General features: G+C 38.2%; 1 protein-coding gene across 2 annotated transcripts; it reads right to left on the reverse strand.

Moving 5' to 3' along the window:
* Window positions 1–12,309: 12,309 nt before the first annotated feature.
* On the reverse strand, window positions 12,310–84,930 carry SNX13 (sorting nexin 13). Of its 2 annotated transcripts, XM_059818629.1 has the most exons (27): window positions 84,906–84,930; window positions 63,349–63,461; window positions 57,788–57,890; window positions 52,263–52,352; window positions 51,740–51,861; window positions 49,199–49,320; window positions 48,942–49,043; window positions 48,212–48,300; window positions 47,711–47,794; window positions 45,187–45,325; window positions 44,568–44,656; window positions 43,327–43,426; window positions 42,153–42,346; window positions 40,420–40,524; window positions 39,161–39,293; window positions 38,371–38,408; window positions 32,382–32,451; window positions 29,538–29,677; window positions 26,676–26,783; window positions 25,683–25,793; window positions 24,213–24,374; window positions 22,916–22,987; window positions 19,116–19,261; window positions 18,198–18,266; window positions 16,378–16,490; window positions 15,639–15,882; window positions 12,310–15,535 (listed from the first exon to the last, which is right to left on the reverse strand). In XM_059818629.1, exons 1-27 carry the CDS (start codon window positions 84,915–84,917, stop codon window positions 15,496–15,498), a joined length of 2,910 nt encoding a protein of 969 aa, XP_059674612.1. In that variant the 5' UTR covers window positions 84,918–84,930; the 3' UTR covers window positions 12,310–15,495. The 2 variants fall into 2 exon arrangements, with proteins under 2 accessions (XP_059674612.1, XP_059674613.1); XM_059818630.1 differs by having other exon boundaries at window positions 15,494–15,882; window positions 29,538–29,710.
* Window positions 84,931–144,179: the final 59,249 nt, after the last annotated feature.

Genomic DNA, 144,179 nt, shown 5'->3' on the forward strand with positions numbered 1-144,179 from the left:
AATACTTTCAGGGATGGTGACTAAACCACCTCCCTGGGCAGCCTGTCCCAATGTCTGACAATGCTTTTGGTGAAGAAATTTTGCCTAATATCCAATCTAAACCTCCCCCGGTGCAACTTGTGGCCATTTCCTCTTGTCCTGTCACTTGCTACTTGGGAAAAAGAGATTGACGTCCACCTCTCTGCAACCCCCTTTCAGGTAATTGTAGAGAGCAATAAGGTCTCCCCTCAGCCTCCTCTTCTCCAGGCTAAACAACCCCAGTTCCCTCAGCCATTCTCATAGGACTTGTTCTCTAAACCCTTCACCACCTTCGTCACTCTTCTTTTGCTGCATGGTAAAAGGTCTGCTGTATTCTTCCCCCACCATGCCAGGGTGGGCAGTGGAGCTGTGTATGAGCAATTTAAGAAACACAGGGCAGAAGTTGTTCATCTCAGACAGGAAAATTCATATAGACACTGCAGTATCTATGCAGTAGGGACCTTCTGGAACAGAGAGGCCATTATTTTAGAAGCCTCACTTTATTGATTTATCTGGGTAAATCATTCAGAGCTGATAAAATAAATCTCTGTGTTTTCTTCTGTACAGAATCTTGCCGAACTTTCAACTGGGAAACCTTCTTGCTTCTCTTGACTGAACATTTGGCTCCGCTCAAGAGAAGTGTTCCACCAAATTTCTCTTCCTCCCCATCCCTCACAGGAAAAGGATGCACCACTTCTGCTTGCAGACTTTGTTTGGATGTTACTCCTCATGACTTTTCAAGATGTGCTGGAGCTGAAATACACAGGATAGCAACTTCCCTTTTACTGCAGGAAAGGGAAAAGACTTATTTTTAAGCAGTCCTACTTTTGAGCCAAGTGCCTTAATCTTTGTTTTTTTATTACAGAATTTCTCTGCACTTAGAAAAACAAAAGTTCACCAGGAGACAGAAGGATCTTAGGAAGTTCAATCCAGCCTGCTCTCACCAGTGCTAATTAGGCAAATGTATTTCCCCAGTGTTTATTCCCCTTCCAAGCTTCACTTTTATTTTCTCTGTCTCAGTGTGACAATCTTAGGCAGCAGCATCCTTCATCAGAGAGAATGGAAGAGAAATTCAGCAGCCTCCACAGATTAACCTGCACATGCTGGAGTTTTACCTGACATTTCTGTCATCAGCAATAGGCACACAAGTAAAATTATTGGCCATATCAGCCCTGGGATACTTTTTTGAAAGGGCAGGGTTCAATGTAAGGGTTAAAATAAACATGGAAAAGTGAGGCAAGGGAGGGGGAAGACTGCCAGCAAGTCAGAAATCTCTTCCAACATTTTATACAAACCTTTTCACTTTCTGAGTTTAGCTGGAAATCTGTCAAAATAGGGCCCTACCATCAGCATGTTTTTGACTCAAAATAGTGGCAATCAGCATGAAACATAAGACAATACAGGCAAACAAACAAAAAAACTGTCAACCTAATAATTCTGTTATGGCAAACCTGCAAGACTAGTAGGAAGGAAAAAGAATATATGGAAATGCAAAACATAGAGAAGCTTCCAATTTCACTGGCATAATACTGTCAAATATCAGGGACTACATGGAGAGCAAATGTCAGCAAAATGAACCTTTATCACTCAGTAGACGGACCCCATGCATCGCACCAGGGGGATTGGGAAGGCGATGCTATGAGCAGGCCCAGGACTCCTACCAGCTGCAGCAGCCGCCGCCGGACTTCACCTGGGCACTAGACTCTGTGCTCCAGACTTGCTTGAAGAAACATTTGCTGTACACAGAAAGTAGGTCTAAGAGGAGTATAAAGTAGCACAGCTGGGAGAGTTTCTTCGGAAAAAAAAAGTTTACTGCAAGCCAAAACGAGGGGGAGAGGTTATATCTCATGCCAAAAACTGGCAAAGAGGACTTTTCAGACTTTGTTATGGGATCTCTCTGCAGCTTAATTTTTCCTGTTACAATTACCGATTCTACAGGTTCTGGGGAACTAAAAAGACCACGTACTCTGAAACAGCTACAGCACGAAAGCAGAAAATGATAACAGCCTAAGTTAAAAATATGGTCTTTGTGACAGCACTCTGGAGAGGTAATATTGCACTTGCCAAGGCCAGGGGAAAAAGCAAGCTACAGTAACCTGTATGATGATAGCCTTGACACGCGTTAAATTTCAAGCTTTAAGCAGTAACCGGCTGCGACAACAGTGACTTTTCTAAAAATTCCTCTTTAGTCATCATGTGCAAGTAGAGACTAACTAAAAAATCAAAACCTGAAGACTGAAAGACTGTTTCTTCTCAAATATCAGCCCTACATCCATGAAATACATGCAGAAGGAGGCTAACATTTTAATAGATGTCAGCTCTCTTGCCCACTAGGAGCTTTTACAGATACATGGAGTTGAGAAACTGATAGAGAAGGGTGAGAAAGAATGACTTGTTGAAACTAAGTAGGACATTGGGCCATCCTTAACAGTAACAAGGCAATTGTTTTGGGGTTGGGGAAAAAAGAAAAAAAGAAAAAACCACACACACAAGTTTTTAGAGCTTCCTTACACAGTCCTTGCAAGCTGACAGGGCTGAGAGCTCAGCCACAGCTTCCATCCAGGTCTTTGCCCTTTCCACTTAACAAGATCATGTGTCTTATGCCTGCTCTATCAACACCATCTGCAACCACAGACTGCACTGACCAAAACTGTTGTTCTGTTAGCCACAAGAAAAAAAATCCTCAGTTTAAGACCCATTTTCAGAAATATGTTTTCAATCTAACTTATTATTCAAAGACAACTGTTAACATATTCACCCTATGGAACAACTTATGGAGGGGAAGAGGATAAACATCATTTAACATAGGGAATACACTACTATACAGGGCTTTTCCCAAATTAAACTGCAAAACTTGGTAACAACAGTCATATTCTTGCAACAATAATAGAAAACTAGTAATAGTGATGTTTTGTAAGACAACGAGCTTATCAAGATAGAAGTATCCTGAGGTAACAGGTTTCAGGGGTAGTCAGCGCTGCTAATTTAGATTAGCTTCTGTAGAGCAAAGTAACAGCCTACTTAATAGTACACACCACCACATACAAACTCTGTAATTTTTCGAAAGTCACAGAGCTGACAGAAGACAAGAAACATTTGCTCAGAGAGAACAAGGCTGGGCAATTGCAATTCTCTTCTTTCTTGACCTGGAATGCTGAGATCCTCTACAAAGGGAAGCTCTGGAGATAACGCTGGCTTCTGCATCTTGCAAATTCATCATCTTTCAGTCTGCCTGTTAATTTTGCCAGACAGCCATGCATCTTATTTTTGAAGATAGCTGTTCTAGATAGGAAGGATTAAGCTATCATACCCTGAGGTCCAAGAAATTAAATTTGCTACTTCTCTGAACGTCACTTTGGGACTGCCTTAAACTTTTCTGGGGCACGGGGGTGGGATGTTGGATTTCTCCTGCCCTGCTGCTTTTTGTGTGCTTGGACATGGGAGGGAAAGAGAATGCAGCCCTTACACATGACACACTCACAGTGCAACTGCCAGGCAGCCTACCCTTCTGCAAATACCATTAGGAACTTTTCTGTTCAAAAAAAACAAACTTAAATCAACATTAGCACTGTAATTATTGCAAAGCTGCTGAATGGGCCACTCTGTTACCTAAAGTCCATTTTAATCCCAAAACAACATAGTTAGGATGGGAAAGACTTTTTAAAGGTATTTGAAATATGCATACTCCATTTCAGGTCCAGGGAATCAAATTACCAGCCTGTAAGTGAGACAAGGCAGTGAGAGCGCGCTGAAACCCGGGCGGCTGAGGGACTTGGATAATTTGCTCAGCTCAGTCCTTGAGCCAAGCAAAGCCCCCAGTAACACCAGCTGGAACGTGTGCACTGCAGCCTCCGACAGCTGGGAGGAGAAAAGGCCAGTCACAAATTAAATTAAGAGGTGTAATATGCTGTGAGAAGAAAAACAAATTGAGATTGTGAAAACAGGTGCCAACTGACATTTACTCAATACTCAGTCACACTTTCCTTTCTCTATATGTGATTAGCAGCTAAGCTGAATTAGGATAGATTTTATGCTTCGGTGACCTTCCAGAACCCCCCTACGGAAAAAGAAAAACACCTGTAGCTAGGTTTTTTCCAAGAGGGTAAAAGTGCCCAACTACTGTGGAGCTGGGTTGGCCGGACTGATACACTAAAGGCAAAATAAATGTGTATGGTGGGTGACTGCGATTGGATTAAATTTGATATTTTTTTTTTTTTTTTAATTAGTCCAAGAAGTAGCACTAAACACATGGCTTTAAAGTAGCACCAGGCTGGCAAACTAATGGATTTAGTTATCTACATCATTCAAGGCTGTTTTAATAGTTGTTGTTCGGACAATAAGCTGAAACCCATGGGCACTATCCTGAAGTCCCTGGGAAGGACTGAAGTGAAATGCAACAGGCCCAGTCGTTTCACGCAGAGACTTGTGCCATTTCCGTGCCTCTGAAAGCAGGACTGTGATTTTGTATCAGCTCCATTTGGGGCTCCTTGAAAGAGAAGGTTTGGCTGGGAGGGCCCAGGAGTTCACCCCGATACCACTACACCTGAACATCATTCCTCCACCAGAGCTGTAGCTGGTCACACCGCATGGTGGGAAACAAAACTCTTCTTCCGCTGCTGGGCAGCCTCTCCTGCTCAAGCATGGAGGCTCCCGCGGGCTCGGCACTGAGCCTGGCTGCTCCTGGCTGGAGGGCTCATAGGAGGTTTCTCAAGGCTTCTCCTGCTCAGCGCAGGCACCTCACAACTGGGTCCTACTCTGAGCTTCTCTCCTGGTGGGGAAGCTACTACAGATTTTCAGCAAATTGACCTGCAGACAAGCCGGTCATTTCTCCTGAGCCAGTTCAGATGCCAAGGAGGTCCCTGGCACAAACAGAACATTCTGGTAGGGTAACATTAAGTAGAAGATGTGCCAGGTCTAACTGCTAAATCCAGGACAACCTCCTCATACACCCCCAGCAATTGCAGAAAAGTCTCCTTTGAAACAAAAGGCTCTGCAGGTCTGTTAAGTAGGGTCTGTGGCCACAGAGCAGACATTTCTTTTTTTTCCAAAACCACCAAAAATTAGCCAAACAAATGATTTTGGTGGAGTTTACAACCAGCTATGTAAGGATATACCCATCCTGATCACACTTCTCCGCAGCAAACATTCAGCCTGGCCTGTGGGGCTCAGTAACACACTCACTCCTGCTCCCCCAGCCCTAACTGCAAAACATGAACCACCCCCAAATAACCCCAAACATGCTGCACTGCACAGATCCCAAGTGCTTGGGGAGAAAATACTTCAAGCTACACCTCCCGCTCATTTTGAAGCTCACTGACTTTATGTGATAAGATGAAGTTTTGGGACTCCGTTAAATGCAACAGCATTGAATTAACATTTTTTTCTCAAAACTCCCCACAGCTGAACAGATGATGGCAAGCACATACCATAAGACCACTTGATGAAATGTCAGGGGCCATAGAAATAGTTCACATTCTCTGGCCTTCAGTTTCATGATCATTATCATAACAAAATGTTTTTGCTTATTCCTTGCACACACACCTGCTGTGTGTCAGTTTCCCCCCACTGCAGCTCCATTACCGCACGCACTGCTCATACTGACATACACAATCACTTTCTTTATACCAAGCAGATCTTAGGCACTATTGGCTCATCACACACTGATAAAAGCCACAGCACATAAAATGCTTCGTAAAGAGAGAAGAATGTAGATCAGGAACAGGGTTCAGGTTTAGATTAAATGAGAACAGCGGTCTGGAACTTGTTGTAATGAAGTTTTGGATCAAAATTCATAAATATTTCCGAAGTATTTGTTTTCACCTCATGCAACCAACTATTCTTGTGAAATGTCAGCAGCAAATCAAGCCAAGAGACAGGCTCCTTGAATCTTGAAGCCATAAACCATAACCAAAACACTCGGCAGGAGCGGGAAGGATGGATGGAAGGGGTGTAGATCCAAGAACTCCACTGCCTGACTTCTTTTTAACCTCTACAATTCAAGGGGGGTTACATCTGGAGTTTCAGCTCCTCTATCCCATTTCTTCCTAATTGCTCTCAGTAACTTCATTGCTTGTCCATGCGTACCTTATCACATGTGTCTTTCAATGTAAACTTGCAGTATGCAATTTCCTTCAAGATAAATTTGATTTTAGAAGCATACTACCCTGGTCATGCTTACAACAAACCAATCCAAGGAATAAAAAAGGGTTAAATATTGACTATATAATTGAAACAAAAAACTATTTTAAATGTGCTCTATCTGGTTTCAGTGTATTTGGAACTGTTTTAAATTTTTTGGTAAGTTTAGTTAATTTAACAAAAAACAGTCTCTCATACATATTCCTACACTGAGTAAACAATAACTGCTGCAGCAAAACCTGCTAAGCACAAACAAGACTAGAAATGTCTGTTTTGCTTCAAGCACATTTAAAGAAAAAATCAATAGCAGAATATTTTTTTAACTTGACATGTTACACTAAGCAAATGTTAAAAATCTCAGGTATTATCCTTGCAAGATTTTCTTCTTAGGTCTTTCGCATTGAAATGACCTAAAAGAAGCAGCAGGCTGTTAGCATTAAGCAATGGAATTTATCTTGTATGTGGAATTGTTAATAGCAAAGAGAAGATTCATTTAGATTAAATTATTCCAGGCCCACAAGAAACAGGCCTAGAAATAAAAGTCCTAAATGCTATTTCTTTTTCAATTAACTTAAGGAACTGCCACCACGTAGAAGGCAAAAGCATACATGGGCGAATTGGGCTCAATGACTGTAAACTCATTCATTTAGCATTTGCATTACCATTTTGTTATGAGCTTCTGTTAGCCAAGATTTCACTCTGTGTCCTTCCTTACCTGCATTTATACTGAAAAAGCATTCTTTAACAGCTCTGGTATTTCCATGCTTTGAACATCCGTAATTCCCACAAAATGCAATTCTTTGCCCACATTGTCTCTACAAACACAACCCCTCTACCTTTAAGCTAGTCCAGTGCTCTTGCAATAGGTGGATCCATGGCACCATTCACCATAAAGGTGTTTACATTGTCTGTATTTCAAGTGTAACTTCATGGAAAACATTCCAAGTATCAGAACACACTCAATGTCACTGAAAAAGACATGCAAATGTATGCCAGTCTTTTTTAGCCACTTCTGATGTAAGGTCTAGTTGCAAATATAAAAGTACTATGATGAGATTAAAAAAAACCCTTGAGAAAACAATCAACCAACAAGAAGTCTTCAAAACAGATGTTAGTATTGTCATATTTTTTATTTTTAAATGAAAAATCAAAAGCATAATTTTTTGTTTCCCCATATTCAATTTTAAAATTGTAAAGTTCTTCAAATGATTGACAGAAGGATCTGTTTGTACTTAGGCTTTGCATTGCAACATATATACATAAATATATAATTTTTTTATATGAAGTTTAAAGAACCAAATGTTTTAAAAGTTAGTAAACAGTGTATCTTTTACAACTCCTTGGTTTACTTTTCCTTGGAAAAAGGAACATGGGATTTGCTGATTAGAAAAACAATTAATCAGAGAAAAACTGTACGTTACCTCTGGCAATTCCTGGTGGTGGTACTTCATCCTTTTTGTCTTTTAACAAAAAGAAAAATATTTTCTAGCTAAGCTAACAGATTTAACTGATTTTTTTTTTTGCAGTCAACAAAAGCAGCTTGCAAAGACTATGCAGTTTATTTGGAGAGTAATTCTCTCAATCTGTAGTAAAACCTACAAACAGTTTAAAGGAAAAGAAAATTAGTATTTCTTGTGAAATAGTATTTCTCTGATGTGAAATGTTTGTCTCAGAACTACACATGCAAACAATATTAGAGATGCATAAAAAATTAATAGACTGGTAAAGAAACTGCCATTCACAACCTGCAAAGTTCACTTATTTACAGTCTAATTGGTATAAGTGGTGTGAAAGCTTAAAGTGTTGGTGTGGGAAGGGAGGTTGGTGGGTTTTTTTGTTTAAGCTTCCAAAAGAATTCCAAAGTTGAGGGTTATTTCTGACCCATCTCAATTTTTCTTCTGCAGTACTTTCTTTTCAGTTTATTCAATTCTCTAAGTTAATGGAAACAGTGAGAATATTGTACTTCACATGTTGTTACTAAATGGGTACAAAGTTTTACAGTTTGTTTTCTGAAGAAACTGGTTAATGAACCCCTTATGAGAGCACATCTCTTTCAGTTCAGTAAACTATTACTTGACTCAGCATAAAATAAATCATCAGCACAATAGTTTTCAGTCAAAATAATTTTAAAAATTAAAAGGTAGCTTCTTATGGATTCTTATTAATTCTAGTCCACAATACTAAAAGAAAAGTGTTATGGTGGCCACAAAAATGCACACTTTTATTATATGCATTGATGAAAATCAGATGAAGGATTTCTTCAACACGGATAGCTGAAGTTGTGACTGTCATTTTACTTAGCTATGACAAGTAACCCAGTTTTCTTACCTATGGATTTAGTAGATGATCTTGCATATAGGATATAACCCAATCACATTTTCTTACGCCATTTACAGTGAAGGGTGTAACTACTGTCTTCCCTCTTTGCATAGAAGACATCACCAGAATGGACAGAGACTGCCTGGGCAGCGCAAGGTGTGGTAGGATGAGACCTGCGTGCTCACTGATACTGCTTCATCTTTTGCTACACAAGTTTGCAAGAGCTACTCTGGTTCTTCTATCTCCCCTCAAACAGATCACTGTGCAGGAAGCAATACTCTAGCACTGGATTAGACGCTAAAACTATGCTTGGTATGACTTAGCCAGCTGAATTCACCCATGTTTCTATTTTATTTTCTCTCCAAAATTATTCCAGTGAATTAGAAATGTGCCCCCCTAGTATTATCAGTAAATGACAGAAATGACACTGCTCCTTACGTCAAATGAACATGCATGCAGTACAACTGATATTGATGTCATTTTTGCTGAGAACTGTCCGAGATCAATCCCACTGTTTTTTTTAAACTAGAGTGGGCAGAAAATAAAAGAAAGCAATCCCATCTCCCCCACATTTTCAGACAGCAGTAAACACCCTACAATTTACACAGGCTCTATTTGTATTGCAACATCCCTTATCCAGTATTCTCAGTTCAATATGCTATGTAGAATGGAGAGAAGATGACATGGTTCATCCCAGAGACTTTAGATTACACAAATCCCAGCCAAAGAATCAAACTAATGACATGTAAGACCTCACTTTGCTAACTGCCCATATTGATTCCTTCAAATTCTTCCCTTGATTACAAGAAGCCCAACTATAAAGAAAATTGCTGAGAACAGTTTTATATCTGAATTCTACAAATCGTAGTGAATTACATGTTAGAGACTAAGTAGTCATCCCATACCCTTCTACCTAGCTAGCAAATAATGAATCATTTCAACTAGTGCTCAATCAATAGTGGCAGCAACAGCACAGAGAGAAAAAACATCTTTTCATACAAGTTTAAGGAGTCAAAGATTCTTGACAGTGGCATCACTTTATATACTAACCAGTTTTTCTTTATTCAGGTTTTTTTTCCTGTTTGTGAGTGGGATAAAAATGCAGAAGTTTTTCTTCCTCATGTCAGTCAGAAAAAATTTGACAAATGCTTTCCTGTCTGGTATCCACCTGCACTCTGGTCCACACAAGCTAGTGATAATCTGTTATGATAACCTGCTATGATTATTATGCGATTGATTCTAGTGTTTGAATCATAGCACAGCCTTTCCCACAATAAAAATCTTGCCATAAAAGTACCATAATACCAAAAATTTAACTTATCAAATGACTGCTCAAGTAATTCTGTTTATGTATTATTTCAATAAATTACTGGTTTATTTGGAAATAATACTACTTAATATCCTCTATAGCATCATCCATGAATTTTACTCCTGTCCCCAATACTGTCAAGCAAAGGAGTCCACCTACACAAACAGCTGTCTACTGAATATTACTATGCTTCTTGTGGCTCAAGAAGACACACTCTCTAGACACTATATTCTTGGTAGTATCAGTACTATTGAAGAAAAAAGAAAAAAGAAAAAAAGGATGGATTTTATAGCAAGTGAAATAGCACAAATGTTTATATGTGGAATCACTTGGAATCACTCAGGTACTTCAAGTTTTTTCACTGGTGAGAGCCTGTGTCTTGGTTCTAAAGAACCCTTGACAATAAAACCCACACTTTTGCAGGCTGCATTTACCTTACTAGCAGAATGGTTAGGCTATGCACATTTAAAGACGTTTAGCATAACTTAACTGGAAGCCTCAGCACCACTTAGAACCTACATATAAGAAAAATACCTTGGGTTTCTTTTTACATATGTGATATACAGGAGAACCTTGGGCCCATGTTTCCTCTACATGGCACTGCACAAAGGCAGCAAAATTGGTGAAGTTCCAATTGCATGACGTTCCAGTTTCACTTTGCACTAATACTCAGGACAACAGAATATTGAGTGAAGCTCCTATCCCTTTTCTCCCTTAAATACGTCTTGTGTTTTTACATCAGGTATAAGCAGACCTTGTTTGTTTCCAAAAGTGAGGTAGGGATTAAAGCAGTTTAAATCAACACAGATAATATAAAGCTGAGCAGGTAAGATGCGAAACTAATTTTTTAAACAGACTATAAAGGAATGTTTTGCATGAAGTCCTTGAAAACAAAAAGGAAAATGTTGTCTTTGACAATCAAATTTGAATGTCACCTTCAAACTGAAAAATAAGAAACCTGTAGCTTGCTAACATGAGGTGTCTTACGCAAAGGAATTTTTGTACATACCCTAGTACTAGCTGGCTATTTTTAGAAAAAGAAAAGGTTCTTTCAAGTTCTGACTATTCTGTGCATGGAATAACCAGGTAACTCGCACAACCATCTTCCACATGTTCTAATGAACAAGAACGCTCCCAATTATCACAATTTTATCAGAATCTCTTACCTAAAACTCTAGTAAGCTGGTAACTGAAAATTCCACAGGTAGCTCTTGACTTAATTCAGAATTAGCGTGTTTCTGGACCTCAAGCTGAGAAAATTCAAAACGCAAAGACTCAGACTACTCAGGACTTGCTTTTAGAACTCTTATGGTAAGAAAGAGCAAGTCCCTTTTTGAAAGCTACATTCTTTACTCCCAATAAGTAGCTCTTGGTTGCCAACAAATTCAGTATAATCTAGTTTTATACTTAAGTCCAACCTCAGATTTAATTTATATAAAATGTCAAATGAGAATTCCAGTTAGCCCTTTCTGAACCAGGTATCAAATAATTTAACTGACCCATCCAACCCCAACACGCCATAGTAATGTAAAGAGACATGACATGGGAAAAAGTTATTTGAGATACTTAAATACAAAAGTATTTAAACATATTGCTGTGTGCATTCAGGGGAAACTGCAGTGGCATAGATGTTTCAAAGTGTTTCACTAAAATAAAGCTTAATTTCTTTAGAAATACTTAACAAAATAAACTCATTGTTTTAATTACCTAACTTCCTTTCTTTCAAGACCTAAACCATGAAATCTGTCGCTAAATAGATCAATGCAGAGTGATGCTGATTACTGAACTTTACAGAAACTTTAGCAATCCTCACATATTCACTAGACGTCAAAACAACCATAAGCCAGATAATGTGATAGACTGGCGAGTTAAGCCACAGGCACATATTACTCTCACTTAGCAAATGGCAGATATTTTTAATTTCTAAAAATGTTTACAATGGAATTTCTTGCCATGAAATTACCCTAGGAGAACAGCTTCAACAAATAAGAACTTGCAATCAGCTAGTGAAATTCCTGAGATGTGTCTATATCCTGCAGCGTAAGTGCTTAAGTTAGTGAAAGCGATAAATACTTTACCCTAGGGTCAACGAACTAACATCTCTGTAGCTCAGGACATTTTTGATGAATGTGAAACAGCTGGGATAAATGTATCAGGGGTAACAATTGTGCTCCCATGGTAGATCCAGCTGCTGCAAAAATAAACCCACGGGGAAAAAGCCAAAGAGTAAAAAAACACCAACAATATAAAAACCCCTCCCACACCAGACAATTCTACAGTTTCCACCTACATCCTTTTAAAATACAGGACACACTGCAAATACTGGTTGAAAATTAATCTAGAGAGTCATTTGTTAAAAGCAAAACCAGTCTATAAACTGTTTAAAAATCAAGGAATGACTGATTTTTTAAATAGCACTTAACAGCAATACTTTTCTTCAGCGATTTTTTTCCAGACTTGAGGAACATTCATACCTGCTAACAAGAAAGTTATTTTAAAAATAAACAGTTAGAGACTCATAATAATCCTGTTAATACTTTATTAGTGTAATTTTTTAGCTTTCTATTGGACAGAACATAAATGCAAACTCCAAAAAAAATTTCAGAGTCCTCTGCCATTCAGTAGAAGTGACCATGGCAGCCTGTTTCATGTTCATTCTTTGTTACGGAAACAAGAGGAGAGGGAAGGGAGGGAAAAAGCATCAATAGAACAATTAGGCACACAGCTGACACTTACTGTACAATGATATGCACAAGTAATTTATAACAGCTATATTCATGAGATGTGCTCTTCAGAATTTTCCCTTGTAATAATATGGGCTTTGCTCAGATGAGCAAGGATCATTGAGAACAAGGGAATTAACAAAGGAGTAAGAAATAAGACTTTTAAAACAAGTCCTTAAATAAACTAATGCAACAACAGAATGCAAAATTGTTCAGCTGAGAAGACCTTTTTTTTAACCTATACTTCAAAACATTAAAAATTCATTTATTTTACAGTTATTCAAATACACATGCATTAAATGAAAATATTGCACAAAATTAAAATTTAGATTGTGGAATTCATATATTTTTATTTTGGTACACATTCTGGTAGCACTTAAAATTTACTGTTTAGTTCTAGCAAACACCAGCAGCACAAGCTTGAGGATGAACCAAATGAAAAATTCAATTGCTCATTTTCTCTTAAAAATAATTAAGGCTAAAACAAGTGCATTTGTTGACAATGGCACAATTTTCAGCGGCCAGTCACAGCACCCAAAGGCCAGAAGATACACCCAGACACTTAAGTGCTGCATATTAACATTCAGTTTTGGAGACTTTCTAGGATAATAGGCTGCATGGGTTGACAGGGCAGGTATTTTAAATCAGCAACAGGAAAACCATTTAAATAAAGATACATACAAACTTTTTAAACCAAAAATATTCATTACTGATGATTCTTGCCAGCCAACAGGCACCACTGAATAGTAAGCCACATTCTGTAATTAAATACAGAAAACAAAACTTCGAGACATATATACATATGCACACACATGTATAAAAATGTGTGTATAGGTATATATATGTAATAAATTCCTTAAGTAAAATGACTAATAAACATGGTGTATTATGTTCAGTTCACATTCCTAGAGATATTATTTTATTTTTGTACAGAAATGTACCAGATAATTTTAAAAAAATCCCAAATTTGCACATGGTAACTATTCTCTTGAAGTTTTTCATGGTACCAACAGATAGATAAAAGGTTCCACAGATTTGACAAAACAGTATTTGAACTTCCCACTTTCATACTGCATAACAAATTCAGTGATTTAAAAGACATAAATTAATTTGGTAGGATCAATGATATATTTACTATATCACCAAGAACAATTGCTGAATGATCTTTCATTAGTCAGATGTCAGGTATGCTTGAGCACCCTGACATCAGGGGAAGATACAAGCATGTAAACAATAGGAGCTGGCTATGTTGATACTTCACACAGAACTCAATAATTTTATTAAATTCAACAGCACTTAATCATCACACTTCTACAGAACCTGCAGAGAGGAAGGGGGAAGGGTTCTTACATATTTAACAACTTGTCTTCCTAGGGATTATAAAAGAAAGGGATCTCATTTACAGTATTTAGTTCTGCAATAAAGAAAAAAAAAAACAAGTGCACTTGAGCCCATGCATACTGTATGAGAATGTTAACAGTACAATATGATCATCATTAAGTAGTATGATAAAAGGCTACATTGCATTAATAGAGTCCATGAGAAAAAAAAAAATGATCTACCTAGAGGCTTCAGTCAATTTAACTAGGTCCTTTGAAAGCCTTCTGTCTTCTCTTAGAACACTTTCATAAAAGGTCTATGTTCCTCCCTCACATAAAAGGATCATTTGTTCCCATTAAGACACAAATTACTATAAGGATCGTTGATCAATAGCTGTATCTTACCCTGTGCTTAGCATTCAGAAAAAATAAAAAACGGACTCTATAGGATTACTTTCTATTCACCCGGATAGTGGTGCTTAAACAGCTGGGGACTATGAAAGAGAACACAAACTGAGATATGCTGTGGCCAAACAGGATTATTCAGTTGTTACTTTACTTTTAATTGGACAGAAATCCTTCAATGAAACTAAACAGATGGATGTGGGGCCTTGATGTCAAATTTTTATTAAAATTTTACACTATGCAAAAAATAAAAAAATTATTTAAAAAAATATTGTAGTTTTATCTCCTTTTTATTTTCATATATACATTGAGATGTGTTCAGGAATTTCCAAGTGTTTGCATATGACTAATGAAATCCTTTACCTGTGAGGAACCAACTAATTCTAATATTTTTCCGTATGAGGTTTACACACTAAAAGGTAAGGAATCTTTCAATGAAGTAGGACATAGTCTTTTACACCCAAAAAAAGTTTCAAATTTTAGTGGGGAGTTGTGTGTAAACTGTGCCTTAGTGCAATTTCTTCATCTTCTAACATGATGTCTATCCTCTTTGAAACATGTACCCCCTTCCTTCTACAACTATCAACTTGACATATATTCAAATACGCCAATTGAACATAAATATGATGTCCCTTCTCCACTGAAGTTACATGCAAAATGTATGCCAGGTGCTATAAGAGCAGAATATGGCCCTTAAAGCTACAGAATAATCGAATAAAGGGTTTATTTCTACTGCACCCCTGCCTTTACTAAACCCCCCATTAGATCTAACGTTAGTTCATTTTTCAAAACATGAAAGGTGAAGTACATGTGGCATAAAAGCCATATTACCTCAACTTTTCTTTAATAAATGTACTTTTATGATGGGGCTATAACTATTCCTCCCCTCTCCTATGAACCTGCTATTCCAGAGACTGCTTTTCCTGTTAGCTCAGCCTTTACAGGGATGTTAAAAAAGAGCCCTACAGAGCCTCAACAGTCATAACGTAGAAGAATTCCACCTGATTCTCACACATTGCACTATCTCCCAGTGCCGAAACATCCTTTTCTTCCATTGCATCACCATAGTTGTGCTTTACTTGAACAGTCTGGCACTTTTCATTGCTGGTAAAACATCGACTCAGGAACAGAAGGAATCAGCATTCTTACATATTGGGCCAGTATTCTTCTCAATGTTGCATGAAGACGCACCAAATCATTTAGGACACACAAACCCTTCTGGTAGTGGTTGAATTACAAGTGAAGATGAGAAGATCCACAGGTCTTACAGATGCATTAATAATCTAATATGTGACACTAGAAGACTGGTGCAGAAATAACAGCATGTGAGTTTGAAGCCCCAGAGAATCTGCCCAAGTAATTAGTCCTGGACAAACATACACCAGCTTAATAGGTTTGAAGTGTCACCTTTTCTGCAAGGAAGGCGCTTGAGTAGAATGTAGTCTCTGCTTATATCTCTGCATCTGCTTTGACCGTGAATGCAGTTTGTTGAAGAGCTCATGGAACTTATTTTGTGGAAATAAGGTTTCTAGGAATCTCTCCAGAAACACGTACACCATTCTCTTATTCAGTTGAGCATGCTGGAACATTTCAAAGACCCGAAGAATGCCTTTCCGTGTTGTCTCAGCGCCTATGATGTGCTTCAGTTCATCTATAAAAATGAAAGTTACACAAAAGTTTAAGCTAAATTCTGCTTCTGCATTAACAGCAAACTTAATTTTAAGTCTTTACGTAGCTTGGAATTTGAAGTAACAGTGCCTCTGTTATACATAACATGATTAAACTAAAAGTTCTCTTACAGCAGAAAGGATTTCTGAAAATTACTTCAATTTTACACTATATATGTGGAACCACGTTATTTAACATGAAATCATGCTGTATTGGAATATAGGTATTTCATGCACTAAACTTAAATCTTCTAGTGAAACTAAATACCGGGTTGGTTCTAAGAGAATTACAGTTGTAAAGTCACAGTACATGTGAAAATGTTCAGTGCTTTAATATAATTATAAATCTTTTTTATTTAAATACAGTTCATATGTCAACATTTCTTTTGAACATTTCAACAATCAACGAGAATACTGACATTAATTCCAATAACAATGTGTGGTAAGAATTATTAAACTTCAACCCCAGTCTCACTTACCTGGCATTACCTCCAGTAATTTGGTCTTCCCTGCCACTCTTGTTCTCATTCTAATAGCTTTGTCCCTCCGTGGAACAGTCTCTGCTAAAATACCATTGGGCCAAAAAGCATCTCTGTAACAAAAGCAAATCTATCAAAATACATTAAAATTTTATCAAGTGAAAGGCTCTTTTTAATCCCTCAAAGCTATCTCATAAAATAAATACAAGAAAGTAATTTGCACATGAGCTGGTTTTGGCTGGGGTAGAGTTAAATTTCTTCATAGTAGCTAGTATGGGGTTTTGTGCTGGAAACAGTGCTGATAATACAGGGATGTTTTAGTTCTTGCTGAGCGGTGCTTACACAGAGTCAAGGCCTTTTCTGCTCCTCACACCACCCCACCAGCGAGTGGGCTGGGGGTGCACAAGTTGGGAGGGCACACAGCTAGGACAGCTGACCCCAACTGAGCAAAGGGATATTCCATACCATATGTCGTCATGCTCAGCATATAAAGCTGGGGGAAGAAGGAGGAAGTTACGGCGTTTGTCTTCCCAAGTAACCGTTACGCGTGATGGAGCCCTGCTTTCCTGGAGATAGCTGAACACCTGCCTGCCAATGGGAAGTAGTGAATGAATTCCTTGTTTTGCTTGGCTTGTGTGCATGGCCTTTGCTATACCTGTTAAACTGTCTTTATCTCAACCCATGAGTTTTCGCACTTGTACACTTCTGATTCTCTCCCCCATCTCACCTGGGGGGAGTGAGCGAGCGGCTGTGTGGGGCTTAGTTGCCAGCTGGGGTTAAACCTCAACAGCAGACAACCTAACACACACTTCAAATATTAGAAAAGGGAAAAGGCGAAAAAGAAATCAAAAGCAAGAAGTACAATACACTCAACCTATTAGTAGCTACCATATACTTTTTAGTACAAGAATAAGATGAAAGAAAATTTTAAGAAAATATTACACACCAAAACCATTCAAATACTACATAGTCGTTACCTAAAATATACATAACATTTGCTTCTACCAATCAGTCTCTATTGCCACTGAGAGACTCTAGGCCTAGCTCTATTAATTGCTTCATTACATCTCTGACAGTTAACCTGTCAACAAGCTAAAGCTGATACGAAGTAGTTTCAGTGTAGTATAAAGCCTAATGCAAAAGACATGCCTCTATCTAAAATGGTATTTTTTTTGCCTCAGTGAATGACATTCTTCTACGTAAGAAGCACACATTCTTACTCAGTTTTATTAAAGAGTAACAGAGTTACCTGTGAAGTATGACCCTTTGGCTAATACATTATCCCACTTCTATCTCTTTCACCCCATTAAAAAAAAAAAAAAAAGGCAAGGGAGGTGGCTCAACAGCATTGCAGAAGCCATGAAGACTTTCAGAAAGTGGAGTGACAGAGCCTTTGGCACTTTCAAACTCAGACTTCACTTCTGTTGTATTTGCCCACATGCGAAACATACTAGTTTAGAGCTAGGGTTTTTTCAGTAATAATTGTTTGCCTTTTAAGGCAAGGCATGCACATGCCTTCATCAGGGTAAACAAGACATTTCACCTAGTAATATGATGAAATTTGTAAGTATACCTATACTCTAGCTCTTCTAGACTGGTTAACAACTTTTTAAGGAAGAGGAGAAAACTGAAAAGTATTCTTTTTCATGTTACAATTACTTTCTCTCACTTAACACACATAAAAAGCAATGTATGCTCCAACTGGAATTCTGTACAGTAATAACCATTTCCAACATAGAAAGAATAGGAAGGATAGGCAAATATTATTAGACATCAATTGGCAAGTACTTCATATTTAACATCTATGATAAAAGACATACCTGAAGCGTTTCACCGCATCTGCTACTTGTTCAGGAGATGTCATCCAATCAACATGATCAACTATTTTTCTAAAAATCAAAGCACCAAGTCTCTCATTTAATTTTTAAAACAGAGAACAAATAAGTATAGCATCTTAAAGAGCACTCTAGGGCAAACAAAGTACAATTTCGGCTTTCTCCAACTCCATAAGTAGGTTCTATAAAAATACACACTAGGAAGGCAAACACTAATTCTCAAGATAAAAGTCTAAGCTCACTGATCACTCCTAAAGCTAAAGCTTTTTTCTTTTTGAGTAAATGTACAATGACTAAGCAGGCTGGAAAATTGATGTTGCATCCTCCATCAGCATTAGATAAAAGTTCTGCTTGTAGGGTATATGTGAATTACAGAGAACATTGAGGGGGCAGAATGGACCCCGTAACAGTCCTTTCCCTTCCCCACTCCCTCCACCTTTTAACATGTGAGAGCAGAAACTTAACAGAGCAACTCAGTACTGTACACATAATTTGATAGTGCCAGTGTATTATTTGTGGCATCAAAGAGACATAAACAGAAATAGTGCAGAAAGTAATAAATAAAAAAGTAAGAAATAGTGCAGAAAAGTATAGTGTAAAACACAGAGCAAAAAGCATAGACACCATAAGTATTAAGTTACATTCAGAAACATGAACTCTTGTTGATATGTGAAAGCTCTTTTGGAAGTTCTCTGGCATGTAAAAGTTACTGGAATTTGTCTTTCAGCAATGTTTTGTGTTTATCTCCATTTTACACCACATTTGTACTTGGTTTACTGATCCTCTTCAAAGGGGAATGTATGCAGATCTAAACCACAATAATTTAGTAATACCAAAAAGGATTTACAGCCACAGTCTACATAGTCTCACTCACATGATTGCTCTATGTAAGAAAAGCACTACCTGTTAATTGTGTCACCATATGTTGCTCTAATAAGTTGCTGAAGCAGATTTTTTATATTTCTTCTTAACCACTGATTTCTTTCCTTTAAATCAAAGACTTCATCCATAAGGAGGAGCATTACTCTCAGCGGAATATTGTCATCCACCTGAACAAGCAAGTAAAAGTATAATCAGTAAACTTTTATTTCAGTTCAAGACAGCTACAGTTTTAGCAGCTACTTCACAGGTCAAATGCTTCAGTGTAAGCAGAACAATGACAGAAACACTTTGCTCTGTATTTTATGTAATATGAAATCTTCCCCAAATCTTCTATAACATCAGTAATAGCAAAGAAAGATTGAAAATTAAAAGATAAACTAGGCTTAAATCCATTGACTTTTTAAAATAAGACAAAAAGAAACAGTTATTTCACCAAAGTTGAACAAAGTTAATACAAGTAAGTATGTCCTAAAGAGAGAGCTTGTCCCTGACCTCTTCTTTTGGTAGCTGTGTTTCCAACTGCCTAACACGAAAACTCTGGAAGGAGCTTTTCTTTGGCATCTTTTTTATGGATGCACTGTGCCAAATTCAGAACCTCCTAAGAACAATGACACCTCACTGTAATGAATTGCCTTTTATTTAGATATCATTCTAACCTGCATGGCTTTTAAGTGCTTTTATGCTTGTAGATTAAGAAAAGCATATTTGTTTTATTATTTAATAGAAGAAGTTACACAGATTGGCTGTATTGTGTTTTGTGGCAAAGTTTTGGCAGCTGGGGGGGTCGGGGAGGGGGGGGGTCGGGGAAGCAGGACAGGACTGCAGGCACGGCTTCTGCGAGAAGCTGCTAGAAGCTTCCCCTATGTCCGACGGTGCCAATGCCTGCTGGCTCCAAGACGGACCCGCCGCTGGCCAAGGCCAAGCCCATCAGTGACAGTGGTAGCACCTCTGAGATAACATATTTAAGAAGGGGGAAAAGTTGCTGTGCAACAGCAGTCAGAAGAGAGAATTAAGAATATGTGAGAGAAACAACTCTGCAGACACCAAGGTCAGTGAAGAAGGAGGGGGAAGAGGTGCTCCAGGCATGGGAGCAGATTCCCCTGCAGCCCGTGGTGAAGACCACGGTGAGGCAGGCTGTCCCCTGCAGCCCATGGAGGTCCATGGTGGAGCAGATATCCACCTGCAGTCTGTGGAGGACCCCACGCCAGTGCTGGTGGATGCCCAAAGGAGGCTGTGACCCTGTGGGAAGCCCTTGCTGGAGCAGGCTCCTGGCAGGACCTGTGGACCCATGGAGAGAGGAGCCCACGCTGGAGCAGGTTTGCTGGCAGGACTTGGGACCCCACGGGGGACCCACGCTGGAGCAGTCTGTTCCTGAAGGATTGCACACCGGGGAACAGACACACGCTGGAGTAGTTCGTGAAGAACTGTAGCCCATGGGAAGGACTCACGTTGGAGAAGTTCATGGAGGACTGTCTCCCGTGGGAGGGACCCCACACTGGAGCAGGGGAAGAGTGTGAGGAGGAAGGAGCGGCAGAAACGACGTGTGATGAACTGACCGCAAACTCCATTCCCCGTCCCCCTGCGCTGCTCGGGGGAGGAGGTAGAGAATTCAGGAGTAAAGTTAAGCCTGGGAAGAAAGGAGGGGTGGAGGGAAGGTGTTTTAAGATTTGTTTTTATTTTCTCATTATCCTACTCTGATTTTGATTAGTAATAAATTAAACTAATCTTCTCAAGTCGTCTGTTTTGCCCGTGACGGTAATTGATGAATGATCTCTTCCTGTCCTTATCTCAACCCACCAGCCTTTCATTGTATTTTCTCTCCCCTGTCCAGCTGAGGAGGGGAGTAATATAGCGGCTTGGTGGGCACCTGGTGTCCACGCAGGGTCAACCCACCACATAGGCTTACAGAACACAACTTTTATGGAAATGCTAAACCAGAGAATTCAGTAACTATGTAGAAGTTTTTAAAGATGGATGGCATATACTTGCAGTAACTGTCAACATTTTTTCAAATACTAAAATTTGAGGGAGAGTTTACTAAATTCTGTAGTATAAATGTATTAGGTTTTCATCTTAGTTGTTATTAATGTTTCTCTTCTAGAAACAACAGCAGCTTCTCATGTCCTGCTTGTATGCCAAAATACAAGCCTACATGTTGTTAAGCTATTGCATAAGAAGATAGCACTTGGAGTAACAGCTGTAATGCACAAGAGACCACAAATATTTATCTCAAATACAACAAATGAATTTGATTTTTTGACTGATTCATTATTTAAACTTTATATTTATTATTAAAACTTTATAGACTAGCAAGCTAAAACTAAAATCTTACTACATCCTCAGCAAAATTTATTTAAAGACTGAATTTACTTTCTCTGTGTTTTTTTTTTTTTTAAATTAGGATTTTTACATTCAGAATTTTGTTTTATATTTGAAATCTGATACAGCTCTACCTGGAAGAGTAGCACTTTGCACTATATTGTTAATCTTACACTAGAAGAAGTAGCAAGTCTCACAGCTATGTGGACATTTTTTTGGTGGACTACACAAGTACATCTTTATATACAACCGGAACACAGACAGTGGATTCATAATCCAGCTGGAGATTCTACGGACCCATGCCTCACTTTTACAGTACTGCTTCTCCACGTAAAATTCCATTCAAACTGCCATATTTTTTGTTTGATTGAGTGACTAAGTTGTGAACAATGCCTCTTAAAAGAGCACTTGAGAGTTGAAAGGTTTTAAAATATTTGAAGTCTGCCTTTCAGAAACACTTGGTATGTTAACTTAGAAGCTATCAAAATTGTAGCTTCTATTCATTTTGCAAAAGATCAATGAAATATTTGCAGAGAAGCTGCTCATATACTTTATTGTTATTATTTTGTTTTGCCTGCACAGAACAGAAGCCTCAGGAGTATCAAAGATGCACATTTGTAATTACAAATTTATGGATACAGTCTGATACAGTGAAAAATAACGGGGGAAAAGAAAACCCAGAAGAACTCAAGGTTATGTTATTTGAGCAAAAATACATCTACCAAGCCATTATAGCAGTTATGCACAGGAAGACAAACTGGAATGCTTTGATGTGACAAAAAAACCCAAACATGAAGGACAGAACAGGTGCAGATTTATGACCATAGCAAATTGCATATAATGGCTGGTAATCTTATGGCCTTTCTACCCTACTTAGAGATAAAAGGTTTTTTCCAATTGTTTTCACATATATGATCAATGTTTCAATCAAAACAATAGCAAAATACCATAGGTCATGATAACATCAAGAGTTTAAACTTCACTTTCAAGTTTCTAATATGACTACTTTATACATTTTAGGTATCCACATACTAAAAGTTTATTATTTAGGAAAACATTTGGAAGGTTTTTTCCATAAAAACATAGCAAACATGACTTTGATATGTTAAAACAAATGCCCCCTAAAAGGTCACATCAGAAATCAGAATCCATAAAGCGCAAATGGAAAATGATGCTAACAGTCTGGCACCATACTACCTTTGAACAGACAGAAATTGGAGGAAGAGAAAAAAAACCCAAACAAACCCCCACCCACAAAACACAGAAGCAGTAGCATGTACACTCTAAGTTAGTCCACTGTTGTGCAAACCATTTTAGTACTAACAAAGATGTTAATTTTAGAAGGAAGCATGTAAGTTTCTTTTTAAAGAGAAGTTAAGAACTGTTTTTAAGTGCCTGGTATAATATCAGAAAACAATAAATACGTAGTTTAATATAAAATAAGTAACTCATTAATTTGGTTTTAGAGGAGTCAACTTTGAAAGGACAAATGTCAGACTCACATTGTCATCAATTGGTGCTGCAACACGGCAATGGTCAGGATCTGAATAGGTTTTCTGGATCAAAGGAGGCACCTACAATAAAAAAAGGTAGTGTTTATGAAGTAAAAAATACTTTAGAATACCAATAAATCAGATCAATTTTCATAATCAATTTGGTTATGAAAATGAAAACCAAACGTTTGGTCAAAAGTCAGTTGCATACTACCACAGATAAATATATGGTAGTCCTTTCATGTTCCAACAAATCACGCCTGTAGGTATTCTCCTATAGCTATCAAAGTTATCAACACCTTTAAGACAATCCACATATATTTTCTCAAGTGCCTAATGCTTCAACTGAACAACACCTAGAAATTCATATGGGACTGATATTTCTTCTGGTATTTCCTCTTGATCTTAAGTCATACCTAGTCACGGACTTCCCAGTGAGTGTAACTGCAGCTATATTGTTAGTCGCGCGCCAGGGAAGTTACCAGCAATGAGAAAGTCCACAGCCAATCATTTTATCTCAAAAGTTATGAAAAAACCAAACAAAAAACCCGCAAAAAACCCCCCCATACCACAGATTTATTATTCCCTTTCATAGTTTAAGGGTTAACTTATCTTGGTTGCTGTTCTACATCTGCCACATGTAACTGTTTTGGTAACACAAAATAGAATGACCCCTGATCACAGACCTTACAGCTACACACAGAAAAAGGAGGGCAAGGGAAAGGAAGGTAAGATGGACATGTTAGGAAGATTACTACTTTCATAGGACTTCTAGATAGCGTGCCATGCTACCATTCCCCACCTCTAAGGTATTACATTTTAGGAATGTAAGACATGAGGAAAAGATGGCAGGAAAGACAGAAAGAAAATTTAATTAAAAACAGAATTCAGCAAGGAATAAGCAAGAAAAGAAGCTATCTCCTTATTCTAAGTTTCATAATATAGGGGTTTTTTTTCTAATGAAAGCAGCAGATGCAGCAAACTAGCTTTATGAGAATGGGTGGTAAAAAAACCAAGAAAATCAGCGACTCTCTTCTCAAGCGGCTGCACTGGATTAAGTGAAGAAGGATTGCTCTAACAGTCTGTAGATGCCATCTTAAAATGTGTTACTTAATAGCAAAGAGAACTCAATGTTTGTAGTATAATGGCTGCTGAACCTTATTAAAAGTGTATAGGTATAAACCAGATTGCTTTCCTGTCTAATGACTTGACTCTTCATTATAGTATACAACATAAGTTTAAGTGAGTCAATAGCTAATCTGCCATTAATTCACTAGTATGTTTTAACTACCAAGTATTTTCTTACCTTGAAAAATGATTGCTTTATGTCTTGTCCCAATCTCTCTGACATTTTACCCATGTTGTCTGACATTTTAGTCATTCCCTCTGCCAGGCTGTCAGGGAGAGACTTGACTGCATTTGATACATTTCTCATAGAGTTACGCAGTGGGTTTACAAATGTGTCCATCTGAAGGGGAAGATGTTTAACCAGAATTGTATAATCTGAGGACACCAGTATATTAATACACTATGAGAAGTATCACGCTGCTCCAGAGAACAATAATATAAAGAACAACTCAAATTGCTTAAATTCATTACAGAATGCAGAATAAAGTTTTAGCTTCACTTTCATTTATATTTCACATTCCTTACAGCTCTACTGCAACTATTTACATCTTTCAACAAATCTTTCTCCTGAATCATTTCCATTTCCCATCCCTCAGTTTTTCTTAGCTTGAATTTATTTTCCTTTTCTTTTCCATTCAATGCCATTTCTCCCTTCCAAGCTTCCTACTTCCTGATGTTTCACTCCTGCTTTCAACTCTTCATCTTTGAAATATGCCTCTTTTAAACAGCACTGGAGTAATATGCTTTAATATCATGGGAAGTATAATTAAAAACATAAAGTAGTTCCATAGAAACTGTTACATTTTTTCTTTCAGTATATACTCTAAATTCAGTCCAGAGGCACAAATACTAGTGTGATGCCCTTAAAAAGTTAAGTTTATGAAGAATCTGATAAGCTGGAAATAAAATCTCACTCAGTCATTACATAAACCTTGATAAATACTTAACTGTTTCACTGTTAAATATTTCAGGTATATAGGCAGAACAACAACTTGAAGTGACAATACAGTTGCAGATGCTTCTTATATCAAAATCACTAGAAGTTTAGAAATAGCTATATTTGCAAAGCAGATGCCCACACAAACTGGTCAACTGAACAAACTGAACAACTTGTTTGAAGAGAGTTCTGGTGACTTAACAAAAATATGCACAGCTCAGAGCTCCAAATTTGACCAATGACTCTGAATGGTTACAACAGCTAAATACATGACAGCTGCTTTCGAAGGGAAATGTATTTCATCTTTTGGGCTGAAGAGTGGAGAGCGTGGTAACAGCAGCAAATACAGAGTAAAGAACTGAAAAAAGAAATCAGAAGAAATGAGACTACAAAAAAAAAAAATCACAGATGTCTGACAGAAAGTGATTTGCAAAGAACACACTTTCAAAGTAGTCTTGGTGCAATACACTGTGTCCGATTTGAAAATTTTATTTCCTTGTTATAGAAATAAATTCACTTGTTATAAAAACAGTAAATTTTGGGTTCCATATGTCCTCAGATACTTTGCCGCTCACAAAGTATTAAAACAACTCGCAAGTTGTTTTGAAAGTGCTATATAGCTGTTTAATATAAGTTCAACATCTCTGTTTAATGCAATCATTGCACTAATGAATGCTCTAAAGTTCCCTTGACAGTGCAAAACACTCTTACCTTCCGTGCAAAATCCCCCTTTCCTTTGCTGTAGGCTTTATTCTCCAGGAAGTCATACACATAATGGGCTAAAGCTGGAGAAGCCCTCATCATTTCAGGATTTAACAAGAGCTGAGTAAAATAATTTTTAAAAGGTGCTTTTTAATAAATAATGAAAAAGGCCATACCATTCAGTTTAGTAAAAGCTTACCATGCACATTACACTACACCTTGTAATGTATTTTCTTAGTCATTATCTAAATTTTATTCCAACGTTACACTATTCTCAAGATGGAAACAACATGCTTCTTGGTAATTCCCATAATTTTAACTAGCTATGTTAACTATAGCATCTCACAAAAATACACACCTTTATGACCACTCAAACTGCTCTAATACTCCAAGAAAAAAATAATAGCTGTGACTGAAAAAATATTGCTATTAAAAATGGGACACATAGCTCACAAAGGAAAAAAAATATTAGCACTCTAAACAGAACAATCAGATTTCACAATGTTTTTTTCATCTTCATTATTTATTGTTAACATGTCCATTCAGTTGATCAACATATTTTAGTTCTAAATGACCAGAAAGTCCCTATGAAGTAGGACAACTGAATTCCTTTAGTTGGCCTGATACAGGCCTTATCCGAATGGAGAAGCTGTGTGGCTGCGCTACACCGCTGGAGCGGGTGCCACGCCAATCCTTACGCCACAGCACAAGAGAAAGTAACCACAAAACATGAGTGTAACGGAAGCAAGTTAAGTGGCACAGAGTTCAAAACCATCACAGCTGGAACCTCACCAGCTCAGAGGAGTTGGGACAGAACCAGCTGAGAATAAATCAAAACAAAGAAAAGGCAAACTTATTAGATAATACGAAGTTCTTACAGTATATGGTTCTGGACTGTATACCACCTACAACTTTAAAAAAAAAAAGGGATGCTAGCAAATTTTCTACTTCAGAAAAAAGAATTCCAACCTAGAACACAACCAAAAAAATGTTACAGCTTACCTGCAAATATGCATTTAAATCTTTTTTCCTCTTTTCCAAAAATTCTCTGTCCATATTGTTAAATGTCTTTTTGCCAGGAAGTTTCAGTATATTTGCAAGGTTTTCGAACTAGAAAAAAAAAGATGATTTTTTGTTCTGTTTTCAAAAGAGGTTCAAATCACCATATAAGCTCAGAAATGACAGGGGTCATTATATTCACCTATTCTCATCCACCATGTTTAACACCTGACAAATAATTTCTGTATCAAGCCCAAAACTCAGATGCCTTGGAGAAGACAAAATGAAAGATAGGCCCTGAAGAACAAATAAACAAAAATTCTCAGGAGACTGTCAAGGGCAAAATTTATTTCTGAACACACACATACACATGTGATACTCACTTTTGACATACAGATTAGTATAATGTGCAAATTATTCCTGTCATCGCACTTGCTCAAAAAGGTTTAGACTCAAGATTTATCATTATTATTTGTGCAGAAGTTAGTAGGGTTATGAGATTGTATACACTAAAAGAACTTGCAAACCTTTCTAAAACATCTTCCCTGTCCTCTCCTGATCAAACCTACTAAGGAAATGATTAAGGTTTTATACCTAGAGTGGATGGCAGCACCCACTTTACCCATAGGTTATCATACCATGCTTGATATACCATCACCTGTGCCTTTTCTCCAGGTAATGACAGTGATTGGCACTGGCTGACATGTCTTCCAGTGTTCCAGTTTTACAGAAAGAACTGGTATTCCAGGGAAGCAGCAAGGAAAGAAGAGGCCCTAACACTTCAGAAGGTTGAACATTATCTGCTACAATGCGCAAAAATGAAGTGACAATAATAAAACTCGAAGACTCAGGATTATCCACATACAGATTTCAGACTTCCTGTAAATAATAAATAATATTCAAAGGGGATAAAGAGAGAAAGAGATAGTATCTAGGCTTGAAGAAACAACCTGGAAAAAGTTGGTATGCTTTTCTCTCTAGAGAAGACCACAAAACTACAGATTTAATGAGAGATTGATTCCATTCAGTCCCTGTGAAGTGTCTTTTTGCAAAGACATCATTCAACTTTGGAAGGTCACAAAGCTCATATAACGTTTACGGCCTGAGGAAGCACCAAAGAGTAACTATTTCCAACTTTACAAACCCCATTCCCTTGCAAATAGGTCACATGGGAAAAATAACTGAACAAAGGTGGTCTAGTTTTTATTTGGATACTTGTATCTAAACAGGAGCAATGTAAGCAAAGAACAGACTCTACTTTAAATATAGATATCTACTTCACATGTTATTTATTAAATTACTGACTAAAGAAACTAGTGTGAATTTGTTCAATACTTTAAGGAAAAAAGCCCATATAGATACTATATACAGCTAACTTCAATTCCATTTTGGATCAAGTACCTATTTTCTCTGAAAAAACACAAACAATAATCCCTGCCCTTCCTGTTAATTTTAAATGAAATATTCTAACCTTTACCCTTAACATGTCAATAAAAATGTCTCAGACAAGGACACAAGAACGTGTTCAGTGTACCAGTGACATTCCTGTGCCCATAAATTCAATAGGAATGTCTATTTTGTTGTCAAAACAAAGTAGAATTGTTGGGAGTTTCTGAGATGCTACAACAAAGCACAGTAATTTCTTTACTTTTTGCAATCTTAGTGTTGTAGGATAACTTTTCCATTTTCTGTAAATTCAAAGAACTCAGATTTAGCAACAAGAAATTTCTGAGCTTTCACATTTTGAATTTTTTGGCTTCTGCCATTTTTTTCCCCTAGTCATTTACTGGTTGGTCAGTTTTAAATGACTGCCCCATATCAGCAGAACATTAACTCACTAAAAGGTCAGGGAACCCACACCTGTTTCAACAGGTCAGGGATTCTTCAAAATAGTGAATTAGTTTTTTTTTAAAAAGAAATCAATTTGAAGAGGAGTACAAAAATTGGTATTTCAAATTTACCGACAGCACACTCAGATAATCAGAAATTCAAAGGAAAGTCAGACTTTGTTTATAATTAATACAAATATTCAACACAAATGCTTGCTTTTTTAATAAAGCCTCTTCCATTTTTACTACTGTTGTGACTTTACAATGCTAACCTACCTGCACAGAATTTGTTTTCTAAGCCTCTCTATTAGTAACAGAGTAAAGGGATGTAATCCAACACTTCTGAGTAATTCAAAGGTTATGCAGTCAAATCTGCCTTCTCCAAAGGCTCGGTTTAAGAACGTTTCACCCTCCTCTTTTAAAAGCACTGCATTTTTGATGCTTTTTCATGTCAGCAGGTTCTACTTTGTACCAGCTGGTGAATTACAAGTCTCTATTTTTTCTTCTTTCATTTTAGAAGGGTTAAGAGTCTGAGAATACAAGTGCAGCAATAAAAGGCAGATTGTCTAGCAGTACACTGAACTGCCAACAGCTGTCCCTTTTGACACCCCACCGATGCTTAACATTTCACTTAAAACCTAAACACTTATTTCCCAAGCTCAGTTTTTATTTCTTAATCTCTGTGACAAATATAACAAATGAAACATGCCACTGTTTGAGACCAATAGCACTTCCATACAAACATTTAAAGTAAAATTAAGCAAAGGGGTAGGTGGGGGAAAAGCTTTCTAAGTTCCATTTCCTTTTGTTAGAACAATTATATAGCCATCAGGTACTAAACGTGCACCTGTAAACTGCTCAGTATAAATAATGTATGATACAGATGGTAAAAGAGTACACTTTAATGGAAAATAACGCAGTGCTGTAACTCCACATCTTAAGTCACTTTGAGAAAGCCAATAGTCATGGCATACCATCACATGGAAAAAGCACCTTTCAAAGAAACCTTAGAAGATTTTTTTATCAGATTAATTACCTGCTCAGTGATCCTCATGTGAAAGTCATGGAAGTCACTGTAGCGTCGATAAGTCTTCCATGTCTCTTCACTGTTTGGATTTCGCCGATGGACTGTAATAGCATACAGTGCGTATGTCTTGCCATGGTCATTACACACTCCTGCCACAGCATATGGGTCATAGTCAGCATAGACTAGTAGTTTAAAAACAAAAACAAAAAAGGAACAAACAGAAAGAAGGAAGACGAAAGGACACAAATGTGAAGTGAAGAAATGTCTGGAATGACAGACTTGAGAGACAAAAATGGACATGCAAGCAGAAGAGTAAGCCATCCCTTCATCCAAAACACTGTGTAAGTGATACCCTCCAGAAACTTACTATGTAAACTTAAATATAGAGATTAAGCAGCCCTGAAGTTAGACAAGTTTCACTGACATGCAAAACTTAAAAAAAAAAAAAAATAGAAAAGGTTTCAACTTTTCAGAACAGTGAATAGATCTTTTAAAAAGTAATTTTAACCTAAAAAACAAGATATGGGCGAAAGACAACTGTGAAACCAGAAGAGACTCCAGTCTGCAAAGTACTCTAATCATATTGCAAAAGTTTGTCCATCAAAAAATCTGTAAATACAAAAGACAGTGCTAGCTAGCTGTAAGCATTCGGTTTTGTTAACATCAGCAGTTTGTTATTAACTGTAAGATAAAAAATACCCCACACACTATTTAAGTCAACAGAAACTATATACACACACATGTATCTATTCTGTATGTGTGTGTACATATATAGAATATATTGTGTGTGTACACACACGCATTTTATGGAGAAGTCAATTTATAAATGGAAAGAACAGAGTTATCTTAAGTAGAAGCAAACACCTTTTTGTTCTCCACTGAATATTTAAGTTCTCTTGGACATTCCTCCATCACAGAATTCCTCCCAGTATGGAGGTTGTTTCAAAAACTTCCATTTAATCTACACACTAACCTAGAACCAATATTGTTTACACTGCACACGGTTTAAATTGGTAACATGTTGTACCTCTAAGTATTGAGTCAATACCCAGTAACCACAATTTTCCAGTGGCTAGATGAAAGTACTTTTTAACCCAAGTTCTGTGAATTTCTAAATGCACCCACACTCCATAAAAATACACTTTTCCTGACAAATCATCAGCTCCAACCTCTGTTGTGCTTCCAGCCTTGACCTCTATCAAGTATAATGCCGTAAGCACCTCTAGGATAGGGGCAGCTGCCAACAATGTAAGGATTACTCACTAGCAAGGTGCACAGTGGGCACGAAGCATCTTTTCTTTAACTTTTGGCACCCTTTGGAACATCTTTTCTTTGCCATCTACCCTCTAGAAGAAGAATGTTGAGTGCTGAACCCAGCGGACAGTCAGGATGCTGCCAAAAGACTGACCAGAGAATGGAGCCAGGAAACCCTAGCTCCATGGATGCTGAGCAAGCCTTATCTTCTAAACTCAGGTTGACCACATCACAAGGGCACTGTTAAGTTGCACCTTTAGGAGTACCACTTCAGGACAGGAATGGCAGAAAGTTGTCCCCATTACCCCTTATGTCATAGCCTCTTAATCAGCATTTATTTTCCAACACAAGACAAGGTGAATCCTCAAAGATTATGCAGAAGAACCTGTATACACCCCACAAGCACAGTAAAGGGTAGTAATCAGCAGAGGAAAGGAGCCTGCACACAGATGCAAGATGCACCTACTGCCTATAGCATCCAGAAAGCAAGGACTTATGTTTTGTGTTCAAACATGGAGGTGACGAGGAAGGAGACTTCCAGTTTAATCTTATCTTACATTACGAACCTGTACATATCACCTGGTTCAACTGGAGTATTACAGATTCACAGAGTCAAGCTGATAGTTATCAATACCCACTGCCATCAAGACTATAAATCTGGCATAATTTGTGTGGTTCTAATTTTACCTTTTTTCTTAGATCAAAAACAATGAAACTGCTAAGAAAAAAGTATCACATGATGTTTTAAATAAAAAAGCAGAATTGTGATTCTGAACTTTTAAATTATTTTTCCCCTTCTCTGAGGTCTCACTACATGACACTTGGATTGCATCATGCTCTCACACTGGTTGGAGTAACAGAGTTTAATTAAAATGTCAAGTAGTTGAATTCTTGCTCACAGCTCATGTGTCTGTTATATCAATGCATAGATTTAAGAGTCTATTGCATAGTAAAACCTACCAAAAAAACAAAGTATCTGAAGATTCATTCACAATTTAATTACCCAGTGCAATCTCATCTAACTAGAATATTTTCAAATAATATCTGAGAAGTTTCTGTTATTTACTCTCATGTAATAAAACTTTTTAATTTATTATAGGCAATTTTTTTTCAAAAGATAACCAAAAATGCCATCACTGTAAAGACTGAAGACACTAACTTAAATTAAGCTAAGCCAATAAAGGAAGCACAAAAAAATAGAGGAAAGTATTATAGCAACAGAAGTAAACAGTCAAGAATTAGAATTGTGCGACTAGAAAAAGAGAGATTGCTTTTACAATTTTTTCTTTAAATAATTGCTAAAATAAATGCTACTCAATATTAAATTTAATGAATGATTCTCCAGAGACAGGAAAAATAATAATACCATGAACAACAAAAACTAAATCACATTAAGTACAGATATATAGTCTATGACCTACAGCACGAATTCTGTAAGGATTTCCATTACAAGGACTTCATGGGGAATATGAATTCAAATGTTTTATGAGGTTAAAAAAAATAAATGAAAGGATTAGGATTTTAAGGGCCTGTAATATTAAAAAACTCAAAATAAATAGTGGAAAACAAGTAAGCAGCCACCATAACAGATTGACTTACCAGTATCTGAGATGTATGCATGGAGTTGAACTGTCTCATCAGAAGGGACATTTGAAAGGTCATCTAAGGACTGCAGGGTGTTGGGGGAGAAAGGGGAGAAGGAAGAAACAGGCAAGAGAGAGTAAGATCATAGACACCCCTCATTTGAGAGATTTTTTTGATTAATCTATTTAATTTTCAACCTTTCAGTACACTACACTATTAGAATAGCTTATTGCACTGTAACAATGCAAGTAAGCATTTGTATTACCTGGTTACTAAAGCCTTTCTTTTACACAAAGTCTATGGCCCTTCATTTCCCCTACCAGTTGCACATAGTTTTGTGATCACTCTAACACATCTGCTGCTTTCATTTGATATCTCAATTGTAATAGAAATACAGCTACACAGAGTCTTTTACTGACCATTAAAAATAAACCCAAAAAACCCCCGAACAATTGTGGAATCATAGAATCACAGAATCATTTAGAATGGAAAAGATCATGAAGTCCAACCGTAAACCTAAAACTGCCAAGTCCCCCTAAACCACATCCCTAAGCACCACATCCACACATCTTTTAAATACCTCCAGGGATGGTGACTCAACAACTTCCCTAGGCAGCCTGTTCCAATGACTGACATCCCTTTCAGTGAAGAAGTTTTTCCGAATATCCAATCTAAACCTCCCCTGGTGCAACATGAGGCCATTGCCTCTTGTCCTATCACTTATCACTTGTTACTTGGGAGAAGAGACCAACACCCGCCTCTCTACAACCTCCTTTCAGGTAATTGTAGAGAGCAATAAGGTCTCCCCTCAGCCTCCTCTCCTCCAGACTAAACAACCCCAGTTCCCTCAGCCACTCCTCATAAGACTTGTGCTCCAGACCCCTCACCAGCTTCGTCGCCCTTCTCTGGCCACGCTCCAGCACCTCAATGTCCTTCTTGTAGTGAGGGGTCCAAAACTGAACACAGGATTCGAGGTGCGGCCTCACCAGCACCGAGTACAGGGGCACGATCACCTCCCCACTCCTGCTGGCCACACTGTTTCTGATACAGGCCAGGATGCCGTTGGCCACCTTGGCCACCTGGGCACACTGCTGGCTCATATTCAGCCGGCTGTCCATCAACACCCCCAGGTCCTTTTCTGCAGGGCAGCTTTCCAGCCACTCGTCCCCAAGCCTGTAGCGTTGCATGGGGTTGTTGTGGCCAATGTGCAGGACCCGGCACTTGGCATTGCTGAACCTCACACCATTGGCCTCGGCCCATTAATCCAGTCTGTCCAGATCCCTCTGTAGAGCCTTCCTACCCTCAGGCAGATCAACACACCTGCCCAACTTGGTGTTGTCTGCAACCTTAGTGAGGGTGCACTTGATCTACCCATCCAGATCATTGATAAAGATATTAAACAGAACTGGCCCCAATACTGAGCCCTGGGGAACACCACTTGTGACCAGCTGCCAACTGGATTTAACTCCATTCACCACAACCCTTTGGGCCCAGACATCCAGCCAGTTTTTCAGCCAGTGAAGAGTACACCCGTTCAAGCCATGAGCAGCCAATTTTTCTAGGAGAATGCTGTGTGCTGTGGGAAATGGTGTCAAAGGCTTTACTAAAGTCTAGGTAGACTACACCCACAGCCTTTCCCTCATCCACTAAGCAGGTCACCTTGTCATAGAAGGAGATCAAGTTGGTCAAGCAGGACCTTGCCTTTCATAAACCCATGCTGACTGGGCCTGGTCACCTGGTTTTCCTGTACGTGCTATGTGATGGCAGTCAAGATGATCTGCTCCATGACCTTCCCCGGCACCAAGATTGGGCTGACAGGTCTGTAAGTTCCCTGGATCCCCCCTCTGGCCCTTCTTGTAGATGGGCATCACAGATTTTTTGTAACAGGTCTTTTAGTTTTATCTTTATACCGTTCTGTTTTCTTTAAACCGACTTAAAGCACTACACAAAAGTTACAGTGCAGTTAAAGTTGAGTAATTTCTCTGCTGTATGTAAAAATCAGTAAATACTTTTCTCAGAAATGTCTTCCCTTGTAAAAAATGAACCAATACATCCTCAGCTGGCTAACGCTCTATCTCCCTATTCAGTAATTACTAGGATCAAAAGAAGCCTAACGTGTCTTTTAGAGAAGGTATGCTATTATTTAATACATCTGACTACTAAGATTTAACATAATAAAGTTCTGCAAGATTGTTGGGTGGAAAACTTGGATACGCAACTGAAAGAAATGGAAGATGGGCCACTACACACAAGATCCTAGTCTTAAATTACCAGGTTTAAAAAAAAAGGAGGTACTTAAGTAGAATTCATAGGCACCGGGATCCCAGTTACTTTATATATTTTACCCAAAAATTCTAAAATTCTTCAAGGATACACATTTAGAATGAATATGCAGCTATCGGGTATCTTTTATAATTTAACGAAGCCAGTTTAATAGTGAGTTGCCACAAAAAGTTACCTAGAATGGGACCTGCTGGGTAGCAGTGCCATACCTGTGTCAAACTAAGATGTTAACATACGTCAATCAAGTTTCTAAAATCCTCTGTTTCCTTAAACATAAACCAATCTTATGTGATTGCAATCAAAACATAGGCTGGACTTGAAAATGTAATTTAAAGACTCTGCACTTGCCCCTTCTTCATCTGACTCTATCATCTCCACAATATCCCTACATAATACTCCACTCCTTCCTTCTCAAGCTCTATAGAGAGAACAGCTCTTTTCCGCTTCAACCACCTCAAGTATCTGCCTAAATATCCACCATGGAAGGGGAAGGGAATAACATTTCTGTTATAAAGTCTAGATACTGAATAAATGGCATCATTAAAAAGGTCTGAACACACTAACTATGTTTTAACATGTATTGCAGTAAGAAGTCTCCTAAATATCTTATGACACAGCTTGTAGATTTACAATACAAAAGTCCCAGATTGAAAAAAAGTAAAAGAAAGGAGGAGCCTGTTTGGGAAATCTGTTTTGCCACTGCATGCTATAGTGCTAAAGGCTTATGTCTGTCTGTTCAGTGGTAGAACAAATGAATTAATGCAAAAATATTTTGAGAGCAGACATCATCTTTACCTCAAGAATTCCCAAATCTATACAATACTGGATGCTGAAGAGTATTCTAGGAAAGTACCACCATAAGTGGACTGTTCCTATAACCTTCATTGGACACTTGCTTTTAGTCACTGTTAGACAGAGGGCTAGACTTTCTCTGACCTAGTCCATTCCTAAGCAAGTCACCCTTGGACAGCAATAACCCTGCAAGGTGTGCTCTATACTGCAGTGTGCAAATTTAAGAGCAGAGTATCACCAAAGACTGATGAATGGCAGAAATTTGTGGAAGCTTGGATAAGTGCTTAATATTCCGAGAGCTCTACGATTTGATTATCAGTAAGATGGAAGGGATGTTACAGAAGAAAATAAGTAATAGTCAACCACTCTAATATTTTGTTTGCTATGAAATACTGACATTAAGCTACTGTTATGTTTTTTAAAAGGCATCATTATTTCTTGTTTTCCTGCCTTCCTTCATTGCCACCCTAACAGTTCAGTTTTCTTTTTGAAAACTGAATGGGGTTCAAACTGACATATACTAATGACTGCCAGAAGTTCAACCCAGCCATTTCTGCTGCCATTCAAGGTCTTGGATTTGTAACACCTGTGTAACCCCTTTTACTTATTCAACGTAAAAGCAATACATAAAGCTTACATTATGGATCCATTTAGATGAAATCTGCAAGAGTCTATAAATACTCTACAAAGGTTTTATACCTCCCAAAATATGCCCTACTGGTTTAATACAGTAGACTAATGTTTTGAATTAAAAGGCAGAAATTAAGAAGATATTTTTGTAAAACAACTTTTGCTCATTCTTACAGTGAAAGTATAAACTGAAGGCGATGTATTTTACAACAGAAACTTGAGGAAACAACTGCTGTGGCAAGGCTCTACACAGCAACAATTAATACAAGTAAATGAAATCATTGAAACTTGAACAGATAACACAACAGACAGTTTGTATTTAATATGACCTAATATCTTTGACTTCACATATATTCACAGGAACACAAGTTAATTAGAAAGCAAAAGTATCACACCACAACCCAATCTTATTTAATGCATTATCATTAGCTAGAAGTACAGAAATTCCCTGACCTTTGAAGTAACCTTTCCAAGGTCTATTTTTCTTCATATATCTGACTAACACAAGGGAGCTAAACTATGTGTACAGAAATTTACTCTTGACATGGAATTCAGTCAGGAAAAACTAATCTACCAGTATTCACCTGTAAAAGCACTGAAAACCCTGAACAATATGGACTACAGAAAGCAAAATTTCTTCTGCATAAACAGAGGTTTATCACACATTTCTCCTAGAAAGTTCTTCACTCTTTATAAAAATATAAATGTAGTATTCTGCAAATATACTTTTCACAACAACAACAAAAATCAAGACTTTGAGTTGTCCCATCAAATATCTATTTGTATTGCAACAGTGCTTGATAAAGGCTTTAAAGACTTTCCAGCTTAGTTTGGAAAGGCCACATGAAACTAAACAGCAGATAACCACTAGCCAGATGAGCCACTAAAATGGCAAATCCCCATGTATAAAAATATGACTTTGATATCTCAGAACATTCTTAAAAAAAGTACTTAGGAGACATTTGAAAGATCTTTTTAAGAGATTAGTCAATTAAAAGAATCTCTTGTGAATGTTAACAGAATTGTCTGTAAATTTATAAAAAATACGGCTAAATTAAGTTTTCCTTCTGCATCTAAGAGGATTTTGTATAAATGTTATCAGCTGACCACCTCCCCTTTTCTTTGTATTTCAAAATGTAAACAAGAGTAAAACAATAGGGAAAAGAATTCCAGCTTCAAAATAAAAAACAACCACAAACAACCCCCACACAGCAACATATTTACATTTATGTTAAACTATTCCTTCACAAAATAAACTCTACATGCAAGCATGATCTAACCAATTCACTGGAACTCCTTAGGAGCTACAGCATCTTCCAAGAATGAGTTAGAAGGGCCTATGAATCACATAAGCCAGGCAATGGCATGCAGATTGCAAAGATTTCTAAAACTAAAGATTTGGAAATATAGTCTCACATGCACAATTGAGCCTTGTGCATCTTGTGGCTCAGCTACAAGTAAGCTCAGAAAGCTTACTCTTGTGGCTCAGAAACAAGTAAGAGGGAGCAGAGGAAATACATCAAAATTTTTATGATTTTTTCTTTTTAAAAAACTGATTTGACTTTCAGTTTAAAACATTTTAAACCTAATAAGATCTATGTGGGACAGATTATTTGGAAGAAGTCTGCTGGAAGTATACAGTTCTCATCATACATATGCAACCACTAGTACACACAGAAGCGTATTTCAAATATTTAGGTACATTCATGTACAAAAAAAAAGGTTCTGACAAACTGACCCAAGTCAAGAATTGCATAAAAAAAATTACCAAAAACTGAACTTGAAATTTGTTAGATTAGAATACAAAGATTCATATTTTGAATAAACTCCAGACACTTATGTTTCCAAATCAAGTCCTAACAAAAAAAAAAACAAACACCAACCTATAAAATCTAATTAAATGCCTCATTTAGAGTCTATTTGAATTTAATCCCTCGAGATTTCAGTTTCAAAGGATTTGTTTTCATGTATTACCACCTAACTCCAAATTTATGTCTATTTAAAAAAACAAACAGGGATAAGAAAGTATGCTTTGCATAAATTAACTATAGATTATTATTGTTTCTGTGAGAAACGATGCAAAATTTCATTAAACACAGGGGAAAGTACAGAAGGGACTGTTTTATCTTACAGAGTAATTGATACCTTATGTGTGTTCCAATTTGATTCAAGAACTTTTTCAGAAATTAAACTGCAGTGAATTAAAACCTCTAACGTACAGAATTTAAACTATTTTATAACACTTTCCCTAATGTTGGGGAGAAAAAATAATAATAATAAAAAAAATCCAAGCACTTACCAGATTTATGCTGCCAGTAGGAGACCCATTAAAAGATTCTAGGAGCAGTGAGGAAAGGGAAAGGAAAAAACAGGTTAGAAGATTTTATCCAGTGTAAGGCGACACACAAGAAATAAAAATGCAAAGACAAACCACTATGGAAAATAATGGACAACCGTGGCATTGGGCAAAATGTTGCGCCCAACATATAAGTACTTCAAGTTTCCAATAAAGACACCTAAAGGAAGATGTATGTAAGTTTCTACAGGTATCGATATGAAATAAATACTCCAGAAAACATTCCTTTTTAAGCTTACATCACACCACATGAAATTGCTTCACTATGGAGTCAGTTTAATAGTTAAATAATTTCCATTAGATTTGATCTTCAGTTAATAAGAACGATTTTAATTGCTTTTAAAAACCACATCTCCTATGTACTTTCAATTTCTATTTCCAGATGAAGAATATAGTTATCTATTAAAACAACCCAACATGTTGAAGAACCTCAAATATTTTTTAATGAAAAATGAGAATGAAAGAGTCACACACTTATTTTAGCAACACACTTGTTACCAAGACTTGACAAAAAAAAAAAGTATGTGAGATTAATAAAAGTTACTCCAGAAAAAACTATTTGACTCCCGAAACAATTTACAAAAAAGCACAAGGAGGAAACATTAATTTAAAAATCAGAGATAGTACAGAAACTTTTTGATTTCTCAAAAAAGTGTGGATAATTTCTTGTTTTCATTTTAAATCAGAAAAAAGAATAGTCCCAGGAAATCCCCATTACAGATATAGAGCTCACCTCCTTCACCATCATCTGATCCTCTGAAACTAGGATCCTTCAGCATATCCAGCTCAGCTAACATACGCACATACAACACGTTCTGTTTGAACGAAGGGTAGAATCTTTCATCTCGCAGCATCAACTCATATACCTTATTGAAATAAAAATGCCAACCTTAGAAATACTTACTATACTTTTTAATTCTAGTTCAGTCAACACAGTATAACCCTACCTCACGAAGACTTAACCACACCACCTCAAAAAGTTATCTATACAGCCTATACCGTGACAGTATATATACATACACACACATATCTATATGTAGTGCGAACTAATTCATAATGTTTGGATGTTCAAGTCAACTCTAGAGTATTTTAATGACCATTTTTTTTTTTTTTTCATGTAACACACTGTACAAGTGCTATCACCTGGTGAGAATGGAAAAAATCTCATACAGGTCTGAGGAAGTAAATTTCTTTTGTCACACATGAGAAATTTATGCTCTTCTGCAGAAATCACATGCAAGGCCCTTGTAACCTACTTGGGCAACACAGATTCCACAAGATGTTTTTGTTAGTCTTAAATGTGGGTCTCAAGTACAACAGAGCGATTCCAAGTTCTACGGCTCATATCACTAATTTTAGCATGAATGAGAACATTCAGTTAATGACCTAATAAAAAAACCTCTCACACTGGGTACATAATTTACTGGCAGAATATTAATAATTCACTTTTTAAGTATCTATATTAGACTTGAGTAATAAAGTCTACGTATGCAGGTAGTAAAGACTCTTTCATCTTCAATACTTGCTGCTTCTGAGTGCTACACTGTGCAGGCTTGCAGAAAGAGAACAGTCAAATTAACTTCTGTATCTCTTTCCAGAAGTTAATATGGTAACATGCTTACATACACCTTTGAAAAAGAGAGCTAAAACCAGACCAAAATGGTACCACTTAGTCATCCTACACAGACACTTTTCTTAAATAGATGCATAAACACAAATAATAATAATCCCATAATTCTAAATTGTGCTTCATAATTAATTTCATACAGGACACCTACACTTTCTGTCTATTGCTTTGAAACCCATGGGCTAAATATGGCTAAGCAGAAGTTGGCAATTTAGTGTATGATTTTTATAGAATAGGAAAATGGTAAAACATGTTTTTAGGTTTCAGATATTTGAGTTCCTTCCTCCTTTTTCAATGGCTGTAGTGATGTTTAATAGTCTATAGCATTAACAGTTCTTATGAAATGCAGAATGAACAGAGTATACCTTTCTCTGAATGTCATCAAAGATTTCAGGTGTTGGATCCTCATGGTTCAGTGTTTCTGCGAGTTTTGCTACTAAGTTGTCATCAATATTAACTCTCGGAGATGCCTGTCACAGAAATCTAAATCAACTTTTGCAGCATAAAAATAAGGCGGCTTCTATTTTCACAAATAAAATCCAATACAATTCTGCAATTCTCTAAGTAAATTGAATTTCTTCTTGATGAGTTATCTCTAGAACTGTCTAGAACACAGAGTGAGGCCCCCTCCTCCCCCCAAAATTAAGTTCAGAGTTTGTATTGAAACTCGGAAGTTTCAAGATTAAATACTAAGAATCACCTCAAAAACAATGTATGCACATTATTTTGAAGCAATATCTAAACCAGATTTACTCAATCTTAAAAACAGATTTTATTTATTTATGAATAGAAAGATCTAGCTTCAAAAATTAAGAAAAAGCCAGTAAGAAAGTAAATGGATGAAGTCCTGAAGCATCTGAGGAAAGGCTAAGTTTGTCAACTCTGACAGTTTCTGAAGAGATTACCAGTAGCTGTAATCATGGTAGCTTTTTATGCACTCTATTACAGCTACAAGCATACTAACTATATCAGCCATCAGATTCCCAGTCATTCCTTGGTATGACATATTTCAAACCACTGTCCATTAAGCATTCTATTAGATGGGCCCAAGTTCACACACTTTCCCCATTTTCTTTAACAGAGACAGGGAGCCAGCACTGAACAAGACCTAACATAGCTCACTTGATAGTGTAGCTGAGAGGCTGAGTTCATTGGCTTTGGAATAGCTCTGGTGTTAAGTGGCTTCTGACTTCAAACTGGTGAGCATTCAGTCAGCTTAAAAACCCATCAGAGCAAGCTCTGCACAGTCCACCAGGTTGGGATAGACTATTGAGGTGAAAAACTGATCAGAGCAAGCTCTGCACAGACCACCATGTTGACAGACTATTGAGGTGAAAAACAGAAGTGAAAGAAATGATGTAGAAAGAAATTATGTAGAAAAGAGAAGTGTTACAAGATATTTGAGGGATAATTTGTTGAGGGAAGCTTTTGAGTGAGTTGAGAGGTGATTTTTATGCATACACAAATTCAGAATAAAGATGCTTTATTTACACAAATTGACAAGTGTTTTCTTTCACAGAAGACTCCATTATTACGAAACTACTGGAAGCATTTAAGCTTAGCCTACTGAAAAATACCCAAAGGTGATACTCGCACAATTTATACAGACATTTGTAGAGAGGCACAGGAACTTATGTCATTTGAAAACCCAATCTTAACCCAAGTTTGTACAAATACTGGGTTGCATTTTTTTTTTTTTTAAAACATTTCTTCTTAAAGGTGGGGGGGAGGGCAGGGTAAAAGGAAGGGAAAGGACAGCATGCACGAAGGGACAGAACTTCCTATCCTGTCTTCACATTTTCTCTAGTTTTTCTCTATTCTACAAAGTCAGCTTCTGAGGAGCACATTCAGTGCATTTGACAGCGTAGTCAGCGCCTGTATGAGCCTTTTTAAAAGGAGAGGAAAAAAAACAAGAGGAAGACAATTTATTACTGCTTGACATAAGGAGAGAGAAGATACACAAGTAATAGCTTAAATGTCAATTTGTAAACAACTTGTGGTACATCACATCCATTTCATATTACTGTAGCCATAACTACCACAGAAGCATCTGTACAAAGAATAAATTCCAAACAATGCAGAAATACATTATTCCTACCTTTTCTGATAAATATTGCTCATAAACTCCAAATGCAGCTGCTCTTAATAGACCCTTGGTTTGATTAGTCTGATGTTTTCCATCTTTCTGCCGGCTTTGAAGTACCTCCAGCTGTTGCTGTGCTGTAACCCTGTATCCTTCAACTGTCATCCAGAAAAACAGATGCGCTTGGCCACCAGTCTGCTGCATGTAATCTACAGAAAACAGCCACCACACAACCATAGTTATTGTTGTGCATCCTACAATGAGAATTCTCTATGATGTTAACTACGTATGGAACTCCAGGATCTGGTTATACATCTGGAATACTTGTCATATACAGTCAAAAAATAAAAAGTACTATATACATATTAGGGATAATCGTCAAATAAAATTGGGAGCAAAGTCTAGGAATTAAGCACTGAACCCTAAAATGCACATATAAAAAGTGAATCCATCATTACTGTGTGGATATAACAGGCTTGTACAGCATGACACAAGTTGAGAGGAAATTAAAACTGGAATTCTAACAAATCACGTGTATCTACTACAATAAAAGGACTACCACCAGCAACAAAACTGATCAATATTCTTTGTGGTGACCATCAGCAGGCCAATTAATTCAAAGAAGAGAGTCAAGCATTAGAAAGTATTAAAAATTAATTACACTTTAATCCACCTATCAATTTCTTGATTATATGATAAACCTAAAATAGTCCATAAATTACTGCTGTATTTTAGCTTCTCAAATAGACAACCTTCAGTAGCCTTGTAAGCCTCTAAACTTCAATCTAGCATTTATAGTCATTAGCTTCAGTGAGACCAGCAAAAGTAAGACTAACAAATGTGATGTTTCAGAGTCATTCCAGTCATAAACCTCTAAGCAATTCTTGCAATGATTCTGTTCAAAATAGAGCGAACTTGGTAAGTGACAGACTAAGAAACATTGCAAGATCAGTCTTACAGAGAGATCAGTATTGAAACAAGCTGGAGACAAGCTTTCAGAAGTACTAAGTATGGTGTTCTGAACAGTTAATTTATGAACTTATTCGCAAAAAAGGTTTTGGTTCCCTCTGGCAAGGGGCTTATATATTTAGCTCTCAGTAGACACAACTATTTAGCCATTTCAAGTATACAGTCCTGTGAGTTAGCATATTCTTTATAAATAAAAAAGATCAGATAATTTAGCACTTACCCATAAAAAATTGTAGTGCAACATTGTCTACCAGAATATGGTCCAGAGGGACTGTGCAAAGTTTTCCAAAGTTTGCTGCCAGTTTCACAGTATCTATTTCCTGTAAGACACAGTTCAGCATGTTCATATGCTTTTTTTTTTAAAATTAGCTTTTAAAACTTGTGCTTACCACAAAGCAGACATAATAAAAAAAGTTATTTACACAGTAGATAACAAAGCAGCTTCTCACAGGTTAGTTATTTTCATAATCACTACTAAGTGAAGGTCAAGCTCATAAGGTCATGTTCTCATAACTATTTGCCTTCAACATAATTTCTGCTACCTGGCAAGCTAGCTTTTAACACTGCTGTTATTGTAATATTATACAGGTCAAATTAACCCCAAATCCCTCACCAACAGTGACAATAGCATGAATTAACAAGATAAAATAATTTCAGAATTTGATGGGGTGCAGGTCACCACAACTTGAATCCATCTCTGCCCAACTTTCTTCTGTTAATATGACATTTCTTGGTATTATAGTAATGCTTCTGGATCCAACTGTAGAATACTTAAACATTTTAACAGTCAATATGCACAAGAATACATTATCTTGGAGCCACATCTAGGTCCAATTAAGAGAGTCAAGAAACTAAACAAAGTCAAACATACTGACTCTGTCAGCTTTAAAATATAAAAAAACCCAAGCAAACAGAACAATATTAGGTTCTCAAATTTAACATCCAGTTTGCCTTAGGCTTTTCGTTGAACTAAAGAGGTAAACATGCCTGACAAAAGGCAATACACATGGAGTCTATAAGGCATTGCAAAATAATCACCAAGTGTTACCTTTATCAACAAGAAAGAGAGATCTCTGCCAAAGACTAAGCTTGAGGCACATAAGGTATGCACTGCAGCAGAGAAGAAGGACTGAATCTAGGTGTATAAATACAAAGACGCTTTGCATCTATGTAACATTTTGGTTTAACTCGTGTATTGAGAAGGTAAGAATAGTTTTAAGATGTACTGACATACCTACACTGCTAAAGCCAGAATCCAAAAAACTCTAAACATGCGAACCATTAGAAAAATTTTCCATACTAAAACTGCAAATACAAGACTCACTTCAGTTGTGGAATGTATCCCTATAACTGCATAATTCAAGTTGTGTATCAAAATGCAAGAATTAAAAAGCTAGACTGAACCAGCAAGTCATTTGCAGCTTCACTCTTCTGGAACTAAAATAATTTTTAAATACTTACTTTTCCTGACTGCAATCTCTGAATTCTTGAATCACATACTTTAATAACATATAATAAACTGTTAATTTGATTTTTTATAGTGTTGATATCTGAAAGCAAAACCAAACAAGATTAAGCAATGCAGATGAGTAAATAAACTATTGTTCTGAAATGCTCTAAAAAAGTCATACAAAAAGTGACATACCACATACAAAACATATCAGCTTTGAAAAGAAAGGGTTTTTTCAGTTTAAATACCTTACTGATGACAGTGAACAAGAAGAAATATTTTTCTCTTTCCTTTTTCAGATCATCTGTTAACTGACTACCCATTAATACCTGAAATATTACTGAAATTTGGAACCACCAGTCAGGCAAGTTTCAATTCAGTGAAGGTATACATCTAACTAATTAGTCTCTAAATATATACTAAAAAATAAAAAATACAAGACAGATGGTAAAAAGGACCTGCTTTTCAACACATCAGAAAATTCAAGATTTACCAATTTATATGTATTTTTTTTAAATAACAAAGTATATACTACGCTGCAGAGTTTGTATTTTCTAAATTTTTTACATGTTCTTCAGAGATCATGCTGGCAAATGCATTTCATATTTTGTACAACAATACAGTACTAACCATCTCCCGCTGTATCTAGGGATCGAAGATATTGCAGTTCTTCACTTGCTTTATCTTTCACTGCTTCCAACTCTCCTATATTATCACTTAATTTAATAATATTCATAAAGGCCTCATAGTTACAGTTGGAATCACGAATCTGAAACAGAAAATTTTTGTGTGAATAATGCAAAACAGGTAAAAGCAGATGATATTTTTCATTAAATTAATCCTTTTGACACAACACTGCAAAGTGGCATTTTGAAAATACTGATGCTTCTAAACCCTCCACTTGATACTAAAACTGTACATGGACCAAGAAAGAGGAAGCATGCACACAGCCAAAACCTATTTCACACCATCATTTTCTGTTTTCAGGAAGTACAACAAAGACACATGGAAAGTGTGTCAACCTACTTAAAGATCTTGTCCAAAACCCAATCCACCTTCTTCTCCTATTACCAATCTCCTTAGCTAAGTAGGCAGGAACTGGTGTGACCACTGAAAAGACTTCAGATTTGCCAAGATCCCCTGCAAGCATACATGCTCCCAATGTAATGGCTTCTTAAGATACAGAATTACAAAAAGAATTAAAACATTCTACAATGTAACCATAACCTACTGGGGAGGAAAAAAAAGGAAATGACTGAATTAATGTCCTCTCTGAAACCCTAATTCAGATACCCCTTGTAAATCCTGTTAAGCTATTTCAACACATACTATTTTCACAGTATTGGCATAGGGTAAACCTGCTCTGGGGACTCAAACGAATTTGTGCAAGTGAAGGAAGCCTGCTGTGCTGCCGAGATCACTGGCAACTGTGTTGTGAATGCAGCATGGAGATCAGGGGAAGAGGGCTGAATTTAATGCTTTCTTTACTATCTGAAGCCAAAAAAAGTCACTTTACCCACATCCTTCATAAATGCTCACTTGGATATGGAAATGTAACACTTGGTCTGTACTGCAGAAGTGGATTGACATGAGCTGCACAAGCAGAGAGAATGAAAAGTAGATACCTTTGACCAAAGATAATTGAAAATCTTTCTAGAAATCTGCTTTTTTAAAAGTAATAGTACAAGCAATACTTGAACTTCAAACATTTTGTAAAAATGTGAATTTCACAGTGAAGAGATAAGTTTGGATTAACTTCTAATTTTATATTGAAGTTTTGTATTTTATTGCAAGAGAATTAGTATCAAACTAAGGTGTGCCTAGAAACAAGGAATTAAACATCTCATTTTCAGAAATCAATTTTTTTCATTCAAATCTGATTTTATGTGAAAGGTTCCAAAAGGAACCAGAATTTGAGTCATCTTTACTTTTGACCTTAACTTCTGCAACAATCTTCATTTCATAAGACTTGTATTAAATTTTTGAAAGCATTTATTCTTCCTTATCTTTCCCCCAGCACATTTACTTCCTCATCTCAGAAAGCAATTATGAAAATTAATATTTGGGACATCACCATCATAACAGAAAGCTTCATAAAAAACTCAGAATTCTATCTTTGGACGCAGCTGGGGGCAGTGCTCAGTAAATAAAGAATGAGGCCAAGTTACAAAAAAAGAACATGTGTAGGAGGAAAGGGGAAACAAAAATTGAAAAGCTTGGTCCATATGAGCAGCAGTATTTTTTCATATTAAAGCTAGGTTCCTGTAAGAAAAGCAGCTTGCAAACTTTTACATAAAATGAAGGTGGCTGGAATGAATGAAACATTGTACACGTACACTTGAATTCATTCCATACCTAAGAATTTTTACTGTGAACTCTGAGGGTGTTTTCAGCATAGGACTTGAATGCACACTCTAAGATTAAAATATATGGATAAATGTACAGAGAATGTGGGGAAAGGAAAAAAAGAATTAAAACTTGATTCATGACATACAAAGGATAATAAACTATAAGAGTAAGTTTCAAGTTGCTTTGCAAAAAATCAGTAACATTAAAGTCCGAATATTCTATTTATGTTAATTTTACTACATAATATTTCTTTAAAAGTTTTTTTGTTTTTACAGGTGCATTAGAGAGATATTGAAGTAAAGACTTCGCTTCTTCCCATTCAGTTCAATTATTAAGGGTTACCACAAATATCCCTAAAAAACCCACCCTAAGAGATTTCTTAGCGGGGGTGCAGAGGGTGCGTGAATCTTACTACTTTTCATTCTGGAGGCCTCTTAAGCTTTAAAGGACATACTGAAAAAAGAGTCAAGGAAAAAATACTTCCAAGGTTACTACCATACTTCCTCAACAGCTAAGCAAAACAGTCAGAGAACTCAGCTTTACACTTTGCCATACATCTGTCCTCGGTCAGCCAACTGTTCCTGAACTGCCACAACACAGGTAACACAGTTAAAGAGAGAGAGTGTGTGTGTGTATATATATACATAAAAAAATTAGTACAGCAGCCATAAGTTCACTATCTCTGCCAATATATCCATTGGTAACCTTTCTATGAGATATCTGTCATGATTACAGGAAACACAAGTAAAGCTTTATATGAACATATTCTGGAAATTTCATTCCTTTTAAACATTACAAATCTTACCATCCATATGACATACTGATTAATATAATCAGGATCACTGAGCTGGTTTATTAATGGAAGAAGAATACCTCGGGAGAGGATTTCCTGAAAAACAAAACACAACAAATCATTTTTACACACTTATTCATAAAGCTAGTACAACTGCAACAATTTAAAACTTACTGTGTAGAGGCTAAATAAAAAAATGTGTAATTACAGAAAACATTCAAAAGGCACTAGCACATTCCCTTCCAATTAAAATTAGAAGATGTTAATATCTCAAGAAAAGCAACCTCCATTTTATGTTTTTCTAATGTTGTTAGAGTTAAAAGAAACTTCAAAAAACATTTCACACAAACTGTTCCCTGCTATTAAATACTTTTCAAGATTGTATTGCATTTAAAATAACCTACTATTAAACTAGATCAATTTTACAAAATAAAATAAGAAAAGCAGCTCAGATCTAAAATTTTTGATGGCATTAAACCAAAGATTGGGATGGCTTTTAGAGTCCGTACCTACCCTGACAAAGTATCGCATGATCTTGTTCTGGAAGTCTCCAGGAGGTAGCAATATATACAGTAAAACCTCACACAGATCCCTTAGGAATCCTAGGGAGGGAGAACAAGAAACAAAACAAACCAAAAACAAACAGAACAAAACAAAAAACCCTCAGCACAATTTTGTATTACGTTATTTCACATCTTATCTGATATCATAGGAAACAACAGATAAATCCTTAAAATGAAATTCAAATACACAGTCATATATATTCTTACAGTCCAAGCATCACAGTAACACCTTTCAGACTGAATATAAGCAGCACTGATGTAAACCTGAAACAGACCTAGAGACTCAAAACCAAGACAGAAGAAAATCAAGTTCCAAGAACCAAAAAACTAACTTCAATTTATTTTCCTTATTTAACACATACAGAGTTTTTTTTCTCCTCCTTCCCACTTTCCCCAAAAAGATACACTGATTTTTTTAATGAAGACTATGGAGTAGTGATAAGGAAGGCAGATCTAACAAAAAGCACTAAGAATCTGCAAAGCCATCCCCTGCCTCCCAGAAAACATATTTCTACCTTAAAATTTTTCCAATGAAAAGAGGAATAGCTACATATGTACATAATTGTAGTATAGCTTTGAGAGTCACGTGCTAAGATTTCAGTATATTTCATATTGTTTACACAATCATCAGTATTTTGTCTGCTATACTAAAATAATTTCAGAAGATAATATTGACATACCTTCTTCATCTTTGGGAGAAGTGCAGACTAGATCACGACAGACTTCTTTTTCCATTTCAACTTCAACCTCGAAGAATGTGTCTACAAGTTCCTCAGCTTGGTCTATACAAAAGAAAATAACAAGAAACACACTGTTTGGTAAAGACCAGAAACTTGAGAGTAAACTTGAATTATAAAATAAAGCTAACTATATTTCACACATGTACGATATTTGCCTACTCAGACTCAAAGCAAAAATATTTTAAACATTACATTACCTTTCATCTGATCACCTTTCTCTGCTATTCTTTGCTGAGCTTTTCTGAAAACACGAAGATGAGTGCCAAAGTCATCAACAAGTCGTGTAGTGAAATAAGGTTGCCAGTCTGTTTCCTTTGACCTATCAGAAAAGGGCATCCACAAAAATGAATTATTTTACCCTGAATACAAAGAAAAATAATAAATTAGTACTTCTACTTCATCCCTGCCAAGAAACACACTGATCGTAAACATGGAAAAGCAAAGAAATAAATCAGTCTCCTAATCACCTATTCACTGAAAACAAATAAAATACTGTAAAACACCACTCTCATACTACATTAATAGTTATGCTTAATTTACTTTAAGGTCAATATTAACATCTGGAAGTAGTGTTCTGATTCATGATATTGTCAAATATCTGTGAAAAATCCTCATATAAACAGTCTACGAGCATCTAGAACCTAAAACTAAAATACTCCCGAGGTCTCTTCCAGCTGTACTTTCTACCATTTTGGAAGGCACCTAAACAAAATAATTTTCTTCTGAATTTGCAGTATATACATGAGTCAGAAAACACACGTTCCGTTTGAAACTACAAAGAACCAAGTATTATCAACAATTGATTCCACAGCTTATCTATGAGAGGTTGTTAGCACGCATCTCCAACAATGCACATAGATTTGCATCGGAAAATAGTCACTGTTAGATTTGCATAAAACTATTTCATTAGTGGTATGAAAAAGATGCAGAGATATTCTTGTGATGTCCATGCCTTACTAGCCAAACTAAAAAGGCACATGTGAGTTATAGATTTAATGAGCTAGATGTTAGTGATGGCTTTTACTCTGCACTAAGTATTCTACTACTTGAATTCTCTCAGATACCTACTTTGTTATAGCAGAATCCTTCTACAACACTTCCTTTTTTGTGTTTATTCCCTCACCTGCCCTTTTTTCCCCTCAAAAAGAGAGAAAGGGATAAGGAACTCGAAGAGTGGGAAGCCTACTGCAAAATCTAGATGTGGAAATAAGAAGCGGAGCTGCGTCAAAGGGCAGTCAACCAAAACCATCAATAATCCAGGTCCAACATGCGCACAATCAACAAATTATATAAATACGCTAGGTGGCAGCCTTACATCATTCTTTCAAATGTGCAACTCTCAAAGAAAAAAAAAAAATATCCCGCTGTACCCATTCTCTCCAGAACCTCACAGGGTATATCAAATTAGAGATCATGGTACTAATCTAGGATTGCTACAGCTATATCCAGCTACAATCATTATGAATACACTAGATCATTTTCTCTTAACAACAACAACAACCAACTGCTGCAGCCATGTGAAACCAATTTGATTGGTACAGAAGAACACAACTGCACAGGAATGGTGGCTATTATTGAAGAGCTATAGTACTGTAGGGAAAAAAAAAATTGGCTATAACTTGACACAAACCCAGTGCTTGATACTGTTCAATGAAGCAGCTTCACCAAACAGACAAAGCAACCAGAGTTGGGCAGCCAGGTCCATTTCATGTAAGCACAGGATTGCTTGCCGTAATGTACCGTTTATTTAGCCTAGTTTTCACTATTTCCAACTCTGTTTCCTAGGATTTCCATTATTTCACAATCAATAAGATTTTATTATAATGCTTTTTTCCTAGCATTAAACCCAGCTCTCCATCTTTGACCTTTCTTGCCAGAAAAGCACACTAAGCTGCATTTTCAAGCCAACAGAGGGAGGAGATAACACCACCTCAAAATTGCTAAGAAGTTTATTATATTTAGGTGACCCACAACCTCTTCTGAAGAGAAAACAGATAACAATTAGCACATTGGGATGAATACCTGAAATCATCACTTAATAAAGAAGTTGGATATAAAGATATGTGGTACCTTGGCTAAGAAACTAGCCGTACTAAAGAAGATCAAAAAACTTCCCAGACAAGTTCCCTGACTTCCTGCTACTTGATTAAGCAACAGCAGAAAAAGCATGGGACAATTAACAAACTATCCATTTGTTCTGAATCAAATAACTCTATTTTTAAAAAAAGAATTACACATGTGACGTATCATTTCGTTCCCCAGATTACTATTCCTTTGAAAATACTCATTGTTCTTACATATTGAAGAGCAAGACCACTTTTAAAAGTTATCTGAGCTGATACAGATATTTGAACTAAAGACTTTCAGACTGAGTTACATTAGGAATAGCCCTGCTGTTTATATGAAACAGACTTGCATATAAAAAGGTGATGATTCATGCAACTCAATGCTTAAGTTGCAGAAAAACAGCTATTTAGTAATTTTAGACATTAATCAAAAATTTTAAAAGGCCATTTCGCAAAAGACCATGACTACAAACATCATCTCCGTTCATTCCTTAAGGGATCAGCAAAAGACTATAGTTCTTAGATTATGATCTTAAAATTTTACATGTTCTGTGAAATGCACTGAACTATGCCAACAGATAAACTTAATCATTTATCTACTACCATACAACCCACAGAGGTATTTGTCCACTTGCTTAGACAGTATATTGATGTAAATCAAAATAAACTTACCTGGCAGAAAATTGAACAAGTGCATACTGAAGAGCCTGCCTGATTTCCAGAAGAAACGATTCATCATCACTTAGTGTGTAATACCAATACTGCACATAGTCTCTCAGGGAAAACTGGATTACCTGAAATTGGAAAGGCAAAAAGAAAGATGAACTAATGAACAAAACCCAACAAAATACAAAATAGCTTTTTGTGCCTGATAATGCAACACCAGACTTCTTAAAAGGTTAACACAGTGAACCATACTGCCCCTACCGTTATGAAATTGTGAGTGAAACAATATAACTCCCACTGAAACCTCGTTTTCATATTGGTTTACATGCATTCATCACCATTATGCTGATAAACCATATTTTACAGAAAACAGACTCTAATATTGCCCAATACCTCAATGTTTTCTCACTTACCACTGTCAAATATGATAAAATTTCTCAACTTCTATTTCTCTGTCAACTACTTAGATATTACATACTCAATACACGCAAAAATAAAAATAGGTTAAATAGTCCTGATTAGAACTTACCTGTTGCAAAGGCTCATCAATTATATTTGCACCCGTCAGTCTTCTGTCAATCTTAATAGGTCTGGCTTCACGTTTCATTTCTTCTATGCACTTGAAAGAGATTAGGAAATGTAACTTTGCATGTTTTAGCTATAATTAAAAGTCAGCTCTACTGTTTACGATACATGTATACTTCCAGTAACTACTTTATACAACATTTTCTGTATTATTACAATATACAGAGTAAATAAGATACAATCATAGTATGGTTTGTGTTGGAAGGGACCATTAAAGGTCATCTAGTCCAACGCCCCTGCAATGGGTTTGGGACATCTTCAACTAGATCAGGTTGCTCAGAGCACCATCCAACCTGACCCTGAGTATTTCCAGGGATGGGACATCTACAACCTCTCTGGGCAAGAACATCATCTGTATTTTTCACTATATGGTAAATAATGGTGAGGAACTAACCTGAAAACCTACTTCTTGCTTACCAAAAAGGAGCAAGTTTGCTAAAATACTAGATCAGAAGAAAATAAAACTCAAATAGTTATAAAAGGAGGGGGGTGGGGACAGGACAGCAGCACAAGATTGTTTGTGGGTAAGACACCTGTTACATACTTGATTATGAACTTCTTGTGCAACCTCAAGCAAGTAATTCTTCAGTTGGGGGTTTTTTTCTCTCAGTTTATTCTATATGCCAGAAGAGAAATTACTCCTTTTTTTAGCATCACTACTTGACAGACAAGTCTTTAAAAAGTAGTTGATGAGGGGATAAAAAATTATTTTATAGAAGTACTTGCAACTCAGAACAGTTAACTCCAGGAATGACTTCATCAGAGCTGACTTTTGGCAAGTAACATACTGAGAAAGAACACCCTTTATCAGTGCTTCTCTGAGAGGACTAATACAGTGTGTTTCTATAAAATTGAGATGAAGTCTGCAATAAACCCCTTTATTTTCACAGAAATAACAACACAACAACATACACTATTGGTAAAAAAAAAATCAAGTTATTTTATTCTTTGATCTAAAGTTGTGACTATCCAAACACAGAAGAACTGCCAAAAACCATAAATGAAAAAATCATAAGCCATATGTCCAGTGTTTCTACGCTACATGACTCTCCCTAAGTATCTCTCATTCAAACCAGTTAACAATGAATGGCAGAGAAATACCTGAGGCCAGAAAACATTCCTCCTCCTACTTAACCACCTCTGTATCACAACACAAAAGTATTTTCTTGCTAAATTCTGTATAATTTTTAAAGTTTAAGACAAGGGAACAGTTCACTGCTACTTTAATATGAATAAAGTTGACTGATATTCAAACAATACTCCAGTTATACAGTAATGAATTTGCAAAATAATTTTGTCTTGACACTGTCAAAAATATAAAAAAAATACAGAATGGAATGATTAAATATTTTCACTGAGCACAGCATAGTTCAGATTACCAAACAAAACTGTTAAAGGAGAGTTTTGAAGTTTGAGACTGCATGCATAAAACCACATTTGAAAAACGTACAAGAAAAAGCAGCAGCCAGAAGAAAGAGAGAGAGAGACATACACAGAAAATACACAAGGTTACTTGGTAAAAATCTGAATGTTCATAGGCTCATAGGATTCAGGTTTGGGTCTGGACTTCAGGAAGTCATCTTGTCCAACCTCCTGCTCAAAACAGAGCCAACTACAAGGTTAGACTATTCTTTCATATTCTTTTTTCTCCAGTGAAATCTTTATGTACATGCAGTATAATTTCATTTGCTTTTGATATGTCTGAAGACATCTAAAATTTAGATTATCTGGTTTTATTTCATTGTAGCTACAACTGCTGACCGTAGGTCTCACTTGGAAAGCATTGCCGGTTTTAAGCCTGGCCTTCCAGACACTGACTTAGAAGACAGACTTAAAGGAAGGACCCAACTCACATGGAGAAAACTGTCCTATTCGACTGTCACTTCAAACATAATATTAGTCTGACATACTTTACCAGTATTAAATCAGTCGTTAGGAAAAATGAGTATCACTTGTTATTGTTAAATTTGACACCCACTTACTTAATTTTAAGCAGGTAGGAAGCACTTACGAGGAACATGAGACATATACTCCACAAAGTGAGACGCAGCACAGAGTAAAGAAACCCAGGCTCCACAACAGCATAACTGCAGTGACTGAGTAGACTTCAGACTTTCGCTTCACTGCACTAATAAATATTTTTAAAGTCCTTTTCTGAAACTCTGCTAGGTAACTGTAAAATATGAAAAATGCCACTATTTCCCAAATCACATACTTGAGGTCACAGGCTTTCATGAATGGACAAGACACAGGGGATTTACACATCTGCATCAAATCCATAACATAGCGTGTGACCAACGGACTGAAAGAGATTCAGAGACTAATCAGGGATCAAATATGCAACTAGCACTTATAACAGTGATAACAACTTATCTTACAGTGATTTGGCAATATTGTACCCAGCCTACAGAAACTCCTTGTCTTTTGGATGAAGTATAAGCAACATGAATTATGATAATAACTGGACATTCCACACTTCTGTTGAAGCTGGACTGAATCTGTAAATTTTATTGAAAATGGCATGCCAGTTAACAGTTCAGAAGGCTCTAAACTTGCCTTTCATTCAACATTATTTTAATATAAACCTGCAGACAATTGTGTATCTTACACAGCCATTACAGCCCAGATCCCTCTGCAGAGGGATCTGGACAGGCTAGATTGATGGACCGAGGCCAATGGTGTGAGGTTCAGCAATGCCAAGTGCCGGGTCCTGCACATTGGCCACAACAACCCCATGCAACGCTACAGGCTTGGGGACGAGTGGCTGGAAAGCTGCCCTGCAGAAAAGGACCTGGGGGTGCTGGTTGGCAGCCGGCTGAATATGAGCCAGCAGTGTGCCCAGGTGGCCAAGAAGGCCAACGGCATCCTGGCCTGTATCAGAAACAGTGTGGCCAGCAGGAGCAGGAAGGTGATCGTGCCCCTGTACTCGGCGCTGGTGAGGCCGCACCTCGAATCCTGTGTTCAGTTTTGGGGCCCTCACTACAAGAAGGACATTGAGGTGCTGGAATGTGTCCAGAGAGCAGCAACAAAGCTGGTGAGGGGTCTGGAGCAGCTGAGAGAACTGAGGTTGTTCAGTCTGGAAGAAGCTGAGGGGAGACTTTATCACTCTTTACAATTACCTGACAGGAGGTTGCAGAGAGGTGGGTGTTGGTCTCTTCTCCCAAGTGACTAGTGACAGAACAAGAGGAAATGGCCTCAAGTTGTGCCAGGGGAGGTTTAGGCTGGATATTAGGAAAAATTTCTTTACTGAGAGAGTGGTAAAACACTGGAACAGGCTGTCCAGGGAGGTGGTGGAGTCACCATCACTGGAGGCGTTCAAAAAACGCGTGGACGTGGCACTGTGGGACATGGTTTGGTGGGCATGGTGGTGTTGGGTTGATGATTGGACTTGATGATCTTGCAGGTCTTTTCCAACCTTAATGATTCTGTGATTATGGCATCATCCAGCAAATTCCTGACACAAAAGTTATATAAAACAGACTTGCAAAAGGAAAAGCAAGTCTAATCCTAATTTTTAAACCTCCCTGTGTGTATGCAAACAAACAAAAAAACAGCAAAAAGGTAAATAATCTTCCATCAAACCTATATAACTATTTCTCCTTAATGTGAGGCATTCAATATATATTCACTAATAAGTATCATAAGCAGCAACCAAGGAAACCTATCAGCACCAAATCTTGTGTTGTAACTTGAGTCTGGTACATTCTACACATTATTTCCATCTACAATTTTGGTGCTCTGGATTATAACAGATTTCTTTAAAATCAAACATTTGAACATTCATCTTAGGCTAAAAAAATCCCCAAACAACAAAACCCCCTCAAAACAATCAAGAAAACTCTACTGCTTCTGGGTAAAAGAGTTTCTTATAAAGATCCCGTATGATCAGATTACTTCTCAAAATACAGTATCACAAAATAATTTACTATTGAAGTGATTTCAGTTTGTACTTGGTTCATGGAAGAAGTATAACCTATACACTAGCCACTTCAAAGAACATTCATTATTCCAAGACCACTTAGGGCCACAACGGTTTTAAACATGAAAACAATTTCAAGTTAAAAAATATTACTTTCCAATAAAGATAAGTCAGCAGAAATTTAATTCAGAAACGACAACTAGGAATCCCAAGCAAACCACACATTTGGTTTTAGTTAGGACTCATCTCTTCTTGCATTGCTACTGAAAAGCTCAGCTAAACTAGCTAATGCTATTTTAATACAGTGGCAAAAAAGAAATACAAAACAGTATTGTAGAAGACAAACAGATTTTAGCTGGAGAACAACTTCAAACAGCATTTGGTAAGCCAGCCAAAAATACCTTCATATCACAAAACTTAAATTCAGAGACTAGTCAAGACAGGTCAGTTGAGAAAAGTGACGTGTCAATAATGCACACTCAAATCAGAAGTCAAACTACTGAATTTGCAAGAATTACAGAAAAAAACCCACAACATTTCATGCTTTTATAAAGCAACCAGAGCATACATATACACTGAGCTCAAAGAAGTAACATTAGAGTAAAAAAGTTTCAGCAATGTAAAGAAAATTTAAAAGACAAAAATTTCTTGTAAATCTTCTCTCAAAACACAAAACATAAGCAACACTTCAGAATCCATATAATATAAGCACTAAAGTCTATATAGACTAAGAACCTTAGTCCCCTAAAATGAGGTTTCATCAATGGAACAGAATCATTAGTTGATTGCTGACTTGCCCTTTTTCAGCCTTAAAATTTTGTATTTTTCATTTGGACCACTGACATTACTTTATGCTTTAGAATATACTTAAGTTCCAGATTTATCTCAACAGATTCAAAGACAGAAGTGAAAAGGCCACTTAACTGAGCTATGAACCAGAAACAAAGTTTTGTGATTAGAGTTTCCTTCTATGTGCTACTGGTAAGAAAGATGAACACACACACACACACACAGAGACACCATGAAGTGTAGTGACCTGACAGCTAAGGGCAGGATGTTTCAGTCAAAACAGTTGTGAGATTAAATACGACATAACTAGCAATCTTTGGGTTAAAGTGTTTTCTCTATTCTGACGAGTGCAAACGGATTAAGGCCAAGATATATCTACATTTCTGACCTGTCAAGATGTATTGGTTCATAAACCAGGAATTCCTAGAAATTCTACCTCTTGGCTATTACGAATTTATTCTACCTCTTGGCTATTACGAATTTATTCTATACTAAATAGATGCAGACTTATCCACTTAGGAACCCTGAATTTAGGTCCATCAACCCAAATGGCATGTCTGTTAACAATTCAGATAAAAAGAAAAGAGTTGAAAAATCTTGCATTTCACTTGCACGTTGCAACTGACTCAAAACATAACAGCAGGCTCTTTTACCTTGGGAAATGGGTACAATTCTTAGATTACAACTAATTATTAGTGTTATTCTAATTTTCAAAGTTATAAAATCTGATCTAGGAGTTAAGACTAGTAAACTCTCCTTACCTTAGGAATCCCAACTGACATACAAGGAAGAAACGAATGTTCACACTGCTCAAGGTATTTTTCTGAGTTGCTTTTTCCAAATAAAAGAGTAACCACAAAACCCCTAAAATGGAAAAAGAAAGACCAGCTAGAAAAAGTCATCTTTTCCCTGCCTCTAGAAAATATTTCACAGCAAGTTATAAAATGACAATATGACAATTCTCACTGTTTGCTCTCCTAGTACAGTGCTCTTTCACAGTGTAGCATGCTGTTCAAAATAACTGATACAATATTAAGTATGACGTTTCCCAGTCTTGTATTATCAGTCTTTAAATATTCTTACTACATAGCAGATCTATCTAGCACAGTCTATACTACACAGTCTGCTGCATAAGAACCTGTGATGGCATGCTACCTATGCTCACAAATATTAGTACACGGAAAGAGGGGTACATACATAAGCTGCTCCGGTTGTATTTATAGAAAGATTCTTTTACTTCAACACTATGAAGAAATAAACTCTTTACAGATACATTTAGGCCACTCGATTGCGGCATAAGCCACAAAAACACAAACCAGGAAGAAACTGGCAAAGTAAATGTAGTAACTAACTACTGATTGCATATGTTTAAACAAGAAGTAAAAATCTATCAACTGGCAACTTATTTTCAGCTGCAAAAAAACCCCAAACACTGAAACGGTAGTCCTGCCAGGCTGCCCAAGAACAGAATCAAGGAAAAAGTCTAGAGGGGGTTGTGGGCTTTTTGGGGTGTTGGGTTTTGGGGGGGGGGGGGGGGGGGGGGGGGGGTGTTGTTGTTTTGTTTTTAATCAATTCAGCATATAAAATCTAAATAAATGCACTCCTGGACCACTTACAACGTTAGATCAGAAATCCATTATCTTCCTCCCTCACAATTCTACAATGATATTTAAATTATGACTTATAGTTAAGCAGGACAGCAGTTAATTTTATTATTGTTTTCTTCATGATATAATGAAGGCATAAGGGAAAAAAGAAACCATTACAATAAGTTCGACCTTGCCACAACAGCAGTAATTTATTTACAGCTTATGACACTAGGGCACAAACACATGAACATAAAGCTGGTTTTACTAAGAAACAGATAACCTAAAGGCTGTTCCAATTTTAGCATAACCAAAGTATGTAGCCTTTGAAAAGTCAAGCATAAAAAAGAAAGAATATGAAGTCACTGCTGCTCAGACTAGCCTTGGGATGGCTAAACAGGCATAGCTTTTTACACAAATTTCAAAGCATTCAACTTCAAGGCCAGGTGAACAACATTTGTGACCACAGGAACTCATAAAGTTATTCCAGGCTTGAAACTTGCTGAAATAATACATTCTATTAATATAGATTGCTGTTGATATACGATGCTCTTACTTATATGATTAGAATAAAATTAATTCCTAACCAAGGTAAAATATGCCATTTGAAGGTCTTAATTCCCAAACTAGGAACCATGCTTTTTAAGCACTCCAGAGGCTCAGTAATTCAGAAGCAGGGAGGTGGTAATTTATACCTGAACAACTCCAGGACCAAAAAAAAAAGCTACAAAAAGTTATTATTGATAACTTGATAATGCATAAGAAAATTTCACTTGATTCTCTTACAGCCATCTTTATCTGCCAAACACGTGCACTTTCTACATATGAGGTCAAAAAATAAAAGCAAGTCTAAATTGCTCTTCTCCTCCAGATGCTTCCAGACAGCTTTAAAATCATAACACCAATGGTGCTAGTAGCATCATAATTCAGTTCAATAACAGAAACTTGCTTAGAAGAATCTCAGTATTAGTTTCACTGTGCTTAAAAGTTAACTAACGTTTTGGTTTGGGGAGGGGCGTGCTTTGTTGGGTTTTTTTTAATTATTAAAAAGTTTGGGTTTTCTTTTTATTATCTACCTCTTTTCTATTAGAAATCTCAGTCTTCCTTTAAAGAAAACAGTATACCCAAAATGCTTTTTTTGGGGGGGGGCCAAAAATCAGTTTCAACTTCAAACATGCATCAGCAACTTCAGGAGAAGGGAGTAAGGAGGGGAGAGGTCCTTCCTTTCTTTTACTCAAAAGGATTGAAGCCTTGGAAATAACTAGCTATAGATCATGCATCTGTTTTCTCTCACATGTTAAGACATTTCTAAATGTCATAGTTAATGTTCTAAGTTAATGACTTATTAAAAAATACTAATATGCTACCAAAATAAATTAATTTAAGTATATGCTTGTTTTCTTAGCTGCCTCTAAGTATTTTCATTTTTAGGCTAGAAATGCTAGGAGCTTAATGCATTTTATTCTCTAAGTTAAAATCTTGTGCACATTAGAGAGGTGTATGTTGCCTGACTATTCAGTGCAAATGTTCACCTAATTCATCCAGAGGATATTCAACACAGTAATGAGAACTCATTTTAGTCTTTTCTCTAAATGAATAGAGCAGAAAAAGGAAAATACTGTATTTTAATTTTTTTTGTTAAGTCTTTCCAAAGATTATTAGAAGACCAGCTTTTCACAGGGACAGATTAACAACAGAAGTGACAAATAGAAAAATGAATTCTACAGATTTATCATTTTCCCATCAAGTCTGAAAAGTAACAGCCTTAGCTGAATGCTTTGTGAAAGTCAAAAAGCAGCTTCAGAACGGTTCCTGATTTGGTCAGCAGTTAGAATCATCAGTGTAGGCAGCCAGCCACATATATATGTATGTGATTAAGTATCAATAATAATGTTTTTTGATGACAGAGCAAATTTCTTTAAACAGCAAAGCAACTGACGGTCCAAGAAATTTCAATTCTCACAACATCAGAAGCCTAAGGCTGTTGGCAGAGCCGCAATTCACATTATTTTTATTTTACTTAGGATTGAAAGAGGGAAGGAAAGGTAAGAAACATACACAGTACAAAGAAAACGCTGTCAGTAAGACAGGCCCAGCACTCAGGTTAAGGGGTTTGCACCAATACTTGAAGTAGAGGCAAACGATATTTCATCAAGATTAACACCTTGTAATAGTCTTTGCTACACAGGTTAAAGAAACAATATCTATCTTTTGCCTCCTGCTTTTGGTGGAAAGAGCTCAGTTCCCTAAGCAATGTGTTGCCAGATTGCAAATTGAAAAGGGAGGTACTTACAAAACAAAAAAAAAAAGGCTAACATTTTATAAATCAGTCTTGAAACAAAACAAATTAAAGACAACTTTTGATCGAAAGCTTTTATTCACACACACAGTTTCAGTATCCTTCCATGCACAGAACAACAGTACACTTATTACAAGCTATCTGTTTAAGAGGAAACACACAGTTTAGAGTAAATCAAAAAGAAATAGCACGTAACAGAAGTAAAGCCACATAAATGCATTGATTATGTTGATACAGCTATGGCATCAACATTGTTTTCCTACACAACTCAGTGGCATATGCTTTAAATGTTTAGGTCAATACTAAGGGTGCAACCAGCTACAATTCAACATTTTCTTTTGTTAGAATTGTAAAATGGGACAGAAGTGGACTCCCAGCTAGGGGAAGTCAGAAACTATTGATACAGGCCACTGTTTTTGAGCAAGGATAAAAAGTTAGAAAACTGTATGCCGAATTGGATAAGAACTCCAAGTTTCAACATAAAATTCTACCACAAAAATTCATGTCCAAAATTGTTATTTTGCTCCAGATAAGGGTACAGTAAGTATTAAGAAGACTACTATAATCACGAACCAAAATTAGATTTTTATTTTCTTAACTTATATAAATCATGTTATGATATAGAATTGCTAATCATAAGTGAAAAAGTTACTTCATAACATAAATTTCTGTTTGTTTCCAAGAGAAACAGGACCAAGTATTTTGCATAACTTCACGGGAATTAATTTAAAAAGAAAAAGCAGGGAAGAATAATTTAGACATAAATCTATTTGACCTAGTTAGCGCTCATGGATCTGTATGCTGAATGTTAAAATTTAAAGTAGGTATGTCACTTTGAAAAAGATTAACAGTGTAAAAAAGGGCCAGATCACAGCCTTAGCCAAGAAGATGTGTATGTTAAAGCAATGAAGTAATGACATTCTACCAGAAGGGTTGAGACTTCATATCTATCTACATAAGTAAGCACATAATAGGAAGATGAATACAAATTCTACTTCAACAGATACACTACCACAAGCTGAATTTATTCTTAAGATCAGTGTTCACTGACTAGCTACAAAAATGAAGCAAAGCAGCAAAAGAATCCCAGGAAAGAGATATCAGAGCTGACTTGAGAATGAGCTAGCTCAGACATGAGGGGCAGTCTCACAGTGGCAAGTTGTAGCTGACTTCAGACATACTCCGTGAGAGACTGCTTTGGCTGTTAGCTTTGAAAAGCCAAGCAATTGAAACTGACCAAGAAGGAAGGATAAGCTTTTAAGAAATTGTTACATCCCACATTATTTTTTCATACTGCAAACACTAAGGAAGTTGTAATACAAAACAGCAAACGGATGAACTCTTGCCCTTTGGACGAACTCTTTTTGCCTTTTGCCCTGGACGAAGAGCCAGCAAAATATGCCAATTATACATGTATCAAGACTTATCAAGACAAGAGCATTTACTTAAAAGTTAGTCTACTAGAGTGAAGATTTAGTTAAAGTAAAACTGACTATTCTGATTTCTCAGAGAGGGAATTCCAAGTTTAATACAGTTAAAACCCAAGTGTAGCAGCTCTAATTCTAGCCACTAAACTCTGTTACGTTTTTTGATGAGACATACAGGAATATACATACATTCTGTACTGTATCCAATAAGAAGGTTAAAAGGATGTTTCAAAGGAAGGAAAAAAAAAAAATTTCAAGATAGCCCAAACACCCCATTAGAAGTCAAGCAGGCCCGGGAGAGCCTAGAAATGTTACTGTCCTGCAGATTAGTCTTGTGACTGAGAGGAAGGAGGAATATCCCACTAACACATTTAGACTTGGCATTAAAAATAAAAGTTTTAATGGTTACAAGGCAGATGTTATAATATACAATGTAATAATGGTGCTAAAGACTATAAAAACATCACCTGTTTGCTCCCTTCCTGTCTATAGATAAAGTATGAAATGTCTACAGCTGCTGAACTGACCTACTTGTTCAAGATGTAGCATCATTTCCACAGACCCAGGAAAACACCCACTCACTTTCCTCATAAATGAAGTATCTTAGGTAGGAAAATGAGATTGTGATAAGGAAAGGGGACATAATTACTTAGTAAGTACCTGGGAAAAGAACTGGCACAGTAATAGAAAGTATGAACTGAAGTTAACATTGGTTTTATTTGAGTACTTGTCCTCCAACACCCCTTATAAATAGCTACTTAAAAAAAAAATCAGATTTTTTTTCTGCTTGGGCAAAGGTAATATAAGCACTATTCAACAGCGAAAAAAGTTACTTTTGATAAAATTGAGATTTCAAGAAAAAAAACTTGGCTCATAAAGAGCTGCTCAAATGTGGAAGTATTAATTACACAGAAGTCACTTCAGATTTTCAGAGCAAACTATTTGCTAATATACACATTAAAATTTTACTTTCAAAGTAAATTATACAAAACATTAAGTAGTATACTTACCCACCCACAAAGCAGAGGATATAAAATGCAAAGTAAAATATAGCAAAGGGTCCAAAAGTTACTAGAAAAAGCACAACGCCAAGACTTCCCCATCCCCATATGGAAAGACTGGTCTGTAAACAAAAACACATAGAAAAGGAATAATTAATACTATATTCATACAACTTTAAGTCTCCAAAGCAATATTTGTAGTTTCTACAGAGCTTGATACATTTTAACTAGATATGAAATAAGTTTTGCTTGATGAAATAAAAATCTTTATTTTTTTAAAAGGGTATTGCTATCAAGTTATATTGTGGGCTAGTAGCCCAGTTTAGCCAAATTTAGAGCATTTTTCTTTCAAATATTGTTACTCATCTCCCACTTCAGGTGCAACTACCACCCTTTAAAGTGTCATTTCTTTTTCTTCTCTATTCTTGTTTTGTGCACTTCTGTTTCTGGAGATCTCTTTTTTTAACCCTGTGAAATTCTCCACTATTTCCAAGAAAAATGCAGGCTTTGTAACAGAACAGGGAGAGATGAATATGACCTCGTTTTACACAACTAAACGTGTAATTTTCCACAGCCAAGCAACACTATTTCTTCCCTAGATCAAAGCAGTTGCAAGACCAAATAAAGTGTCCCTTTCTCCAGTCAAGTCACACACAAGTCAGCAGGTGCACCAAGTATTTGGTGCAAGTTTACCTTTACCCTTCCCTTTAAATAAAAGGGAGGGGGAAAATTAAGAAACTGATTACTACCTCTAACAATTTTTACCATAGAAATCATGAGCATTCAAACAATTCTTTGAAATATCTAAATACAATTCTGTTTTAAAATCAGGAAATATAATATATGAAAAGAGACATCCTAGATTAACGTTTTCTCCATGCAGGCATTATCATGTTTCTAGAAGAGGTCTGGCTTAGCAGGCAGGACTGACGCTTCGGCAGCGAGGGGAGACAAGGGTTGTTTGGAAAGCCCATGGTGCAACTAAAGTCAGCCCCAAGAGCATCTGTGGGGCTGCTGGGATTTTGGAGCTGATAACGCAGCAGGCAAAACTTCACCTGCACTGACGGATTCACCAGGAGTATGAAAAAAGCAGCAAGATTCAGGTTATTGCGCCAATATAGGTTACAGTTAAGTGCATTCCTATGCACACATACATACATACTTGACCTATTTAGATAAATAGATGTGTGTATGTACATATATACACATATATGCAGGGTAATCTAAAAAGCAAGCTATGAAAACCTGACTGAAGTGAGCTACAAAAGTTTTGGACCTTCACAATACTGCAATGCAGTCAACAAAGATTATATAAATTTAATTCAAACTAGTCTCTAGTTTGATATGGAAAGCATGTTTCAGCCAAGTCCCAAGAGTGTGAAACCAATGATGACAAGTATTTATAGGCCACCAAAACTGTTCCTGCTCTAAGGTTCTCAACTTTTCTTTTTTTTTTTTGTCTAATTTACACCTTTCCTACCAGTGATCAAATGACACCCTAATAGGAACTCAGACAACTGCTAATGTCAACAAGTAACACTAAGAAAGTATTTAAATAAACTTGTCTTGCAGTTTGACATTTAGAAAACAAGCAGAGATCAAACACCATATTTGCAGATAGTCCTTTTTTAGCTTTTACTATGGAGGACAGAGGAACTTGCCTTATGAGGAACTTGCTCTTATTTCTCTAAAAGGACTATTTAGATTTCATCTTTCCATCCTAGACTTGGGATTCAGAAAAATCAACTTCCTCACTAAAAAGTTTTAAAAATCCTATAAGCAATGAAAAATAATATAAAATAAGGCTCCTACATAGAGCAGCTTTGGTTCCTTTCTGAGAGCAAGACATCAGAGTGCCCAAAAGCAAAATCATAGCTCTAAGGAGAGGCTGTTTCACAGATGTAAACTGTAATCGTCAGAATCATTTAATACTTCCTAGTTTATCATAAGTTTAGTGGAATGTTGAGATGAAACTCTATTTTCTTCCTAGTTACAGTTTCTAAGCAAGAGATGGAGAAGATATACTGGCTTTTTTCTTGGTGTTTGAGGCTGGAAAAAATTACACTTGTCTACATACTTATGTGTTTAATTAGAAGTGCTGCAATTCAAGAACTGGATTGCAAGTGATTCAATTCTTTTTAAGCTGAAGAAGTGCTTTATTAGATTATATTAACCATACAATCCACACAGCTAAAATGCTGAAGAACGGAGCTACAATAAATGAAAAAAAAACCCTGGCCACAGCTGAGTAGATTTTGTTGTCATCATGTAGATGCAGTAGGTCAACTGCTTGAGGGGTGGGGAGGAGAGAGACAAGGAGAGGCACACCAAGCTAAAAAAACTGGCAAATACAACAATTAAATAAAAAAATACATGAGCTCCCATTATACATCTACATTTCAATACACAAAGAAGATTCTCATAGTCATGCCTTCAGAAATACATTTTAAAACTTCTGCAGAGCAGTACAAGCAACAGGAAGATATGCACACAGAAGATAACATTTAATCATGCACTTTTTTTGGGCAAAAAATCAGTATGCCTAATAGCATTATTCAAAAAAGTTCAATTTCTAAATATGGGACAAGCACTCTAAATGACTTAACAAAACCTAATTAAACTAGATAGCAGGATGCATATTCAGAGTTGGATGAATGCATAATTAACAAAGAAAGTTCTATAACTCTAATAGATAAAACAGTGACCTTTTGTCCTGCACTCTAGTTTTGCAATTTAGCATACAGCTACAGAGATTCAAATCTCATTTGGTATTTTAATAGGATTTCTTAAAACTCACACAACTTGGTACACTGTAGTAAGTACAACAGACACTGGCCCAATTCTTGTATACTTTAGATGAGTGGTTCACAGCCTTATGAATTTGGAGACATTCAAAGGGATCTAATCATCCGCATGGTTCCATTTAGGCTGACTTTAAGTAAAACTTCCTGTAACTTCACACTTCTTAAAGGGACTTTAGCAGTATGACTCCCAGACAAAACTGAAAACTTTATTTGAAGTTCCTTTACCATGTCCAAGTCGACTATTAAAAGCAAAAAATATTCCAAACGTTACACAAATATGTGACTATGCAGCTGGTCAGTACTGTGGAACAAGCTCACGTATCCAAAGTCAAACCTCACTACTTACAAGTAAGTTTTATTTATAGCATCATTTTTTAGAAAAGTCACAGATTTACTGAAGCTCTGCCTAGTCTTACTAAAGTTAACTGTAGGGTGAATACTTGTCACTCTTGACAGAAAAATCAAGCCAGTCTTCTGAAGAGATGGTATAATGCTGGCATTTAAGTCACAGGTATCCAGACCCTTTAAAAGAAGCTGACGTGCCCTGTGCTGGGAAGGCAAACGTCCAAAATGAACTGTTGCAGTACTAGTTACTGAATTTCAAGCAACAGCTACCTAAATACTAAGAAAGAATGTATGTCTTAATAAAGAGGTAGGCATGTATGGGGTATATACTGTATGCATACACACACGTGCACACATGATCTTTATTCCAGATCAACCACCATTCCACCCCATCAGTTTTAGCCACTTTTGCTTACCATCACTACAGATGCCATATGTCAGCCCCACAATCACTACTTCTTATCTTCAAAGTCTGAAGTCTTACAAAGAAAGACTTCCGCACTGTATTAGTAAGACCACATACACAAGAGGCTAATGTAGCATCATATTCACACACAGTAGTTTTCTTCCCATGGTATGGAACTGCTTTAGCAAAATAAACTGCAGTTGAAGTAAAGGACTGCCTGCAAGCCCAAACAGCACACTCAAGAGCCTCATCAGGTAGAAGAGACACACCAAGGTGAATATCCGCATGAGCTTGATTCAGCTGTTACAGATAACAAGACTATCACCTCTCAATGACACCTGCTTTTTTTTTACTAGGCTTTGTCCATTTTTCCCACTGAATGTTTTTTCCACAGTATACAGCCAACTACTAGAAGAAATACATGAAGAACTTGCTTTCTTATATAGATCTGCTTTTCCTTTCTTTGGCTTCAGCCTTCTAATTAACGTACCATTTTGATGGTCCCTGTTGCACGCTGTTACAGCTAACAGCGCTGAACTAAGGCTGACTACACAACTTAACGTGACCATTCACGTAGGAGCTTATGTAAATCCACAAAATTCACTGCTTATAAACTGTGTACTAAGGCCACACAGACAGTCTTAAATCAACAGTTTAAGAGAAGAAAACTCCCACTGTAATTTAATATGCATGCAGTTACATATAATATAATTTACTAGTTATAAATTAGCTAGAGTATTCTGCAGGAAAATCAATGGGAGCGTGCCAAGGATTTAATGTACCAACCACAACAGCAAAGAGTTACTCCAGTAACAAATACACCTATGCCTTACTATACTTTAAAGTAGCTTCAGTAGGTTTCTTGTCCACTTAATCCAGCTGACAAGCTTTCAGAGCTTTGCCTTTATCCCATCTTTAAGCAAAATCCTCAGCCTTGATACAGCTTGCACTAAAATGATTCACCAAGGTAAGTATAGGTTTGTTGTTTCGATTTAAACTGATACTGTCAATTTCAGCTTGCACCTGGCAGCAAGACATGTAACCATTTCCAGTTTAGTGCAAAGACACTGCTATTCCAGAAGTCTGGCTGACACGTAGTCCTTTTCTTCCTATCATCCCCTTTGCCACCAAACAGTGGACACACACGTTCCCTCTGGATGCCACTGTCCTCCCACTCTAGACAGGAGCTCCCATTCCAGGCACTCGGCTCTCTTCACAATTCACCAACAAGCTCAGAGAAATTGTGGTTTCAAATTTGGAGACAGGGAAGGAGGGGAAACAAAGAACATCCATACAGGAAGGCTGGGATGTGGAATCATCCACTTGTCAATCTTAAAGCTTCAGCAGCATACTAAAGTCTTACAGCTGTAGCATCCAACAGGCCCATACCACTTCTGATGATTGCCATTTGTGATTGTTTTCAACACTGAAAGAACAGTGTCATTTAAAAACAAAACCACACTTCTTTGCCCACAATTCTTTTACTGTGTATATCCAGTTACATTTGTCCATTAAAATTTTAAAATGGCAGTAGCTGACCTGTCCCTAACTAGACTTTGATAAGCAAACTATTCTTTGCCATTTGGGTAGTTTAAACTTTTTTTTTTTTTTTAAATATGATGTTTTGCCAAATGTATTTAATGCCACCTCTGGGCTCACATTAAAAAAAAAAATTGTCAAGGACTGCATATACAGCAGATGTCAAGTTTAATTTTGTTAATTCTACACATCTGCCTTTTAATTTGACTTCCATTTTGAGTGTAAATGGAACGTGTTCATCTATAAACCTTTCCATAATTAAGGTAAGTGTCATCTTTGTCAAGTGATTAAAAACATTATTTTAGGATTCAAATTACTGTCTCTTCACTAGCATGACAAGTAAAATTGGAAAGCTGTATCAACTGGAGTGCCAATTTCATCTGCAGTGAAATGGTTATGTTACACTATTAAGAGAAATATTTAGCAATCGTGAAATAAACCATTAAAATCTTTGTAGTTACATTCTCCTACCTGCCAAAATTAGAGCAATCAAGTGCAAGACATGTCAAGCAGGGTTTTGAAAAGAGTTCTGCATATCCTCATTTCTTAACATAGCTAAAGGTCTCTTTTTAACCTCTTCCTTCTTGTTCTTTTGCCCTTTTCCTTCCTTAGCCCAAAAAGGCATGGCAAAGAAAAACCCTAAGTTCCATTCCTACTTCAGACTAGGTAAAAATAATTGTAGTAAATCTACACAACAAACTACTGCAGTACTCACAAGAAAACTCCTGGGAATTTTTTTTTTTTTAAAGGAATTTTATACAGTCTGTTTTGCTTTTACTGTTCTAAGTTTAGATTTATTTTTTCCAAAGCAAGCCTAAAATATTATAGTATATAAATACACACTAATAATCTTTTAAATAATAAAAAAATTAGATAATTAACATTAAGTTTCAAGAAGACAGGCCAATGAAGTTTCTTCTGGGTAAGTGCAGTATTCCTGCTGATCCCTCCTGATTACAGAGGCTGGAAACGCTCCTCTTCTCTGTTAAGCAAGAGTCCATCTGTCCCCTCTTTCTCTCACCTCCTCCTCCTCTGCTCAACGCACACTTTGTATGTCAAATGGCTTAATCGGTTAACAGTTAGATTAATTCAAGTGCAATCATGTCTAACTGTATCTAGTTTGCATTTTCCTGCTATTTCTCAAACTGTATGAGGTAGAAAAGCTTTTGGGATCATTTCCCTCTACCCTCCCCCACAGTCATACAAGGTGGTCTAATAAAGCTTGTATGGACAGGCAATAACTTTTCATTTATATTCTAAAACCACAACTACTGCACTGTTTCGATGATTCATAAAATTAACTTTTAAAAGTGCAAACCTTTAAATGAAAATATATGCTAACATTTTCTTAAAGTACATAACATTGAAGTACAGTATATAACTAAAAAGTTTAAGAGCTATTGTGCACACTACTTCCATTTCGGTATTTATCCAGAGAGCAACAAATTCCATTACTCAAATAAAACCTGTGTTTGCTATAGTCAGAATATTACTATTAAAATTAAAATAAAACCCGAAAAATTATGTTCCATATTTTGATCCAAATGGTTTGTGCAATAAAGCTGCTGAAGAAAAAGAACAGTCTTCTGATTAACACTGATCATTGTTCTACCAGAAATGGTACATACTTTCAACACCAAACATTCAAGTAAAAAAACAGAGCAAAATTCAGCCTGGATTCAAGAGTCAAAAGGTTCCCCCCCACACTCTGCCAGAATTACTGATCAGAATATGAAATTAGGAAGTGGATTTTTTGATTTTAAACCAACCTTCATTTTACTAACATTTATTTTCAGCGCTAACAGCTATTTTATTATACAGCAGAACTATCAGCAAGGGACAGAAAGCCTCATTTCATGTAACCTTATTTTGAAAGTGGAATAAGTATTTATCTTACTATGAAAAAGAAGAAGCCACCTTCACAGACACACACACTCTTTCTGATCACATGCTTGCACTAAAACCCACTCTGAATAGTATTCTAGTTTAAAAGGATATGGAGTTTCAGTCAAGTTTAAAAGAAGCACTTGAGCATCTTGGGTAACAATGGGAAATAGGAGATGCAAGCCCAATTTCAGTTATTTTCTTAAATATAGAAGCAACATACTCAAACTCATTTTTAAAATAATTTCACAGTAAGTGGTCCTCTTCTTTTGTAACAATCCATATTGACTTGTATCTAAGATAGTGTAGCCATGTGGACAGAAAACAGATGAAAAGGATCAAAAGCCTTTTGGATCACCTTAGGTGATCCAAACAGGACCAGGCTTATTGCTTGACAAGATCACCTAAGGTGATCCAAAGTGAGAAAAAGTAATCCCTCTAGCTTGAATTCAAGCCTATGAGATAATCTAGACTGTTCTATGTTCAGCCTCTGGATAAACAGATTACATCCATTTCAGGTTTTGCTAGTGCAAAACACTGGCAAAGAAAGGGGAGAAGGGGAAGCTCCCAGAATCTTTATCGAGAACAAAAAGAAGTCTGTGCTCCTAAATGGCTAAAAACAATGAAGTCACAAGTTCTTTAGCAAAGAAACTGTTATTGCATACTTCATTTGTGATTTGAACTTTTTACTTTCTTGCCTAAAACTGCAGCAAGGGGTTATTTAAAAGTGCTTTTCACCAATGTTTTCTTTCTTTCACTGCTAAAGAAACCTGATCCCACTAAACGAATTTAAAGAATTATCAACTTAGCTTTTAGAACAATTTCTACCACTTAAGACTCCCAATATTTACCTTGACAGAAATACATTAAATCAGCCTCTCTCCATAAGAGTCAGATCTAATAGGCCATCTTTTTATGTTCCATCTAATGAAAAACTTGTAGGCAGAGCTCACGGCTACTGCAGAAACAGTCACACAAGACACGTTTTTAAAGAGGTTTTTTCGTATCTTAACAGCTATGCTTTTTGAAGGTAGAAAAGAAGTTTGTTTATTTTTAAACTCATGTTCCACGCTAGTGCTAACTTCAACTGAGCATCCGTTCTGTGAAGAAATAAGCAGCTGCCTATTCCTTGAACTCAGGTCTCCACTATACTGTCCAATTTATGCCTTTACCTGTATCAGCTCATACTTCCTAAGAAAATATATATAAAGATATTTATATATAAATAGGTCAGGACAAAGTCTTCTGTTCAAATGCAACCCATTCTTGTCCATGATCTTTAGAGGGAGGAGAAAGTGGAAAAAGATGGGTTATAAGAGGTCTGATGAACAATGATTACTTTTCTTAAAATAAATCCATTATTTCTTCTATGGAGATACCACACAATTTCACAGCAGCTGCTGTGTGCAAAATAATTTGTGCAATCTTAAAATGATAGAATTAGCTTAAAAAAAAAAAACACAAACCAAAAAAACCCCATACAATACTGTATCTATATTAGGAAATCTCAGAAACTTCAAAAAATAACAGCCCCACAAAAATAGAAAGTGAAACAAAGTGGAAGTGTTTAGTTTTCGCAAATACAGAACTGTCAAAGGCATGAAGGTATAAAATAAGATAAATTCCATAAAATCATGAACATTTTGGAACTGCACACTGCAGCAACAGTTATTGCGCTTTTTCTTTGTTTTTCCCTAAAAACTCATCACATGTGAAACAGCAGACAATACCTGCAGATTTTATACTAATAAATTTTTTGTTTCTACCACTTGATGACTTGCTTAGAAGCATCTAGAAACAAGTAATTATTCTCAAGCAAACTCCTTAAAACCAGTAGTTTCTTCTAAAAAGACTGATAAACCATATGTTTCAATGACGTATCTGCAGGATGTGTGTGATTTTTTTACTGATAATTAAACTTATTATATGTGTTATAGAAATTCCATACATACATATTTTATATATATATATACACACACACAAAAAGAAATCCAGTAATTCAGTTTACTGTAGAAAGATTTAGTCATTAACTTCTGAATAATCTTTTAGTATGCTGGCTTCATCAGGCTATAAAATTAGGCACCTGAGAGTTTTGTTTATTTCTTGAATCGACTGGTAATATTTTACCTGCTATTTGCTACTTGCAGCACAGTTTTCAGAGTCCTCTGAAAAACAACATTACCCTACCAACTTTAAGATGAAACTGCTGTGGATACAGTATAGCATTTTACTGTGGTTTTTGATTATTTTAAAAGTACATACCACAACCAAAAAGTTCCCAAATAAGCAACACTCCTCATCTAGATGAAAAAGTTACTTTAAACATACTAAGTTAGCAACATAACTTTAGTCCAGTCTTGAATAAAATTATTCTAAGTATAGACTCTAACTGCCTTATTAGGTCAGGTTACAAATGTGAGGGAATACAAGTGGAAGAAGCTAATTCACATTATCTATCATAATTGCCAGAAGGAGTCCTCCAGTAACAGACACGCTCAACAAGACTAAAAATTAATTTCCACATGGACCCTAGTGATCAAGGCTGCTGTCTCTAACTACAGTCCATCATGTTACATATCTTTGTGGAGTTATTTTGGTAAATGAAATAATGTGGTTAAAAGATCCCCATCCCTCTCCATCCCTGAAAAAAAGTAATTTTCTTTATTAAAAAGGAGGAGAAAAGCTATAAACAATAACGTAGGGCTCAGAAAGGAGTTTCTCAGCTGTAATGTCAAATGGCACATTGACTACAGGCAGTACTGCAACCGATATTATGGAATGTGGAAAGCCAAAGCTCAACAGAAAGCCAACATAAATGATTTCTCAAATTATGCTGGCAGCAGAAGAGGATCAGCAAGAAGGAAGGTCCAGGCCAACAAAGAAAGGAAAATACAAGCCAGTCAGCCTCACCTCAGTCCTTAAGAAGGTTGTCAACAACCAAAATGGATTTACCAAGTGCAAATCATGTCTGACCAACCCAACTGCTTTCTACAATGACGTAACTGATGTTGAGGACAAGGAGGGGGGCTTAGACACTGTGTACCTTGCCTTTAGCAAGGCCTTTGACACAATATCCCACAGTCTCCGTATCACAAAATTGGCAAGGTATGGGCTGCATAAGTAGCTGATACAGTAAGTGAAAAAAATGGATTGCTGGATGCAGAGACACATGATCAGTGATGCAAAGTTCAGCAGGCAGCCAGTAACTAGGTGGGAACCTTCAAGGATCAATACAGGGACCGATGCTGTTTAATGTCTTCATTGACAACCTGGGTGATGGGACAGAGTGCACTCTCAGTAAGACTGCACAGAATACCAAACTGGGGCGAGCGCTCAATACGCTGGAGGCTAGAGCTACTGTTCAGAGAGATGCCGACAGGCTAGAGAAATGGGTTCACAGAAACCTCATGAAGTTCAACAAAAACAAGTATAGGCTTGCATCTCAGGTAGAATAACCCTGGGCCACAACACAGTCTGGGAGCCAACTCTCTGGAAAGCAGCTGTACAGAAAGGGACCCAGGGGTCCTGGTGGGCACTAAGATGAACACGGGTCAACAGTGTGCCCTTGTAGCAAAGGCAGCCAACAGCATCCTGTCCTGTATCAGCAGAATTGTCACCAGCAGGTCCAGCAAAGTGATCCTTCTTCTCTATTTGGACATGTAAGACCACCCCTGGAGTCCTGTGCCCAGTTTCGGTTTTCCCATTATAATACAAATCCATCTGGAAACCAATGTGCAATATCCAACTCCATCTCGCAGGATTTTGTACCAAAAAAAATACTTCCATATACCGAAGCCATATACCAACTACAATGGCCACCAAGGGAACAGTACATTTAGAAGTTATTGGTGTGCCAAATTAATACTCTAACCCCCCTTATGTGACTGGGAAGTAACACAACTTTTAAAAGTATTACCCCCTCCCCCAAACCCTGGTGCTCACCTTTATCTTCAAAAATAAACAAGCAAGAACTGTAGTCTTCTACACATCTACCACCAACATAATAAAGGACATCTACTGCCTGAACACTGGAATCTGAAGAAACAGCTACCAACATTATATTCATTGATCTTAATACTTTGGGGGATTGTTTTGTTCTTTTGAATTCCAAGACCTCAAGCAGTGCCAGCACCATGAACCTCGTTTCAGTTTGGGCTCCTGCTTGCAATGATCACCCCTTCACTATATCTAATTTCTCTTCTCAAAAATTTACTGACAGTTCCCCACCATTTTTTAGAAGTATGTAGTGCTTTTCAATCATCATCATAATTAACAAACTACAAAATGAAATGGATGTAAAAACAGAGGAATCTCAAAGATCAGAATAAGCAGTTTTCAGTAGCCAAATAGATCCCAAGTTGCAAATACAGTGCATTTTTAAGAAGAAACTTAAATCCGCTGACAGAATACTAGCACCTTCGTCTGAAGATTGTGAGGTGACTCCACTGTTTCCTTAAGTTTAAACTTGCTGCAGTTCTTTAAGTACCGTAAGTTTTCTCTAGTTACAAAATACAGAAACTCTGATACAACCCCTATTTCACTACAAATCCTCAGTAATCTCTGAGAGTACATCTGAACTGCTACAAGGTCGAATTTCCTATGAAGCATGCTTACTGGATGAAGACAAAATAACCGTGAAAACAGACATTATACAAAATGACGAAAACCTTTACAAAGATAGAGTAAGCCTCAAAATTTCCAGATCCTTGCAACTGTTTTTCTGGAGAGAATACCATCCAGTTGCATAAAATAAAGCAAGAGAAAGAGACTAGTTCAGTGTCTTCAAATTATTCAGTAGTCCACAATATCAAAAGACGACTGCAACTTCTTTAATGAGTAGTTGATGCCTAACTCTTGGCAGAATGGACAGTGCACTTTGAGGGTATGGAAAAAAATGCCTTTACTTAAGAGGGGAAAAAACAGTGTTTAAATATTACTGCCATTTTCTAGCAGGCTAAATGTAATGGGAATATTAATAAAAACATTCCCAATCTTTCCCTTTCATGTGTTTAGCAGCCCCCTTCCCAATCCCTCCTTCAGTCCTTATGGCTTGTCTGCTTTACCCACTCACTTCCAAGAGATCTTTGGTTCACCATCCCTTTTGGGAAAGCATGGTTACTCTGTGCATCTCTTTCATGGTCCTCTGTGTCCTTTTGCCTTTTACTGAATACTGTTATTGAGAAAACCATTCTGCCTGCTGCCTCCGCAACCCCTAAGAAACTTCACAAGTTTTATCCTAACGATTTGTTACATAACGTTGCTGATAGAGGCTGCAGTGTGTAGCTCAGAAGCAAACAGATACACTTAAGTAGCATGGAGACACCTACAATTTCTTCCAAGACTCTGCTCCATAATCTCTGTTCATCTGGTCTCTCTATGGAAGCCAAGAGTCTGTTGAGGCTAAAAGATTTCATCTAGGATGCTCAAGTAGTCTCCCTCTCCTTCCTCAGAAAAAAAATCAGGGCCCAGAGTTATTGTGCCAACTACTCCCTGGGTATCTCCCAGGTGCACATACTACCTCCTGCCCACTGCGACACTGAAGAGGGAAAGCCAGCGTGAATAGCTGCAAATAAAGTTTACATAGACAGACAGTTCTACGAACTTGGTGGAACACCATTCTCAAACATCAGGGCATGGAATATTTCCAACAAATCTCAATGAATTTGGAGGGGGAGGAGGGGAAGGAAACCACAGAAATGGTGCATCAACTCTTGCCACTAATACTTCAAGATTATAGACTGAAACTTGAGTATCCAGCTCTCAGGGCAAGTTGACAGAAGATATCTAAAGACCTCAGTCATTGCCACTTGCTCAAGAACAAATAAGAAACCTAACCAAAGTGGAGCTAGCTAACCTTACTTGTAACTTTTTCTGGAGGCACAGATGCATTCAGAAGTCACAGAAGGAACAATGACATTCCCTGTTTTCAAAAGGACAGGAATTATTTTGGATATTGATTCACTTTAGATCTAAACAGAAGGAAATGTAGGAAAGCACTATGCACTTCCCTCACACGTGACCATGCAGCTGTTGATTTAGCAACTTCTCCTGTGTTCCCACCCTCATACCTCTCCAGAAAGCTGATTCACCAAGATGAAATAATTCCTCATGCAGTTGCTGCTTAGCTGCTAGACCTGATCAAGAAGCAGTGTCACACCAGCTTGTGTCTGGTAGGAGGGAGAAAACCTCTTTTGTAGAAGCCCAAACTAGATCCAGTGAAGTCGAACATGAAACAGCCCTTTGAGTGTCTTAAGTTCCTTTATGCATGTAGGATATCTAAAGAAAAATATATGGCCAACCCAGTGACAGCAGCAGGAAAACAAAGATGAATATATAAGAAAGAAAAATCAAGAGGAAGGAAACACACAAAAGCAACAAGTAATAAGCAAAATAAGAACCATACAGACAGCAAGGTAGAAGCATTCATAGACTAACCTAGGTATACTATTCCACACAGCAGCAATGCAGTTACTTTGATCACTGGAAAACAGAAAATTGCTTTGCACAACGCATCAAAAAAATAGAGAACAGTTATGGGCAAATCTCTAGAAATCCAGAAAGAAAAATTAAGAGTGCAAACATAACATTATATCGAGATTATTAAAACAGAAAAATAATTTCAAATAGAAAACAAAAGAGGGTACTGGTAAAATAAAGCACAGTTAAAAGAAACAGTAAGGGGCAACCGCAGACCATCATTAATTGTAGAATTCAATAAAGGAAAATACCCAATAAAGTAATGGAAGGGCTTAGAAACATTCATAGAAACATGAGTCCAAAGGCAAAATTCATTATTGCTAACTCATAATCTCCTCAAGAATTCTTTAAGAAGCTGCAGTAGGGCAACTGCCAACTGAAAGACACAAGACCAATGCTATTTAAAGTCCAGACCTTAAAAGCAACAGAAAGAAATAAGACATTTCAAAGTTCTAGACACAACTGCAAGTCAAATTAATGCAAGCATGAAGCACAAGAGAGATGTAGTTTTATATAGCTGTATATAGTGGTAAGACCATAAGGCAAGGCACTAGTACTAAATGCTTGTACACACACAGCGAGGGTAAATAATGTTTAACACAACTACTGCAGAGTACTCAGTTTAGAAAAAAATCTTGACTGCAAAAAGGAAAACTGTAGGAAGAGTGAAAATTTAAAATAAAGCCTTACTCTCCTAGGCCAGCATTATAAAGAAATATTGTCTTATGAAAACAATGAAAATTACATTCACACAAAATAATTTGTTTTCCACAAGAATTTTAAAGTTGTATGTCAGCAATAAATGAACCGTAATAAGTAATTCCCATTTCATTGTATGTACCATCAGATTAAATCTGTAATCGAGACATTAAATCACAAGATTTAATATTTCCATAGTACATGATTTTACTTTACAAAGTTAATGACATTTCAATTTGCTAGCATTGTGATCAGAAATACTAATTTGAGTATATAAACTATAAGTTATTTTTCTTCCAAGTGTGTTAAAAGAGGTTAGCTACCTCAATCAAACATAGATTTAATTAAAAATTAAGATCTCTGTCAGTAACAAATATGCCAAGATATACTGCAAAAAAACCACTTGGCATAGCATTTTAGGGGGGAAAAAAAAAAAACCACACATCAAAATACAGATGCAATTTCAAGCACAAATATTTCCTCCACTGGATAAGGAATACGTATAATTATTACTGATCCTATTATTTTCAAGATATCACAAAAATCATTACATATGCTCCAGAAAAGTAAGACAATACAATGTTATAAAATACTACAACATGGGAAACGGGAAAACTGAAAAGAAACAAAGTTTTGAGTTAATGAAAAGGACATGGAATGCAAAGGTTTAAGTGAAGAGGTGCCAGGCCTCACACAGAAGAAAGGACCCAAGACTCATAGACATCTCTCCTCAGCCTGCAGCAGCAGTTGTTAGAACAGCAGCATGGCAATGAGCAATGCTTCATCATGTCTTAAGTCAAACAGTTCCAAGATCATTTTGATGATCAGCAAAACTTTAAAGCAATCACTCTTTCTACAGTTACACAGGTTGGATACTTAGTTCCTAAAGCATGGTACACCACCAGATTTTTAAGTCATCCACACAGTCTGGAATGCCAAATGCTGAACACAGGATGACTGCGAACATCAGGCACATTCTTTCCCGTTGCTTTTGGTACCGATTAAGAGCTATGAGAGAAATTATCCCAAGTCTGAGACACTGTTTCATAATCAGTTGGTTAGCTGTGGCAAGAATTTCATGACAAACTTCTACAGTATTTTCTACTTGGCTTTGTCTGACAGCACTGACAGGAAGAGTGGAAATGCAGAGCATCCTACAGGATATGTAGCAATTCAAACTTCCTGCTCAAGTTCATTCCCTTACATCACAAGAGATAGACCAACCTACACTGCCTCAGAGGCACCAGCAGAAGTGTTGAGTACAGTTATTTCTTAGAATTGCAAAAATATACTGAAGAACAGGAATACATGATCTTAAAGTAGTGATACTTATGAAATAATCGCATTCTGACACAAACAGATTTGATTAAAATAGAACTGGGATCACACCGTTCCTCCCAGAAGCATGGGATTAAGGGAAGAAAGGCAGAGGAACAGCCATAGAAGACAAAAATAAAATCACACTGTAACAAAAGCACAGCTGTATTTAAGCAGCTAATACTCTTCAAAGCAAGCCCCCAAATTCATAAATATTCTTTGAAGAAAATGTGTAAAGCTCATCTTCCTACCCAAAACTCCAACTGCAATGGAATACTGAATTAAGCATTTTAGCACCTGTGGGCTTTTAATTAGGGCATATTACGCCTAACTTGAATAAACACAGTGCTATTTCCACCTGTGAAATAAAAAAACAATTCTTGATATTCAATATTTCTGATTATCAAAAATTCTTCCAATCAAGTCAAGGCACAGAAAGCACATCACACGGGCCATTTGATGCAGGAAGGGACTTAATGGAAAGTAAGCAAGCAGAGATGAGTTTATCTCCTTCTGCTGCTGGCAACTGGTGGACTAACTGGTGAGGTTCAAATCAAATTGGTCTTGTGCTTACTGTCCCAGAAAATATGCAAAGCAGCAGGACTACTGTTTAAGTTTAAGGGCTACGGGTGAAATAGCTTCAAAATAAACTACTGCACTAACCACTATGGTCAACTCTGTAACCTGTCCTGGGAAATCCCTGAATTTTCAGAGAATACCATTTGAACAAAACCAGTTAAAAATTTGTAGGATTTTTTTAGTGTTTGTAAAATGCCAATGTTAAAATACAAGAATAGCTTTGACTCGTGCTGTTTTAGCCACAACACTGAGATTGCATCCCCTTCCATGTAGAAAACAGAAAGCCAATCGACACCGTAACTTCGTCAGAAATCCACCTCCCCGCTCTGAAGATTTTATAGCTAATTCTGCTTCAGAGCAAGAATAAAATCTTTAACAGGTACTCCCAAACTCTGACAGGGTAGGAATTTACTTCTTTTCCAAAATAAATGGCAGTTACAAAAGGAGTCCTCTATCTGAACATACCTATCACCTGTGCTTACTCACATTAAAAATAAATGCCCATTTCACCTCATAATTACAATCACAATTACGCAGTCATCATTTTAAGGTGTAATACCATAGAAATTATGTAAACAAGATTAGAGTGCTCTTGTTAAAACATTTCAATTTGTTTATATCATGAAATAATGCCTCATTTCTTCAATTCAGAAATCAGACATTACTTACTGGGGCAGGGGGAGAAGAGAACAAGCAATTAAGCCCAAGATCATGATGCCTTGTACTTCTTGAAGTTTCTCCCTCATGTAACTGCAAGTGCCAACTGCAATAGATTTTTCTATTATTCCAGCCTTGGTACTCTCAGCCAAGCAATGGTGAAAAGTGCTAATGGGACTTCAGAATATTAATTCTTTAAGTGTTGCCAATAACTTACATAAAACACGAATGGTTTCTTGTTTCTAATAATAGCAACTCTCCTAATGCTAGTTCAAAGGAAAACATGCTTTGTCATCTTTGTAAGGGTGGGGAGAAAGGGACAAACATATTTTAAAAGGAGATAATTCCCTAGAGTGCAACCAGACAGAGGAAATCATCATTTGGAGCTCCTTCAGCTATCTAACCAAACAAGCTATTGCTATTTTTATTGAACTGAGGAACTTTACGCTTTTCTTCTTACGCGCTGTTTTGGGGAATGGTCCAGACTGATATTTTAGAGTTGTTGCGGAACTCTGCATTCAGTCTCAGTAGTTTAGGCCCAACTGTATACTCTTAAGTGTCTAAATGCTCAGGACTATTCTATCTTTTACCAATAGCCAGCAAAATATTTAAAAACAAATACTAGAAACATATGACATCCATTCTTTCTAAAAGGTTAATTTCCCTAATTCTACCGTTCCTCATATAATTTTAACTGATGCTCCACAGAATAGGGAGTTATTAAAACAGCTATCATAGCAACCATTAGGGACACAAAGCAGGCCAGCAATAGGGTAGACTTCATTTACAGAATATATTGAAGAAGAAAGGGAGGCTTTTTACCTCCTGAGGGCTTGCAACTGATGCTCCAGATAGATCTCATCTGGCACACACTGGCACCAAGGCAAAGCCCCAGCATACAAGTTGCACAAAAGGACAGAAAACCAATTTCTTTCCACACCCTGCTAATTGTCTACACATTTGAAGCTGACTCCACCAGCAAAACATAGTTCAGTCACATGAAGCATCAGAGCAACCTTCCACAACGATGCACCAAGGAAGAGAAAAAATTAACAAAGCTATAGTATATCAAGCAGTTAACTGTGTTCTGCATCTTTCAGAGCTGGACTAAAATATACATGACAATGTGCTACTGTTTCAGTAAGGCTAATTCATTATTATTCCAAAGCAAGTTAAAACAGGCTGCTCAGTCAACCTTTATTCTTAAAAATCAGGCTAATTTGCTTGGTTTTGCTCAAAAGCAGTTCTCAATGGTTAGTAGCTAACAAAGTTTAACAAAAAGTTTGTTAAACATCTCTTATAAATAAAAAGTAGATTGTTTAGCGAAAAGGAGAAACTACATGCAGTTAGTAAATTATCTTGACCGGTTGCAACAACAAGAAATACCAACACCTCAGAGCTCATTTTGTATGGCTCATTTTTAGTTGTGGAGAAGAAAAAAACCAGTTTTCCTACTTTGTCAAATTTCAAAAATTTTCTCAACCATCACTAGTACTGCAACAAAGTACTCTTGCCAAACTGAGAATTAAGTTGTCAAAAATTTAGCTGCTAATAAATTCAGAAGGCAGTCCTCATTAAGCATCTCAAAGCAGTTTAATGAGCAACTGGAAGAAAAAAAATTGGAAAAAGAAATTACTCCTCACTTTTTCTAAAGTGCCTTCTTTAGAGGCGACATGGGCTGCAAATGCAGATAGCACAGGCCACCAATTTGAAAGACATTCTAAAACTTCTTGTAAACTAAGTCCCATAAAGATCCTAATTAATGTTTGTTCCAATCAGAATTTAAGACACTATTGACCAGCAAGAGCCAGAGGTGTAAAACACCAGCTGCCTCACTGTAGTCAGGGCAGTACAGTTGCTACCGCACAAGAGGCAAGAATGGTGAAGACAGTTGTCTGAAAACACAAGAGACAGACCATTACAACTTGTGTCCATCATGGCCTCATCAGATGAGAAAGTGCTGAAAAAGTAAGTCACACAGAAACAGGCCACACTAGGTCTTGAAAAGCAAAGGAGACATCTGATGAACAAGAAAAGGGGAACAAGTGAAAAGACACAGAAAGGCCAATCCAGCAGACTAGGGAAATGATCACTGCAGCAGGACTCTGAACGCATGCAGACAGAATGTACTTGACTGCAGAAGTAAGTCCCGATGGCCAAGATGATGAAAAATTGGGAAATGGTGTTTGCTAAGTACGTAAATAAGTATACGTGCTTGGCATCCAACGACATAATTTTTAATGCAACTAAAATAAGATGACCTGCAGCAATGGCCAAATAAAAAACACATAGAGTATTTTTTCCTGACGGGAAGTGCGATCTTCCCCTGAAATTACTGATTACAAGATCCTAATCCTAACTGCATCCACACAAAACTGGACTGAATCTGCTGGGGTCTGCATATAATGGTTACAGCCAAAGGATGTAGAAAAATGATCCTGAGTAACTCTAAGTTACGTTTTAACTGCATGGTAACCAGATTCTGCCTTTCCTTCGTGCTTAAATACATTTAAGAATATTGTCTACATTGTTAAATTATAAAACTAACAGTTATGACAGGGGGAATGTTTCTAAATTTCTAATGGCTAAAAAAAAAAAAAAGAGACAGTGATCTTGGCTATTCTAGACAGTAGCGAACTACAGAAGTCTGCAAATATCCAGCAATTTTTTTGATCTCATTTCACTGTATGTTCTTAAATAAAACAGTAACTTTGAGAGAGAAAAAAAAAAAACAACAGACTTACTGGCTGTCCAGTGTTACCCTGCCTCAAAGTTATTAAGATATATTTAGGCAGCCTACAGCCATCTGCAGTTTTCACTATCACCCCACTCTAATATCAGTCCTTCATACATTTCACCTGAATTTTCACATATAAAGCAAAAAAAAAAAGAGGAGAGAAATTAAGGTGCTTGTAGAATACCATACATAGATCAGTAGGCTTGAAGTAATCTGCGTCTTCCTACAAAGTATGGAAAGGGTTTATGGGTGTGACCACACACAGTTTTCACAAGGTGTTTTAGCTACCAAGTCACCATTGGAACACCCAAAAAAGCACACTGGAAAGGACTCCTTCCAGTTCACGTGTCAGGTGGGTCCTCTAACAGCCAAGAGCTATCTGGTTGTTTGAAGAACTCCCCACAACTGCTTCTCAGGCAGGCAAGCAAAGCCTGCAACTTTGCTAGACCCCCCAAAAATTTAAAGTCATCTCCTTGGCAGAGACCAAGCCTGGAATACTTCACCCTGAAGCATCCTGTCTACGAATACTCTATATGCAGGAACTAGAAGTAAAGGACATCAGAATCCAGTCCTTCAGACACCAAGGCTAACTATCATAACTGCTCATCACACGTGTAAGCTCTAGGTTTTACCTCAAAAAGCCAACAGAGCAAGTGTCATCCATGCTGCTACACCAGTGCTATTAGAAAAAAAATTTCAATTCCAAGACAATAAAGTGTCTTGAATAGGCACACACAGCCATCATCAAACAGAACAAACAGTCCAGTATGAGGCACCAACCCAGAACGTTCTATGCCACCCTTAAAATGATCTAAATTATTATGGGTAATGCTTACGCATCACACTCACCAACACTATTTCATGCAGATTATTAACCCTGACCACCCACCAAATACCCTTCATGAAAAAACAGGTCACGTATTTTTACAGGTTTAACTCACTTGGCATATTTTACCCTCCCAAGGAAATCTGAGAGCTCATGGCACTACAGAACCACTTTCCTAATGCCCTGAAATTGAACTGATGCAAAGTGAAAGCTTCAGGATACTTTTTTAGCTACCATTCAGGAAAGCAAAAATAATTTTTTCAGGTGTCAGAAAGCAAGGCTTCACCCTTCAAGACAATTCCGTTTTGGACAAATAACCTTCACCACAGGATAAAATGACAAATTACAAAACACAGATAATGCAATCATCATGTTGGAGAAGTATCTGTATGCCAGACACCTTGCTGACATATTAAAAATAGAAAATCAATCTGTCTTTGTAGACAAAACTGAGCACAGGGGAAAGTCTCATTTCCAGCAACTAGGAAACACTGCCAGATCCCCCCTCCGAGAGCACCTTTGGACACAGTAGCCATTTCCAGCCCACGCTGATCCTCAAATACCTGCTCGCCTCACAGCTTAGCTGTCCACCTGCTTTGGGACAGAAACCCCCAACCAGGGAGAGGCGAACCGAGGCAGCTAACTTCTACCAGTTACCTACAACCACAAACTCCTGCGACAGCAAAACTGTTCGGTTTAAGCCGTTTAAGAAGAAAGGAAACAGGGAGCCTTTACGAAGCTACCGCAGAGGAGGAGGCCAGAGGAGCTGAAGTCGGAGCCGGCGTTCGGGGCCCGGGCGGGGACATCTCTCCGGCGAGGCCTAGGGCCGAGGCAGGCCCCCTCCTCACCAGGTGCGCTCCTCCAGAAACACGGCCTGCCGCGGAGGAGCGGCCCCGCGGCCCCTCGCTGGGCGGGAAAGCCCAGCCGCCGCCGGATCGCAGGGGAGGGCGGGCCCGCCCCGGCCGGCGGCCGGCTGCCGCACGGAGCAGGCACGGCGGGCCGGGCTCCGCCGCGGCGCTGGAGCGTCCCCCTCCCGTCCCGCCCCGCCGGCCCCTGCCGGGGGAACAGCGCCCGGCCGGGGAGGAGGAAGGGGTGATAAGAGGGGCCCGACGCTGCCCTAGGCGAGCTGGCCGGCGCCCGTGACCATCCCGGCCAGGGGGGAGGCTGCCTGCTACCTAAGCAGGTCGGAGGCCCCGGCGCAGGGCAGAGCCTCCTCTCCGCCGCGGGCCGCGACGCGCAGCTGCCCGCTCGGGCAGACGGAGAGCTGCACCCGGCCGGCCACGGCAGAGCTCTTACCTCTGCTAACATTATTACCCTGCTGCGCTGCGGCGCCTCGGCGGCTCTAGCCCCGCAGCATGATGAAGCCTCGCGGCCGCGCGGAAAGCTCCCCCTCACCCTGCGGGGAGGGGAGGCGAGGCGAGCACCGCCAGCCCCCTGCCGCCTCCCTCAGCGGCCGCCCGCCGTCCCCAGCCCCGCAGCCGCCCTCGCAGCTCGGTCCGGAGAGGCCGCCATCTTGGGAAAGCTACGTGCACAGCCGCCGCCGCTCCCCGCCCGGCGCGCCCGCCCATTGGGGCTGCTGGACGCGGGGCCGCCCCTGCCGGGGCTGGCTCACTCCCCTCCCTTCCCCACCCCGCCGCGGCCCGGCCCGCCGCTCCCCCTGCGTGCGCCGCTGCCTACCTGGGCCGGGGAGGGCACAGCCAGCACAGGCGGCTCTCGGCCCGGGTCTGACCCCAGGGCCGTGGTGCGGCGGCCGGGAACGAGCTGGGGCACCGAGGTCTGGTAAATCCGGGGGCTGGGTATGGCTCGGGGGTCAGTGCCGGAGCCCGAAACTGTGCGGCGGTGCAGCGGCCCTGAAACAGTGCGCAGCCCGGAGGGAGAAGTTGAGGGCAGCAGAACTTGAAACGTTGTTGTCAAAGCCGGTGCTGTGGGGTTTTTTTTGCCCTGTCTCCCTTGAGACGCTGGTGTGCCTTTTCTGTGAGCTCTTCGGTGCCAGGCAGCTGTTCTGAGGACGCTAATTGAAATATTTTTTTTAATATTTCAAAATTTTTAATTTAAGCATGCCTCTCATCCACCAGTAAAGCATGCAGCACTGCATGTCTTTTCCCTGCTCTAGATGTTAAGAAAGAGACATCTATATGTCTGTTACCTACAGTGTTGTTAAGTAGCGGCATAAATTGTGGAACCAAAACACATCTCAGAACCGGAGCCGTGTCTGCAGCAGACCAGCGAGCCCTGCTCGCGGGGCGACGTACCCCCACAGCTCAGTATTTGAATACATGGAAAGGTTCCTGGCTGAAACTTCTTGCTTTTCCTTTAAACACTGCTCTGTGGGGTTTTGTTTGCTTGCTTGCTTTTTAACTAGACTTTGAAGTTGCAAAGTTACCCTTAGGTGCATTAGGAGAGTGCAGGATGGGATTTTTTTTCTGCATTGCCAACAACAGAAAATACACACCAAAAAAGTAGTAAATATTAGCAGTCAAGATGGAGGAAAAGCAGCACTACTATTATAATGTGAAGAAAACCAACCTTCTTCAATTACAGTGTTTTTTCTCCCCAAGTAAAAGCAAAGCCCCTTTTCTCGCAGAGGTGCCAAGAGAATTAGGCAGCCCTTAAGGCTGGTGGGTTTTGTAGAAGTTCTCTAATTTTTCCAGGGATTGTTAAATACTTAGGACTTCAAGGTTGCCCACTTCTTAGTTTTATTTGTGAGTATTACTGAGTTTCGGTTTTACTCATACAACTGGTTTTCCCCTGTCAGAGACCCAGCTGTTAGTCATGTGGATCACCCTTTCAAAAAAGCGGAGTCCCAATATTCATAATCATTTATTTGCCTTTTCTAAATAATCCAAAATATTAACTTTTTAAAGTATCTAGTAAGCTTTGTTCTGAGTCTGTATTTTTGAATGTTTCATATTAGCATTACTCTTTCCTTCAAGCTGATCCCTCAGAGAAAATCCAAATCTCACAGCACACACAATTCTATTTTAAACAATAGGTTTAACAATAACAGAACCATGCAGTGGTCCTGCACATGGTATTTCACCATCTTGATAAATTAAAAATTGTTCAAAAACATTGAGCAGTGGGACTTGTGAAATATCAATTCCATTGTATTGCTTTGGTCGCCTAACATGTATTTACAGCATTCTGTAGATGCTTATTTGGAAGACAGTCATATATATACACAGCTGTGGTTCTCTATTTGTGGCTTTCACCACACTTCAATTCAGCCAAATAATGCACAGTGCTCAGGTCTGTGGTAGAGGAAATCCTGAAGGGACCCATAATGTAGCAGAGTGCTCAGTAAATCATCAGATGTGTAAGTATGCAAAAACATCAACACATAGGTAGAAAATAGAATCAAAATACTTAAAACTCCTACTGTTAGCCATGTCACTTAGTCATAAATACATTCTATGGGCAAGGTGCAGTATCACGCACTGATAAGATAAATCACCCATCTTATGAAATGTAAGGGGTAAACAGGAGGTAAAAGTCTCATGATATTTATGAATATATATAAATTATAGTAGTTGAAGCAAGATGATGGTCTAGCAAAAGAAACTGCCTCTTGGCACCTTATTTCTTTGCCTTGAATGTTTAGACACATCAGGTAAGGTTTTCAAAAGAAGTAATCACCTTTGAAAACTTACTGTAAAACTGTATATATCCTAAGTGTGCTAGATGTAAAAGAAGAGCAAACCATATGCAAATTGCACAGCAAGATGAGGTCACAATTAATACTTTGCACTTGAATTTGAATTTGCCCCTACTTCTGCTTGGGATTTGGCAGCCCAACAGCATACACCTTCCATTCTTGTACTGCTGGAATAAACTTACCAATACTTCTACTGAAAACTGTTCTCTGGTTTTACACCTGTCAGCATAACCTTAATATTGTTGCAAAATAGTTATTAATGTTATAATCCACTGTTCTAATTTTTGTTTAATACCATCTCAACTTCAAAAGGGAAGGTAATGTAACTGCAACAGCAGGAATGAGGCTGTGAGGAAGGGCTGAACCACATGGAAGTAGACTCAAGGCAAGAAGAGGAGGCAGCATCATAAAGGAGAGGTGAGAAAAGGCAGCAGCTCGGAAAGAGGATGATACGAGGGACTTCTTGAAAAACTAGTCTGCTGGGAGTAGCCCAAAGGAGGAAGAGAAAAGAAAGCTGCCCATCACTGAGGAATTAAACAGTTACATTGCCTGTTCCCATTCTTGGAATAAACTGAAAAAATATAGGTACAAATTCTTTCTTTTTCATTCTGGGGAGGAGGGTGTTTCTAAGTTAGTGTGAGCAGGTCTGGAAACAAGGCTTCAATTGTGATTGAAAGGATTATCAATGGTAGGTCAGAAGCACTTGAACACTTGTTTTCCTGAGCCCATCTTCAAGTGACAATAATGCTATTAGACTTGATGAGTCATCCATAAGAGAGTCGTATTCCTTACATTTTATCTTTGTGCATTCGTTACACATACAGCTTGGGACTGGCAGTGCAATGAGCTAGCGTGCTTAACGGAAGCAGTGCAGCCACATTAGCACCGTGCTCATCCAGGCAGAGCAGCATACTCATTATTTTTCATGTCACTTCCACAAACCTGCAAGCACTCTGCGAAGAACTGTGTATAGTATATATGTCTGTAGTCAAATGCAAACCTGGCAGGAAGTTTTTGCACCCAGTCCTTAAAATACTCAGAGAATTTTCTTTCTCATAGGCCTAGACAAGTGTTTAATTCAAGTAGAAGGAGTACTTTAACGCTGATGGCTGCAAATACCTTCATACTTACAAGACAGCTCCTACCTGTTGCCAGACTTCTTAATGTTCTTTGCATTTATTGCAGCTTTCACTGACTATAAGCAAAGAAAGTTGTCTGATGGTCTAGATCCACATTTTGAAATCCCACTGCAGACACTGGAAACTGCGGGGGACATCTACCGAAATCATGGGTGAATGCAGCATTAAAATCTGAAATAGAGCAGGAGGAGATAGGGATAGCACCAGCAGGCTCTCCATCCAGAAGTTCATAAAGATTTTTGTAAAGTGAAGCATAGTGAGTGCAGTAAGTTGAGAGGCAGGCTCAGACAAAAATACAGTTGTGAGGAGGCGGATGCAGCACACACAGAAGAAGGGGCACAGGCAAGATTTAGCAATAAAAGAGCAACTGTGCCAACTTGCAGCGAAGCACAAAAAGCGCAAATTATTTTCCAGCACTGAAAGGAGGGCAGCTCCACAACCTAAATAACCACTAGCTCACCAGCTTATGAAAAATGAAATCTGTGACCTAATTGCCATCAAGATAACCTCTGAAACAGCAGTAACCTGCATTTGGAGGGCAAAAGGATATGTTCTCTTGACTTATACAAAAAGACAAGTGAAGGCGAAGGAAAGGGGAAACAGCAGGCAGGGTTGGGGGAGGGACAGACTGAACAAACAACAGGCCCATTTTGCTTTTCTAAGCGGCTTCATTAGAATGGCTACTAGACTGCTTCTAACTTCATCAACAAGCCTGAATGCTTGTACCTTTCTCCACAGCCTAGAAAAGGTCCTTTACAAAATTATTTCTTTGTACTATAAATTAGATCTGATTGTTCATAACCAACCGATGTAAACCAAAGTTTGGCTTCTGTTCTCTTGTTTAAGTTGTTCGTAGCTCAGGCTAGCAGTATGGTTGGAGTTTGCTTAGGGTTGTTTGGTTTGGGATTGGTTTTTTTTGGTGGGGGAGAAGGTGGGGTGGAGGAGGTCTGAAGAATGGGTAGTCATTAAACATTCCAAGTGTTCAGTCTCACTGTTTAAAAGCAATTCTCTGTCTTTATGGTTGAATTCCATTGCATTTCAAGTAAGATCAGATGGCCCCAAAAGTCTGCACAGCAACATGATTGAAAGGGGAACTCAGAGTGTCTTTTATGGGTGAAATTTGAATATTCTGTTATTTCAGGATGTTACCTATTCTAAGCTCTTTGGTGTGAGCTGCCTGATCAGAAGTTTTGCTTCTGGTCAGGATCACAACCCTGTAATTTCCAATTAAAGAACTCATTCACTTTCTGATATCTCAGCATTGACCTGAGATGCAGCACAGACAGAAAATGCAAGAGTATATATATGTCAAAGGGCCACTCTAGATGGTATGATGTGAATGTTGGGCATTAGATAAATAATTACTGAAGAAACATCAGGTGTAATTCCTGCTTCATCTTTTGCAATAAGGATGCAATATCTGCCCATTGTTCATGTTCTCAGAATTGTTTATTGGAGGCTGAAATTTCTTTCAAAGCTTTTGCCAGCTTACATTTCTTCACTGTAGTGAACTTTCTGCTATTCAAACAGCTGTCTGCAGCTAGGACAGACACTGTTTGCCTTAGCAGCTTAATCCTAGTTGTCTAAGGAAGTGTTAGAATAAAGATAAACTGTATTTCTTAATACAAAGGAAACTGTCTCAAAATTATAATGGTGTCTCTTTCAGAAGTCTATAATGACATGACTAGAGTCATCTCAGAATTGTAACATAGATGTTAGTCATTAGCTGCTCAGCTTCTGGCCCTGGATTTTCTGTTAAAATAATACACACAAACAGAAGGCTTCCTATGCTATTTGCACACTGCTGCTACAGAGGGGAGCAAGATAGGATACAAAACTGTTTAGAAAAGTCACCTTAATTCCTAAAATTCCTTTGGAAGCAACCAATGCAATTCTTATCTGAATGATACACTAATTTGAAGATAAAACTGTTAAATGGAACTTCTCTTCTACAGTATGGTAAATGATCCCATTCCCTCCTTTCAAGTGGGTCAGGAGTCATGAGAATGTATCTGTGGTTTGAAGATATTTCTGTTGCTCTTCAGAGTATTTGCTGTTACCCATGCTTGACCTGATGGCAGCAGCTACCTGTTGCAAAAAGGTTTGGATGGTTTCTCTTCTGAGATTTGAACTCCTGAATATGTCTGGCAGGTAGATCAGCCTAAGTGATACACCCACAGGTCTGAAAGTACCTCCTTTTGGTATCTTCTTGAGCATACATATGGCCATTTTTAGAACATATTACAAACAATTTGTCTATATGGGCTCAGTTTACTTTTCTGGTAAGAAGATTTTGTTTGTGTCATTATATCATGGTTATCCTTCCAGGCATTAGGTGTGTGTCACAAGCAGATGAAATTGGGCCTGAATTTTCAGATTACATACTGCTTTAATAGTAATTACAGTGATACTGATACTGTGTTGAAGTGTTACGTTAAGTGATACTTAACTTTGTCAGTGACTTAAGACGAAAATGAATATATTCAATGGCATGGAGAACACAAAATGAGTTATAGCTAAAACATTTTGGTAGAAAATACCCACTTAATAAGACTGACAGCTAGCAAAAGACAAGTAGGAAGCAAAGCTATTCACTATGCATTAAAAAAATGTAACTGTCTTAGAAAATTTGTCAATATTTTTAAATACATTTCCTAACTAAAGAACCTCTCATATCATGTGTTAACTGCAGTAGTTAGTCAGATTTCTCAGACTTCTCAGGATTATATCTTCATCTGGGTTTATGGAAAGAGGAGACCTTTGATACCAATTTTGCAGAATACAAATAAGGTAAATGAGAGGTTCTTTAGTTAGGAAATATATTTAAAAACCAAAAGATAAGCAGAGGGGAATTAGAAGTGATTCTAAAACGTTTCCCCTTTTTTTTTTCTTTAAGTGATGTTTTCTACTGAGTCCTAAATGCCTAATCCATAATCAACAAATTTTCTAAGACAGTTAATCTGCTTATGGGGGGTGGGTGTGGGGGGGAGAAAATGAGAAGAATGGAATAGCTAAGAGTAAAATAAATATTCTGTCTGCAGTATCAGCAACCCCAGGTGTTCAGAGACATTAGCCAAGCTCTAAGAATCATGACATTGGGAATGAAAGTTGTTTACATTTTTCCTGTTTCCTGAACCTCTAAGAAGCAGTCAAGTCATATTTTCAGGCTTTGCTTTGCAATCATAAAGACTACAAACTCTTTTTAAAGCTTATTTCTTCTTGCATTGAATGATGTGGCTCCACAAACTTTAGGAAAGAAGCTAAGTATTGTAAATTATAATAAATTTGTAGGACTTGGCAAAAACTGTGAGGATACTTTTCTTCCATGGTGCATCACTGACATTTGCATCTTCTCTCCGGGTGAAGGAGTTTATTAGTGTTGTATATGCTCTCAGAGCTGAAGCTCTCACTGCTTAGACCTTTGAGGTCACTTTGCAAATTGGCTTCATTTTTCTGGTGGTTTGTTTTGCTGCTCACTTACAGCAGGTTGTTCCTAATAAAGACTGATGCAAAAAACCTTTACAAAATGTAGAGGTTTAATTTAATCATCGAAAAGAGCCACAGGAAATCCAAACTCCTGAAATGAAAAGCTGCGTGTACTGCATTAGGAAGAGGACAATACAGAAGAGTACAATAATCATTGCTTATTTGAATGACAACATTCCCCCAATTTTGTTAAAAACAGACCCAGAATACCCTCCCCTATGTTCTTTACAACACAAGTCAGTTGCTGCTCCCCTGAAGGAAGATTAAAAACCGGTCCTATGTGAACTCCAAATTGTCTTCCATGTACTACAAGGACTACCAGGTCCCTCCTTCACCAGAAAAACCTGTTCCTCAGGCACTCCTTTTCCTCATAGTTAGACACATAGTCAGAGAGACCTTTAGGAAGAATCTTTAACCGTGTGAATTTTATGTACAAAATGTGTCCTTGACTAAAGATTTGATACCTCTGACTGTTTCTATCGTTTGTTTGGTTTATCTTTGAGTTTCTGGTTTTCTCCTCAAGTTTTTCCACAAGATTTTTTTTAAATGTTACTTTTTGAAAAAATGATTCTTTCTGATTGTAACGTCCCCTCTACAAGGTAGGAGACCTGCTGCAAGACCCCTGCAAGCCATTAGAAATAAATTTAGGATCATTACACTCTTAACTTCAAGTCCTACTCACCTGTTGCCAGTACTCCCCTTTCTCTTAACGCACAAGAGCGTCTCATCTATCAACCTGAACCACCTAGACAGGGAGGTGTCGGGTGGAGCCCAGCTTTCTTGTGTGGCTTCTTCCTTCACTTCACCAGGAGGACTAACTGCCACTTGTCCATTCTCATAATTTACATCCAGTTCCCAGAAAGACAGGCAGATTTCTCCATGGTTTATTATGAAAGAATTGGAACAATGTATGCCACTGCTGCTGACATGAGGACATCAGTAATACACCCAAGGTCATGAAGGATCAGTAAAGGCATAATCTTAGATAGGCTTTTACAGAGTGACTCACACACCTGAGTATTAATCCTTGCAGCAAAAGCATATCCTAAAGTAGGACGGTGAAATTCTCCATATTAAATCCCATAATTTCCTGATAATTCCCATTGTCTCTTGACATAGTTCCTCTGGAAATGCCTACTTGAAAAAGGATTTGTAAGCCTAAAATGCATGTTTCGTCTTTCCCTTCCTCCTTGATGTCAGTGGGTTTAACAAAGGGTATCACTTTTTCTTCAGGCTGAACATACAGTACTTCAGGCTTATTTATGCCTCACATTACAAGCAGTACAGATGCTGCAGTCAAATTATATCCTTACATTAAACCAACAATACAATCACAGATTTTGTTTGGAAACACTGAATATAAACATCACTTGACCCAGACTACTCTGGAGTCAAAGTTGAAATTGCAAAGTAACAGACTAAGCTAAATTCTTTCAAACAAGTATGCATGGTAGTCTGCAACGCAGTTTTGAGTTGAAATTCAGATCTGCTTAGTCATCATACAGATAAGAGATTTTGGATTTATGCAGGTTGATTAACAGCCTTTTATAAACCTGCTCTTGCTAGATTCCCACAGGGTCACCATTTCACTTTTGAGATATGAAATAACTGCCAGAAAAAGCCTGATTTACTCCAAACACACCTGTGCTTTGGAGGTGATAAAGGAAAGAAGAAAAGAAAAGATGTGTTCTGTCCAACTCTGATACATGACTAGTTTTAACATTGTTATTTTGAATTTGTATTCATCTAGTCAATTAAAAACTTGCCATTTAAGAACAATATTAGCTACATCAAGTTCTTTCTCAATACAAGATGCAATTAAAAACTTAACTTAATATCTTCACAGTCAAAACCCAAACAGCAGCTAGTTGTCTAATTTAAGCTCCAAATTATCTGGCAAAAGTGACAAAGAGCAAGGCTGGAACAGAGAATTTCCAGTTACAAAACATAAATCAAATGCAGATCTTTTCTTGTACTTTTTCCAGAGCAATCCAATAAACACACAGTTAGAAAATATATCAGGGGAAAGAATCAAAACCAAGTTAGAATAATATACTTATTGCACAATTTTAAGATTTAAAAAAAAAATAAAAATCACAGTCCCCTCTACATCCAGCTGTGGAAAATAAACATCTGCCCTGCAAAGTCTCCTAGTATTCATCTTCATCCATCTGTACTCTCTCTGCTCACCCAGTGCCCCTTTTTTTTTTTTTTTTTTTTTTTTTTTTTTGTTCCTCCCCCTGCAATATCAGCACTTAATACTTCTTTACCTCTAGTCCTCCTTTTTCATACTAGGAATACACTTCCCTCCTCCTTTCTGATCCTGGGCCCCTAGTGTGACAACATCTCCATATTTCTTATAGAAATACCTCTCTTTCTCACAGCTGAGTATGAATATGGGCTAATGTTTTCTGCTTTGCACCTGGGGAAGGTACTATCCCAGGAGAGCAAGCAAGCTGCCAGACTTTGTCCATCTTCTGCCTCTCCCTCAAGCCAAAGAGCTTTTATCTCTGAGAGGAAAGGTGCTCTGGGATAAGGCTGATGGTAGCTACCAAAAGCACTGCTGGATCTAATATATCAGTCATTCTCACTAATGGGGAAAGGAAATGTCTGCTTTGTAACTTTAAACTGTATAGCTTTTCAATAAATATTAAATAGTTTTAAATAGACATATTGAATACAGTCACAGTTCAGCATTATAGCAAGTCCTGTGGTTGGTTTTGTTGTTTCACCTAAAGCCGCGGCCTGTGGAGTCATGTGTCTGAGCCATGTGATGATGAAAGATTCTGCTCTAGGCAAGCAAGTTTTCATCCTTCCTCTTGACACAGAATTGCTTACATATGTGGATCGTAAAGCCTTAGAAAACGAGGGAAGTACAGAAGATGCATATTTGTTTTGTGATACAGATACCCCTTCATTCAAACCCTCCATCTTTGTTACTCCTAACGCTTTGAGCCTTCAAAAACTTTTACATCTGTTAACTTTACTGCTGGAATAACTTTTATAATCACTCAATGCACAGAACTAAAGCAAACATGTTTTAAGTGTCTGTAGGATTGTGACCAAAACACATTTAGACATCTTCTGACACCTGCCTTCTGATTGGGGTTGGGTAGCTCTATTCCAAACAGTGTTCCACAAGCAGATTAGTATTTCAAAGGACGTCATCAGTATTCTTCTCCAAAATCTGGAGATTTCCAGAACTCGGAAAACCTCTTTTATCACTTTAGTTTTCTGTACCCAAAAATAACTATAAAGAGACAGCTCCAAGGACATTTATTTCTGGGATAATAAGGAAAAATACTTTTCTTCTCTTACCTTAGGTAAGAGCTGTGAGTAGAATTGCATAAATTCATTGGGATGCACATAACTTTGCACATAGCTCTGTAAACTCCTTCTTAAATTTTTACATTATGTCTAGAGAAAGTTCAATTGTGGAATGAATTACAATGAATTGGAATGAGTCTAAACCAAATTGGATTTCTGCACTGGAGCTAGAGAAAGCAAAATTACATCTATTTCCACAAAACATTTTCTTTTTTTTTTTTCCTGTAGTTAAGATTCTCATCATGTATGTAAAGTACACAGCTGCTGATTAAAAGATTGCAAAAGAGACCTGGAAGAAAATCTTTTTAAACATACAGAATAAAATACTTTGAGTGGCACTTTGTGATTTGTTTTCCAATTAGGAATGACATTTAATTTTAAAAGTTGAGCTGTTTTTAAGATAACTTTTGTTGGTTCAGGTGCATATGCCTCCCGCTGTGATTACTGACTATAATTTTCAGGATTTTAGGCACAGAGTAGGCCACATGCTCCCTTGTCTCTTTTTCATATAGTCTCAGTTTTAATGTGTAAGACTATACTTACTGTTGTGAGTGACACAACCACAAATTTATTTTTGGTTCCAGTTTCTATGCATTTCTAGATTATTAAGGAAGCTGTAGGTTTTAGATCTTCAGTGACTTTACAAGTATTTGGGGTAGGCCTTTCTCTTCAAGAAGAACAAGGGAAAGCACAGTTTGTTAGGCAGATCATAAATTGTCCTAAGGTCAGTTTTGAGGTGTGTAGGCATTAGCATTGATTTGACAGTTTTCTCATTAAAATCCAATGGTCAAACTAGTAAAATGTACTTTCTTCATAATAAATATTTGCAAGTTGTTTAGTTAAAAATGGCAACAGTTACAAGGAAAATACACTTTTTTAAAGTACCTCAACTCTATGAAATGCTTCACAGAAAAAAGTAAAACTGCATCTCTACTGCTAAGTTGCAAATAAGAGGTGTGCAGCGATGGCTATGTGCTCATGTTAACCTGCCACAAACTTGACTGTCTCCCCATGCACCCAGTTGCTCACTCCCATCATCTTCCCCATGCTGGTATTAGCACTGAGGCTTTCGAGCGGGCGCAGTCAGGCAAGTTAAGGAGCACATGCCACCCATTTGGCAGCAGCATTTAATCAGCAGGATTTAATCACAATAAACTGACTGTATAATCATGACCTGATTCTGCAAAACTGTAAGTTCGAGTTTTGCATCTTAAAAGACTGCACATTTTAATCATGTTATAGCTTATGTGATACTAAGCACAAAGCAGGAGACCTATGGAAAAAAAGTCTATTTCCACTTCAATATAATACAGCTGACAGTAATACTGAAGGAAAACTGTGATGAGGGAATTGGTAGGTCGGATATATGCTTTTTATATAATATCAAAAATAGGTGTGCCACAAAGTAAAAAGAGGAAGGACAGGGAACCGGATTATTTCCTGTTTTGCTTTCAGAAAACTGTTTACTTTGAAATGCTTGCATGCCTTTAAAAAATGCTTTAAACAAACTGCCTGGATTAAATCAAAACAGTAATTATGATTTCATGAGTTATTCTGTGTCTTTTAGGAATTTAGAGGCTTTGATCTCTGACATGCTATAACATATCAGTGTTTATTACAGACCACCATGCTGTTACTTGACAAATAGGGAATCTTTCATTATGCTAGGACTTGCATGTAGTTAAAGTATCTTGCTGGGACTATAAAAATAATCTTTTTTTCCTATATAAGCTTGATGCTATATTTCAGTTTTGTTTTTCATGAGCAATAGGGAAATTTTCCAAAGCAAATAAATAGTCAGCTGTTCTTTATGTATTTGCTGTTGTGCAACATGCAGATTACTGCTGAAAGGTTTATTTTAAATTGTATTTTCAGATTGGTTTTATAAGATAACAAAGTTGCATGTGTGGGCGCATACCTATGTGTGTGAGTGTGCATACATGCACACATGCATGTTTATCTCTCTGTTTTCCATTAATACCTTTGAGCCCTTTGGCTAATTCCAACCAAATTAACTTAGGACCAGAGTTCTAAAATTAAATATGTTCCTACAAGGCTTGGAAAATGGCCAAGTAAAATAAGGAAATCTTATCAGTGTTCTTATTTAAGGAAAAGTTGTAGTGTAATTGCATACATTATTAGACACTAGAGAATCTACCTTGAGGACATGCTGTATAAATCTCTCAGATGTGGAAAGGAGGGACTTTCTTGGCCTATGCCTAAACTGGACGGTGCATGTTGGGATACATTCAACATGCATAGCTGTCTGGTTTCATGTCTTCTTTCTTTACCAACCTTAGGAGTATTCCCAAGTCCTCCATTCATGTGTAGCCTCTGATGTTACAGACCTAAGTTCCTAGAATACCTGGCTTCATGAAACTACTTGAAGAGTTTTAAATGATACCTGTTGCCTCCATCCAGCCTGTGTAAATGTCTGTTGCCTGCAGACAGCAGCGCCAAGCAGGCAAAGGCTGCTACAGGAACATACATCCAGCCCTGCTACCCTGTCTTCCACCCGCTGGGATCCCCCTATGGTTGGTGGAAATACTCTGCAATCAGATAGCTAACTGAAATGTCTACAGATAGATTTGCAAAAGCTTCTCACCCCGTTTTCACCTGTGAAGTCATAGACCAATCTCCATGGACTAGCAGAGACTTAGTGCTGCCAGCCACCTTCAAAGGTCTCCAGAGCACGAAAGGCATTGAAAGTGCATGAAATTTTGCTGGATGTGCCCCACTTGATACTTTACAACTGGGTTTTTTTTCCATTTGTCTGATACTTCCAAGCAAAATACTATATGGCAGTATAAAAGTTTATCCTTTCTCGTGAGCCTCACATATGTCTCGGGTAGTTTTGTCAAAGCTCTTAAAGTTACTTATTCTTATGTGATCTTGATTTTCTTTAAAAAAAACCACACACAAAAAATACGTTTCTTAATTTTGTGGTTGAAGAGAAAACTTTAAGAAGTGATGTAATAACGAAAAAGCGAATCAAAAGAAATAAAAAACCCCACAACCCAACACTTACAAAAATAATCTCAGATTGTTTGTAGACGAGTCTTATGATTTTGACTCATGATTTTGAATGTCTTTGTATTGTCCTTGCATATTAATAGTGTATCTTAACTGGACAAAGAAGTCAAAGGGAACATGCAGAACACCCTTAGGAACAGCAGTACTACAGTTACATACTACTACTAGATTTTTTTGTTTGCTGTAGCCTAGAAAAGGCAGTCTCCATTTGGCATAGGATATAACTCTACTACAAAAATGTGTTGTAAGTTGTAATTTGGTCTTTTCTGGTTATTCTATATGCAAATATATTCAAAATGTTTGATGAAGAACCAAAGTTTTCTTCTCTGTGAAACTGCATTTGGTATAGAAACTGGGAGGAGAAGAGGCTGGTTTGTTACTCTTATTTTAATTGACAGGCATTTGATTTGGCAATTAGATTTTCCAGGTTCTAAAAGGCTAAGAAAATATAAGGACAACTATTTACCTCTTTTAATTTAATTATGGAGGACATTTTGGGAAATAATCATCATCCCTGCATGAAACTATTGCTTTAAAGGCAAACAGCAGTCAAAAATAAGTGGATTATGTAGCTTTTTCATGTAGTGGTGTACATATATAGTAAAAATTTAGAAGGTTTTATGGAGTTTATGATCTTTTATGGAGCTTTTTGGGAACGTTGGTATTTCTAAAATATTTTACTATAGAAACTCATGTGGAAGACCACCGATTAGATATAAACCAGAGTCTAATTAAAAACTTTAACTATCTGTGAATGCATTCCATAGTTCAGTCATAAAAACATGTTTATAGCCAAGCTGTTTTATAACTAAATATATACTTACTTAAATCCAAAGGCTAAAATGCACAGTGGAGAAAAGTTATCTTAAAGATACAGCTTCTTGCTATTTCAGTTAACATATGAGATTTCAAGATAAAGTGGTTGAGGCTCCTGTAATACCTTTCCACAAAACCTAGAATTAAAAAACCTAACATTCTTGATAATTTTAAATTAAAAAATTACTTTCAAACCCTAGCTATAAATGATAAGGAGCAAAATAAGCTGCCTTAAAAACTGGAAATTAATATCAAAGTTTGGTTTCATGTGGATTTATGACCTAGTCCTGCATATACTCTTGCAAGGTCCATATTAGCACACCCACTGCAGAACTCTGGTCTTCTCCAAGACCTTTGCTCACCTCCCCCCCTAGCAATATCTCCAATGTCCAGCATGATTTGCAAATACAACCCGAATACCCCAGCACCCAGCATATTCTAAATCTATCTTATTTTACCTGTTGGCTATAAAAGATAAAGCACATGGTATGACTAGCTCAGTTACACATGTGCTGGCCGACTGGCCAGTGTGTGTAGATCAGCCAAGCACTTCTGTTAAATATGATGTAAAATGTCTTCATTCTTCATATCTTTCTTTTAATGAACATTAGTAGCAGCTCTCTTCTCTCCCTAGGTGTCATTTTTTTTCACTGAACTGGAGGACGTATACCAACTGTGAAACCACAGTGCTTTTCTTGTCACTGATGCTACTAGGTTCCAAGTTACCAGAAGGGGAACTTGCAGAAGCAGAACCATTTTATAACCCTCATTTTCTGAGGAAAGCACACAAAAAAGAGCCAAATTCAAGTTTAAAAAAGTCACATTACCTTCTGACTCTCTTCCACATTTTTTCGTAGTGGTTTTAATATAAAAACTATGAGCAATTATTATATAAAAGTAATTCTGAGCATGTTCTTTTTGAAGCCCATGCATTTCAGCATAATGCATTGGCTCCTAAAGCGATATTGGGTTAATTATATGATTCTGAACTACTACAAAAGTGGAAGACCAACAAATGCTGAAGAAGAATGAGCCTCTGAATCAGTATGTCTCATGTGAAGTTAGATCATATTCTCTGGATATGTATTCAGGGATGACCCTTTAATGTATGGCTCCAAGCGTATAGTACACTAGGCTTGCCATTTCCACACTAGTTTTGCCGTCCCTAGATTGTGAGTACAGGATGTCACTGATGAGCATTTCAGTTGTGAGGCTCGTTCTACATTGTCTCTGTCAATCCAATTATCATTATGTTTATTCATGAAAATCTGTAGTAGTTTCTGATGCTCTCCCAAGCTTCTAACATTAGTGCAGGAATACCGTAAGATTCTTTATTTTGCCAACTTTATAACAATCTGTCTGAATTTCCTCTCAATCACATTATCTTCTTTCTTTTTCCCATATAAGCCCCAGAAGACCTAATTTAGTGCATTATATTTTCCACAGTGATGGCTCTACCTGTATGCTTAGCTGAAGAACTGACTAAAAATTAAAACCAAAAACTTCTACAATCAAATGAGGAAGCTACTAATAGGTGTATAAATTCACAAAATTATGTAAAAGTCAGAAAGTTTATCTAATATTGTTACTATGTGTCAGAACAACAATGCCAAAATCCACACTTATTATAAAATCTGTGACAATGTTTTCAAGAATTACTGTCTTTTATTCATTGCCACAATTGCTTAGTACAAAGTCTCTCGAAGACTAAAAATTGCATTCTCTGCTGCAATGCAGATCATAACTAATGGGAAATAAGGGAGTATTTTCTCCACAGTCTTTGTCCCAGCTGGTGTTGCTAATGTTTATAAAAGTATACCTATGTTCAATTATCTTTTTAGGATAATTCTCTTTCTGGGAGGATGTCAGAGGCTGTCTGGTTGTTTACTTATATCAGCTGAGCCGTTCAAGGCAATATTTTTGAGTTAATTTTTTTTCAGCGGAATGACTGTAATTCTGTAACCAGAGAAATTCTGGTGAATGAAGACAGATGGTTCATGTCAAGGCCCAGAGTGCACAAAGAGGCTGCAATTACTATGAGAGGCTTCACCTGGGACCTTCACCCACTCAGCTGCTCCCACTAGCCCAAGACCTCCATTTAAGCTCTGGTCCATCAGCTTTTGTTTGAGTTCTGCTGTAAGTGTACTTCTTTTCAGCCCTGTTTGTTGGGGTGTTGCTTTGTTTAGATTTTTGTGGGTTAGACTTGGATTTATTACCTTGCCTTTGCCTAATGATGGCTGGATAGTTGGTGGGATCTGTTGCCATTGCTGTCCCTGCTCTTCTTGCCCTGCTGTGGTGTGGTGGGACTGTGCCCTGTTGGTGAGGTCCTGCCTGTACTGTGCTCATCCTCAGCTTTCCTTCCCTTGTGGGGCAGCCCTGCTCATGCTGCTCCTTAGCAACTTCTGACTCAGTCTGCTGGCTACCTTAACTTCCTGGCTTGGATTTTCTTTAATTTTTTTCAAATACAAAGTCCATCTATAAAAGCAGAACAGGGTGAGTCTTCATCTTAGATTTCATTGTACCAATTAAAAATGGGAAGGACATGTTCCGAATTTTGGAAGAGTATTGGGAGATCCCTGCTAATATGGAAAGTTGCTGATACATACAGAAATCTTAGCAAACTTGGCCAATTACTTTTCTTTCCTGGCTGTAAGTATTAGTCATTTGTTTACTTAAGTGTTAGCTTAATACACTGAGTGTTGCTCTTTCAAGCCTATTACCATATATTAAACAAACTGGAAAATGTTTTGTAGTGGAGGATTGCATAATGTACTATTTCTATATGCCAGAAACAACAAATGTTCAATTTGGCCTGCTGAGTTTTATTAAGAGTATAACAGTGAAGAAAAACTTGGTGTAACCTTGTCTTGTCTCTTACTTGAAACTTAAGGCCCTTACCATTGACTGCAATGGATGCAGATCTATGCCAAAGCAATCAATTGGCCCTGTGTGCTACCGACCTATTTCCTCTGAAGCTCTCTTGCTTGACACCTCAGAATAGAGCTAATAAAACAAGTTCCTGGTCTAAAAGTCTGCAACTAATTTATTGCTTGATCTAGGTTTCCACAGTAGCATGTGAGAAAATGCAGGAAGGAGGACTTGGGGAAAGCAGTATGTGTATGTATGAACATGCTTTGCTAGGAGAATCAAAGGTACTGGATGCTTCCTTATGCTTTAAAAGGTCTTGGGTGGTTTTTCACTTATCTGACAGGTGATGTTGGTTTTATATTTGGGCTATGAATTGAATGGGCTGATCTGTTTACCATGTGTAATTCTGCAAGAAGTGTTGGAAAATGTAGTGCAATGTTTTGTTTTGGAATGTGCTAGTAAGTCAAATCATGGAATCTAATTATCTATTCTGAGAGTAGGGCTCTGCTTCCTGCAGAAGTGCTTTGTAGGTGCCAAAGGCATTTTGGGTTAGCAAAACTAATTTCTGTCAATGAGGGATCATTTCAGCATGAAACCTAAAGGTTACAGGACAAGTGTGGAAGAAATCCTTTCCTGGGGAGCAGTTGAGAACTGCAGCTGCATATCCAAGAAGTATACTGTATTTTATACAACATTTATCTATTGACGGGTATAATTCCAGATCAGTGCTTTGGGTTTGTTCGCTCTGTGGCAGTTGTAGACAGCAACTCTGAACCTGTGAAACGCCAGACAAGGGCAGGAAAACACGGTTGCTCGTTCTAAGACATCTAGTTGAAATTATTGCTAAAGACTCTTTTCAAAAGCCATTTCCCCTCTTCCCACCCACGCTGGTGCTGTGGTCTCTGCTAGCACCCTGTGGTGATGCTTGGCAGGGCTGGCGGTGCCGGAGTGTAGCTGCGGGGTGGGGAACAGGGCTGTGACTCAGCCTGCTTCTTCCAGTCCTCTTTTACCCCAATTGGGTGCCAGCTCAGGCATGCTTTATAGAGATTGTTTATTAGTTTTAGTTTCTTTTTGTCAGAAGAAATGCTTTTTACTGAATAAAACCACCAGCTATTAGCTGATAATGCTTTACTTATTGGTGCTTGGAGAAACAGAACTTGACTTAACTTATGAAATTAGACATAAGAAATTCTTTCCTCAAGCAAGGACTGTATGCTAACTAATCCTGCATCTCTAACAGTACTTGGTGTATACATTAAAAGTATTAGAATTTCTGAAGAAGGACTGTAAGGAAAACTTGGCAGGTGTTCGGGTACTGTGTGTTCTTCATTGTAAACTTATCTTTATCTCTTAGCCTATTTGGTGACAACAGAAATAAGAGCAGGTAATTAACTGCTGCTTTTAGCTAAGCTCTGCAATTCGACTTCCAAATTGCAATACAGGTTTCTGCAGCCAAAGGCATCTTCAAAGTGAAGCAGCATCTCTCTCAGTGCAGCACTATCTTCAATGTCACTTGCATGATTTCAGCGGTCCTAGATGAAGTTGGCGAAGTATGTGGCTTGTGAATCAACTCGACTGTAGCAAAGCAGATAATGTTTTGCAGATAGTCATGTGGATATTTCACCCCTTCTCTTGTCTTCCAAGATGGGACTGACGTTAAAATTTCCACACTGTGGAGTTCATAGGTTGTGTTTGTTCACATTAGAATTGGGTCATTATGGTTTATTTTTATACCTTTTTCTTGTCTTGCAAGTTTTCAGGCTGCTTACTGAACAAAGGCTGTCTGGGCTACTAATATAGTTAAAATCTGGCCTCTGTACAGATTTAAAAAAAAAAAAGGCTGGTTAGCTAGAAACATAGACTTTCAAGGATTCAGTTGTCTGAAGAAAAAATAATGCTTTTCAGTACTTTGATAGATGTCTATCATTGAATTTAAGTACAGAAATGTGCAAGTATTTGAAGAAACCTGTCTGTAAATACCATAGAAGAAAGGAGTTCTGCAGTTGAAAAAAATTATAATGACCTTACTTCTAGGGAAGAATCATGCATTTATGGATATGGTATTCAAGCAGGTATTCACACTGCTTGTCATAGGTATCTGAGACCTTCAAGACTGACTGCTGTGATAAATGTCACTTTTGTACATTTACATGTGTACATTGTACATTTTTGTACACGTGTGTACTACACACAACTGAGGTATTAACTTGAACCTCATGATGTGGATCACCTACAAAGATAAATGTACTTTTAATACTACGTATGTATTTGTAACTTTTTGGAAAATATCGCATACCATGTTCCTTTCAAATAATACTAAATGATGCTATGATTCTGAATATCCCAGGTACACTCAGAAGGAAGAACAGGATCCTTTAATTACTGCAGACAAGAAATATCCCATATAATATTGCCTCTTTCTCTTCTATATTTAAAGAATGCTAGTGATAATGAAACTAAGCAAACATTTCCAAATGTGTGAAATGGATTATCTGCCCTTACCATGTGTCCAAATCTTCTTTTCAAAGTTACTGGACGTATACAGAATTAAGAGGATGGGAAGGAAAGGAATTGCTGTGCAGGAGGGAGGCAGGAAAAGCTTAAAAGCAGAGCAGACTCACAAAGTAGGGAAGCAGTCATTTATTACTGTATAACTATAGCTTGATAAACAATTATTTAACATAAGCTGAACCATACAGTTTCCCTGTATTGTGAGAACTCAGTACTTCAACTGCAAGAATAGATGCAACATCTTGAACATCTAATGGCTTGTAATGAACTTTGTGCAAACTTTTTTACTACTTCAATATTTGTGATGTGACAGTCTTCACAAACCATAGCAACAATAACAGCATGGCTTCTACAAATGCTTCTAAAGTGCTAGTGACAGACAATGCTGCACAACAGCTCTGTAATGGGCGGTAACATGCTTATAATATGTCAGCTACTGTCTGAAATAGAATTTACTGGTGGTTTTGAGGCTTGCTGTAAGCTATTACAGAGGAGAGACATTGTGCTTCTAGCATGTAGTGACAATACAGTGAATATGCTCAAAGAACCTACTTTAAAGTAGTTAATAGCTATTGCTATCCAACAGTAGAAACAAACTCCCTGTGGTTTAATTCCCACTGTTGGAGGTGGGGGGTATATAATTCTGGTCAGGGTGATAGACAGGTGTTAAGGGCAGGGGTACAGACAGCCAAACAAGATTCAGCACTCTTCGGAAGAAGCTGGAGGAAAAAGAAAAGTTCATGTATCTGAGAAAGAGATTATATTATCCTGTCTGTGTATCCTATACCTAGTGGCAATTTAGAGTGAGGCTGCTAGGTGCTTCTGCAATACAAATGTGAAAACTTCTGAATGAATATATGTTACCGAATTATTTAAAGGAAAAATAAATGTCTTACTATAGCGATACATTAGACAGACGTACTTTTATACAAGAAAAAAGTGTTTTTACTGACATGAGTTTCTTCATTTCACTTTGGATGGTGGACTAGAAGGCCAAATTTCAAAGACAGTAAGTTTGAATATAAAATTCATTCCTGAGAGGCCAGTTCCAGGAGAACTTAAGTATTCTTACTGAAGCTAAGAAAACCTTGAACAGTTCTGTTTGAGTCAGATGTGCAAGCCTGCTGGTATACAATTTTACCATAAAAGAACTTGCTCAAATGTGATTTCTGAGACAAAGACAAACACTAAGAAAATGTGAAAAAGTAAAACTTATTAATTAGGAAAGAATGCCATAATTGTTTTGGATCCTCTGTATCCGACTATGGTAGGTATACTAGACAGGTTTATTAAGGGGATTGTTATTAAAATTAATGCAGTAGCTTGTTTTTAGCAATAAGATAAACCAATCACTCAAAGATAAGATTTCTTTACTATGGTTTCCAACAGCTCTGCCTCTGCACATCACTAATCATTTAGATGTCAATTAACACCTTAGACTTCAACCTTTATCAAGAGTTGAATGTGTTTAAATAGGATGGTAATTTTTCCCATTATTCCATTAAACATGAGTATATGCTGATAAGATGCCCCTGAGCTTTCTCTTCTCCAGGTTGAACAGTCACAGCTGTCTGCCTCTCATATGAGAGGTGCTCCAGCCCCTTCATTTTTGTAGCCCTTTACTGGACTTGCTCCAGTGTGTCCATGTCTCTCCTTCACTGGGGAGCTTTATCCCCACAACTGGACATCAGATGTGTCTGCCTCATCAGTGCAGAGCAGAGGGTAGGGATCACGTCCCTCAACATTGTCCAGCTACCTCAGTGCTCCTGGGTGCATTCCATCAGGTTCCATGGACTTCTGTATGTTCAACTTGCTTAAATGTTCCCTAACCTGATCCACTATGGATGGTCCGTCTTCATTGCTCTAGACTTTCCCACTGGCCTCTAGGGGCCAGGGATTTCTGTGGACAAGTCTTACCAGTGAAGAAGGCATAGAGTTCCTTGGCCTTTGATATCAGGCCCCCTGCCCCATTCAACTGTGGGCCCACATCTTCCCAAATCTTCCTTTTGTGGCTGATATCTCAGTAGAAGCTCTTCTGGTTGCCTTTCATGTGCCATGTCAGATTCAACTCCAGATGGGCTTTGGCTTTCTTAACCACATCTGTGTGTGCTTGGATAGTGTCTCTGTATTCCTCTAGAGTCTCCTGTCTCTGCTTTCACCGCTATTATGCTTCTGTTTTATGTTTGAGTTTTGTCAGGAGCTCCCTGTTCATCCATGCAGGCCTTTGCTTGACCTCCTGCCTCTCAGCTGGTGGGATCCTTGAAAATCAAACCGGTCTCTTGGACCCTTCTTTGTCTGGGACTATCTCACGGGATTCTTCCAGGCAACCCCATGAACTGGCTGAGTGTTTTCTCCTGAAGTCCAGGGCTGTGATTCTGCTTATTTGCCTTGTTCCCTCCTCTCGGGATCCTGAACTCCACAATGTCATGGTCACTGCAGCCAAAGCTACCCACAACATTCGCATTCCCAGCTAGTTCTTCCTTGTTTGTCCAGCAGAGCACCTGCCTTTGTTCATTCCTCAGTTGCCTGCGTTGGGAAGTGACCACCAATGCCCTCCAGAAACCTCCTAGACTGCTTGTGCCCTGCTGTGTTGTCTGGTCAGCAGATAATGGGTGGTTTAAGTCCTTCCTAATGAACATTAGGGACTGCAAATGTGAAGCTGCTTCAGTTGTCTGAAGAGGCCTCAGCTACTTCTTCCTGATCGGGAAGTTTGTAGCAGATGCCCACCACAGCATTGCCCATGTTGGCCTGCCCTCCCATCCTCGCCCATAAGCTTTCAGCTGACTCATTGTCCATTCCAGGGCAGAGTTCCTGGCATCCCTTCTGCCTTCCCACATGAAGGACAGTTCCCTCTCCTTGCCCTCCCGGGCTTGTCCTTCCTAAAAAGCCTGCATCCACCCATGACAGCTCTCCAGTTATGTGAGCTAGCCTACTGTATCTCTATGGTCCTGATGAGACTTTTGTCCTGCAGCTGCACACAGACTTCTACTGCCTCCCATTCATTCCCCATGCTGTGTGTGTTAGTGTTTAGGTACTTATGAGGTGCCCAGTTGTGCTGATTTCCAAGAAAAGGTGTAAGAGCTTTCTCTGTTGTGCTTCCCCCTTGTCAGTTCCTTATTTCCCCCTTCTCCCCTGTTTTGTTGTTTTGAAAGTCTGTCTCATCCATGTCTTCCTGCAACCTTTGCTTACCAAACCTGGTCCACCACTTCCTCACTTGATTTTGGGTTGTCATCTCCCTGGTTTAAATCTTTCCTCACCAGGTTGGGTAGTCTCTTAATGAAGATGGTTTTTTTCCCCACCTGGTCAGGTGAATCCAATCTCTACCCATCCTCAAAGAGGCTCTCATCATAAAAATTGAATCCCTGTCATCAGCACCAGCTGCGCAACCACTTGTTGACCCATATATGAGTAATTGTGATTCAATGTGCATGCCAAACCTGGGGGTGTACCCACCTTTATCTGCCAGGGATGAGCTCTCAGAGGAGTCCTCTAGGATGTCAACAAAATCTTGGCTGTCTTTTCAGCCTTTGATTACATGCTTGCTGCCAAGAGCACTTCAGATTCTGTTAGATGAAACTTACTGCTTTCTGGTACAAATTTTCTGCATTCTTCTCTGCTGGAGTGACTTTCTTACAGATAACTATTTTTATTGGGTGTTTATTAATTTGAAAAAACATTATGCACACTTGATTTTTCGAAGTACAATGTTTTCTAATAACTTACAGCTGAGTATTTTCTTGATTGGATTTCATTTTAGTAGGACATCTGAGTGGTCACAATCTCTTAATTGAAAAGAAGGCAAGGATTAGGAAATAATTAGTAAATAAATTTCTGTTGAGGGCAGAAGTAATGATCTCTAGTTTGTTATAGATTTGCCTTTTATTCCTAACGCCTCCCTCCACTGCAATAGCCCCAATTATATCTGATATTCCTTTGAACCTTACCCTCCATATGGCAAATAAGACAAAAGCTAGTATGCGGTTTTTCTAATGTGGAGTTATGGAAAAGCTGATCACTTGGCTGCAAAAGGGGGGGAAGGTAAAATGGCTTAATTTTGTTGGTCTTACCTTTATAGGTGGCTATTAATTTAGGTTTATCCCTTCTACTCAATCACAGATTTCTTCAAAGCTTGTAGGAATTGAAATGTTCTTTCCAATTTGGTTTTTAGGGGCCAATGCATTAAAATCTTATTGGGGACAGACTTCCAGACGTATGAACATACAGCACGATTTGATCAACCTCACTGTATCAGAAAACTAGCTGGAAAAGGGTATATAATAAGCCTGTCCTACATGAGACAGGTGTTAGTGTAAGGGAAGGTATCAAAGTGGTCTAACTTCCATTTCCCTTTCTGCCATAGACTTGTATGCATCTGTAATGTACTTGTATCTCTAATAGGGAGATAATTTTTTTTATATAAAATCTGTGTAAACTGCTATAGGAAGTCAGATCACAGAAACCATCAGTGCCTGGAGAAGCTAGGTATTCACAGGACTCTAGACAATGACCACCTGCAGGATTCACTGCTGTCCTCAGCTATCACAACTGCCTTAATGCAGAGATTACTTTTCTACATGACAGCACAGGATTTATCAGTCCTTTCAAGTTGCTTGTTGTACTGGGTCTGGAATTAACTTCCCCATAGCAGCCCCTATAGTGCTGTGCTTTGTGTTTGTACCTAGAGCAGTGTTGATAACACAGCCATGTTTTGGCTCTTGCTGAGTGGTGCTTGCACAGCATCGAGGCTGTCTCTTCAACCCTGCCCTGCCAAAAGGCCAGCAGGCTGGGTGTGGGCAAGGCGTTGGGAGGCTGGAACAGCTGTCCCAAACTGACCAAAGGGATATTCCATACCATATGACATCATGCTCAGCAGTAAAAGCTAAGGGGTGGGGGAGGTGGAAATGGGGCACTTGTTAAAGTATTTGTCTTCCGAAGTAACCACTATGTCTACTGAGGCCCTACTTCCCAGGAATTGGCTGGGCAATGCCTGCTGATGGGAAGTAGAGAATAAATCTTTTTTTGCTTTGCTTCCATGTGTAGTCTTTACTACTTCAATGAAAGTGCCTTTATCTTGACCCATGAGTTTTTAATCTTTTCCTCCCCCTGTCCTGTTGAGGAGGGAAGGTGAAAGAGCAGCTTGGTGAGCACCTGGCAGCCAGCCAAGGTCAGCTCACCACACCTACTTAATATAATTAATCATATTTTAGTTTAAATACCAATGTGAAAATAAAATACAGAATTATTATAGCAGGTATAGAGGGTGGTAGATATTTATTTGCTTTAAAATGTGTCTATGAGGAAATGAACCAGCTAATGAATTTGTGGAGACTTGCTAATACATATGCAGTCCCAATGGACTGAAAGTGACTGTCAAGAAAAAAATGGCACCTTGTTTTCAATAATACTTGCTCAGTATATTGATCACCATTCGTAGGGTGAGAATAACATATGCTAGTGTAATGATCTGTAGTTCCTTAGTGATTTTTAAATAGATTGTTATCTGTCAAGAAATTAAGCACATCATCAGATTCAGTTTGTAATCTGACAAATGTGTACTCACTTTGCCAGCGTTCAAAGACTATGCTGACTAGTGGTATGTGGGTCCTGAATGAATATTGTAAAACTAAAACTCTCTATCTTGAATATAAATATAACCAATATTAACATCAAGGATTTAACTCTAGGTGGCAGTTTATTCCATAATTTTTTAAAAATGCAGGCTTAGGAGCAGCACATTGATGAGCAAGCTTTAGTAAACGCTGAAAGAGAAAGCAAATCAAGCTGTGATAACAGCTATTCTGATTTTTTTAATATATTTCTTCCTATAGCCAGGTCACTGAGCAAATGGGTTTTAGAGGATACGACTTAAATCTTACTTCCCTGAAGATTAGTCTTTTGTATAAATCTGAGATGGCTGGGAAGGGCCTGATCCCGACTCCAAAAATCCTCTGCCACTTCTTTTACCAAATTTGGGGTCAAACCAGCCAGTAGCTCCTGCATAAATTGTCTAATATTCTTGCTACTGCTACTTCAAGTACTTGATGTTGGTTGCTGCTCCTGAGCTGAGCAGCCTGCATCCATTTTTGCAGCCCCTTGCTGGGGTATTTACTGTTGCAGTGTAACCTTCTATTCTGGCTTTTTGCAAGCCATTTGCACCAACACCATGGGTTCACAACGAACTGTTTTGTCTGGTTGCACTTGCTGAAATATTTATAAAACTGCTTCCTCTTTAAGGATAAGACTTCCTCATGTTCTTTAAAGAAATGAGACACAGGAATTATAAACAATTAATTTGGGGGGAATGAAGAATCACAAAGTGATGGTGTAATAACACTGCATTGGTCCCAGATCCAGTTAAGGCAGTGCTGTTCTGGAGCGACTCTGATCAGGTCACTGACATTTTGAAGCACAAATACAAAAAAAAAAATTGTAGCAGCTAAGAGTGGTCCAATATATAGGCACTGTGATGAAAATCTATTGGCAGATTTTTCTATCACTAGATTGCAAAAGATAATGAGTTTTCAGCACTATTTTGGTGCTCTCAATTTTGCTCTTTGCCTTTTGACTGTGCAGGACAGTGGTAAGCATTTGTCATGTAACAGGCAGAGTGCTCACAGGCCATAGGCACCTAGAGGGTGATATCATTAGATAAGCAATACTACTACACTGACATAGTAGATGAAAGCTATACTCAAGTTTCTTCCAGAGATCAGGTTTACTGCAGATACCACTAAATGGAGTTACATATTTAGGGATGCAAACTGTCTGGGCTATAATTGGAATAAGTCAATGAAGGCTTGTACTAAGCCAGGTATATTCCCTACTGACCTCCACAACCCTTCACACAGATTGCTATGCTCAGCTCATTCTCACAGCAGTTTGCCTCCAATGTGGTTTCATGTGGGTCTAATAAGATGAAAACAAACATAAGCACCAGTGGATTCGTGGTTGTAGAAAGGATGTTTTCATGTGAAGAAGGAAATAATAGGACAATAAAATAATTCAGGCTGGAAAGGAAGAGCCCTGGAGGGTTCTAGTCCTACCTCCTGCTCAAAGCATGGTCAGACGGGTCAGGCCAGGTTACTCTGTTCTCTGCGGAGAAGTTCATTTTGCAGACTGGTGACTTTGGTGTTGGGTTACACATGCAAAGAAAGCCAAGGGAAAGGAATGGACATCCTTCATATTACCAGGAAGTAATTACTGAGACTGACAGTATAACTCATAATTGAGAGAGTCAGTGGATATTAAGTGTTTTACTTACAAGTAAAACTTTCCTGCTTACCAGATTTTCCCTTTTCTCCTACATACACCTGAACTCTATGAAGAATTTTAATACTAGTCTCAAATGATGTACCATGATACTTCAGGCATATACATTTGAAATGCAGCAATAAGAAAGAACTGTTATTTTTTTTTTTAGTTGGAAAATCTAAAACTTAAACCCCAATGAACTGGGATTTTCACTATAGAACTTCTTTGCAGAACTATCTACATTGGCAAACATCAATAGAAGATATAACGGGGAGTAAATACTGTGTGATATAGTCTTAAGCACTAAGCATTTGGTAACTGGGAAAGTTATAGATCAACCTGGTCAATTTTTTTGTGTGTGAAGCTATAGATGAGTATTACTTTCACAGAATTTACAGTATAAATAGTGACATTCTTGGTATGGATGGTTCACCAAAGGAATTAATCTAAATAAGTGATACCTGAGGAAAAATAAGAAATGCATAGTATGGAGCTTAGAAAGAATAGTGAATAGGAAGGCAAGAAGCAGAACTGATAGAAAATGTTTGAAGTTAGGTTAAGGAGTGTTAACTTGGTATACTTTGAAAGTAGAAGCCAGAGAAGGAATTAAAAATATCAAGAAGGAAACTGTGTATAAACTTTTATTTTGCTTTTAATTGATTCAATAGTAAACAATCCCATCCTGCTGTAATTGATGCCAGTGACAAAACATTCAGTGACTTCAGCTGTGGCTGGATCAGACTCACTAACTCTAGTGCCTTTGACTGAGGTGGGAATGGATGTGCGTATACTCTACCTAATTCATATGCAGGGTGTACCATATGCTAGCTGTTTGGTTTAGAGTTGATTGGGGAAAGTACCCAGCTTAGACTGAATGTTATTTTCTTGCTTGTCATAAACTCCTTGTGGGACAGTAATTCAGACCTAATATACTTTTTGGATGGTGTTCAGTATTGCTAAAATTAGCTAAATATTCAAAAGTTACTTTTTATAATTTAAGTAAGATAATTTAAGTTTTGGAGAAGCTATATCTGTTGTTTCAAAATGCAATGTTGCATATTCGTAGATATCCAATCCCAAATCCTGGTCTAATTGAGATGAGTGTGATGACTAAGGAATATAATAGATGGCTGCAAGAGAGTGTGGGAAGTAGTCCCAGCAATTTGCATATCTGTTTTTCATTTTACGAGTCAGAAACTGTCTGTGGATTACCATTGAAGTCCTTCCACACGATCCAAGTGCCTTAATAAAGTAAGGAAATTTTCTATTAAATAAGTTTATACAATAATATGTGTTTTCATTTTAAATATTACTCTATTTGAAGGCATATTAGACTGTACACAATCTAGATGGACTAGAGAGACATGGGCACCAAACTGACACCTTGGGTACCTGCAATCTAACCTACTTTTCAGTGCTTCTGTAACTTAGGTGCATGCAGTCATCGAAGTCCAGACAGTGGAGGTTTGATAACTGAATCCTGAGGGATCTGCAAAACATGCTTTATTCTCCCAAACAGAGCCTAAGAAATCCAGTTCAGATGTTTGCAGAATATTCCCATTTACTAGCTTCTTTCTCTGAAGGTTCTCCCCCTCCACAGCAGATGGGAACATGCTTGGCTACCCCATGTGACACTGACCATGATGGTTTAAGCTACATCAGTGGGCTTGGTCCAGAAGCAAGAGACCCATGTGCATATGCTGCACTCTGATGCTTCCACTGCGGGGGGGGTAGAGTGGCAGGACACAAGACTGTAACAGACACCTGAAGGAACAGTGATGTCTCTGTTTTCACAGCCATTTGCTAAGCAAAAATGTGTCACTACTTAATTTAAAACTGTGAATGCTTAAAAGTCTTTCCCTATTCTTTATAAGTACGTAACAGTTCTTAAGAATGCATGTAACTGGACTTTGTCTCAAACAAGACAGTTAATTAAAAAGACATCCTCGAAGAGGGGAGGGTCTTCCAACAATTCTGCTGAAAACAAGCTCTAACAAGCCCAAAGCAAAATTTTGTATCTTTTCTCACTTAAGACAATTTAAGTCAAGGCAAGATACACAATCTACTTTAATTATAAACTCCTTATGTGCAATCATTAATGCTCTCTCTTTTCAAAATCCCCATTCTCTTTCATTACAACCAACTGAAATATCAGATGTTGAGAACTGGAAGTGTGGCCATGGAGGAGTGCTCTCGTGCGTACTGAGCACTGAGAGCACCACGGGTTCTTGTAATGGTGTCATTAAAAAAAGTTGGCAGTTTGGTTCCAATGCTTTTAAAAGCTTTTCATATGGTATAGCACTCTCCTGAGGTTCAGTGACTGCTCCTTTTTTGTTCTCTTACTTTTGTTGTGAAAATATAAAAATCCTGAACTCTCAGGCTTCTGGCTCAAAAGGACACCACCCCTTTTTCCAGATTCAGAAATTCAGTTAACTCCCTTAGATGAATGCCTTCTTACATGGGTGTACATACGGTCACCTAATTTTTTTTCTCAAAAAGATATGTTCTGAGAAAGACTCCAGTTCAGGCCAGTTTAGGCTGTTGAGTGCAAGGTCTAGGTGGTACTCTTTCAATTTTAACAGGTGTGTTTCTACCTGGGAATGTGCTAGAAACTTCATCCCTGTAGCAAAACACATGATGGTAAAGCATGATTTACCATGGACTGGATTTCCCTGCAATTATCTTCATAGAGAAGTTAAGGGGCCCAGAGCTCGTTTCGTCTAATGCACTCTCATTTTAAAGCACTTAGTTATAGGTCATAAACACTGTAAGCATTAATATTAATGACAATTATTTTGTTTTATCATTACTATGACTCATCAAAACAGCATCAGATTCTACTGATTCAACTGCTGAAATTGCAGTATTTCCATTACTATATGAAGAACAGAGAATTTTTTTCAAAAGAGGCTAGCTAGGGAAGGCACAAATCTCCATGGAAAAGCTAATTGTTTTTAAAGTAACTTGGTACTTATTTTTATACTCTTCTACATTTTTAAAGTGTCTTGTTTTTTCCCTACAGCTCATATTCTGTTAACATGGGAACTCTCTGACTTCACACGACTATGTAAGCACATGTTAGGAACTTGTCATCGATACCCAGAAATAAGTAGTCAGAAAGGTAAACTCAGCTCAAATCAACAGAATGAGTCTCCCTCTTTCTCTCTTTTCCCACGTGTTCCACACACTTACTATAGCTAGCACTGTACCTTTTCCCATGCTGCAGAATTCCTCCAGAGGTGCGTATCCTCAAACAGATTCCCAGATGTGCTAATAAGAAGCCTCATTCTTCAAGCAGACTAGTTTTCCATGTCTCTGAATGAAATTTAGAAAAAAAATTAGTCTGTATTCTAAAAGAACAAATGAGGTTTATAACCTGAGACAGCTTTTCTCCTCTTTAAATGTCAGTATAGAAACACTATGCTATCTTCTGTCCAGATCACTGATCTTAGCATTAGGCTATCCATTGCATGTAATCCTGTGTTGTCTCTTAAAATAAGAAACTGTAATAGACCTTATCTGCCTATTAGGTGAAAATATTCTGTCAAAATAAAGCCTGTCATAGTTTTGTGCATTGAGTCTCCATTTTTTTGGCTACTGTTTCTAATATAAATTAATAACTTGTATTTAATAATTGCTATGGAACATGACTATTTTCCTTACAAGTTTAAGCTCTTACTGGTTTCAGGGCTATTTTGAAGATACAAAAGTTTCTGATACATAAAAATTCAAAGAGTTTTTTAAAAATAGGTTTAATTCCGAAATATTCTTTTTGAACAATAAATAATGACTTATTCTAAAAATGAGACATCAGCTGTTTCAATGAAGATGGACTTGGGCATTTCCAAACTCTTATTTTAGATACAGAAGATAAAGGGAGAAGGAAATGTCTTTCTCAAGCAGTGGGAGTTATCAGATAAACACAGGCTTCAAGCAAAGAAAAATTTGATCAAAATGTAGTTGTTGTTATCCTTGCAGAAAAGCAAAAATGGATTCCTAAAAAAGAAAAGTCTGGGTTGTGAATTGGGCTACAGGAGTATCACAAATAGAGGTAATTAAGAAAAAAAAAAAATGCCTGAGGTAATAGAAGTAGTAGTTGTTAAAACATTTTGACTCAGTTTGAAAAGTGACTCATTTTTTTCTGGAATTACGCACCCACTAGGTCCTCAAGCATCCCAGGAACTGCTCAGTAATCATCGGCACCCAAACCTTATTTGAATTCTGTAGTTGTTGAGTACTTAGGCCCTTCTGAAAATTTCAGCCTTAAATCAACATCTCAATTTAAAGGGAAGTTATTTTGCTGAAATGAAGCAAATATTGTAACAGTACACCTGACAGTATTATAAAGAGGAATAGAGGCAACCTTGGGAGGTGATTTAATCTGAGCAGAGCAGGAATATTATACCAGGTTTTCTGCAGCTGCTATTGCTGTTAATTGATTCCATTGTAATGTTTGGCTTTTTCATAGCAGCATGAAACTACTAAATCATGCTCACCTCCTCACAGGATATACCTCTTAGGTAGTTACTTTGAAACAAGAGCTAAATATTGTGTATTTTTGCACTCTTCTTGCCCAAAATAGTATTTTCACTTCTGTAATTGTATTTAATCTTTTTTCATGTTTCCCTTCTAATCTCTCAATATAATTTTGAGTTTTGTTCTTCTCCTCCAGCATGCTTATGGTTCCTTTTAGGTCTGTCTTTTCTTCAGATAGAATAACTGTGCTCTCTATTCCACCATCCTGGCTGGGAAAGACATAGACTGGAGCATGAGACAGGCCACGTTTACATCCACTATAACCCTTCATTTTGCCAGTGAACCTGGGACAAGTATATCTTTAGGTATTCTACCTGAATAGTTTGCACCAGCTTTTGGCAGTTCCTCCTGGACCATGTTTCCCCTGGTTCCATAAAAGAGTATACTGGACAGTGTGATAACCTTATTACACCAAGATTTAGGAAACTAGTTTCCTTTCCTATAAGAGCAAAGCCTGTTTTAAAGGAAAACAGACTAGTTTGACAAAAAAATGCAATTTCTTTGTAAAAAAGTTTCAATTGTCTGCATTTATTTTTTCTGAATATGCAGTTCTGTGTCTTAATATTATCTTTGGCTTATTTAATAATTATTCTGAATATCAAAGTTAAATTAACAGGTCTAGAATTTATCAGCCCTTACTTATTTTTTAAACACAGGTGTCATGCATGCCTTTTTTCAAGTCTTATAGAAAGTACTCTATCCTTCATGAGTTTCTAAATACACTTGTTAACAGTCTTGCAGTTGTGTGGATTAGATCTTCATGTATTTGAGGAAGTTAATCAGATTGAGCTAATCTGAAAATTTAAGCTAGTACTTTCTTACCTGTTCTTTCCATAATCTAACACAGAAAACTTACTCCTCTGTTACTGGTATTAATTTTCTAGGCCTTTGCTATCAGTGGGTTGTCTTAGTAAAGACAATTAATTAAAAAAGACTTAAAGCCTGTTGACCTTCTTTGTTCAGTAGCAGATCAATGCTCAGTCATCACCTCAATATTGCTTATAAAATTATTTCTTGTTACCTTTTGTTTCTCTTTTTATTTGCAGATCTGTGCTCTTTTATTCTGATAATTAAAAATTAACTTAGTTTCCATTTTCTCTTTCTTATTTGTATTTAGTATTATTTATCAAGAAAACACCTGTTCTGCTTAAACTTAAGTTTGGTTTTCTTCCTTAGATTGATCTTAGATTAGTCTTTTTTCTTAAGATTGATCTTTTTTCTTAGCTTTCCTTAGGTCATTATGATTTTTATCAACCAAATCTCTGGGTCTGTGACACTACTCTAACCTCTAAAATGCCTAGTTCTTCCTTGTGAATCCGAATAACAGGTTACCTACGTCACAGCAATAGTTATATTTCTGTGAAGCTACTTGCATGTTAGATTCCTTCATGATAAGTGTTATCGTAAAAATGTTTGTAAACTTTTCTGTCCAGTGATTTGAGTTTGTTTTACTCCAGTGTGCAATTTGACTTCTGAGCAAAGACTTGGAATAATGTTTTTTTTAAAAGATAGTGGTTATATCTGTGTCAAAAAAGCATTCCCCACCCAACTCTATTTACTTCTTATTTAAAAAGCCTTAGCCACAAGAACTGAACTGCTAGCTTATTTCTCACTGCATCACTTATTCATGTGTGTGAAATGCAATCTTTAGACAGATGTAATGGCTTGTGGAAAATGAGCATTGAATTACTGGGCAGTGTTGCTACATTAGTGTAGTGTTCATTTCAGAACTTGTTTTACTTTTGGTAAACTTGCATATCCTGAGCTATTTTGTTCATGGAGCTGAACATTACAGAAGAAGCCTTATGAGAAAACAACAATGAACAGCACCATTTAGGCAAATGGTTAATTTTATCTTTGTTTTGCCAAGTCCTTCTTGATGGTGCAAAACTAATTGGCTCTTATCACAGTTACATTACCTCCAAAGGCAGATAAAATTAATGCAAAGTAAACATCACCATGATCAGAGACTGACTGATTAAAAGGGAAATAGACTTGCATGAAGTTGATGCTGAAACCCACAACAGGCTCTCTCAGAATCATAAATCAAGTTCTCCAGGTTATCAGCTGCTGCTCCAGTTCATTATTTTGTATCCTTTGCTTTAACCTTGGGTCACCTTTAATACATCTGCTCTGCAATGATTAATATGACTGAAAATAAACTATGGAAGAGCAATACTGTATTGCATGACTAATTACTCTATCAAGTTACTTGTTTACAGCTTTTTAAAAAATGTTTTTGTTCATATAAATAAATCAAAGCTTGTTAAGCTCTGTGCTGTATGTGAAACACTATCATATCTGACTGTGGAACTTCCAAAGGGAGTCCTTCACTTCAAGAAATTATACTTCAAACTGCAAAATCTCCAGCCTCTTTTCTTCCACTCAATCCCTTTAATATTTGCATGTTTGCAGGAAGGTTCTGTTTGAATGTGGGAGTTACATTATTTCTTTCCTCAGAGTTCACACTTGAACAAATCTATATACTAAATTCCTACTAAGAAATCTCAAGTAACTTTGGCAACAGGCAATCGCTATTGAGTCTGAATGGATCAAGGAGCATAGGACATGACCACTGAGAGGTCAGGGTCATCATTTGCCTTTTTAAGTTTAAAAATGAAAATGCCAGTGACTTTCTTCTGAAGACTGGGATTAAATAGAGTGCAGAAACCTTCTTGGAAAAACAGACATTTCAACCCCAAAAAAATGTTATTTAATCAAAAGTGGCAGTTAGTTTTATGTAAAGCAAGTAAAAATCCAGAAAAGATGAAGGAAGATTTATATTTACATGGGATTTGTATTTGAAGACTTGAGTTACTCTGTACAGGACATAGATTTTAGGGAATATGATTCTTTAATTAAACTGAATGGCTTAGACATTTTCCCCAGAACACACTCTAAGTTGTGAAAACCCACGCAGAAGTAGGAATAGTTCAGAAATCATTGTGGTCTACAAGCTCATATACTGACACTTATCAACTGGACAAATACATGGAAGACTATTGTAAAGAAGAAAGAAAATAATTATTCCCCATGCGCACTGGTGGTTGTGTAAGAAGTCTGGAGCTTAAACTGTGAGAGGGTGCTCACATGGATGTGTACATACCTGGAGGACAGGGGAAAGAGGAGCTTCTCCAAATTATTCCTGGACAAGACAAAGCCTATCTCTTTTTCATAACCTTCATCACAGAGGATCCAAACAAGACATCTTTGTTCTCCAGCAAAGAATACACTGGAGATGACAGGCTTAATTAGATGTGTCTACAATATTTTCTATTATATTTATATGTGGAATATTAAATACCTCAAAGAGAAGGTATTAGGTCAGTGATGTGGGGCCTGAGTGAATCCAAAACATTAGGCAAAGTGGGAATTGGGAGCCTCCATTCTATATGGGAATATATGGAGCAACAGGGAGAAAGACATCCTAGAGGATGAAGTTGCTTGAGGAATGCAATGAAATAGCCATATGCAGCTTTCTAAAGGAACAGTCTGTAATGACTGTAGGTGAGACTGTTTATTTTACATGCAATTTTCCACTTCCAGTCCTTCAAACTGCAATCTGAGTCTCTCAATTTTTTTAAAAAATAGGTAGGCAATTTTTTACATTGTTCTACCAACAGCTTTGTCTGTTTTCATGCAACATGGTGGGTAGGTTATGTTGCAACCAGTAAACTAATTGTGTTCTGTCTTGTCAAAGACAGAGAATTAGTATATAAATGGGGTGTAGGCAATCTGGAAGCAACTAAGCTGTAGGGGTTATGCTTTGTAAGCTGAGAGTCTGCACAGTACTCACTGATAGTTCCCAGAAGCTCACGATGAAGGCTACATTGTCAGACTCCGGCTTTGAGGGTTTTTTTTGCTCGGCATAAGGAAGTGGCCCTCTTGTAGGTGACAATGAGTCACCAAACTGCCTTGGCCCTTCTGCAAAGCAGCGACAGAGAAAATTTAAATTAGACAAGTCCACTCTTGGGGTAAGGATTACTAAGTATTAGAATAGATGTTGTGGGAGATTGCGTAATCATTGTCTTTAGAGGTTTGAGAGCAACAGTAAAGCAAAACCTCTCTCAAGGATGACAAGGCACAGCTGATCTATTTTTCTGTGATAGATATTTTACTTTCTAAAATCCAGCACCCATAGCATTTTACAGAAAAGAAATTGCATTACACTTAATATTGTTGGCATGTGGTGTTAAAATACTAACTTCAGTTCATTGCATTTCACATAAAAACCTGAGCATGTGATGAAGAGGAGCTGAAGTCTTGTATCTGTTAAACTATTTTTCAATGAAGTAGTTCCACCTTAGAACAACTGCAGAACAGAATTCAAAATTAATTTGTTGCCAGTGTATAATGATAGTAATTTTTTTATAGTCACAGAATACCATCATCACTGTATTTAAGAACAATAAACAACCACAGCTGTGTTCCCTGAAGTTGAATGGGTAAACAGAAGGTGAAACTTTTTTCAAATATTCTGTAATGAGGGAATTAATGTCGGGCAAACATATTTGAGAAACATAGACATTTCAGATAAACTTGTTCTAGTTTAAATGCAATTTCTTACTTGTTAGTCCATTATTGGCCCATTCTGAATCTGAAAATCTTATTGATGTCTTTTTTGTGTGTATTTCCTAATTCTTTTGCTCTTCTGCAGCACACCCGTGAGGATTAGAGCACAAGTCTTTCTCTCCCCTTCCACCAAGATCAGCTTTTTATCTCACATGGAGAAGCTTTCTTGCAAGGACATTTAGCTGAGGCCTCTGACAAGCACCAAAACAGACCTTCCCATAGACCTCCTAACAGATAGCTCATGCCAGGCCCTCTGCGCTGCTCTGATGGCCATTAGCATGCTGGCACCATTTCACTTAAAGTTAGCATCTTTGTATCATAGCAACACAAGAGAATGCTAAGCATGGATAATACAGTGGTGTTTTGTTACAAAGAACAACTGGAGAATTCCCGAATTGACTCTTTATGCGCAAATTCACAAAGCAGATTTCCCACATCAGATACACATATAATGGTATTCTAGCATTAAGCCAGTTTCTAGATGAGCAAAATGACCTCTTTCTGTCTTAAAAGGTATGACTATATAACTTGATTTTCAATTGTGCGAGGAGAAACAAGTTCCACAATGTTATTGTGATGAGGGCAGGTCAGCTGGTTATTTTTAGCTTGAGCTGGCATGTTGATCAAACTCCCACAAGAGGAAACATTCTTTACCTGCAGCTGATTAGCATTCAGAGATGCACAACTCCATCCATTTAAGCATCAAAACAGCTATTTTAGTCTTATTTTTACAACCAAATGCTTGCTGTTCAGTATTAGGAAAAAAGTACACTCAGAAGAAATGGCATAATGTTTCTGATCTCAAAAGCTAAATGCAAATACTGATTGCTAAAGTCTCTGACGTTGGTGTAATAAGCACATAAACAGTAGCACAGCTACCCTCTGTCATTAGTGGCTGTAGCCATTAAAACTCTCCTGGAGTAGGGAATTGAATTTTCAGTGTATTTTTTTAAGGTTTCTTTTAAATTTTTCATATCTACATAGTTAAAATTTTAATGGAAGCCCCCATTCAAGTTCAAACCCTTTTATTTAGCTCTAGTTAGGATGATATTTTAGGATAGGCAGGATCTCCTCTAATTGTGCTCCTTGACCTGGCTGCATAGGTTCACACACCAAAGTGTTTCTTTCTCCTTAGTTAGGTAATAAGACACAGGTCCCCCAGGGGGAATGCCGAATTAGCATCTGGCAAGGCTTGGAAGTATGATCTACAGTTTAATATTAATTGCATACCTTAACAGAGTCATGTGGGGGAATGTTCTCGGAAGGAACCTTGCAAAAACTCCTGCTTGCTGTCATCTCCTGGATTTATTCCCACTGCAGGGTGAGATTCTGTCTGAATGAGTACATATATGCAAGGAGTAATAAAAATGAAAAGGCAGAGGGGAAAAAACAATGCTTTGTTTAATTACTATACTGCACAGGTATTACAGTTCATTAGAAAGGTAAACTTCAGTCAAATTTTTAAATTGTTCATTGTTCACCAGTAAAGAGCAGAACTTTCTTTCCTTCCCTTCAAAAGAAAGGCAACCTACTTAGAATTTCTAAAATAGCTTTCTTTTTTCTATCAATTCTCTTTATAGATACTTGTTGCTAATACTTAGGACCACAAATTCCAAGTTTTTGAAAGCTGATGTTGAAGGGGTTCTATTGTTCACTTTGCAATTGCCGAAAGTGCTGAGTATTGCATTTGTCAGAGACTTCTTGAGGTCCCAGCATGCCATTTTTTCATTCCCATCCATTTTAAAGATTTCCTGAAATCTCCTGCTTCCTTCTGTCCACTTCCCTGTCAAGAACTCTCTGCCCTTTTTCCTAGAATCCCAGCCCACTATCATTTTTTTTCTCTTGCCAAGGTTTCTGCATGTGTTTTAACTGGTTCTTTCTTACCCTCACTCCCATAGAAAGTACTTCCATTCCCTCCTCTTGTGCTAGCATTTCTTTTCCAACTTCCCTCTACCATAATTTTTTTTAGGTCATTCAGGATGCTGATGTTTAAAAACTGCATAGTGCAGAACAATAGAGAGGTGATGAAAATATTTTTTTCTCTGGAAGGTGTTACTAGCTGGTAAAACCTAAGACATCTGTCTGCCTTCAGCTACAAAGGCACTTAAAGCTGCTGGATATCTGGCCTCAATGTTAGTATCTACATTTTTCCTATAGTTCTAGTATTTTCTCCTCCAGCTTCCATTGACCCCAGTAGCCACTTAAGGGTAGAACTCAAGTTCTATTGCATTATAGGGGAGACCTTATCGCTCTCTACAACTACCTGAAAGGGGGTTGCAGAGAGGTGGGTGTTGGTCTCTTCTCCCAAGTGACTAGTGACAGGACTAGAGGAAATGGCCTCAAGTTGCGCCAGGGGAGGTTCAGGCTGGATATTAGGAAAAAGTTCTTTACTGAGAGAGTAGTGAAACATTGGAATAGGCTGCCCAGGGAGATGGTAGAGTCACCCTCCCTGGAGATATTCAAGGAGCGTGTGGATGTGGCATTGTGGCATGTAGCTTGATGGACATGGTGCTGTGTGGTGTTGGGTGGGTTGTGGCTTGTTGTTGTTGTGTGGTGGGTTTTGGTGTTTTTTTTTTTTTTTTTTTCCCCAGGTTGGACTTGATGATCTTACAGGTCTTTTCCAACCGTAGTGATTCTGTGATATACAACAGAGGAATAAGAGCATGCAGGTGGGAGACTGGCTTTGCTAAGCAAGCAACATCACTGAAACATGAGGTTGTTGCAAAGTTCTTAACAGAAAAGGGATATATAATCTGAGACAGATGCAAAAAACACCCCCATCCAACCACCTCATTATTAGTTGCTCCAACTAATTGAGTCTGATTTGTGGGCAGATACTAACTTCAAACAAATCTAAATGGACCAGGAGTAGTGATTTTGTATGCCTGGATAGCTAATTCAGGTTTATGATCCATATATTGCTTCCTGAAATAAGTTTTCCATTGTTAGCATAATCTGAACAAAATATATTGGTTGCCAGTATCTCAGTGTAAACATGTAAAAGCTAATAGATATATGAATTGGTTCTATTCCTTTAAGCATCTTCTGATGTCTTATCGAATACCATGCAACATTCATGGATGTTGGATTGTCCTTTTCAGTTATACTTAAGGAAATGTATTTGACTAATAGCAGTTTTTAGTTTGTGAGACTCTTTACTCCTGTTTCTAAACTGGCTATTTGCTGGGTGTCAGGTTATTATTTATGACTTACTGTTTGAACATAAACTGAGCTTTGGACTGACTACACAGTGTGGCCATCCTATCTGACATCCAGGTTTGTAGTGTGGCATCACTGTGGACACCCATTATGGACAATTGTGCGAGAAGGAATCAATAATGATTGTGATTTGAGTGTAAGAGAGCCTTAACTGGCAGTTAAAGAATATAGTGTACAGGAGTCTTGCAATGAGGACTGAACAGGTGGAGAAAGTTACTTAATGCAAAGCTGTGCTCTCACTTGAACAGCTAATCTCTTTCTTTTGACTTCCCAGTCCATTTCCAAGTCAAACTCCAGTCAGGAGGAAATGTTCAGTACATTTACTGACCCCTCTAGCCAACAGAGGAAGAGTTTACCATGTTCTTCCTCAAAAGCCCCCTGACAGTACAGACATGCCAGGTGGCAAACACTTCTCACCAACAGCGCACCTGGCAAGGGCAGGCCAGAGAAGCATGAGTAGATGGGGATCTGGGGACACCTCTTCTTTGTATGCAGTCCTGCTTCCATGTCCCTGCTGCACCCATCACACATGGAAAAAGTACCAGTTCTAGTACCAGTGCTCTCCAAAGTGCAGATTGTTGTTTAATTTTGTGAACGTTCCTGTGAATAAAATCTGATTGCTGGGTGGGTTTTGGTAAATAAACACAGACGAACCATGAACGCTGCCAGAGTGAATTACAGCAATACTGCTGGGCGGAGGGTTTGCTCTAGTAGTGGTGATTTTTGGTACTCAGTACTTCAAAAAGCAATTACGACAAACTCGAAGGCCCGGTAAGAGTTTGAGTACTTCTGAACCATCAAGGGAGTTAACTGGTTATGCATTAGTTGCAGTCCCAACTATATAGACTGTTAATGCCCAAGAGACAGGTCTCATTTCCCTCATCCAAAATGTTCTTCCTGCTCTCATGCCAACAGCCCCCATCATGGGATGGGAGTGTACCACCAACAGCTCCCATCTCCATCCTGCAGCAATATTTATGGTTGCATTAGGACAACTATACGCACAGGACTAAAATTCCATAACACTTATTCAGAGGAACAAAATGGCAAATATGGGATACTCCTTCCCCCTTTTTCACCTTGGTTCCTGTTGTGATATTCAGCAGAGCGCCTATCAAAACCAGCTTGACATTCAGAAATTTTCAGTGGTGTCAGTATCTTGATAGATGTCCTTACAGTATTTATGTTAAATTGCTATTGGTTTCCTCAAGCTAATCATTCTTTTAATCTGAAAACTTCTAACTTCTGTCGCTGGAAAAATACTGAAAAGAAAAAGGAACAAAAAAAAAAAAAAAATCCCTAAATCTGACTTGCAACCCCTAATGAGAAAAGAAAAAAAAATAAAAATCTGTCATCTCATTCAGAAGAAAAAAAAAACACGTTAGGTTTTTTTAAGTGAAATAAATGCTTTCCCTAAACATGATTGGAGTTGACAAAATGCTGGATGTTTAGGTGGCAATTATAGCTCTTTCAAAGACTGTCAAATCTTGTCACAACACATGTTATAAATGAGGACAGATTTAGACATCCTTTCTGACAGTTATGTGTAGGATGTGGATGGTTGGCAGTTAAATTTCAAATGCAGGGAAATTTTCCTTCCAATAGATCTTTGCTTGTTTATTAAGAGGGAGTTACCGTGCACTGAATCTTGTATCTACCATGTGCAGCTTTTCATCCTTACAGCTTTTGACATTTCACTTTAACTTTCTTTGTCACAGCCATCTGAACATTGTTTTAGGTAAAAAGTAACCTACGGTGCTCTGGAGATGTATGAAATTTTTAAAGCTCTTGGTGTTTTCATACTGAGATTAGAGTAGGAAATGTGTCATATTATACATGGATGGATAGATAACAAGAAAGCAAATAACAGAGACTGCAACAATGCTGATTGAAGGGAGCAGCTTCATGATGCAGACAGAAATTGGGATAATGCACTAGCCCACATTCATCATGTGAGACCTGCAAAATATTGATGAAGCATTAGTAATAATAACGTGCATCACAAAGCACAATTCATGTGATGATAAACTACTCGGGTGTCATTAAAGGCCAAACTTGACATGGATTTCAAACTGTTTCTGATGTCAAATGGCATGAGGAGAAGAGGAATTGTACTACCATAGGCAAGAGTCCTGGCTGGGTCAGACAGAACTTTTTTAGAAGCTCCGAGGGTGAGCATGCTAGAGCAGCCTCAATATTGCATTTGAGTGCAGCATAAGCCTTTTTGACTGCAACAGCCTCAATCTGCTAACCAGTACAGATAGTGACAAGTTTTGCATTCACCCTTACTGCAAAGGTCAATAAAGAGGTGGGAAAGGGAGAGGCAGCATCTCCCAGTTAGGTGATGTCCAGCATACATTGCATTATATACAGCTAGTGGAGAGAGGGGACCTATAGATCCTTTAGCCCCTGCACCAAATTCTAATAAACCCTTCAAGATCCTGGAAGCATCTCCTCCTGGAACAAACTGGTAGGAGGGGAAAAAAAAATCTGTTTACCCATTTTGTAGTCCTCTCACACTTGAATATGACCCATTATAGACTAGCTTTTGTGAATGGTGGTGCATAAAACCCCAGTGAATTAGGTAAGTGTATTGCTAACATTTCATAGAGATAGTGAAGATGTCATCTATGACATCAGGACCTTGTGACTCTTCTATTTAGCTATAGTAGCAGTTTAGCATAACAGAGTTATTCACGTGCATACTGTTAAGCAGATACTTGAGTAGTTTGCTGGACTGAGACCAAAGTGCTTATTGCGTTGGAGGACTGAACCCATAAACTGGAACACTGTGGGCAGCTATACCTTTTGCAGAGTTGAATTTTTTGTACTTTCTATTTTCGTAAGAGTGATAGTGTTATGTAACTAGCAGATAGATGAACTTGTGTTCATTCCTAAAGATCATAAAATGTTCAGAAATACATGTGAAATTCTATCTTGAGTAATAAAGCTTAAGCCCTTGAATTCTGAATGGGTAGCTCTCCTCTTTCTGTCTGGTTACAGACCATTCACTTAGCCCTAATGACATGCATCCAAATAAATGCTTGCTATTTCACAAATGTGAAAATAAATGTACTGTTTCTATGCTCCAAGACATCAGCATTTATTGCCTCATTTGGGAAGACAACAGACTTATTTGGTTCATTTATACTCTATTCAAATACTGTTTTGAGAACAGGGACCGGCATCTTGCATCTCAGAGCTCTTCATATATAGGGCTATATATTCCCAGGCAATCTTCCCTTCTATTCACTTGTATGAAAAAATCTTAAGGGGTAAAAGATTACAGAATGTCTCAGGTATACATAATTAATTTGCCCATAAACTACTAAAATGTAACATAGCAACAATTTTTTAATTATTTGTTAAATTCCTTACTGAGCTGAGGTTTTATGTTTCTTCTTGACTTCAGAGGTTGATTTACTATGTGTGAATAAATTCTACCTGACAGTGTCTCTCCTTTGCAATCATTTAACCAATGAAACCTGGTTGGTAATAAAATATTACAAAATATTTGTCTATTTAAGATGTATTTTTGAGTATTTTTAACTTTAAGGAAATGTCATATTTGCATGTATGCATTCAGGATAAAAGAAGAATTAGCTAATTAGCTACTTCAGAAGTGATCTTCGTGTTATTGGTTTGGCATGGGGAGTACACCATCTAATTTTACAGCTTTAGGTAATAATTCTGATTCTGATGGAGCCTATCACAAAACTAGAAGCACCAACAGTTTCAGCCCTTTTTAGTATGAGAAAACTGATCTTTAGGATAAAATTGTTTGTGTTTTTTTCAGACTTGTTCTCCTATTTGTATTCACATATCTCTAATTACAGGAAAAAAAGGAAAGATATCCCCCATAAAAATAAAATAAGCAACATATTCTCAGGTAATATTTGTAAGGGAGCCATTGACTGAACTTGGGAAAAATTAAAATGCAGTAGCAAAACATCCACGTTTAGATGGAAGCACTTTAAGGCTCCTTTCAATAAATGGCTTTTCTTCAGGGCAAATAGATCTTTCAATGCCCAGGGATACAGGTATTTCCAAACTATACCCATTCAAAATCCTGACCTCCAAATTCTTACATTAGGGAGACATACATATCCTACATAATGGTACTGCCTCTGATGCTGGGGAGGGGAAAGGCTATCGTGCCATTCTGTCACTATTTCTGCTCTTAGTGTCACGGTGTTGACAGAAGCCATCTGGATCAAAATGGTACTCTGCAATGAGAAGGAGAAATTTAACCCATGTGGGTACAAGTTCTTTGAAGTTAGTGCTGATGTAAGAGAAGACACAGATAGATATTTGGAAGCCCTGTTTTATTTTCAGGGCGCTGGGGCCACTACCAAACCTTACTGGCCCTGCCTGTCCTCCCCTGGGGCTCACCCCAGCCCGACCAGAACCCCATTTCAGCCCTGCCTAGGGCTGTCAGTTCTTGCCCCAGTGAGATGGTAGGATGCAGTGCTGCCACAGCCCTGCCCTGCCACCCCCAGCCCCAGGGAGACCCTGGCCCAGATATCTGGAAGGTGCCCTCCATTAGGTAAAGAAATCGGAAAGGCGAAGAACCAGCAGCATGAGGAAACACATCCTTGGCAATTGCATCTGCTCTCTGGCAAGCGCTACATGAACTGCATTGTAAAACCAGAGCAAAAATGATGAGCTAAAGCTGCTGTATTTCACTGAAGTCAGACAGAAAAACATGTAACTGTAGATTTGGGTGCTTAATTCTAGTGCCTGTATTTCAAAGGACTTGGTGTAAACCACAAGACTAGCAGTCCATATTGAAGAAATGACTGTGTAACTCTTCACCCTCTAGCTGTCCACAGCTGGGATTTGGAGGTTGCTTTGTATTTTAGCTTCTCAGCCTACCATTAAAAACTACCTGCAATTGCTGATAATCTGCTTCTGCATCACTGGCCCAAAAATCCACAGGATGGTTGTAAAACATGAATGCCCAGTATGCAATCAAATCCTGATGAGTTGCTTGTTAGTTTTCTTCAGGATCTGGGTGAAAATGTAACAGCTATTCCTTACCTGAGCAGTGTATTGGGACGGGTTGACAACTTAAACTTAACATGATGCTAGGTTATCTCAGTGAGAAGGTAAAGAGCGATAGTGAAAACACCGGAAAAATATATTTGGGAAGTTTAGTTTCAGACAGAACAAAAGGAAAAAAGCAAATTCATTGGAAGAAAGCAAATTCATTGTACCTAATGATTACCAAATAAAACCATGTTTGAACTGTTCTGTTCAGTCATTGTCTGAGGAGCCACAAGCAGACCTGACATATTCTGGATATTTTAACAGAGACTGTTATTGATCACTTTTTCATTAATAATCAGAGGTAGCCACCAGTGAATAATATGAAGAAGCACTGAGATGCTAAACTTCATACCAGTCCTCAGTTTCTGCTAAAAAAAGTACTTTTCTGACTTTTTTGCTTTCAGAATCTCGGTGCATGGACCAAAATAATCCTCATTCAGACAATTTTATTGGCACTGGGGTTCTGATGGGATTCTAATGGAAATTATTTTTCCATGGACTGATAATAAGGATTTCCCATTCTTTATCATCCAATAAGGAACAATGCTTCATCATTCTGTTTCAGCAGTGCTGACAGTATTTAGCTTTGTGCTAGAGCCTGCCAGACATCAGCCATGGGTATAGGCACAGACACAGAAGTATAAGAGCATGACAATTTTTATAGGATACAATACTGAAAAAAACCTTTTAAATTCAAGATTACCAAATGTTTGGTCATCACTGACCAGCACAGCAATCCACAACACCACCCTGAAGACAAAATGGCTTTGAGTCATCATCATGAAGTAGTTTCTTCATAAATTCTTTTATTACGCCAAGAACTGTCTGTACTCTAAAATTTTAATGGTATCATACTATCAGAACATAAAAATAAAACTATAAAACAAACGTGCAAATACCTTTGTAAGGCTTTGGCAATTGGCCAAAATGTAGCTTGCTAGAGAATGGACAATTGCCCTTCCTTGTATCCTAGTCAAGAAACTGTAAAAATCCAGACGACTTTGGGAAGGTAGGTCTGGAGGGAAAAACTGAGGACTGGAGTACTTTGATTTTCTCTTTTATATATTCCACTGACAAACAAGTAAGACGATAATTGTTATGTTTAGCTATAGCTTTGACAGTTTATGTGATATATAGGCTGAATACTCACATAGAAAAATATGTATGTATTTGGTTTTTACAAATAGCAGTAAATAAATAGAAACTTTCCAATCAATAAATCCTTGCTTAATATGAAACTTTACAGGTGAGTTTAAGATTTTCTGGAGCTTTAGAGCTTTAGAGTGATTACTTAAGTTGCATGGTTGTATTCATCAAGAAAAAAATACATACCACTTGTTTCATTTGAACAGGCTTACACAAATAAATGTGTGTGTGTTAAATGAATTCTGTAACAAATAATGCTACTCCTATTTTATTAATCTTACTTTTTAAAAGACCTGAATATTCTCTAGTAGCTATATTGTACACAGAAAAGATTTAGGGCAGAGATCATAGTTCCTCTGTCTTACATACTGTCGTGGTTTAACCCCAGCCGGCAACTAAGCCCCACACAGCCACTCACTCACTCCCCCCAGGTGGGATGGGGGAGAGAATCAGAAGTGTAAAAGAGAGAAAACTTGTGGGTTGAGATAAAGACAGTTTAACAGGTATAGCAAAGGCCGTGCACACAAGCCAAGCAAAACAAGGAATTCATTCACTACTTCCCATCGGCAGGCAGGTGCTCAGCCATCCCCAGGAAAGCAGGGCTCCATCGTGCCTACGCTTACTTGGGAAGGCAAACGCCATCATTCTGAACGTCTCCCCCTTCCTTCTTCTTCCCCCTAGTTTATATGCTGAGCATGACATCATATGGTATGGAATATCCCTTTGGTCAGTTGGGGTCAGCTGTCCCGGCTGTGCCCTCTCCCAGCTTCTTGTGCACCCCCAGCCTACTCGCTGGTGGGGTGGTGTGAGAACCAGAAAAGGCCTTGATGCTGTGTAAACACTGCTCAGCAACAAAGAAAACATCCCTGTATTAGCAACACTGTTCCCAGCACAAATCCAAAACACAGCCCCATACTAGCTACTATGAAGAAAATTAAGACTACCCCAGCCAAAACCAGCACACATACAAAGACAGGAATGTAGAAAGAACAGGCTTTGTCTATTTTTCTTCTTATGTAATTCTAGTACTGTGACTCGGTGGAATAGGAGGAGTTTCAAAGCTTATGTACAGATGAATTTTGTTATACTCCTGAATTCCTTTTTTCCAGGAAAAAGACTGCAGGAAGTTGAGATAAAATTTCTCACTTCATGCAGGGGGGGCAGAGAAAGAGACTTCCTCTCCAGTTCTCAGCTAGAACCTGGAATATACCTGTATGTGCATGCTCAAATATTATAAACACATTTCTATGTACTTATGTATAAATATGATATCTATACATATGTATGATATACCTATATGACAGAGATTATATATATGATACATCATATATATGTGTGTATATGTATGACATATATTATAAATCTTATCTATGTAAGATTTTATGCTGTACTGCATAATTCTTTAATAATCAGTAGCACAAAAAATACATAAGCCTCCAAAACCCAGAATATTTTACTCATACAGAATAGGTATTCAGTGAGCAAGTACATTTTTCTCTTCAGGGTACAACACGCTGGGTGAAAGCTTTCAGAAACTGGGCATTCATGCAGTACAGCGAGTATGTGTGACCTCTACAAAGTTATTCAGTTACGTGCAAAAGAAATGGTAGGCTGGTAAAAGTTAAATATGGGCCTCTTGTCAGCAACATTTCCTGAATTTCTTTAGCTGAGAAATAGTAATTGTGGCAAACAATCAAAAAGAAAAGAATGGAACACAGTAGAGGACACAAAAAATTAGAGTATTTAAAATAGGCTAATTACTAATGGGATTTTTTTGTATGTAAAAGATACCCCTTGTTAATTCCCATTTCTGACTTCCCCCTGAAATAATTTTGGCCACTCTCAGATTCTTCAGGAGCCTATCAATGTCTCTAAATCGAATGCATTAGTATTGTCAGGGTCCACTTCATCCTGTAGTGTTAAAATTGCACAACACTGCAATCTTAGAACGAATGTCCATTTGATAATCTTGAACAGAATACATTGCTTTGATAGCATATGCATTTGTAAATGAATATTAACTTTACAAATCCAGAATTCATGTAAGAGTAGACATGTCTCTCCTTGGTGGTCTGTAAATGAGATGGGCTTTTTTCTGTCAACTTGACTGATAAAAATTCCCCCATAAGACTTCATGTAATAAAAAGAAACCTTGTAAAGACTGAGTAAGAGACAGCAGACACTTCAGGTGGGATCCATCCCACCTAATTTTTGGCACCTACGTTTGAATGAAGAGTTGTTCGCTGGAGGTATTTCTCTCTATTGCCTGAACAGGGAGCCGAGGGTAATGCAGTCACCTGAGTCAGGGTAAATGAGTTTCACTTCTTGTGTGAAAGCAGGATGCCGATACAGCTTGCTCTTTGTAGGATGCATCTGTTGGAGGATGCTGATACAGTGTGAGAGAAAGAAATGTTTTTTGACATTCACTGGAGAAGGAAAGTCTTGATGCTGCAGGCACCAAGGCTCTGTGACTCCCGTTGGCTTGGACAAGTACTGATGGTGCTTTGTACCTCATGTGATTACAAGTTTAGCATGTCGCCTTCCTCCTGCGTGCTGAGCACCTGCTGTGAGGTGCTGAGTGACCTCAAACCTCATTAAAGTCATTGGATAGAGCCCTGAGCTATCTCATGAGATGGAGTTGCACTATTTATACTCTGAGAACATATGCATACTGTACTATTAGTGCTAATATTTTTGTCAGAACACTTTTTTAAAGCAAAATGTGAGAACACTTGTGGGCAGTAATCACAAAACAGGGTTGACAGCTCCTTCCTTCTCTTACTCAGTCAGAAACGTTTTTCCTTTCAACAAATTATGAAATGTAAATGGAACTGGTCATTTTCAGAAACCAGTGTTACTTGGTTGATAATACGTGAATACCAAAAGGGAGCTGACAAAGTTATTGCCAAGTAGAAACTGATAATAGCAGGGTGCCTTCAGCCCTACCTTAAATTGAAAGAGGAGCTACGCAGCCTGACAGTAATACCTGTGAACAGGGACTGCATACTGCACTTGCAAAAATTCATAAAAGACAAGGGGGACTAAGACCCTCTCTTCCATTGCCACCTGCCTAGGAGTTAAATGTCAATTTTTATTTCACCGATAGCCTTCCATAGTCATGGAAGTCAATCAATAATAAGAAATATATATTTTAATGTTAATATCAAATGTTATTACAAAACTATCCCATGTCTTTGTAATTATCTGTTTAACAGTGGAGCGGCCATGACAATGGACTCTATCTTTAAGTAAGTCAACCAAGACAACAGAAACATCTACAGCACAGTTCACCTACCCCAGTCGAAAAAGCCAAGACCCAAGTTAATGATAACCTTTACTCACTCTGAGAACTGTGCAGGAAAAGCTCTCTTTCCATGGACGTCATGGTTCATACTGGTACTAAACTATGGGATCTCAAGCAAGAAAAACTACCAAATATTGACATTTTAGAACAAGAACAGGAAGGAATAATAATGTCACCAAATTGTTTTGTCCCCCTCACCCAGAAAATGACTTGCTTAGATACTCACATGGAGCTGTTGGTTGCACTTGATCATCAGTGAATCATCATCAGGCCCAAGCTGCCTACATCAAGCTTATTGACAGAGGCTCCCAGCAGTAACTTCTGCCTGTTCTCCATCAAAACTCTGTCATCACTGCAGAGCGTGGGATAGTAATTAAAAAAAAAAAGATAAAGCAGAAAGCTGAAACAAATCCTACCTGATGAATCATTATAGTGAGAAAGATTTGCGTAATTTCAGGCTCACTCCTTCATTCAGAATCACTTATCTGCTAATGCACTTAATGGTAAATGGTAAAATCACATGCAATCGTCCACCCGAACAAGCACGATCTGGTCAGGTTTAACGACAGGGTGTTCCTCAGAGAGTTCCTCTTCTCAACTTAAACATAGCTTTTTTTAAAAGAGTAGTTCAGTTAGGAACTAAAGAAATTCACCTACAACATTCTTTACCTTCTAACAGTGATTATGAGCAACAAAGAAAACACACCAAGTGCAAAGGCCAGGCCTTTTATTTCTGTAATTATTAAGCACTTTTACAACGACTAATGCATCTGGAATTCTGTAAGCTAAATATGCTTATGATCTGTGGGCAGTTCTTGATATAGTTATGATCTACCCTTGTTTGGATAAAATCCATTTTCTATTCAGGGTAAGTGCCTGCTAACTTAGTAATGGCAAAGGATAGAAACTACCTTCCAAAGTGTGGATCAGCATGACAAGGCTGAAAAAGGTGCTCAGTCCTGTAAGCTGAGGTTTGTGCAATGAGGTGTGAATACAAATTCACTCCTTTGGTGGAACTGTACGTCTTATGCCAGGAAGAAACAAGGACATCAGAAAACCAAGGAGGCAGCAAGAAAACATCGGGAATATGTAAACAGGGCATCGAGTGACAGAACTTGCTGCTCGGCCTGAACAAGACTCTGGACAAGACGATCGTCAGATGACTTCAGGAAAGACACCTGGTTCACAACGAGCAAAGGACAAGAAAATTTGGCACCTCAGCAGCAGAAAAAATGGGAAAAAAGGATCTGGACAAAAAGCAGGCAAGACTGCAAGAATCAGAGGTGTTTAGGATCAGGACAAAAGAGGATTCAGGATCAAGAGTGAAGGGCAGTATAGGAAAGCAAGGACAACGCTCAGCTTCAGCTCCAGTTAGTCCAAAGCTAATGGAAAATCTTTCAACAGACATCCAAGCCTTGGACTTAGAACCCCTATTTATATGAATGATTGCAAGTTCTGCACAGTTCACCGCAGCATTAGGGGGCACTTACAAACCCTTGCTTAGTGCGAGTGAAAGAACCACTTTGGGGGCACAGTGCTGCTGCAGGACAGTTGTGTGCAGGCTTGGCATTACAAGTAAGCAGCCTGGTCCAGTCACTCATTTCACGACTTACTGCGTTCAAGGAAACCAAATTTGTTTATATTCTCTGCATGCAAATAGGTCGGGATCAAACAACACTTGACTCTATCATGTTTCTGAGAAATAGCCCACAAATTTCCAAATATTGGCTAACCACTGGCACTAAAAAAAAGGGGTAATAACATGTTTAATTTTAACCACCTGAATAGTCCTATCAAAGGTAGGTATGTGTACACATCCGTGAAAGCCCAGGCACTGAAAGAGCTAATCACACATTAAATTATCTCCAGTGTGCGGGAAATAGATTTTCATAAGACATGTAAGTATATAAAAAACTATTCTTTTTTTTAATGTTAGTACAAAAATCCTTATTATCTTTAAAATGTTGGCATCTGCATTGATTTATTTAGATTGCCTACTTCTGTAGCAGTTAAGTGCTTATTTACAAATTGCGTAAAACTGTCTGATCAGCTAAACCGCTGATCTTTTTTCAATAAAAAAGCAAACACTTTCTGTAAACAAAATCAACAATTACACCCAATCTGAAAAATGTAAAATTTTTATGTTTATGAGCCATTGAGCAAGATTATACTTACTAAAAGGGTAGCAGTCTTACCCAAAAGAATACCTTTCAACTAATTCTCAAACTAACAGACATCACAGACACCTCTTCCCCCCACCAAATTTCAATGTTTTTCTTAGAGAAGACAGATCTTAAAATTTTAGAGAAAGACTTAATGCAACCATTCTTAATAAAATGCAAATAATTGCAACAGCAGATACTCTCGTAAGCATTAATACATACAGAAAGCATATATATAGAATTGCACGACACTGGTTAGAAGGGCCACATTTTTTAGGTACATGGTACATGGATGATCTGTGCAACATGCTAGGTATCAGTCTATTAATTCCATTTAAAAAAAAAGTTATCTGAAGCATCAGAAGGATCTAGCCCTGTAAGGTGGCAGATGAGAGGCAGCAGGTATTGATTTCTACAGAGGAGTACAGCATGACTTGAACTTCTCTGAAGATAAAAAGCAGAGCCATGAGTTCCATTGAAAACCGGACAGAAACTTAAGGAACAGACACCAGCTAAGTTTTGGGGTGTTTATTCATCTTACTCAGCAAGTAGCTGGCTGCCTCCTTGAACTTCAGGCTGAATTTAATAATCTCTGTAAAGTACGTATTGTCAGTCTGCTCTGGATGTGACTAGAAGCATAGGTGTGTTGCAAGATTACACCCAAGAAGAATAATTGAAGCCTCTTGACTGCCAGAGATAATGAAAAGGATCTGCTGTCTGGCAGTCGAGGAACAGAAATGCATCCAAAAGGGCTGATTGTTTCAGCAAAAAGCTGGCATATAACATCAAGTAATGGGGGAGACTCAACTTTTGTTCATTCCTCAACAGTTTCCATGGACAAGTGTTACTTCCATCTTAATCAGATCCACAAGTTAACAGGCATGTGTATGCTGGAAGTACAGTTTGGTCTTGTTAAATGTTAAGGATTTTGTTCTGTTCATCTCGATGGGTTTCACTTTTTGTGAAACGGTTTATGAACTGGATTGGAAAGGGAAATAGCTGAGTACCATCTTAATTTTAATGGCCACACAGTACAGAACATCCTACATGTTTTGTTTCAGTATCATAGTGAGGGAGTTGCACACTGCTTGATGGGTCATAAGTACTGCTTGATGACCTGTTATACCTCAGTGCCTTTTTAATACCTAGGGTAGTTTCCAGTGAAGGCATGGAACTTCTGAAAGCTATTTTTCCACAGTATTAATGATACTAAAATATGTGCCAATGTGAGAAACGGTTTACTGAATGCTACAGTTTTGTATGTATTAGTTTTTTCATTGTTTTCAATATTTTCAGTGGTTATATTTGACTGGGGGAGGGAAAAAAGAAAAAATGTGGTTTTTTTCTCCTAGTGCCTTCACTAGGCACTACATTAAGTGAGGAACCATGGGGAAAATAATTTTTCTGTTCCAGTGTGATTTCCAAAATGTTTTGTGGCCCTCCCAAAAATGACCTTACTGATCTTCTGTGTGATAAATAAGCAAGCTTTTTCCATTCAAAAATGCAGTTAATGTAAATTAGAGAGTATGTGAAGGGCATCATAGCCCTTACGGTCAGCAGACACCAGTTCACAATGTGTCAGGGATGAAGCTGCAAGGATGATGCAAGTCTATTTTTAGGGATGAAAATGTTGTAAGGGTTTCAGCACGTCATCTCAGCTTTTATAAATTAAACCGACAAATTATAATACAGGCATACCACATCCTTTTCTCACCCCCATGACTTTCAGTAAATGTTTGTAATAACTCAGAAAAACAGCGATAAAATGGGGAATGCTACATTTGAAAGAAGAGCTACACATATTCACTCCAGCAAATCAGTCAAGTCTATAAATCATTTTTTGATCAGTAGGATTAGGAGTAGATAATGTAGTAATGGAATAGCAATACTGGAACCAGTAAAAGCAAGATAAAGGCTGCCTGAATATTACCACCATGCACCACTTAATTATATTTATAGCACTGAGTGGAAATGAGTAAGGCAAGTACAGCAGTAACCAAAACATGGAGGTGTCTCAGAGATGCCTGTTATTTTCCAGTATAAATTCAAAAGTTCCCAACATAGCATTAGAACAGTGATTAGTCTTTTAGAATGTAATTATAATGCCAATGCTTCCTTTGAGTAGAGGGGGGACAAGAGTACATCATGAAACAAAAGTATGTATCAGTTTGAAGCGTATCAATCTGTCAGAGAAACAGTGCTGTGTGATTTCGTTGGCCAGTTTGGACTTAGAGCTGTCAGATGGCACTCCATGACTTAACATCCAGCAATACCACTGAAACCAATTCTCAAACTAGAACACAAACCAAAACAAACTAGTGAGATTCCTCTCCAACTTGAAACATACGCAGACACAGTTTTATTTCTAACTTTGAGAACTGAGATTTATTTTGGGGATTGCAAAAAACACTGCTTAGCACAGTTGAGTTTTCATCTGTAGTATCCCTTGAGCAATCAATGACATTCAGGCCCAAATTCCAAACCTCTTTCTTTAGCCAGCAGCTTTACCTTTTAGTCTGAACTAGTTCTCCACCAGTCTTGGAAACCACAACTTTAAACATTTGTTTCAGAAAAGGTAACATCTGAAAACAATACAGTGGAAAGAATAAATACAAACAATCTTAAAAAAAATTAAGAAAAATGAGTAAAACACAAAGTGAAACTTCTACAGTAATAAGTGGAATATATATAAATACAAATGCAAATTCCAAAGCCTTTAGGTGGAAGACAGCTAATGATTTTTTTTGATTGCTTAGATTTCCAAGAACTAAACTGCTTTGAGGCTAACCTTTACCTGGAAGAGGAGAAATAAAAGGAGACACTCGCTTCTCTCCCAAGTAATGAAGAAACCTATCCATAAATTTAGATTAGAAATAAATGTGGTTAAGGCAGATTCCATAGACTAAAGTGCGTCATATGCCGTATAAAACAGTTAGGAAAAGGGAATTCTGGAGACTGTTAATCATTACCAAAAAGAAGTAACGTAGGTTCAGAAAGATGGGCATCCTCTAGTTAGAGATACTAAGAAATATCAAGACTGATAAAAAGATCACGAGGGGAAAGCAGTGCTGGAGAAACGTGCAATCATCCCAGGACGTGACAGCCCAAGGGAACAGAAACACCTACCACGCGAGGACCGCACAGCAGATCGTACACTTTCTCCCGGTGGCGAATGCCAGAGACCCGGTGGAAGCAGCGGCGGTGCCGTCCCAGATGCGTGTCCCCCCTTCACCGCCCCGGGCCTCGCTGGCCTCTCCTCGGGGGGCCGCACGGTCGGGCCCAGCACACCTCTTCCTCCGCTGACAGGGGAGGCGGGCGAGAGGCAGGCGCAACCCCTCCCCTGAGAGCTGAGAGAGGTTATCCGTGGAAAGGTGAAGGGTGGCAAGGGGCAGGAGATAACCGACCGGCTCCTCCGTAACCGGCCACCAGCCAGTCCCCGCGGAGAGGCGGTTAAAGGCCCACCGGGCTTAGGCCCAGCCTGGCGCGGCGGGGGCGACATGCGGGCCCTGCCTTCCCAGGCCCGCGACGGAGCCCTTCCGGCCGCCAGTGGCCGCCGCGCAGGGCCGCGATCCCGCGGCCACCGGCACCCGCACAGCCCCGAGGCGGAGCGGGGAGGCAGGGCGCAGGCGGGGGTGTGGGCACTGCCGTCCCCCTCAGCGGGCCGCGCCCTCCGGCCGCCGCTGCGGCCGCAGCGTTGCCTGACCCCGCCCGTCCCGGGCAGCCGGGCCGGGGAAGCCGCAGTCCCTCGAGTTTCGTGCCCGACTCGCCTCCCGGGGGAGTCTCCCTGCCCCTCCGCCCGGGCGAGGCGCCCCTCAGCGCTGTCCCCACCGCGACGCGGCCCGGCCCAGCCCGCTCGGCCCCCAGCGGCCGCGGCGGGGAGCGCGGCGGAGCCCGGCGGCCTCCCCGCGCCGAGGCGGGCGGCTATTTTTAGTAAACCCTCCTCGCGTCGCCACGGGCGGCGATCGCAGCGCGCAGCCCCTCGCCAGCTGCTGCCCCGCCCCGCCCGCCGCCGCGCACGGCACAGGCGCGCCCCGCCGCCGGTTCTGCCGCCCCCCGGCGCTATGGCCACCTAATCGCCGCGGCAGCCGCCGCAACTTTTCGTCCCCGCTCCGCTCCTTCCCTCGCCGCTCCGGTGGAAGATGGCAGTTGGGGGAAGAACTGGAAGTTGCAGCCCGCGAGCGAAGAGATAAGGCGGCGGCGCGGGAAGGTGAGTGGCACCGGCCGGCTGCCGTGCCGTGCCGTGCCGTGCCGTGCCGTGCCGTGCCGTGCCGCTTCGCTCCGCCCGGCGCGGCCGGCAGCGAGCGCGGGGCTGTGGGGACCGGCCGGTCCCGCCGCCCGGTCGTTGTCCTTGGCTTGCCGAGGTGGATTTTTTTGGGACCTTTGGGAAGGTTTCGGGAAGTTGGGCCATGTCAGGGCGAGCAAGGTGGCGGGGGGTGGGGGGCGGCCGCCCCCCGGCAAGTTTTGTTTCGCAGGAGCGTGAGTGGGAGAGGAGTTTCCTGTGCGTCTGCCCGGCGTATGTGTGTGCTTTACGCGGTCCCTTTGCGGACCCCTCCTGCTGTGGGGCCGTGGCCGTGTCGCGGGGTGCCGGGGGCACCCGGGGCAGCTCGGGGGATGGCAGGGAGCGGTTGCTGGAGCCTCAGCGGGCGGAGGGGACGGTGCCAGCTCCCCACGGTCGGCGGGGTAGCGGGCAGCTGGGGGAGGGCGTCGGGGGAGCTGCCCCGTTGGGGGCCGAACAGGTGGGAGCGGGGCCGGGCGGCGGGGAGCCCCCCTCGGGCACGGCCGGCGGGGCGGTGTGGGAGCTGCCTGCAGCCGGCGGTGGCCGGAGGGCGGGTTCGGATGCGTCCCGTCCCGTCCCGGGTGCGTGGCCAGAGTTTTGTGAAATTGTATTGTCGGTGGCAAAGCGGTGTATGCATCGCGGTAAGGGAACTCACAGGTTAGCAACGCTGGGCATCGGATGGGTAGTTTCCGATAAGTCGGGTCGCCTGCAATGTCTGAATTTTGATATAAAATGGAATATAATAGCAATCAGTAATCATTTGTGCTTATCAGTATGACAGAAAAGAAGCAGGTATTACTTGTAATGCACAAAATGCATATTCATCTTTGAAAGATTTACACTGAGCTCATGGCAGTTTGTATTTTTAAGTGCTCTGAAGAGGTTTAAAAACACTGTTGAACTACGTGAGGCTTTAAGAGGGGAGAAATCTTTAAAACAAGCTGAACATTGAGAAAGAAGTAGCAAAGCGAATTGTGGAGACCTTTTGACATACGAAAATGCATGAATGTTCTTTTCTGATGCAAAAGCTGTTGAGAATCTCTGTCACAAACAGCACAGAACAAGCACCAAGACAGAAAACGAGGAATTTTAAACATATTTGTCTTTCAACATTGTCAGCTTTAGTTCCTTGACATTTCATTTTCTGTGACAGAAGAATAGTTTTGTGACAGTTATTCAGGATTTAATTTGCAAGCTTACAAAGGCCTGTAAGCTTTGCTGAGAACTCATGAACAAAAAAGGAAGGTATTTCACATTAAGGTTTTTCAAATGTCCTCTCCTATCTCCCCTCTCTTATCCCCCTTTCCTCCACCCCCACTCCCCAACAGCTTCCCTAGATCTGTTGAAGCTATTTAAAGTTATCTTTTTATTGAATGTTTCTAAATTTTCTCTCATGTCCAGTGCATTCTTGTATCAGTGGCCCCAACCCGCGTATGTTTTGTACCCAGAATGCCTGCTTTGTTCAGAGAGAAATGCGGGCTTGTTCTCTGTCATAATACTGGAGCGGTCTTGGAAGGCAATTCCATCCCTTCATACACTTAAGTTGCATTGTTATTTGTATAAAATAGATAGGTCTCAACCATCAGTGATGCAAATAATACACTATTTTAACACCTTTTTTTCATTACTGTGTCAGAGATATGATCCAAAACATTGGGGAAAAAACATGTCATGGCCCCAGAGAAAAGCTGCAGTTAGTCATATTTACCTACCACCGGTGCCAGCTTCTTCATATCAACATTGAAATAGCTCTCTTTTGTATGAAAATGTCATTGTCAGTTCAGAATTCCAAAAAAGAGAAAAACATGCCATTTTACTTCTTGGTGACCAAGTTGATGCAAATGCAGCATCATAGTTAGTTAAGCCTACCCAAAACACTGTTCTCTGTCTCAGATTCCTTTGTATTTTGGTATCAAAGCCTATGTGAATGTGTAACACACCCAAATATTTTTCAACCTGAAGTGAAAATGCCAGTTTTGAAAACAGTACTGTTTGGTTTTCCATTAACATGCTTTTTCACAAACGAGGAACAGTCTACAGGATGAAACGGGAATAGTAGTTTGTAAGCTGTTGTGTATCTTCTGTTCACCACCATCTTCCTGTGCCCAGAGCAGTTTAAAAACAAAAGTGGAATAGAGTCTTCACTACTGAAAGTCCCCATACATGCTTAATTTGGTGCAGCTGTTCCTATTAGAATTTTTCCAGGAAAAAAAGACAATATTGTGATTGAGTGGCATATATATTTTCTAATTTCTTAATAGAAGATAACATTAGAAAGTGATTCAGTTATAAAAGCTATGTACTTTCTAAAAAACATTTGAAGTTGAAAATAATTTTCAGTTGTTCATCTCACTACCTGAGATAGTCCCATAGAAGTTGCTGTTAAAAATGTAATTTGCATGCTGAAAATTTTGATGAAATTCATGTTTACCCATCATAAAAATGATAGGAGTCCTTGTATGGATTACCATGAATACTGTGTGTGACTAAATGTAGTTGGAATAATTAGTTTCTTATTATTCACCTAATGCTTAGTAGGAGAAACGTAGTTTTGAAAATAATCAAATCCTGTTGTATATGAACAACTATAAACAATGAAAAATGACAAAAAAGTTGGAATGTGGCCTAGTCATCTCCAAAATTGTAAATTAAGCACATATTTACCAGACTGCCTGTATTATTGTCGTATTTGTCAGTATTCAGACTAGTTAATTTAAAGCTACCTTGGATATGTGTATACAGACTGCAGTAGAAAGTACTTCTGGTTTACAGTGTAGTCATAGCTGAATTCTGTAACTGAAAGAGCTGAGTATATCTCAGGAGTGAGGTTTTTTCCCTTTTACAGAAGAGGTTTGCGCCAGATTTGCTGAGGATTATGTACTACCTCCTATATGCGTAATGTTTACGTGAAATTAACTTTCCATAGAAATTCAAGCTGATAGAGTATTTATCAAAGTTTTCCAGTCTCTTCAAGAGTGTGTAAGAAAATGTTCTTTTTGTTGCTGCATTTAAGTAGGAAGGTACATAATACTATTGATGCGTTAAATTAAAAAAAAAGATAACTCTCATGTAAAGACAGACCATTGGACTATTCCACGATAAAAGATACTTGTCATGCCTCAAGGTTTCAGTAATGATTTCCAGAGGAGTAAGCATTTTTTTCAGAGAAAGTTGCATTGCTGAATCACTAAGGTTAGATTATTTACTGAAACTGATATGAGTAAGGCATTTAAGAGCTAACATATTACCTGATGAAATCACCTTTTCATTTGCTCCTCTTGGTTTTGAGTTTTTAGATTAGAATGATCGTATGTGACCAAAGAATTTATCCCTTATTTGATGTAACTTACTTGGAATGAATACATTATATTGTGAACATCAGCACATGCCAGGTAATAATAATGTTGAGTTTGTTATAACAACTTTTATAATATTATGAAATTTATTTGCATATGCTAATCCATAGCTTCCAGCAGCTTAAAAATTGCATCGAAACAGTGCTTAACTACTGTACAAAAATAACGTTTCAATACCTTGAAGCCATCTTTAAATCCTTTCAACTACAAGATATGATCTGACTTTCCTGTGAGGACATCTCCAAACTTCTCTGTGCTTCTCTGTTTTTATACAATATATAGTTCTGCAACTTTTTGCCAAAGAAGTTTGTCAGTGCAAAAAATTAACATGAGTTCAAACACTATTTAGACAAATTCATAGATGAAAAATGTATCAAGGGCTAGAAAGCAGAGAGAGAATGATTCTGGATCAGAATGTCCCTAACCTGCAAATATTCTGGAGACTTCAGAGTATTCCAAGGAGGTATCATTACACAGTTGTGTTGTGTTTCCTCACTCTTCCATACTCCTCTGCTGTTGGGCATCTGGGGGCAAGATACTGGGCTAAACAGATGTTTGGTTTGATTAGGTTTTACTGTTCATAATTTCTTAAACAGTCAAGACTGGCAATGTGAAATTAGGCAATTCAGAAATTCCTTTATGAGGAAGAGTGATTGAAAACTTTTGTTACACAACCTTCAAGATCGAATGTTTACTTGTCCTTAGCATTAGTTCAATGTATTATGTAGATTATGAGCTGGGAAGGTAGTAGGAAGCAAATATTTATTCTTATTTTCCAGTAATTTCATGGTAGTGGTGTTTTTCAATACAAATGTCAACATTTATCACTCACAAATCATGATACATTGTCAGAGGTTTTTTTAT

The sequence above is a fragment of the Gavia stellata genome, chromosome 6, assembly GCF_030936135.1.
Source record: "Gavia stellata isolate bGavSte3 chromosome 6, bGavSte3.hap2, whole genome shotgun sequence".
NCBI lineage: Eukaryota > Metazoa > Chordata > Aves > Gaviiformes > Gaviidae > Gavia > Gavia stellata.

Excerpts from the sequence above, each read along its gene's own strand:
- SNX13 (XM_059818629.1), bottom strand. Across the intron at positions 38,409-39,160 it reads ATCAGATGATGGTGAAGGAG|AATCTTTTAATGGGTCTCCT; the intron begins GTGAGCTCTATA and ends CACTGCTCCTAG. Across the intron at positions 18,267-19,115 it reads TATGGTGACACAATTAACAG|AAAAATAGTTGATCATGTTG; the intron begins GTAGTGCTTTTC and ends TTTGATTTTTAG.